This window comes from Buteo buteo, chromosome 10 (genome assembly GCF_964188355.1).
Source record: "Buteo buteo chromosome 10, bButBut1.hap1.1, whole genome shotgun sequence".
NCBI lineage: Eukaryota > Metazoa > Chordata > Aves > Accipitriformes > Accipitridae > Buteo > Buteo buteo.
The window spans coordinates 13,207,742-13,351,920 of record NC_134180.1 but is presented as its reverse complement, the minus strand read 5'-3'; the positions used below and the strand labels follow the sequence as shown (position 1 = coordinate 13,351,920).

Sequence of the window (144,179 nt, the reverse complement as noted above, 5' to 3'; positions counted from 1 at the left end):
GTCAGATGGAAAAGTCTCTACCCTTTACAATCAGGAAAAATATGCTCTTGAGCATTTTTAGACTGTGCAATATATAAGCTTTTAAAGCCTGAGATATCCCTTCACATTTTCTTTTCTGATGCTTAATATCTTTTCTGTTGCTCATTTGTGATAACATTCCTGTCTAGGATAATAAGGAAAAGCAAACATTTGTTCCGCACAACTTCTGTCTTCCATTGGTAATACTGACAGGGATATAGATGTCAAAGGCAGTTTCCATCCATTTGACAAAAACCTGATACAAAACTGTAGAAGCATTTTTAGTTATATTTATCACCAGATGTTACATTTAAAGATTGACATGTTTGCAAAGTAAACAAAACAGAAATAACAATCTGGCCACACCTGCAGAAAGAAAGTAAAAAGCAAGTTGTAAAACTATCACCTCCTGAACCTTGTTATCTTGTCTTAACACACAGATTTGCAGGAAAATATAGACACATGACATATGTTTGAATTTAGGTCAAATTTAGCAATTAGTTGGTTTGCTAAATACATAGCACTTCTGCTTTTAATGTAGGCCAGGAATATGGAAAAGTGGTGAGTCATTACCAAAAACAGCTCAGCCTATACTATTTGACCACTTCACATCCATAAAAGTTAAGAAAATTCAAGACTGTTTGTCTGCCCTTTCATCTTCCATTTTAAAAACGCAACAATTAATTAAAATCTTGAGTCAAAGTAATAACCAAGCAAAACCCAGAGTCATGCTGCCAATATTTTCAAAAATGGCTTGTAATTTTTATTCCATTTAACTTGTGACCAACTCTGGGGGTTATGTACCTGCTGACAGTAAGGGATCAGAAGATCCTGAAGCTGTTACTATGTTTTGTCTCTTTTCAAATAAAAGAAATACAGCAGCCATGTCCAAGAAGCTGCTGGCACGCATGAAAAATCCAGCTGCATTTTTTCTTTTGCCTGTCAGAATAACTAGGCATGCTATCAAAATTAAAGATCAGCCTTAGAAATGAAAGATGCTTAAAACTCCATCCCAACTGCAAGGAGCACTCTCATATCACAGCTCAACATTGCAGAAAAAAGACTAAAATAACAAGAGCCTAATAGCACATCCTTAAATACGCAGCCTCTGCCAGCCCCAGCTGCGCTGGCTTAGCTGGTGAGGTTACCATCTTTTGCTCTTCTCCCCTCAGGCCCTTGCAGGTGGAGAACAAAGACCGTTTACCCACAGATTTCCCACTACAAAGGATTGCAACGGACATGATCCCACCTTGAGAACAGGACTGGAAAGCCACCTCCTACAGTTTAAACCATTAACTTGAAAATAAAATGATGCAGGGCACAATTTCTGAATAGTCTACTGGTACAGAGGGTACTGCCCATGCAGTCAGGAAGGAGGACTGCCCCCAAAATACAAGTGGACAAAAGAATATGGAAGAATTGTTCTTCTATAAAAGATTTCCCTGGGTTTTCTCTCAGCACTGAGACTCTACACCAGTTCCTGGTCATTATAAATAAGAATTGGGCAGAGAAATAAGGAACTTCAGTGCAGTGTGTGAGAGGGGAGGAGTATTTCCCCAAGATTATGCTTTGAACTACTTTAAATTTAGTGCATTCTGGTCAAATTAAAAAGTAAAATATACACTTGGAGAGCATTTTATGATCTTGAAGGATCTGCTGTTTGACAGGAATAACAGCAATGTAGGGAGGCGAGATGAAGAAGTGACAGAGTGAATAAGTAATACCAACATTTTCTTCTCTAGTTTTTGACAGAAGAATTCTTAGAGGACATAGGAAAAGCTCAAATCCATAATAATTTTGAGAGTCTGCAAGTCTCTGCCAACAAGCGACAGTTATATTCCCTAATATTATGGGGAAACTTTTGCCTTGTGGAAATCTGTACCTTAGTAGGATTTCAAAAACTGTATCATCTAAACTCATGGATGAAGTGAGATACTCATAGCTTATAGCATTCTCACTGAAAATCCTTCTTTGCTGGAAAATAATATGATTTGTAGTACTTCCTCCCCCTTTCTCTTGGGCACTGTACTCAATACATGCATACCCACCTCACAATTTTTGCGCATTCAAAGATTATAGTATAAATATGCTGGGGAAGGAGACAGGGAAATAACTCCACCCCTGAATTACCTTGTGAATTTTTGCTTACATGCAGGCTGAAGAATTCTTGTGGATTTCTTTATTAATAAAACTGGGAAATCTTCGGATTTCTATTACTTGTTTTCTGCCCAACCACACTTTCAGCACTGTCACCAGCAAAATACTTCTCCCAACATATAACCATTGTCATTTGGTGATGACTCTAGAAAATGTCAAGATTTTAGAGGCTAAATCTGAATATAAGTTGAAGTTAACACGCAAATACGGCTAGGCAAAAAGTACAATTTATCTCTTTATCCTACTTACATGTTTCTGGTATTTTCTGTGCTGTTTCAATTATTATTTTTATATTTTAATGGGAAGAGAGGCCAGTCACAGAAATTGTAATGTAACTGCAAAACTTAAATGTTACTATGCAAGTACATTTTCATTTATCCTCTTTAACTCTGAAATATACCACTAAGCTGCTAATATCTAATAAACCATTTATAGAAGCTGAATGTTATCTGTAAAAATTAATTGTTTACATTCACAATGTTATACAGTAAATAAAAATGCTCATTCATTATTTAAAATGTATGTATCTTCACAGAACATTTACATCATTGCAAATTTTATGTTTTCCCTGCTCAGTTTTGGCTAACCAACTCCACAGATACATTAGCACCATCTTTTGGCTAAACTGTATCCTGACCTATATTTATATCTTTTTCTTACAAAATCTCTTAGAAATAGGGTTGTTGTAAGGGTGCAGTGGGAAGGGTGGAAGATGCATTCAAATTCATATTGCTGCCATAAACATTCAGTGAGAGTTGTGGAAAGATTTGGAAGCAAAGGGTCATGCAGTTTCGTTACCTGCTCTTTCTCCGAATGAAAGATTTAAACTGGACCATGCAATTGGGACTGACATGGGGGACAGCCATCCACCATACCTACAAAAATGACCTCTGATATTTCCCTGGGCAATGTCTTCTGACTGTGAAGAAGAGCCAAAATAGGTATTGAAGCTCAGGCTCTGGCTGATAACCCAATTGGTCCTGATTTATATTTACACTGAGGTCCCTTTATGTTGTTGTAGCCCTAAAACATGAACTTTTCTAATTACTTTGTTGTCCTTAAAAAAACTTAAATCTTAAAAAACAATTTTTTTTTTGCTTTTCTGGATCTGGAGGGATTCTGGGTAAGCATTTATTTTCCTAACTTCAAAAATTAGGGCTCATGGAGCACAAAGGACCCCAGAAAAGGTAGAATCGTCTTGTTGTCACAGAGGCAGAGGGCCCTCTTGGTCCAGTCTTCGTTTCACCCAAGTGAGGTGTCTCATTCTGCTTCTACTGAGGTCTCTGGAGTTTAGTCAATGACCTCAGTGAAAACACATGTAGGCTAACCTGAACTTGCAAGGCACACTAGGATGACAAATGTCCTTAACTACTTAATTTGCCTTTAAGAGTTACGTTTGTTCTCTCTGCCAAGATCAAAGGATATCCATTTCAGTGTTATCACCACATATATGCAAAGGGGTGCACCACCCTTTGTATGAAAGGAAGTACCATTTTAGAGCAAGATGAAAACTCTAAACTGCAAACACAGGTGATTTCTCATTAGACAAAGACAGAATTTGGTGTACGTTGCTGTTGAGATCATGTCATCTGTAGAGCTATTAATCCCATCAGAATTCCCTCTACCTCAGTCGTAAAAAAAATATTCTCCCAGGGCAAAACAACATAAAGTATTATGTCTTTTTAGTAAGATGCTTTATATTCCAACTACCACGATATGTAATCAATTTGACATTCTGCTTTGCAAAACAGTCATCATTCATTGCCACCCTGATCTATGAGTGTAGATACATCATGATTTGCCCACGGCATCAAGTATTGCAGCTTTGTTAATCTATAGCAGAAAGATAATTTACTGCATGACAGCAGCAAATACCAGTGCAAAACTTAACGTAAAAGAGAAGTAATAACACTTAGAGAGAAATACATGCTATGTGTATATTTAATATGGACATATTAGAAATACATATTTGCTAATAACAATTACTGGAGTAGGGTCAGATTCTAGCAGCAGTACTGCTTTGGATTATTAACTTAGCCCACAAAACTAGACTTGTTAAACTGGACTTCGTATGCCAAATTATTGTGATGAAACTGTTCTTTGCATATTACTAATTGCAAGCTAGACTGTCATCTGGTGGTCTGGCAGTTTTGCCATGGTTTGTAGCAGGACTATATTTACAGTGACGTGCCATCTTGCATAAAATGGGCTGAACCTGTCCAATCTAAAAGCACTTTTATTTTCTTTAAGTTTGTCCTTTGGAGTTATTTAGAAACAATATGCAAAACTAGTAATAATTAGCTAAATTATGTCTTGTGTGTAAAGCCATGCAGTTCAAAAATCTCCTTTACGCGTTTGGTGGGTATATACATTCTCTTGGAGACAAAGGTGCAAGACAGCTGCTGTAACTGAGCACAACAGGATAGGCAGGAAGCCTATGAAAGGGTTTTGTAGTCCAAAGAAAGTCAAATAAATTTAAATAAAGACATCTAATAAGAACTGTTAACGTTGCCATAACCAGATGCCTGTTAAGATGTGAATAGCAAGTACTTAGAAAGGTATTATTTGTGTAATATAACATTTATCTATATAATTTGTGTCTATATAATAGAATATACCCATAGCAACAGATATTCTTTTATCTCTGCTTATGTAATCTGAATCTTAAGGGTTGAGAGAGCTGGAAATCCCAAAGTAAGAATGTATGCGTGAACATGAATGTTTTAAGGCAATGTGGAACCACATCTGGAAATAGGAGGAAGGCAGTCGTGTCTTAAAAGAATATTGACCTATATCTGAAGAAAATTATACCAAAATGGTTAGTCAAAAGAGAAGCAGGTTATTTAAGAAAAGAGGTACTGATGATAGATAGCAACTTGAATGGAGATGCTATCAAAGAAAAGAGGAGCCTTCGGTTGCAAACCAATTAACCTTGTGTAGGGAATCACATCATTAATCCATGCATAAAAGTTGACCATACAAACCGCAAAGGCGGCACTATGTCTAGATTGGGTATTTAAAACTATAACAAACTGCACTTAGTTGTTTCCCTAGAACTGGAGGGGCAGAACGGGTCACGCTGTTATCCCACATATGTACTACTACATACGTAAGTACTGTCTTGTTACCATTAAAGGGGAGTGTACCTTAGTATTTGGTCTACCTATGTTTGGACTGTTTGATTGTTCTGGTCACCTACCCCCTCTGGGTGTGGTGATTAAATCTGGATGCAACTAGGAAATGCCCAGTCCTCCCAAGCCTCTCTCTGGTTTTGGTCTTCTGATATTCAAGAAGCTATGTGAATTATTGTGTTGATGGATGTGATACCAGGAGTGGACCAGAAAGTAGACAAAAAAGCAGGAAAGTACAATAGCTTGTCTCATTCTAGCTGGCAACAATTACATTAACCAAGAATTGTACAATACCATAACTGGAGATTTATAGGATAGAAAACCCCATAGCTTGAAATTTCAAAAAGTTGGAGGAGCTTTCTGTCCCTACTATTCAGTAAATGAGGGGGGAAAGTGGTTACAGAGCTACATTGCTTATACTGCTCATATTTTCTGGCAAGGGAAAATCTTCAAGGAACTAGTAGGTTTCTGCCTGCCATCTAAAGAGCTGGCATATTGTAACATTGCATCATTGACTGAAAGTACAGTGTTCATAAAATGGCTGTCAAGGGACCCAGCCCGGCTAAATCTCATTCTAGTTGCTTCCAACCACATCTAGTGGAAAAGCTACCCTGACAACATACACAAATAATAAAATCTACTTCAGCAAAATTTAATATAGGGAAAGAGAAGAGGAAAGAACAAAAAGGAAGAAAAACATTTATCATTATGTGGGCAACTCAGAGGCAAAAACTGAAATCACCTAAAGCAAGTTAGAACTGCTAGAACTGAAAAATTAGAAAAATAAGTTTTTCCTTGCATTTTGAAAGTCTAAAAAGTCTCATGACATACCTATTTGCATGAGAAAGTTTAAGTTCGAGGAGATATTTTGGACAAATAAAAAGAGATACTAAAACCTGCATGTTCCTTTAAAGGTAGTACCCCAAGTTGTTGCAATTAGTTTAAGTTCATTCAGAAATAATTTAAACTACACCAAAAAAAAGTTTCTAAATGGAAATATGCTGAAATAAGGGGGAGGGAGGAATTGCGAACTTGCAGGAGGGATTTTTCTTCCTGATGCACTGACTTTACTGGTTATTTTTTAAAACTTCTGTAAGGCTTCTAAATATATGTTTCATCCTTGTTAAATTTTTTAAGTGTGGAAGCTTTGAAATTTAAGCGAGAAGGGTACAAAACACACAGGTTTTTTTCACCTTCACAGCTAATTGGCTATGAAAGCACTTATTTGAACAATATCCAGACAATCTCAAGTACTTTGGGTACCTACTGTTAAAAGCAGTATTGTTATGCAACTTACAAATGGCAATTTTCCCATGCCAACCACAAATTATTTTTAACAGTCATTTGGCACAGTGTGTGTCTGCTGTATCATTATCATGGTAAATGTTTTGTTTATTGAAAACCCACTCTCTGTGAACAGCTAAGCCAACTAACCTTAGGTATTAAATAGCAGTCTTCACGTTCGCCCCTGAGCAAATGCTGTTGCACTAATGTATTTAACTACATTATTGCAAGCAGCAGAATATTAGCTACTGCCAAACACTTAAATATTCTTTTTTAAACCAACTATGAACATCTTAAGGAAACTGCCTCATTTGACAGATTCGATGTCACTGTTAGAGGAGCGGAGATTACAGCATTGCCATTGCCTCCTTGTGGACAGTGAGGTACAGCATAGGGAGACACAAGGAAAGAGCGTGTCTTGGGGTCCAGAGCTGGTTCAGCTGAGGGGCATGTGGACAGAGGATGGACTTTGCCATCCTTCTGATCCCCACCGTCCTTCCAAGAAGCATTGGCAGGGGAGAAGGATGGGCAAGGGAGCTGTCAGGGACATGATCTTCCTGAAGAAGAGGGAGAGAATAACCAAATTTTTTGTTGTGCATTGAGGGAGAGCTGGGAAAAAACGGGTTTTGTCTCTTTACTATATTGTCCTCCACAAAAAAAACCAAACAAACAAACAAAAAAACACCCACAACCAAAACCAGGAACTGTACTGGAAGACCTTAAAAAAAAGGAAAAAAACCCCAACAACAAACAACAAGCAACACAGGAGCTGTCATATTAGATGAACCATCCCCTTCTATAAACCTGAATGCTGTTTCCCTTTTGGCAGGAAAGGATCACTTTAAACATCCCTAACAGACATGCTTCACTGCTCAACATCCAAGTTTTCTTACCATATAAAACCAACTATCACAACTCAGTGAAGACCCAGGAAAAGATGAAATACTAAGCAGGCTGAGCTCTCCCCTGCTTTTCAAAATCAACCTGAACATGAAAAAAGATATCAAATTTCTCACAAGCACTACATTTCACAGGCTAAACCATAAATGTATTCAGCCATGTCAGCCTTTGAAACTTTTCATTTAGCTCTCTGAAGATAAACAGTAGATCAGCATTTTCATTAAAAAGAAATGTCATGGCTCATTCCTTTCTGTGATTGAAGAGGAAGTAGCAACATCTTTCAAAACTCAGAAGAGAAACATATGCTTGCAATAAAAAATAAATAAAAATCTGATTGTTGCTCCATTAAATGTTTCAGTCTGTGATTATAATTACTTCCTGATTGGGAAGAATTCCCATGTTAAAAACCCTGTGTAATAATAGCTGAAGTAGATCAAAACAGAAATGGTAAAGCTCACTGGATCAGCCAGGGCTTGCTTCCCTAGACAAGGTGCAGGGAAGGAAACTTAACTGCTAGCCGTATGTTCTCTTTTTTTTATTATAATTGTGCAGCTGAAGAAACTTTCATCCCCTAATACTTCTCTGTTCTCTCTCTCTCCAACCCTTATAATTTAGCAAAGACCTGGAATAAAACTACTTAAATAGCTTAAGTTACAGCAGATTTTGATTGAGGCAGGTCAGAAAGTCCTTACACAGGCAGTTGTAGAGGAGGAATAATATTTAACAACTAGGACTGACCGAGACAGTGGACTCCACCTGGCACAATGACACCAAAAATAGGTCTTTCCCTTTGTTGTCAGCAACAACCAGATCGGGATGGCTCAAAGACTAGATATGAACGAGTCATTGTCTACAAAGGAAACCACTGTCACGAAACAGGAGGCAGTGTCCCTGTGTTGGGCAGACACAGACCCTGCAGACTGTTTTGTAGGGCAATGGCCTGTGATTAAAGGCTACAAAGATATAGACCAAGGAGCAAATATAAAGCAAAGCAAATTGAGAGCGTTTTGGCAAAAGTCTTCCTTCACTGCAGATCTTTTGAGATCAAAACTTTTCACTGGAGGGTACAAGTTTCAAGGAAGGATTTGTCAAGAAATATTTCTTCAGGATGAAATGACTGGTTCAAATGAAGGGCTGATGGAGAAAATGAGGGAGGAGGAAGGAGAGAGCCTCAAGATGCAGTAGCTGACCTTTCCAACATTATAAGCAGTGTATCTAGTTCTTATCATGACCCAAAACCATAAGAAATATGTAACATGAAAAGCAGGAGATACAGCAGCTCTGTCTTACAGGCAACAAACGACAACTCCTCTAGGGTCCACAGCAGGATGACGTTAATGGGGATATAGCCAAGTCCCAGGCAAACTTAGCCAGACTGGCCTCCGCCTCCCCTCACATCTCTTGCAGCCCTCAGTAGTGCAACCTCCATGCCATTTCCATTGCTCTCCTCCCAGCAAACCCCCCTGCTAGTTGTCTGGCACAGTCCAGGATGGGAGTTGCACTTGAGCTGCTGGGTATCAAGGTGGAAGCTAATGCTTCACTCAGACTGTAGCATGGAGTGAAACACCTTGGGCCACCAGGGAACCTGCACAGGAGCTTCTGCTTGTGTGGCATGTTACGCCAGGAAAACTAGTCAGAAGAGATTGAACAGAAACAGAAATGGCGGGTTTGGCTTTAGATCCCTGGGAGAGGTAGGAGCAATAGAGATAGGACAGGTATTAGACCAATGACTGGAAATAAGCTGCCCACATGTTAAATCCATCTTTCAGAAAGTAGGACTACTGGGAATTTGTAAAAACATTCAAAACACAAAGAAAAATCTCACAACTGTGCATCAGTGGTTGGATGCTCCATATGGTAAGCCGGAAGGCAAAGGCCTCCAAATACCTCTTCCTGAGAAGCAGCAAAATAGACACTGATGACTGGACGAGAATTGCTGAGCAATCTCAAGCCAAAAGTAAGCTTCTAAAGTCCATACGTTTTTCCCTTTTACTGAAATCTTCTTGCCCATTTGGTGTGTAAACTCCAGTCAAAAGCAGAAAACACTAGCAGTCTTCACAGATCATCTTTCTGCAAGAATCCAAGCCCAAATTTGCAAACCAAAGTGAAGACCTGAAAGAGTTTTGGATGTTTATACAGGATTGTCCTCCAGCTCTTTAGTACCATAATGTAGTATACTAGTAATTTAACATAAATATATAACTGTACATAAAAAGTATACACAGAGACACTCAAAAAAAGCATCCAGAAAACCTACAGACAAGGAATTGGAAACCTTTGGTGTTGATCATGACTACTTTCTTTGTGTTAACTTTAAAATAGTAATGATTTTCTTTTATCTTAAATACACGAATGGTGAAGTAAACCAATGTCAAGTCAGATAAGAAAAATCTAAGTCACTTCAAACAATTGAGATCTGATGCATACTGTAAGTACAGTTCTGCTTTCAACAGATTAAAGTACTCTCAGATCTATTTTTTGTTCTAGTCAAAGGCAGACACATTGCATAAAACATCAGGGGGCTTTCTTTGATCAGATGCATATCTTTACATTTCTTGTTAAACAGTTATAAAAATAAAAGAGACTTATAAGAGGTAAACTCAGAGGATATTTATACTTTCCAAGTGACAGCTCAATTGGGGTCTTGAATTTAGTACCACTTTCGAGGTGTAAGAATAATTATTTGTACAGTAAGTTTTCAAGTTATATCTCTAGAGGAGATAAAGGAATAATCCACAGCTCTGTGCAAAACAAGTCCCACTTGGAGAGGGTTGTTACCTTCACTGAAATAAACATCTGTTTAATATCACTGGATTAGAATAGTGAGAGTTTCTGAGCATTAATAGGGCCTTTTTGTGCCACTCTGGAAGTCCACAGGAATGATAAAACTGTCTTAATTAAGTCTAAAGATTTTCTCAGCATAAGAGATTATCCCTCTGAGAGACAGCCAGAGCAGTTCTTTGTCTTCAACAATTAGATCAGATCTGAGGTATGAATGGCAAAGCCCAGAACAGGAGTTTCTAAAAATAAAGCATGGCAAGGACAGGGTGGTGTTCAGCCTCAACATATAGCCTCATTTATTGGGGTTTTTTAAGGCTTTTTAAAAAATAAAACTGAGTTTGAGCTATCAAGTTTTTATATTGATTTTCCTCTGTGTCGTGAAAAAAAGAAGGTTAATCAACTGCTAAGAAATTGCAAGGAGATTAACCATAGAAAAGAACTTGTAATACAAAGGAAAATGGGACTGTTATGACCCTCATACTTTGTGTGAGATAAAAGCCACGCTGGAGTGAAGAAGGTTGAGTTCTCCCTCGTTTTTTTATCTTGCAGCTCTGCAGACTTTAGCACCCACCAAAATAAATCTAACCACTCAATGGAAAGCTGCTTTTCCTTGGACCACATTTGTTTGTCAGATCACCAAGTCACACTGAGCACCACGGATGCATGGTAACAGTTTTCCTTTTCTGTGTTACCTAGGCAACTTAGTTTTAACAGTGGGAGAGAAAGAGAAGAAATTCTTCTTAAAACATCAAGAAATCAAATAACATTCTGGCAGATTAAAGGAGTTTTATCCTCGTTTATCTAAACTACTCGTCAACGTACTCAAACTCAAAGAGATGTAGGTCAGCTGTTCTGTTCTTTCTTGAGTCATATCTGAAACCATGACAGTGTCTGCTTGCCAATCCCACCTCTCGTCTCAGAAATTATAACTTTCATCATCTGAGGCATTTAGGGATTTTTCAGGAGGGGCCTGCTTTGTGTTTTAAAAGTGCATTTTTTTCTTGTAACAGCAATATGTCAAGTACCAGGTAGGATTTCTAAAGTCTTTGTCTTTCAAGAAAAATGCTTACTGCTTATGCAAATAAAGTCCAGTTCAACAATTAATGTTTTGAGTTAATCAACACAGAGCAATGGATTTATACAAATGATTTTTTGAGACTTTAGAAAGCAATTTCATCCGCATTTGCAAGACCATGGCTAGGAGCTATGTAGCTCCATTCCTTTAGTGGTCCACTCTCTGCACAATTCCTGCATCTGTTTAAAGGCATGATATAAGACATATGCAGTAGTTAAATTCCAATTATACATGTGTTAAAACTACATACATGTACCTATGCTGTATACCTGCTGATATATTACTTATTCTCTTCCCAAAAACTGGAATAGATTGTGAAATTTTTTTTAAACCAACACCAATACACGCACACTGCAGTATCTAGGCTGCCAGTTTTGCCAAGGCTGGTATTTCTGTGTTTTCTCAAACCAAGTGCAGCTTCTGTACCCAAGGCAGGCTTTCCATTAAACTGATGTAAGAGGTGAGGAATTATTCCGAACTGGTTGTACTAGACCATTATTCTCCATTTCTTTATAGGATTGGAATTTGTATGGACTACCAAAATTTATAGAAATAATTTATAGTGCTAGAAAGATATTTTTGTCCGCACCGTTGATTTTCTCAGACAAGACTGTTGGCAAGATGGCCATTTCATCTCATCCCTTGTAGGAATTTTTTCATGTCTGTGAGGTAAGGATCTGTCCACTAGGAAATCCACTGAGACTTTTTGATTAATCTTTCAGCTGCCTATCAAGCATTTAAGGACAAACATTCTCCTGGTAAACAAAAACCTTTGGTAGCACAGCTTGGGAAAAATAGCTCCATCGTGACAATTTCCAATATTAGACATTCTCTCCTGTCCATGTTTGTGCAAAATAATTTGCAAATACTAGATACAATTGTATAGGAGTGAATGATGAGAAAAATTTTTTTTTGCATTCATAGGCTTCAGTGTATTCTTTTCAAGTAGCTCAACTTGCCTATGTGTTAAAATGCTAATGCCAACCATTTGCATAGTCTCCTCTGAATAATAAATAGCAGAGACTCACTGAATAAGAATCACAGAGTGAATTCCATGTCTACACAGACACATCACTGACCTTACAGTCTCCTTTACTGGTTTCAGGACATTTTCTTGTTTCACTATCTTGGGAAACCTTAAGCGATATTTGGCTTTTATTTTAATGTTTATATTCACTATGAATTATCCTTTGTTGCACTGATGCCCACTGCGTGTGTTTCACCACTCCTTGGAAAACATCTCTCCACCCTCCATGATTTGGTTTTCACATTGGTTTTGACAGTTCTTTCCCATATCTGCAATAAAATCCCAGATTCCAAGTAGCAATAACTGTCCAAAGAAGAAATTCTGTCTGTAGTAGCAAGTGATTACTGCAAGGCACTGGGAAGAAATGCCTTCTATCTTACAGGACTGTATCCGTGCGTAGGTGACAAATGGGAGCATGTTGGCAAACCAACCATTATTTGGACACAATAGCAATTTAACCAACCCTCACCTTTGTCAGCTGGCTTTTAGGGCCTTTTGTCTAAGGATGGCTACTCTATCATGCAAGTAATGTATTAAATTCTTCATTACAATTATGCAAAAACAAATCTACACAGAAAACTAAGTTTCCTTCTGGCTCTAATTTTGATATCAGAGATTTTTCTAAGCTGAAAATGCAGTATGAGGCCTTGGTGGAGACAGTAAACCTAGCTTCATTTGGGGGGGGAGGGTGATGGTAAAAGAATCATCTCTAGGATGACTAAAAAGCTGTAGTTCTCCATCTCTTTCAGATTAACTGCATATGAGGCAATACAAAACAAGCACACAAGCAAAGACTTTGCAAAGCATGTGATTTTACCTGAAGTTTCTGCCAGGAGCCTGACTCCAGACCTGCACTAGATACATGTATTTAGCCTTGCAGGCATGAGTAGCCTGGCTACTGCGTGGGAATGGTGGAGGTGGTGCCTGGTAGGACACGGCTGGAGGACACACTGTTTTGCAAGACAGAGCTTCTGTTGTGGAGAACCAGATTTCATGGACATATTTCAGGTAAGTGTTAGAGTATTATAACTCGACAAGATGCAGATTTGGGCCTGAACAGGAAGGACCTCGCAGCTGCAACCACAGAGCATAACCCGAAACCAATTTAATTGTACTAATGTCAGCTAATGAGGCAGTGCAGATGAAAACCTCTTTGACAACTGTTACACATACACACACCCCCTCCAGTAAATCTTTGTGAAAAGGCTGAAACCTGGTCATAAAATCAACAGCACACATTTCATAGCTGTGAGCAAGCCAGGATGTTGTCCTGAATCTTTGAGTCTTCACATCAAAAAAATAATCTCAAGCTAAAATCTGTGTTGTGCCTCAATACTGTAGGAAGTGTTGCTGCTCTGTAGGTTTTGTGGGGTGGAGGGCTGGTTGTTTTCTAAAGACAGCTCATGTGTATGTCAGCCAGGTCAAAGGAATAAGTGGCCTCTAACCCAGGGTCATCAGCTTTCATTCATCTAATTATTTATCAGAGACCATGAAAAAGCACAAATAAGAGCTGAACATACTTGAACAGAAAAAGTACAGTGTTAAACAATGCATACACTAAACTTCAGGGGTATTCACAGAATCACAGTGTGTTTGAGGTTGGCAGGCACCTCTGGAGGTCATCTGGTCTAACCCCCCCCCCTCAAGCAGGGACACCTAGAGCTGGTTTCCCAGTCCAGATGGCTTTTGAATACCTCCGAGAAAGGAGACTCCACAGCCTCTCTGGGCAACCTGTGCCAAGTACTCGGTCAACCTCACAGTAAACAAGTGTTTCCTGATGTTTGGAGGGAACCTCCTGTGTTTCAGCTTGTGCCCTTTGCCACCAAAAAGAGCCTGGATCCATCTTCTTCACACCCTCCCTTCAGGTATTTATATACACTGATGAGTTCGCCTCTGCGCCTTCTCTCCTCTAGAGGAACAGCCCCAGCTCTCTCCGCCTTTCCTCACAGGAGGGGTGCTCCAGTCCCTTCATCACCTTCGTATCCCTTGTCTGGACTCTCTGCAGTATGTCCATGCCTCTTTTGTACTGGACACAGGTTCAGCTATTAAGCAGGAGGATCTTGGTTTTGACTGGGAAATGAAACTGAGCACAAGAGGAGGGAGTATCTGTTCTCTCCCAGGCACAGACTTCCCCTGCTCTTCAGGCAGCTTAACTCCAACTTCCTCTGCTCTGGGGCTGACCTAGCAATATCCATGCACTCCATAGGAGTGCTGGAAAACGCAAGTATCTGTAACTGAAGTATCCATGCGTTTGCCTTATCAGAAAGTTTTGATTAAGTATTTTGGGTGGTTTGGTAAAGTAACTGGTACTACAAAAAAATCATCATGGCAGCTGCTACATAGCTACCTGGCAGCTCTTGAAATACCGCTGTAAAGCAGAAAGGACACAGAATTGAACAGGAATGTTTTCAGCAGGATCCCACAAGGATTAATTGATGGTTTTCATGTTTTTATTAGTGATATGAGGAAGGAAAACTTCCCATCATACCCTCACAAAAACTTGCAGGGGAAACAAAGAATGGGGCAGGGGAAAACATGAAAGAGTAGCGGTTACTGATAAAGATTTACATTAAACTTTAGGAGACCAGGTAAAGCAAGCAGCACTCCTCTAAACACAGAGAAACAGAAAATTGTACTTCTGTAAGTATATGGCAGAGCTAACAAACAGCAAAACCCATCTTGTCTTGATGCATGTGGTTCAAAAAGCCTATTGATAAATCAGAGATTTTGGAAGTTTACTTGACATGGAAAGAGTCCAAGACTTCAGTCTTCTTAGTTTAACCAAAAGAGAAGTCAAAAGAAGATTTAATTGTAATCTATAAACACCAATATAAGTAATTTATCTGTGGCATCGGACTCTTCAATTTTAGCCAATAAATCTATGAGAAGGCTCAAAGATACAAGAACAGCCATCAGACAAATGAAGGGAGAAAATTAGATTCATGTATTTTAACAGTTCTGGTGGTGGCACTTTCAAATGATCCCAGAAATTTTTACAGCTAAATATGTTCAAAAAAAGCATTTGTTTTTTTTTAAACAGTTATGTTCTATCCCCTCTTTTTATTAAAGGCTAAAATAAATGGTCAGAATATTTCCTCATAGACTTGTCTCTTCATTTATGAAATGAAACATGTTATTTTACACCAGAGTTAGGAATAATGGTTGGCATAGGGGGCCTTCTAAACAAAACACAGGGTTCAGAAACTTTCCATTATTATCACTGAGATCAACTGGAGCAAATATTATTTGCCATGGGGTGAATCTTGTTGTAAGAAATCCTGTTCTTCCATACCAAAAATGTGGCATAGCTAACATGCAAATCTACTACCATCACCATCTAAAATAAACTCTGCTGAGGCACCAAGACTAATATTGCCCTTGCTTTGGACAGCACTAAACATTTTACCATGGTACAATGCTAGAAAAACGTAAGACCAATCACAGCTCCTTTAACTAGAAAATTTTAAAAAGGGTTACATAATTCCTTGAACCAGTTTAGTCATAAGTCAATAACGTGATGATTTCCTGGAAGCTTCGGGTTGCTCTCCCTTACCCTGACAATATGCAGATATGCTTCCTGTGCAAATTCAAGGGAATTTAATTATTCTCAGACTTTCCCTTTAATTCATGAGGAGGGCAAAGCTAGCTAGCCAAGACCATCAAGATACTTCATAGCTTCTAAATATCAGTGCCAAAAGTTGCTGAAATTTGCAGTCAAGGCTTTTAAAGTAGAATCCTAAGTGGAGGCAGCAGTAAAGGCCAATTTGTTCACTTCAGGTGGAAAGTGAGCTATTACAAAAGGACGGACAAAAAAATGTTAATAAAGCCTTGACTGACATTCATATTGAACCCTAGTTAAATTATATGCAGCAATATTACCTTTTAGAGAAAATAAAAGGTATTGCTGACATTGATACACTAGAGCCAAAGCTGCACAAGTCCCAGAACTGATAGGATATTTGATATCACCCAAATGAGGGAACAGGAATTACAAATGGCCAACACCTGCTGCATTACTGATTTAGATTCTCTTTTTTTAAGCCTGTGGGCATAATTTGAAATTTCTGTTCCATTTGTACTAGACCAAAGTTTTCTGTCAGGGCACCATCTGTAGCAATGAAATTCCCATCCAATTCCAATTCCTAGCACAAACCAAAACAAAACAAATGAAAATTACACTCACAAAACAGCTATAGGAAAGTACGTAACTTCAAAATGTCAAAGTCCTTACTTATTATCTCATATTTACACCCTGTATATAATGCCCTCTGGGATGATTTGGGCCAGCCACATCCAGTAAAAGCCTCAGTAAAAGCGAAAGAACAGCAATCTGAAAAAGGCTCACGGATCTGCATCCCCAAGGCACTGTCTCCAAAATCTCAATATATTCTTTTGGGGGCAATTGCGACTCTATGGGTCAGTTCAGCAACCGCAGGTGTGCTGGTTTCAGTGTGCACAGATGACCACGTGCACTGTGCAGTCAGACACAGGTGAGACAAGCAGTTAGGAGGAGAAAAGGGAATTGTTTCTGATATGAAAGAGCATCTCTGAATTGCTCTATTTTATTTTCTTTCTTTTGTTTAGTGATCTTCTGAAGTAAATGGCTGGTGATGGGAAGAGATCCAGCAGTTTTGCATAGGTTTTTCCCAGGAGCATTCAGAAGAGAATTGGGTTCTCAGCCAGGTAACAAAAATAGGAATGAATATCTTACAAGGGAAGAAACTATAGGGTTTCCAACACTTTTCATATTTTAAGCTGGGACAAAGCACACCACAACATTTTGCCTGAACACAACATGTAAGCAGAGAAACTTGTCCACATTCTTGGTTCACAGTTGCTGAGTTGTGATGCAGAGGAAGGGAAGGTGTTGTAACGCGCTCCTGAGCTCATGCCAGAGCAACTCGTTACCACAGGGTAGAAGCAGGAAGAGCTCTAACCAGTAGGGTCATGCTCAGCATTTCTCTCACCTCAGTAAAAATTGTTTTGAGCTGGTAACCCAGAAGAACTGTTTGGCATGTGCATTTTTTTCTGTCCTTTTGAAAATAATTTGAGAAATTAAATGCCTTTGATGCCACTGTGGTAGTGACCATGAACTACTATTCATATTAAGGTTACCTGCAAGGGAAGTTAAGCTTCCAGGCAGCAGAAGAGAGACACAACCTACTGCTGAAAGCACTCTTCTTCAGGCATGAGTTGAAAACCATTCAGATAGAAGAGAAAGCTGTGCCAAGGTCTCCTGTACCATGGATGACTATGAGCCCTACCTCTTTTCCCCAAATGGCTTTTATGGGACAGAAGTCCTGCAGGCATCTAATTTCAAAAGACAATTTAATGTCATGATCCTGCTGTGACCCTTCTCTGCCAGCCACAGAAAGTCTCAGGCAGAGCCAGCACAGCCTGGGCTGGGGCCGGACAAGTGCTCCCAGGCTCCTTTGCTTGTCCACCTCTGTCGCAGCCTCTGCGGCCAAGAATCAATTGGCCAAATCACACCTGCCCGTGACTTCTCTCCTAATGCTACCAGACATTAGATAGTTTCTTCAAGAGATACGGTTGGCTTGGTCAAGCCAATTTATTGAGCCATTACTACAGACAGTTAAAATTTATGAACAACTTCATGTTAATTAGGTTGTATATAAATATTTTAAAATAGTGCATACAAAAATAACTAGAATAACTAGGAACTAAAGTCACCAGGATTTGCTTTAAGAAATTTGCATTATTCCTGTGAAAGCATATATGTGTGACCACAGGCTTTACACCACACATATGTAGTCACGGCTACTGAGGGAGACGACTTTTTGTAGCTTTTGTCCAAAGTAGCTTAACAGCTTGGAAACAACCACCATCCTCTGAGGAGCTGGATGAAGGGTTTGGTGTACATGCCTTTTAGGGCCTTTGGAAAGAACATTCAAAATTGCACACAACCAGCTCTTCCACAGCACAAGTTGACTATCACTAATTAGCACTTGTGCCGTGCTCAGCTGAGCCCACAAGCTTTTTTCCCTGGTCACTGCACATACTGATAACGAAGGAAAGACTGGTGCTGTGATTAAAAAGTAAGACTGGAGAGGCAAGGCAAGGCTGAGGCCACCCAGCAAGTTCCTGATACAGGAATGCAATCTGGGTTTTAGCTTAACCCTGCTAAGTCCAGTATCTCCCTGCACATTGAGTCCCTGAACACCTGAGAAGCTGCTGCTGTTCCCTAATGCTTTGGTTGCAGAAATAGCCATTGGTTTGTGATTTAAGGGTAACCAATGCAACACCACCTTCCTGAACCTGCAGACAGCCAGTTTTTGGGCCATTTAGCAGGATATGTGGATGGTTTACCCTCCCTAAACTCCCCACTGTGATAGTGGATTGAAAGCCTACTCATTACTTTCTGCACTAGCATGTTTTACTGAAGGTCTCCTAATCAGATGGAAGGAAACAGGGTAGAAGCCCAGCTTGTGAGATAAAACTCAGGAGCTTTACAATGAGTTAGGACTAAGCTTATCTAGCAGATCAACAGTGCCAAAAGCGATAGGCTCACTCCTTGCCATCTCGCTCCTGGAGCTGCTTCCTGCTGTCCCCAGCCAACATTTTAAATGGCAGTGGAGAACAAAACCCCCAAGGAGATGGAGGATGGGATCCTGTCCGGCACCTTCTAGTGTTTGTCTACCACAAAGCTCACTTCTTCAGCAAGGAAGATTTGCAGCTTTTTTTTTAGATTTGCAGGGTTTTTTCTGGATTGGTTTTCTGTTGGATTAATGATGGCATGAGTGAAGCTGGTACAGTGGAAGCCATGACCATGTGTGACAGGACTGAAGTAAGCAGATAGGCTTGTGCTAGCCCTCCTCCTTTGGCTGTATCTTTAAATGAAGGGAAAGAGGGAGGACAAACACAACAGAAGAGATGCAAAGACATAATTCTCCTTAAAAATACATTTTTCTAAGTGCTAATGTAACAAAACAACAACAAAAAAAAAAGATGAAAACATGAGAACCCAAAATTAAAATTAATTACAAACTTCACAATATATTCCTTTAATCCCTGTACTAATAATAGAGAATGTAAACTCATTAGAAATTCTTTGCAGGATTGAAGTAATAAACTCACAGAAGAGTTAAAAAGGATAGCCTTACTTTTTGCTGTTTTGCTCTTTAAAGTGTTGCCATGTACTGAATGCATTTAATGTGCTTAGAAAAAGGGCAAGAGAGGTCTTTGCAACCAGGAGATTTAGAAGGAAATTGTCACTTTCTACTCTTAAGTGACAATTTTGTAAATTCTAGATGTGACAGTAACAATTGAAAAAGTAAATTGGGGGGGGGGGGGGTGTTGTTGGTGATGGGGAAGGGTTTGACACAGAAAGAGCTCCACAAACTCAGTTACAAGAAGTTTGGTCAGGAATTTAGTATAGCTGCTATAATGCACTTCTACAGAGCAATAGTAACATCTAGTGGATGTGGGGGAATCTTTCACAGCAGGACCTTGTGGCTCTGCATTCACCATTAGGAATGGAAACACATTTAAGGAGAAAATAAGGGTATGCCCTTATCCCCCTCCCCTTTTTTTAAAAAATCTATGAATATACCTACTTAAACAGCCCTAGTCAAATCTCACTGACACTTTGCCAAATTTAAACGGGATACTTTGCCATTTATGCTGGCACAAGAGGTAAATTAACTACCCACACGCCAAAAAAACCCACAAATTCCACAGCGGGTGGGGAGAGGATGACGGGCTGTAGGAAGGGAGAGCTTGGAGAAGATGCTAAAATCAATCTGCACACACCCAGCTCCTGCACCAAAGTACTAAAATAAGTGGCTCCCTGAATTTATGGAGTCCCAGTATGTTATTGCCTGTCCTGCAAATATGTACAGGAAGCTCAATGCAACATTTGTATCTTAGCACTTCTCTAAGGTGAGCACTATACTTTTACATGATTTACTGCTGTATTATTTGTTACAAAACAAGATTATTATAACTGACATGATGCACAGCTATGCAAGCAGAATAACCAAGCATTTTGCTGAGCTGCTCTGGCTGTATGGTGCTAGACAAAGATCTCCCTTCTCAAAATCCACAGGAAAAGGCAATAAGCATAGAGACTGGAGAGGGGGGGACTTCCTGCAAATCACACAGGACTTCATAAAAGGTCTGAAAGTAGAAATGCCAACTCCTGCCTTAATCTAACACTGAACGCAGCTTGGTAGAGCATCAGGCAGTTTGGGTGCAAAAGGCTACGTCCCTGTTAGGAAAAGAGTGCGGTGCAGCACGAGAAGCTCCATCAAGCGCGGCAGTCAGCAAACCTTTGGTAAGACGCTTTCCCCAAGGGAGCAGCAACTGAACTGCAAACTCGCCGCCTTCCTAGGAGGAAGCCAACTTTATTAATTGCTGTCTTATAGCATAGGCTGAAACCTTGGAAACTCAGGGAAGGGAAGCAAGGTGAATTTTGTTTCTCCATCTGTTGGAGTCAACAGTTAGCAATGGGAGAGGCACTGTTCACCTGTCTCAGCTACCTGTTGAAGTCTCACCTCTGACGAGAAGAGATGGAAAAACATTAATTCTTGTAACAAAATATCTGAAAATTGTAATTTGAAAAAGGAAACTCAATTAAGAAATGGATACTGGGAAATTTTCAATATTTTAGAAAGCCAAATGTGAAACCCTTCAGTTTGGATATTTTCATTAATCATTATTTTAAAATTATCTGAAAGTTCTTTCTTTTTTTGAAAAGATGCTTGGTTTTTTTACTTCGGAAGTAGCTTCTATATCAGAGTCAGTTTTCACTAAAACTCAACAATGAGTTTGTCCATACAATACAATCTGTGTCTTTCTGAATAGGAAGAACAATTTCCTATTGCCTGAAAACAAACAGGTTTGGCTGGATCTGCAACCTTGTTTGAACGTCACTGTGCTAGAAGACATCCAATACAAGCTTTAGGAGGTCACCTTCTCCTCCTTTCTTATTTTCTTACGCATTTACTAAAACTAGGATTTCGCTTTTTGCCCCATGGCTTCCTTTTGAGAAGCAGCATCCAGATGTTTCACATTCATAAGGGCTTCAGCGGCAAAAAATCCTCCCAGGACCCTTATCAGGCAGATTTCAACCAATCCTTATCTCTTCCTTTACTGAAAGCCTACCTAAACATGCAGCTGTTATCATGAGTTCTGCCCAGAGAGGGCCACATGTTCACTGAAAGCCAGCTGTCTCCAGCCCTTTTGCTTCACCTTGACTACATTTTTAAAGGAAATTTCTACAAATGGACTTGCAGTTTCTTTGCTGAAGGTGGTGCAATAGCAATCAGCTGGAATGAAATTCAGTCCACGTAAAAGAATTTCATCCAGTCCAGCTAAAAGATTTTCCACTATCCATACTCCATTTTTCCTCAGTTGCTGAAAGGTATGTAGTCCTCAACTTTATCATGAATATCCATTTGTAGTTCAATTTTAAAGCCCCTACTATCAAATTGCTTTAGCAGATAGGATCAATCAAGATGTGAAGGCATTGGGATCTGTTCCTTCTAAGCCTTTCAGCACTCTTAGTACATACTCAAGAGACAACTACCTATTACAGCTGTCTGACTACCCAAACTTACATAAAGCTTGTTGTTTTTTCCTTTTATTTTCCAATTTTTCTCTTTACAGTCTCTTTACAGTAGCTCCCTGTTAGCTGGCCTGGATGACAGTCTTTACTAGGTTCTTTTCGGTGTTCCATCCTGGCTAGCCTTATAATTGCCCTATTTTGGAGGAATGGGTCACAAATATTAATGTTTTCAAGAATAACTGCTTTTTAACTATTCCATTAGTAGTGAAATATCTAGTTTTAACAAACCACTTGTAGCACTTTTTATGTTTGTTCCAGAAGATCACAAAAATGCCCTTTATCCATCATACATATTGTTGCATCCAGATTTTACAACAGCCTTGAAGGGCAGACGACCTTACCAACACCCTAACCAACCTATGTGAGCCAAAGGAACACACTTGATATGCAGGGCCAAGAATTTACTGATAGTCTAATTAAAGTCTTGACAGTCTAATCCAAGAATTATTATTAGTCTAATTACAATGATACAGACATTTATAGTCCAAAGCATCCAATTATAACAGCTCTTTTGCAATGATGATATAATTAAAATCCATACACGCAAAACTTGCTCACAGCTACCTCTTTTTTTGGTGTCATGCCCACTCTTCACTGAATGTTGTTACAACGTCATCAGCATCCCTCACTCCTCACCAGGAAGATTATAATGCTGATAATGGGATTTCTTCCTCTTCACTCTCGAGTCTGTGCAGCTTATTTTTATGCCTCTCCTAATGGTTTGCTTACTTGCTCTCTCCTCATTGGTGCAAAAATTCTATGTTATAGCAAGTTTTACTGTATATAATAGAGTTACTGTATGTTGGATACTTGTTCTTTGTTCTCTTTGTTGTACCTAAAATCAACTTTATCCAGCGTCCATGGTTACACTGTTTAAGGACCAGTCAAGGTATGTGTTTACAATTAGTTACCATTCTGCGCCCCACACTCTCAAGGCCTCTGTAACATCTCATGCTTGTATTTTTGGGGCCCTCTCCTATAATGTTCTATTTTTTATGTGCTAATAAGTTATCAGCACAAGCTACTTGCACATACACCCTTGTTCCAGGGTGACTGAATGGTGCACTCTAAAAAAGTGATCCATTAGAAGGTACTCTTACACACAGACATGTGCAGACACACTGCTCTGGTACCCATTTACTAACAATACTATAATACCTACGTCAGTTTTACTGGTATATCGTCAAGACTGCTCTACAACATATTGGACTCCCACATTGCTTAGAGAGCTTGTAGCAGGAAACTTCCTTCCTGCTCGTCCCTCCTGGTAAAGAACTAGGAGGAAAGCCACAAGCCCTAGAGGAAATACTACATTTCTCTTACTTGCGCACGAAACCAACCATCTCTAGATTACTCTGCTACCAGCAGCTCATGATATTTAGTTTCCTTCAATCTTTTGGCAATTCAAGACATCCTTTCTACTCACTCCAGATCACTCTCTGAACCTCCCAACCAAAAAATTAACAGTTACTTGAAATTTTACTTAAAGATCTAAAGAACTAAATCTAAATAACTCAGCTCACCCTCTCTGGGGCAAATTTTGCAGGACCATCAGATTTGGGTTCATTTATTTTTCTTCCTAAATGTTTGTTATTGCTCAGTTTAGGTTTTAGTCTAGTTCCTTCTGTGAAGTTTCCAGCTGTGATAAAGGAAGTGTCCAGAACAACTGGTATCTGCTCCTTATGTGTTTTAACATGATTAACATCTTCTAGCAGCTTCTCATGAAAACTGGATCCCACCTATGGTGGTCTTATGCTAACTCTTAAATACTTCAAGAATTGTGAGCTGATTTTGCCCGGAGTCAAATCAATGGTGGGATTTGTTCCTTCTTGGTAGTTCCTCATTGTTGGAGAAGTCAGACCACCACAGTCTGGTTTCCCCCACCAGCTCATACGCATTAGGTGTTTTCCCCTTCCCTCTACTCTCTTCCTGTTGTCCCTGAAAATATATTAGACTAGCTCTGAATAAGTGATTACTTTTTTTTTTTTTAATTTCCCAGAGGTAAGAAAAACCTCATTAAATTTGCCACAAAAATTTTACTGCTAGGAATAAACTAGAAGTGGCACTCAGAAATAGAAATCAGCTAAGCCAGCCAGTAGGGCCCTGTGAGACCAATTGGCTCTTACCTCAATATACCTGTTCAAGCAGGAGAACCTGGGGACCCACTGCACAAACATGCTGAGCCTGGGGAACTCTTGAGGATTGAGCCACCAAAAGAAAGAGGTCAATAAAAGCTCTAAAGTTGAAGACTACCTGGAGCGAGAGACACCGGGAAGAGCCTGCACGCTCTTTTAGTTTCCACAAAAAAAAATAAATAAAAAAAAAAATAAAAAAAAATTGCATGCTAGAATATGCTAACCAAGCAAATTGCAAGTAAATATGTTCCTGCAGAGAGGTCCTCCACCGCCCCATCCACTGGGAAAGCAATAAAGCTTTTTATCACCTTGGAGGCAGCCTCGGGTACTTCATGCAAACTAGGAGCTGACTAATAATACAGCTTTGAAAGCAAAATTCCCAAACACTCCATTTTAGGACCATCTGACTTAATATTTAGGGTTCTTCAGCTGAAATGCTCTGCAGCCCTGAGGGACAACAGTGTGTCACATTTTACCCCTCTAGCTTTAAAGATAGATATGATATCTAGAAGAGGCTAAATTCTCTTTTACTATAAGACCAATTTAGCAACATAAATGTGCAAATGAGAATTTATCTGATGACATCTATATCCCACTATTCAGTGCAGGCTTGCTAGACCCCAAAGTGACACATCAGCATCATTCCCATCTTGATCTCTCTGACTCCCTCCCCTCAAAGACATAAAAATGTAATTTTGAACAAGATGTTATGAGCTGACATTATCAATAAAAGAAAAATTTCTTAAGACTAATTCAGTTACTGCTTACTTGGACTACAGATTGCCTCTTTCAATACTAATCTACCTTTTCTCATTTATTGTTTGCATTAAAATAATGACCCATGGTCAAAACTGAGGTTAAATTAGAAAGGGAAATTCATAGCATTTTCAGAGCATTTTGTACATACAAATACATACATATTGACTTCTTGTGATACTTCCTTCAAAATTCAACTTTGCAAGATCAGATCAAAGTATTAATCAGTTAAACCGCCCTTTGAGCCACTTTCAGTTTTCCCTAGCTTACCCCTTATGGGAATAAAAGAGTGGAATAAAATTTCAGTCTGTATTCAGCCCGCAATATACACCCAGACTTTCAAAATCCCATATTGGCTAACTAATTTCCTCAGCTGGTGCCTTGACTCTCATTTGCTCAACACAGACATTACATATTAGCTAAATTTACCTGAAATTTCTCTTTCAAATGAAATTTCTGCTTTCATGTAGCTTTTTAATCTCCAGATTAAACTATTATAATCAGTGATTTTATTTCAGCTTGTTTCCAGGCTCCTACCAAATAGGAGAGAAAATAGAAACTGCATTTTTTTATTTTTAGCAAACTCAATTTCTACCTGTTTTTGTTTTCTTTCCCTTGTCTTTTTCCCCACACCCCCCAGGAAAACCTGGTCATTTTCTTGGTAAGGAAAAAACCAAAGAGATTTGATGGAATAATTCCAATTTTACTGCTTACCACACAGGAGCTAGAGGAGGATAAAATCAAATACTCCAAAGCAAGATACTGCAGTGTTAGAAGCCTTGTGAGTGTCTGGCTGGACAAACAGAAAGATACCTCTGAGCCTCTCAACTTTTGCATGTACCAGCCAGCCAAGGAGAATACAGGTCCCTGAGATACCATATGGAAAATGGGCAATGCCACATGTCCAAGGCCATCCTAAGGGGTGGCCCGTAGGATAATGTGGCTGAACAGGCTTGTTCATCATGAACATTTTAGTGTTATATATCTTGCTGCTGTCCGCGGAACCTAGCTCAGATTACCGAAGTAATTACATTACCCAAGGTGAGTAAAGAACCCTGTGAGCTCCTTTCTGTTGATGAAAACTAGTCTGCAATTCATGCCTCAAAATTCAACTCCAAGCATAATCCATTCACAACAATTTTACTTTTATGGAACAAAGCTGGTCCCGTGAATTATGACTGGGGCAGCAGAAAATAGTGAGCAAGAGATTATTTTGTAGAGCTGACAGCCATCATTACAGACTTGAAATAAAGCCCTTTATTTGGTTGGGGAGGGGATGGGGTGACACAGATCATACCATTTTCATTTTAAGGAAAAAAAAAAAATCAAACCCTGGCACTTTATTCCCCAGTGTATTGATCCTGCCGTGCTGGTATTGCTGTCTGTCATGGTTTAACCCCAGCCAGCAACTAAGCACCACACAGCCGCTCACTCACTTCTACCCATCACCCAGTGGGATGGGGGAGAAAATCAGGAAAAGAAGTAAAACTCCTGGGTTGAGATAAGAACAGTTTAATAGAACAGAAAAGAAGAAACTAATAATGATAATGATAACACTAATAAAATAACAACAGCAATAATAAAAGGATTGAAATGTACAAATGATGCGCAGTGCAATTGCTCACCACCTGCCGACCGACACCCAGCTAGTCCCCGAGCAGCAATCTGCCGCCCCCACTGCCCCCAGTTCCTATACTAGATGTGACGTCCCATGGTATGGAATACACCGTTGGCCAGTTTGGGTCAGGTGCCCTGGCTGTGTCCTGTGCCAACTTCTTGTGCCCCTCCAACTTTCTCGCTGGCTGGGCATCAGAAGCTGAAAAATCCTTGACTTTAGTCTAAACACTACTTAGCAACAACTGAAAACATCAGTGTTATCAACATTCTTCGCATACTGAACTCAAAACATAGCACTGTACCAGCTACTAGGAAGACAGTTAGCTCTATCCCAGCTGAAACCAGGACACTGTCCTAGTTAATTCAAGCTGTAATGAGAGTAAATGATTGACCAGTCAGAGATGTACTGATTTCCAATTCCTTTTCCTTCTTAATGCTCGCACAGACTCTGGGCATAACTGAGCAGAGTTCTGCTAAATGTCTTCTGAAAGGGGAAAAAGCCCACAAAAAGCAATACTGTAGCTGCAAGCTGTGCTGAGAGGAAAGCATCAGCTTACTGAGCCTTCTTCAGAGCATGCAGACAGTGGTCTGCTGCACCTGAATAACCCTGCCACGACGAACACAGCTTGTCTGAGCCTCTCAGCAAACGAAACCCTGCCATTTGCTGGCCACCTTCAGAGCATGCGGGGAGCAGTGCTTCACCTCTCTGATGAAAGACAGCCGTAGGTTTTGTAGGGCTGAAAGCAATTCCACTGCAGGCTGTAAAATCCAGAGCTGTTCTCAGATGTGATGGATGCTCAAGTCATACCTGCAAGAGGAATGAAGATTGCATGGGCGGTAGGTGGGAGAAACATTTACACTAGATTTTCACTGGTGCAGCTTAACCCCATTACTTTTTGCTTTGCCTTCACTACCTGGATTTTCCAGCATACCCTTTAAATATTTGTAGGCCTCCTCCATTCCTTTAAAACTATCTATTGCTTCTTTTAATGATTCCTTAATACCTGATTAAGATAGACTAATATGAAGAAATATCCTCATGCTTTTCCAAACCACCCTACAATCCTATAAACTCACGTTGTTATTAGTTGCACTGTTCTCTCTCTACCTCCTGGCAATTAATGTTGTCTTCCCCAGCTAGAGCCAAACTGCAAATAAAGAGGAACATAAAAATGTCAAAGTCCCATCCATTACAAAACGCAGAGGTTGGCACCCCTTGTTGCTGGAATTTACAGACTGCTTTTTAGTTTTATCATTTTATCTCCCTTTAATGGCAAAATCAGTTAATCCTGGGTGGCATCATAAAACTTGCAAACAGAGGCAGACCATAAGTCAGCAAGTCATTCCTAGAGCTTTGTGGCACAAAGCCTTGTTGTAAAAAGCAGCAGCAGTTAACTCCTTCCATTTCTGCTCCTCTTTCAGGGACTGCAGGCAGACTACAAAGCTGTTATTTATGTAATTAGCACCACTAACACTGCTGCAATTCCTGCTCTTTAAAGGTAGAAAGTGGCCAGTAGGCTCAAGTCCCTTAATTAGTTAGTAAAGTACATTTAGTTTTAGAGTGGGGAGGTGAACTTGGTTATGAGAAAGCTCAAAGGATGATGACATTGGAGGGCTTAGATACCGCAATGGCTTACATATGCAGGCACAGGGCAAAAAAGATTCATTTTAAGCTAAAATGCTCACCTTCCATCCCACCTGTGGTTATGCAGACCTCTTTCATTTAAAATTCCTCAGATAACGCCCCAAGAGTCACTCAAGCACTCAACATTAAGTAACTAACGAAGAAGATTTTCATCCAAATGTTAGCATGAGATCCCAAGGGAAGGTAAGCCATCACCATCTGCTCAGCCTTCTCTCTGCACGCCACTGGGGGCTCGCAGGCCCTCACGTAAAATCCTCCAACACACACCATTCTGGGAATGTCTGCTTTCCTGAGAACAGTAACAAAGGAACTGAAGTGCATTGTCTTAAGCGATTACTGAAACTTTAATCAGTTACGTGAGAGTTTGGATGAATGAAAAGAAAGGCAACAGAGAACTGCACCTGTGCTTCTGTGAGTTAATAAAAAGGATGCTGAATCTCATCCTTTGATGTGTTCACATCAGGCTACTTTCTCCCTATAGGGTATAGTGTGTTTCTTTGAAAGATCTGGCACAGGCTAGTCTTAGGGACTGAAAACCCCCACAAAAATAACAAAAACAAAACAAAACAAACAAACAAACAAACAAACAAAGAACTAGACAAACCCAATCTCATCCAAAACATTAGATTCTGTTCCTGCTCATAAATGTGTGGTTTACAGAGGCAGTTTTGGTTTCAGAGATGCAGATTTTTCTCATTTCCTTGGTGTGATGTTACTAAACTTCCAGCTGATGCTGTAGGGATGTTTCAAACAAGCTGCTGCCACTCACGTTCATGGCTCTCCTCACCAATGAGCAGAACTCCAGGGCAGAGCCCATCCATCAGCCCCCCACATTTGACACCAAATGGAGGAGACCTGACCACACGGCCCAGAGCTCAGCATCGTATAGAGAAGCTCAAGAGTAGGATTTGGAAAATGCATTGAAGTCATACAACCGCGACCCAGCTGTCACTAACACCTGCAAGTTTTGCTGCCAATCTTCACAGGAGACGGCCTAGCTGAAGACTGAATTGTAGAACACTCTTGTAATATTGCTTTGCTTTTAACCAAATCATGAATAATGTAAGGTTCTCATTTGCATTACATTTATTTTAATATTATTTTCTTGAAAGGCCAGTGTGAAATGAACAAAGTGTGTCGAGAAGAGCCTTGCAAGCCCAGCAGAAGGAATGGTCCATCTCCAGCGACCAAGAGGTGGCGCCCAGAAACCAGTAGATGTTACCTGCAGGACTGGTTTGAAGTGGGGGAACTGCCCAGCAGAATGCTGCTGGGATCAGGCTTATCAAGGCAGGTGAAAAACAAATATAAAAACCTGGCAGATTTTTGGTAAGCTGTATAAAAAGAGGAACAGCCGTTTCCAGCCACAATTTGCAGCTTTCCAGACTCCTCAGCCTCCAAGCACCTACATCTCAGAATACTGCCACCTTCCATAGCCCAAATAAGTAATTTGCTCCCTTTCCATCTTTGCTGATTGATTTATTCAAGACAGGGCCTTGGATGCTTCTACTGGCCCCAGCTTCAGTCTTGTACACCCCTTAGAAGAACATTTGAACACAGTAAATATGAAATTCCCTAGTAAAAAATCCTATAGGTTTTTTGAATCCCTTTTCCAGTTTCATTAAGCTGAAATTACTCAGGTTTAAATGTGAATATCCAATATTCACATTTTAAGCACAAACTACTGGAGATTCAAAGAGTTTGACTATGCTGTCTTGAAGGCTTGGATACTCTTGATGTCTTGAGCATAAGTCTTGCATTTCTATACCACTGCATTGCAATATGGATGTGGTTGGATAAAATGTATTTACATATAGTCTGGTTTGGAGACAAACAGCCAACAGGAGCATTCAAGAATACTATAAAAGTAGATGCACAAAATGCATTGGCAAAAAAAAAAGACCTTTGAAGGTAATGTCAGAAAACAAAGTTCAACACTCAGAATTCATTAGTAACAGGGCAGAAAACACTAAACATAGTATAATGTAACCTTGTGGGTTCTGCTGCCAGCCAACCATGGGGAAATCTCCATCACGACATGTCTTGGTTTTCCTGAACAGGGGAGGTGAAGGACAAACAACTGGCCTGGCTTGCAGCTTCAGTATATTCCCAAATGGAGAAAAATAAACCTTTCAGTGTAGGAATTAATAAAGCTAAACAAATCAAAGTGCAAGTCTATCCCTTCTTGCTCTTTCATGCTATGAACACAAGCTGATGATCAGCAATATACTGAAGCAGAAAAAAAGAAGAGAATGGGGGGATGGTCTGGTTAAAATTTGTCTATGAAATTCACTGCCAAGAGATTTCACTGAGGCCAAGACATTATAAGCATTTAAAAACCAGATTTTTATAAAAATAAAATATTTGCAGGATTTTGAGAGATTGATAAGCCAGTACTTCAGAGTACCCTGTCACTGACTAAGAGCTGTAACTATTACGGGCTGATTTTTCTATATCTGCTTGTATTAAAGTTTTTCTGAACACGAATGAAGGACATACCAAGCTTAACCCCAATTAGCAGCAAGGAAAACATCCCATAAATCCACCCCATGATTTTATCAAGGGAAAGGAGTTGAAGCTGAAGCACTCTTTTAACAACTTTATTAAATGGTATTTGTCTAGATTCATTGCAGTCTTCCTCATGGTTGTTGCTTGCCAAAAAAAAAAACTGCGGGGGGGGGCGGGGAGGCTACCGATATATAAATGTGCTTTTGAGAAAACTCCGAGATCTCATTCTGCACTGAACCCAATGGACCCTCTTCTGTCTCCTGAAGAGGGAAAAAGAGCTCTGGAGGTTTCACGGTGTAGGCTTCACGCTGCATACACCTGCTTGAAAGCCATGTTCCATCTGGAGTGCTTTAAGTGTTTTAATTAAACTATTTTCATGGCATAATAGCAAGATAACAGAGCAGTAAAGTCAAATACAGCCACATGGTCTTCTTTCCTTTACACATGATTCCTGCAAAGTCTATGGGTTGCTTTTCATCCTGCGACTTAGGCTTTTTCTCTGTCTGCATGGTGTACACTGTTTTTCTTCTTTTTCCCCTTCAATTGCTCTCCACCTAACAGCAGGATGACAACAGACTCAAAAGCCATTAGCACAACAGGCAATCTTCATGCGATGATGGTAAACACCAACACAGATATAAGTAGCTAGTTTGCCAGCAAGGTGCTGATTTAACTGGAAATTCTGCAAACGGAAGAATATATTTATTCTCCCCATGAAGCTTAACAATACGGTTGAATTATTTCACTTAAAAAGGGAGGTTTTCATGCATATATTAATATGGCAAAAGCCTATTATATTCTTCCATTCCTTATAGCACTTTTTTTTTACTTATGTCTAAAGTCACCTCCAGCTGCCTTTGCAATTTGCTTGATCTGCTTACTAGCAAGCAATAATTGGAAACCTCTACTGCTTTTTCTGCCTTCTACATTTTACTCCTAAGCATAAATTACTTTAGAAGAGCACTCTCCATCTTCACTATGAGATTTTTCAAGTACGGGAAAATTAACCTCTTATCCAACATATTGCGTGCTCTGTATTTATTTACACCATTTATTGTGAGTGCCAAGCAGTGTAACAGATAAACAAATTTCTTCAAAGTGCTCACAAAAATGACATTTGAATTTAAACACCTCACCCACCAGAATGAAAAGTCTTTACAGTGCCTGGAATGACATATTCCTCCACACAGCCCTGTATTACTGGGTCTGCCTTATCTTTTCTATAATTCTGATTTAGATGACAACATACAGAGGGCAGTTGAACACTTTTGGAAGGGTCAACTGGACAGACCTTCAAGCAACTGGGATAGTATGGCTGAATCATTTTGTTTAAGAGGACAAGGAGCAAAATTTGAGCATTGCTGCAAATGTAGGATATAACAGAATTTATAAAGGGGAAACATTGAAAAAATGTTGGACTTCTGGGCCGCTACATAGACTTTGTGTCCACACTGATGGACTAACCCAAGTAGGGTTTTATATATGGCCTGGGTAGCATTTGCATTAGCACCAGTCACCCCACACAGCCCAAAGGAGGGAAGGGTTTAGGGCTCAGCTCAGCACTAAAGCAGTAGCTCTCTGCTTATGAGACACTTGGCACAGCCCCAATCCCACTGGGGTCTGGCCCTACTCCTCTTTTGCTCAATCCTCAACAGTCACGACAAACAATGCACCACCCCCCCAAAGGAGTGCAGTGACTTCTTTGGCAACCAGGATCATTTCCAGCTCCCTCTGAAACAACCCCATTTCTGCATCCAGATGCCAAACAGCCAACAACCAATGTTAGCTTAGTGATGGGAGGACCTGTTCTCAGCTGGGAAGTGTCTTCTCCAGCGAGCCGCATACCCAGACAGGCCCCTGCAATCAACCACCACCTGCAGAAATGCTACTTGGTATCCCCCCTACAGGGTGGGGGCAGGACCAGACTTAACTTGCAAATTTGCATTCACATCCATTTTAGAGCTAAAACTGACTTTAATTAACACCCTCACTGCAATAACAAAGAGTAGTCCATGTGGGTGAATTAGCCTCATCTTCAAGTCAAGGATCTGTAAAAGTAAGTCAGGAAAAAAATATGTTGTTATTCCTTCCATGGTCATCACTGCAGTTAAGTGTTTGTAGAACCTTAACCACATGGGATTTCAGCACCAAGCCTTACCCTCAACTGCCTAATCGGTTCAAACTCTTACCAAGTAACGTTATATGGAATTAAGCCTTTCCAGAAATAGAATTTAAAATTAACCTATTTGCACTGACAAAGCTTTCTTTGGACTCTTTTTTTTTTTTTTAATATCAAATAAAAATACCCTATATTAATTCTAAAACAAGGAACTGTTAAAGTAATTGTTAAAAATTCTTACGTTACAAAATTCGTGACCTTTGGAGACATTTCTAGTAGTTTTTACACAATTCTGAAAGTTTCCTTAAATTCTGAAACATCTCTCATTATGGACTTACTTGGTGAATTCCAAAACAAATTTAGCTATTAATTGGAGAGAGATTGTTTTGTATAAAAATACAGATCCTGGTGTGACTGTCCTTAAGCAGAAATCCAGATGAATATGAACTACAGTTTGATACAATATATTAGTTGTCTTCCAGCCACAGGATTTTGTAATTTGTTGTCAAGAAGAAAAAATAAAACGGGTGACTATTACAAAACAACCTGTGTAATAATCACAGCCTTATTTACATGGCTAAATATTAACTAAGAAGGAACTAAAAGTTTGTTTAGTTCTGGGCTGGAGACTTAAAACAATGCTGTACACACCTGGGAAAAACATGATGGCCAATTAGTATTCCTGTTTGGCTGAGTAACTGGGCAGTTTGAAAGCATTACTAGCTAGCAACTAGGAAAAAAAAGGGCAGGATGACTTCCATTAGTCTTTTGATGGATGTCCAGCTGTTAGAGATACCTATGGCTATGTGTGGGGAAGACATGCTGAAATTTATTCTCTTTTGCTTGGTTGACATCTGCCCTCTTGCTCTTCTCTCATCCCTGCATCTGTGTGACTCCCCTCGCTATGAAATTATGATAAAGTATATATTTAATCAGAGATTTTCACCTACTGCTTACAAAATGCAAAAAGTCCCAGAGGCCACTAGGTGGTTTATTCAATGCTCACAGACTTCATAGGATTAGAAACAGGGCAAAATAAAGATGGGAGAGAAGAGCAACCAAGTTTAGGAAATAGTGGCAGGAATTTTTACTCCTGGTAAAAAAAGGGTTTGAGTTCAAACCTCCCATCGTATTATCAGTGCATGTAAATAATCTATACTACATCCGAATCAACCTTTTTTATTTTAAACAGCTAACCAACAGATTTTATGTATGAAAGTATGGTATGTCAATGACAGCAGTTGAAGTTGTGGCAATCTGCAGTAGAGCACACCCAGAAGGCATTGCCTGAGACACAACCCAAAGCCCACAAAAAGCCGGAGGTTCCTCCACCATCTGATATGAAATCCAACACATTTTGAATGTTATGTTGGATCTGTCACTTCTGAAAAACAACTGCTATAGATATATGTATGTATGTATTTATGTATCTACATATAAAATTCTTCTCTGTCAAAATTAAGTCCAACTACAGAGTCTCATTTTCTTTCTTGCCTACTCAGACCAGAGGGATACATAACGATATATTAGCAATCTATCTATTAGGTCTTTACAGCTGAAAATACCTAAAGGCAAGAAAACCAATAAGGCACAGAGCAAAATATTAGCAAGCCTGTGAAGGAAACCCTGTTTTCCATGGATTTACCTTCCATTCCTATGACCAAATCCTCAGCAAGGATTGATCACAGGAGTTGACTTACTTGGTGCATAGATGTCCTACGTTTTCTTTATTTTTTTAAGCCTATGGCTGAAATTCACCCAAAACTACTATCAAACCATTTGTAACATGACAGTGGCATGGGAGTTTATTAGATGTAAAATACAAGCAGAAACCCCAGAGGACATAACTGTCCTTCAGTGGCCCAAATACAGATATGGCAGGAACCTAAGACACATGTACGCCAATGGCCCCGGCGGAGGAGATGCATCAGGATCACACGCTGCAGCTATCAACAACATGGCCAAGGCTGCTCTCCACTGCGGACACTGACTCATTGCAATTCCTACTAGATAAGAGAAAGGACGAGCAGCTCTCCCTTGACTTGTCATCACCACAAAACCACTGGAAGTCTGAATTTTCCTACATTTAGAAGCAGAGGCTTATTTTCTTTTTATTTTTACATGCAGTTGTCCTCATTCATAACATGAGTTGCAGGCTGGCAAGGATTTTTACAGCCATAGATTGCTATGAAGCAGGTGGACTGATACGTAAGTTACTTAGAAAATAACCATACTTTAACTAACTAAACTAACAGTCTTGAACAGCACCTACAGGTGGAGCAAACCAGGGTAAGCTCAGAGGCTCAGGGCATGGAGGCACTGACAATGTCTTCTCCATGTTTTCCTTAAACTTAATCCACAAAACACAAAGCTGTTCAACAGTGTCTCATATCCATATACATACTTCTACTGCAAAAAAATGAGTACTTACAATTATTTTTACTGCAATACCACTGAGAAGTAGAAAACATTTTGGGATAAGATTGCTTACGACAAATTAGCAGACATGCTTTACCATAAAGGAAGACAGAAACATGTTCAGTTTTACGCTGAAATCTTTTCTATTCCAAGGTTAATTAGCTTTTTTGCAGCTTGATGGACTGATTCTGTGGTGGCCTGTCCTCGAGTCACGAAAAGGACCCGTTCGGTTACAGGAGGTTGCATCCTCCTCACCTGGTGAGCGACCAGACTGCTCAGAGGCACTTAGTGTTAATGTCCTGCAAAAAGTGTGTTTGCGCATCCAGGAGAAATCTCATGAATCATTAAATCCCCATTTCCTGAGCTCATATATCACAGCCTTTAGCACCTTGTTCTATCTTGTGGAAGGGCTTTATCACTTCCGTGGGATGAGCGAGGCTAGAGCTTGCCCAGGCTTTCCAGAGAGCAGCGCATTGCTCCCCGGGACTGTCCTTACCACACCGGATTACATCACTCTGCTAAAAACCATCAGCCTACAGCAGCGAGGAGGGGGCAGCTGGTGGTGATGCAAACACCGAAGGAGCCAAAGCATTGGGGAGGCTCTTGAGCACTGTTTCCTCCTTCTGCTGGGAGACGAAGGCTGGATTTTTAAATTATTTTTATTTTTCCTGAACAACCTGTGTTTACTTAGAAGGCAAAAGACCGTCACTTGGGTATAACCTGTAGATTCATAAGACAAAGTTTTGTGTTTTGCAAGAGCTTTCCTCAGTGTCCTGCCACACAGGGAACTAGGAAAATATTATCAAAGGCTGTTTTCCATTGTGACGGTTTACCATCAGAAAACCGCAATTCATTTGCATCCATTAAGTCAACATATTTTTGCTAAGTGCATCTTACAACATCACAGGCAATTAAAAAAGACATTTCAATAAAGTTGAATTTTTCAATCTGACTTTTATTACATTACACAACATAGCAGAAAAGTTGGCTTTCATCACACTGTGGAACATAAATGTTGGTATTTTACATTGGAGTGAAATGTTAAAACTTTACCAAAGTGAGCTGTTTGTTTAGAAGTGGTTCTGCTACAGGACTCCAGCTGCTCATTCTGATTTGAAAGGAAGCCAAAGTTAAAATAGCAAATTCTCTTCAAGTCTATATGCTAGGTTCAAGTTAGCAACATTTCTGTGCATTGTTCTCTGTGCATGTTTTTCCAGCTTAGCCACCACTATATATTTTTGCAAGAGCAGCTTTGGCCTCACCCTTCCAGCCACACGCACAGAAGGAGCCACTGCGTTTACAGCTTGCCTTTTTTTTTGTATTACCTCCTTCCTGTTAACTTCTGTTTAAGAAATAAAACATTGTCTGGGGGATGTTGTTTAGATGACACATGCATTCCCTGTTGACCAGATTACAGCAGTTAGCCAGGGAAGGGAACCCACCACCTGTCACTTAAGCTCTCTGGCAGCCTTCATGTACCCCCATCCACACGTGCCAATTCAGGCTGCAGAACAAAGCACCATGCTCCTGGGCTTATTTTATTTCAATCAGCTCCACCGACATCAGCTGACCTGTTTTCTCCTCTGTATATCAGCCATGTCGTTAGTCTGGTCCAAATCTTTCCTGGTAAATCCCTCGAAGTCATTGCACCAAAATGTGCTTTGAAAACAAAGCATTAAATAAAAAGGAAAAAAAAAAAGACACTGACAAAAGACTGCTCGCTGCCCGGGTTACGCTGTGTCAGGGATGGGTCAGAACTGCCTTGGTTTGACAGAAGAGTAACTCATGGCAGAAGAAAGAATGGCTGGTTTTAGTGTAAAACACAATTGTAGAATAAAGTCCGTGCCTTTGAATTTTCATTCAAACTGATTGAAATTTGGCTGATATTGTGGGCAGCTAGTTATTATTGCTTACAAGAAAAACATCTATATTAAAGTGTATGCTGTATGAAACACCTGAGGCTACAGCCTTCAAGACGGAGAGAGGCTTTCTACCTCTGTTAGTGTGTAAAGCATGCACCAAGCAAACGGGTATCCCTCAGTGTTTACCTATTTTTCCATGTCCTCCCAGTTTTTAGCCATTTTATTAAACCTAGGTCACTTTCATCACATTTTGCTGCACGCACAGCTCACCCTTCTTGCTACTAGTACCAAGTCATTTACAAGCAAAAAGACAAACACCGACCCAGTCACTCTGCTGCCTTTACTGACACATCAACTAAACATCAGGGCAATGATCCTTTTTACTTTTAATATTTTCTTTAGCTGGAAACGTGCATTGGCCCACAGGGATGATAAGAAAAGTGGGTTGGGTTTGCTCCTGAGAAACGACAGTTCTTAGCCAGATCTTCTGGCTATCCCAGCTCACAGCTGCATTACAAAGCTTTGTGTAACTAAATCAGAAAAAGGCAAAACATGCCTGGCCCTCGCACTGGTCTGGAGAACAGTGTCTCAGTGGACACTAACTGTCCGCCTGCTCTCCCACTGTACGTCCAAGCAGGCAGTGACAGCGGGAAGACAAGCATGTTGGGTGGGCAGGGAAGCGAGCTGAATTTTAAGCTGTTCTTCTGTAGAATAAAGAAAAACTAGCTGTGACCTTTTGCTATTTCTATTCATCATATTTCATAATGCGACCCATGGCTTCCACAACTCCTTTACGGCTGGATGCAGCCATTACCCATTAGTGACTTAATGAAGCCTACTAATTACAGGCATCTTACTAATGTAGGTGTCGTTTCCGTATCTTCTTTCAGAAGAGTGACAAGGAAAAGAGAGTACAGATGTTCCTCTCGGGGAATTAAGAACATACAACACAGACGAACAGCTTCTGCGTCTCGCTGCCAAAGCCCATGGCCGCACAGACCTCCCGCGGCCTGCGCGCTGTCAGCACGCCATCGCTCACAGGATCACCGCATGCCTGCTGGCGAACAGCATTTGCTTGGCGTAGCACATCAGACTAAGGAAGAAACAGTTCAGGCTCAAAAAGAAAATAAAAATAAAAGAAGAAAAGGAAATGACCGCTAAAGACACAGTGAGGATTTCAGATGCCAAATGATGATCTCATTTATTTTCTGGCAAGCCCTTGACCCACACTGCCTGAAAAAAAAAGAGAAAGAAAAGACACACAGGCATGCAATAACAGAAGAAGGTCTACGGTCTGGTGGCTTATTGAAACCTGCTCTAAACCAGCTTGAAAGAAATTTCTTCACCTAAAAATGGGGGGGGAAATATAGCTTTATACAAGATGTTAAAAGGGAATTGAAGCTGAGGAAGGAAAGGCAAACAAGAGTTAATCAGCGTTACTAAATTTTGGACCTCTGCAAGGTCAGACAAGCACCAGTTCAAATTAGGAAGAAGTTACTGGAGGCAAAACTTCTTACTTGGTGTTTTTCAACAGCTTTATTAGGCAAATGAGAACATGCTAAACACTGCGCAGGCTGTTGGGCCATTGGTTCCTCCCAGCCTTAATCATCAGCTGCGAGTACTGCAATGGGACGGCAAAACCAAACTTTGGATGTGGCCCATGGCACATGTCTTACTTCAGCACCAGTGGGGTTTTCCACCCACTGATTCAGACCTTGTTTCAGCCTCTGCTCCCACCGTGTTCACTCACCCCACCCAGGGATCCATGGGCAAACAAGGTCGCGGCTCCTCCGCAGCCATCGCCCACAGCATCCTGCCCGAAAGCAAGAGCCCTGGGGCTACTACAGATGGACAGACTTTCACAGCCACATCTGCCAGCACACAGGTACTATCTCAGCCATTCAGGCTGTGCCGATTTCTGCTGACAGCTAGCACGGATTAGTTACTGTAATAAACAGCGTTTGACTGTAATAAAAAATGTCCTGTAGCAAATCCCTGGGGTTCAGCAAAACAGGACAAGAAGGAAGGATTCTTATTAATTCCACAGCTGCAAAGCATCAGTGTTTCTAGTTCCCAAACATACTGGCAAAACACTTGCCTCAATTTCTTTTAATGTCATCACGTTAATTCCGTTTCACATTTCCCAGAACACACCCTAAACAACGTGTTGGCAACAAAACATCTATAACATGTTTAGCGCAAGCTGAACACATGCAGAACATGCCTGCTACATTAACCTCCTCATCTGAAGCACTGAATGACCTGCTGTCGTGGTTTAACCCCAGCCAGCAACTAAGCACCACACAGCCGCTCACTCACTCCCCCCCCCCACCCAGTGGGATGGGGGAGAAAATCAGGAAAAGAAGTAAAACTCCTGGGTTGAGATAAGAACGGTTTAATAGAACAGAAAAGAAAAACTAATAATGATAATGATAACACTAATAAAATGACAGCAGTAGTAATAAAAGGATTGAAATGTACAAATGATGCGCAGGGCAATTGCTCACCACCTGCCGACCGACACCCAGCCAGTCCCCGAGCCACGAAATCCCTGCCCCCCCTTCCCAGTTCCTAAACTAGATGGGATGTCACATGGTATGGAATACACTGTTGGCCAGTTTGGGTCAGGTGCCCTGGCTGGGCATGAGAAGCTGAAAAATCCTTGACTATAGTCTAAACACTACTGAGCAACAACTGCAAACATCAGTGTTATCAACATTCTTCACATACTGAACTCAAAACACAGCACTGTACCAGCTACTAGGAAGACAGTTAACTCCATCCCAGCTGAAACCAGGACACCTGCCTTACAGAAGAGGCGAGTTTCCATCTCCTGTGCAGAGCAAGCACTGGCCCCATCCATCTGTCCCTGCGACCCCATCCAGAAAGCCGAGTGAGGAGCAGATATAAGGATACATTAGAATACGGTGACAAAGAAATTGTATAACTTTACTTATGTAGTTATTCTGAGGCGGCAGAAGTTACTGTTTCACACCCGAATAAGAACCGAGCTGCCTATTTTTACATACTCACTTTTGACTTGCCTAAAAAAATACATCTGGCTGAGAATTAGAGGGGAACACAAGGGCCAAACCCATCCCAAAGCACTCGGGTTTCTGCTTCTAGCTTGGCCACAAGCTTCAAGGAGGACACACTGGAAGAGCATTACTTTCATTAAAGGCAAAATATTTTTTGAACATGAAGTTGGGCCAATATTCAGTATCCCGAGGTTTTTCTGGCAGGTCTCAGGAAGACCTCACAAATGGGGCTGATGACTCCAGGCGCAGACGGAGCCGCGGGGAAGCCCAAAGCACCGGCAGGATGGCCCCGTCTGCAAAAATCAGGCATCCCTCCCAGCCCAGCCCTCACACCAGCACCCACTGGCCACACCACAGCCGGAGCTTCTCTTTCAGCACCCTGTTTGTCCCCCTCCCCCCATTGCTCAGAACCAGCTATATTTGTGGCACCTCTGGGGTCCAGGTCACTCCTCCAGCGCACGGCTGCCTCCTTTGGGTCTTCCTCTATTCCCATACATTTCCTGACAAAACCTAAAGAGAACAGAACTCTTTTGGCTTGGCCTCTGGTCCCTAATTTCTGTCTGAGCCAAGTTGGCATGGCTTGGCACTCACGGGTTAAATGGTCACGTAAGGAATTCCTGTTCCCATTGTACCAAATACTGTATTTTTTGGTTAGTCTAAAGATTAAAAAGTTGCTCTGTCAACTTCAACGCTTCACTGCCTGTTCTTCGCATGCAAAATAGTCTGGTTTTGTTGTCATGGGAATTCCTTGCCTGTGAACCATGACAGTCTTTACTTTTTACCTAGCGTGAGAAAGGCCATTGTATATAACTTAACTGGATGAGTCACATTAATACACAGATCGAGCCCGTACGTGAAGTGCAAAAGCAGTAAGAGTGATGGGTGAATTTACAGCTTCAGGAAACATCTACATGTTTTTGCTTTGAGTGAGCATCAGAGCAAACGTGTTATGTAAATGCATGTGGTTGCACAACTCACTCCTCAGTGTTACTGATCTCACATCCATTTGTGTGTACAGAGCAGCTAAACAGCTCTTATCAAAAACGAGCCTATTGCTGCTCCAAAAGCAGAGATCTGTGGGTGATCGGGGTTGTGTTAGAGAGAACACCGTAGCCCGTTCACACTGACTTCTCAAGTTTCATCCCACAGACAAAATATGCCAGGTCAAACCAGAAAGCGCGTTCGTTGCCGCTCCGTTTCCCTGCCAAAATGAATTTTCTTCTCACTGATTCAAACACTCTTGAGGTCAACGCTCTCATGCTTTCCGGATCAATAGGATTTTATTCTGAGCATTCACTTCTGCTGCTAAAGCAAAAAGACAAGCAAAGATTTCAGATACCTATCCCAGCAGCTGCAGACTGCCCGAAAGTCCTACAGAAAACAAATGCAATCTCAGGGCCAGGTTTGGTGCCAGGCTTCCCTGGAGCAGGACAGACGCATAGTCCACATCTGCTTTTCAGGAGTCATACTTACCTGTAAGGCTGAGCTCTTTGCAGTCACTCCAGGCTAGTATGATGGCACTTCCACATCCTGCAGGCATCACCTAAAATAATTTCTGATATCTGAAATAATTCATTCTCTAAAGCCACCTTTTACTGCCTTCTAGGTATGCTACATTCGGTTGGAAAGAAATATTGCAGGCATAAACCAGATGAACCAGGGACTGAAGGAAGGGAAAATGAGAAACAAAGGACTAACTTTTTAGGCTAAGGAAAAAAATGTGGTTCCACATCAGTCGTCAGAAGTGGAAGAGGTTTTTTTCTGCATTATTCTCCTTTGACACAATTTTTAATATAATGTGTGACTAAGACTGTAAATCCTACTATTCTGCTCTGCAGCTGAACTGAAATAAGGTTTCAATTTCTAAGTTTCTGATCATACTAAGATGGATTTTTCCATTTTAAGTTTATGGACACAAAATTAAGAGAGGCTTTTTGTTTGAGACTGTAGTGAAACTACAGTTATGAACTTACCAATGAGCTTCTGGGGAGCCCAAGCCACTTCAAATGTTTGAAGAAGTTAGAACTAGGCGGGGGGGGGGTATGACAAATTTGATTTTAGCAGAGGAAGAGGGACTCCTGCCCTGGCAGAGAGACCCTTTGCTCCAAAATGAGAAAATCCATACTAGTACCTACACTACTGCAAGGTCCCAGCAGTGTTGGCTCACAAGAGTTTGGTGTATATTGAGACACTTGTCACTCACTCCACAGACATTTTAGATCACAAGCTTCTGATGCCTCTAATATTGTACTGTTAGACCTGCTGGTCATAACTGACTCTTAGCCTTATTCACCATACAGTAATGGAAGAAAAATATTTACACATTTTCTATCAGAATGATGCCCCTGCATTTTGAAGTACCTGCAAATGACAGACTCCTCATGGTTTTCAGCAATCAGAAGCAACAGGCCACCAGCTATTTGATCTGAACAAGTCTGGAGACACTTCCCTCCTTGACCTGTTCTTTTAAGAAATCCGAGATTAAAGGCAGCAAAGACCCAACGCCCATACTGTAATTGGCCATAGTAGCTCTTAACAGAACAGCACAAAATATCTGGCAGAGTGGCAGATAACAAAATGTATAAGTAGGAATAAAAATGGATTGATGTGCTATCCCCACACACTGAACTGCTCAAAAAAGTTGTAGTTTTAACATCTAAACTAAAAAAAAAAAAAAAAACCAGAATAACAAGCAAAACCTTGAATTTCCTGCTTGTGAGCTGTCCCACCAGGTTCCACACACCATTGAGCTGTTCAACATCTCTTCACATTAAAAGTGAAAATACCATCTAAATGATCAAAAAAACTGTCTGAAAACAGTAGGTGCCAAATATAGTTAGGTTTTATTTTTTATTGTCTGATAACACTGTGATAATATAAACCGTATCAAGCATGATAAGTAACTTCCAGAAACAGCATAGGTACATATTATAAAATAGAAAATAAAAATATTATGTTAACAAAAGGAAAAAAAAAAAGAAAATACTACAATAAAATAACAGTACCAGTTTCCTCCTGTATTCCAAAATTTATTGAAAATGTTTAAATTATGCAACACTAAGATAAGTTACTTTTATTTTCTCTCTTGATTTTAAACATGCACTAACTCAAACAGAAATAAAACCTATTGATCAATACAGAAAATATTATTAATCATGTAACATTGCATGTAGATTTAAGGAGAGATGATGCAGTGGCTGTTAAAAGAAATACACTATAATTACTTCCTTCCCATGGGCTTAGAGATTTTAACAACTAAAAATAGCTCGATAATTCACAATAAAAGGGACAGCCACTGAATCAGCAATAAACTCTGATAAACGAGCAGTTATTGTAAAAATTGTCAGAAAACTATCAAACAAAAGATCAGCTATGCTTCAAATAGTCTCTGCACAAAGTGATGGCATTCATGGCGACCATGATCTTTGCGCCTGGTAGGATTCTGACAGCCCTATCAGAAAGATAGAGGGTGAAATCTGAACACTATTAACAGCAACAGAAATTCCACTTACAGCTCTTGAAGAGAAACACGCGTGCCTTCTGACCACAATACTGCAAATAATCCTACTTAGAACATGCTTTGTTTTCACCATGATGATAATCCTAGTGAAAGGAGTGCTTTTCTTCTCCATCTGCTGTGGAGCGTTGGACAAGTGATCTGCAGGGCAGCTGGGGACGTGTTCTTCCCCTCTCACCTCTGCAAACACCTTTGTATGTGCTCTTGCATTAAGTCTCAGAGACAGCAATCTCACCTTGAACTAAACTATTCAGCCCCTACTATCTTCTTCAAACTCCAGAAGAAAGCAGCTAAGGAAAAACTGCTGGGACTGTCAGGTGCATCTGCTGAGAGTTAATCCCGCGAACTTTAAAAAAATGAAACAAGCCAGCCAAGCAGCCCAAAAACGTGTGTGACTCCTAGGTCTTGCACACAGTGCAAGGCCATCAATGACCTCGTCAGTTCCTTTTGCTCTTTCCCATGTTACACCCTTGCCAACTACATTATTTCAAAGGAGGCTGTAAGTTTTCAGAGGTGCGACTCCATTTTTCCATGCATTTGCAGAGTTAACACTTGTTGAGATGGTATTAAAATAATCTATGTCTATGCACAGTCTTTCATTATGCAACGTACTAAAAATATATTTTTTAAAAATAGCCCTTAACACATGAACTACTTCACATTCTTACCTAGGAACATTTTATCTATTCCCAGTAAACATTGCCACTGTCCCTTTGCAGAAATGTGATGCTTTTAATCATGATCAAATGCAAAATTGCTTTTAATTTATCTATAAACATTTTGGTCAGAAAAACATGAACTAACAATAATTTAACACGCAGGTGCTACTAGCTCAAGAATTCAAGAAATGTAATTTTGTGGAACAAAAGAGAAAAAGAAAATATAAGAGGTTGGATTTTTTGCTGAGTGGATACATACATTCTTAAACAGCAGTAGTAAAGTAGGCTTCAATTTTTGTAAAAATATTTGAGATTAAAAGATTCAAGAGCAGATCCTTCTTAGCATCAGTTACAAAAGCTCCACTAGTATTAATAACCAGCTGAGGATCCTACTTACAATATCAAAGATGTATAAACCCCATTTCTTTGATACCCATTTTTATGAAAAGTGGGTTGGTTTTTTTTTGAGACACCACTCATGCAAGAAAACTGAAATTTGAAACACGGCTTGATGATGGAGTTTTGGTAAGGCCAATAGAGCCAATGGTTATTACTGAGCAAAACCCTTTCCAGTACAAGAAATCAATCTTAGCAGAGCTTGTAAGCAGCCAAGCGACTTTATATAATAGGGAGCTGCTTTTGCCTAGCAGAGGTTAGCAATTATTGACTTTTCAAACCAAAGTCAGAGAAAATCTTCTCATTGATACAAAGCAGAGTGGAATCTGGGCCCAAGCCCAGGTATACATTGTCTCTGTTACTAAAGTTTTATTCTATTGTGTTTCTAATTCCATCTTACGTTTCAAGAGATGCCCAGTTTACATCAATTAAAAATCAGACAATTGCCCCACTACGAGAAACCAGTGTTTACAATTTTGTAAGGAAAAGAAAAGACATTGAACCCAACAAACATAGTAAAAATAAACTAATTCCATAGTTTTAAAAATAAGGATATCAGCATACTGAAATGTTTTCAATGTTTTTAGTTCAAAAAAAAGGAAGTACAAAATTATATTGAAATTTGAAAATTCACAAGAAAATGTTTTCAGGAGTTTTGCACAGCCCTGTTCAAGAGCAGTGATGCTCTGATCATGTCTTTTTGACTCCAGTAATAAAGATAGAACCAGTTTCTTGAAGGAGTGGGACGTAAGACACATCGTCTACGTATGGTTGCTGTTAAGATTGTTCTTATTAAAGAATCTCCTTGCTTCAACACTGCTAAGAGACACAGAGCAGCGAGATGGATTCTCTTTCCTGTATTCAATGCTTTCCATCATAGCTTGCTTGATCACCTAGAAAACAGTGAACAATGTGTCATTCAGGGAAATAACTACATCTTAATGATTTATTAACTGATAGAAAAGACCCCTTCAGATGTTAAGACCCCTTCAGATGTTAACAACTGTTGCTCCTACTTTTAACACTGCTCCATCATTGAACAAAGTGATTGCTGACTATTATTATGAATACTATTTCTTAATTATATAAAGCACTGATTTTAATGTACTTAATAAAGATACAACAGGATGCCACCAACATCAAAGAAGTCACCCAAGAATATAAACCATTTAAACCGAGTCCCAATGAAATTCTGAAGGGTAAATCAAAATACTGAGAAAATCCATACTTAAAGGATATAGAAAATAATTATTATCTTGAGAAAGATTAAATCTTCACTTTTGCTTCCTTTGTCCTGAAGTAACAAGATTTCTTTACTATATTGAGAAAAAAAATCATTTCTTTATCTGGGATGATAATTTACACTTGTGAATATGGCAATTCACTCTACAGATGCTGGGATCATGGTGTCATGTTACAGCTGGTATCAATAAAAAATAATTATTACTGAGTTAGTTGATAAAGAAATTTCCAGAGATCTTCACAGAAAATTTCCAATTTCCTTTCTTCCAGTTAGAAAATCATCATACATAAAGAATTGAGTACAAAATCCTGAACATAATGTGTACATCCTACACAGTCACCTTTACTCAGTTACCCTGCAGGGCTTTTGATGGTAAAATGGCAAAAACAACACAGAAACCAAATTAGAAAAGAATATGAATTAGAATGGATGCTAACAAGCACAGGCAATAGTTCTTCCATGTAGAAGATGGCCACAATATTACAACAATCTTCTTAGCCCCAGAAATACTCTTCTTCAGACATTTTTCTACTGGAAAGCACTTCTGGCTTTTTCAGCAGCGTATTTGCTTAGTGGTTTATTATTGACAGGGGATCATATATGGTAATACTTCCTACAACACTGCTATTTCAGTACTTTAGAAATAGAGGTCAAGTGAAAATACCAAATTCTCTTCACTTAATTCTCACAGTGTATCTCATGCAATTCTCTTCAGGTAAGTCCAGCCACTGTATTACCTACAGAGACTGGACTCTTCTTTCCCTCCCAGGCTGGAAGGATGCAAGTTGACCATGCCACAGATTGTGCATGCTTCTACACAAGCTCATGAAGAACTCACTTAGGGTATACTCCAGCCCTCATTAAAATAAACCAGTTTTTTTCCACTGACTATAAATGGGCTTTGGATCCAGCCTCAACTTTGAGAATAGCAAGGAGAACAGCTAAATGCAGGAAGCACTTTGTATGTCACAATAATCAGGCAAACACTGAAGTAAACCCCTGTACCTTCTGTATGGCAGATATAGGGCTTTATTCACACCACCTACTTTCCCATTCAACAATCTAGACCCTTTAAGCTCCTTCCACGCTAGCAATACATACATCTATGTTATTGAGGGTGTTGAACTCCATTAGATCATGAAGCCTCTTGAAAGCCTCATTGGAATACTGGAAGTTGAAGGTAGAGAATGGTGTATTCGGATCATCAAAAATGTCAAAGTCTGCAAAATCCTTCTCTTCCTGTGTTTCTCTTGAAACACCTGCGTACAGAACAAATGTACGTCATAACAATCAGGCAGACACTTAAGTAAACCCCTGTACCTTCTGTATGGCAGATTTAGGGCTTTACAAAAATACAATCTAAACGTTAGGTGTGAGGACTTACCGTCTTATTTTTTAATGGCTCCTTTGAAATCCCTAACTACTACAGACAGACTTAAGAGGTATTTCAGAGACAAAACATTTCTAGTATATAATCAACAGCGCATTATAAAGCTTCAAAGGAACAGCTAGATTTAGCATCAGAAACTGTGTGCTAACCTGGAGCTTTGTCCTTCCGGAAGTTGATGTTGGCCAAAACAAAATGAATTATAGTTGGACAGTCTTTCTCTGAAGAGGTATCCTTTGGTTTGAAAACATAGCATTCCTTCATGCCCTCTCGATCAAATACATTTGGGTCTATTTTGGGGAAAGGAAGCTTGTTCATTTTGGCCCATTTTTCAGCAAGCAAAATTTCCTGGAAAGATAACAAAGACTCAGGTGCATATAAGCATCCACTGCAAAGTGAGATTTTATGTTGAGAGACACAGGTCAAAATGGTTACTAGAAGCAGTTTTATTAACTCATGCTTTTTTACAGCAGAAGGACTGATCAAGTCAATCTTTGTATAGATGACCCAGTATGGCAAACTGAGCACCTAATTCAGCCTGCCCAATCTTCACCACCTCCGGTGATTCACAGGAAGGAAAGAGTTGGTCTGCCACATAAATCCTTGGGTGAATTTACAGAGCTGACAGCTACACAAAACCATCCGTAATTTTACTTGCAAACTGACTATCAGTGCTATGGAAACCAATGAGAGTTAATAAACACCAATCCACACGTTGTTATGTTCAGAGTCACATCATAGCACAGAACAGCATTTGAAAGCACGTTAAGTAAAGAAGTAAGTCTGGAAAACAGGCTTTTTTTTCCTCGGGACAACTCAGTAAACAAAATAATTTGTAAATAATGACTCAAAAGTGTGTAATGAGGGTGTGTGAGAGGGAGGAGAGGGAAGGTCAACATCTTTAATCTTGGTTTTGAATGAAATAGGACCCTTCTTTGGGAAACTGTTTTGGATACACAAGAGATTAAAAGATAGTGGGTATAAAATGATAAAACAAGAGTAGAGTCATTGACTTCAGCTGGCTGATTTCCCTCTGTGATGGAGTAATAAAAGTATATTAGAGTGCTACCATAGATATAGGCCAACTCTTGAATTGGCATTTACTCATTGTAATGCAAGCAGAACCAATAGGATTGCACAGCCAGTAAACAAAACTGGTTTCTGTCCTTTAGGCCATTAGCATACAGCCTCTGCTTTTGGACTATACCTGTGTATTAGCTGGAACTACGTCACTCTTTTTATTATACACATATTTCCGCTTCAGAAATAATGAACCATTCCCTTCAACAGTGGCTTCATGAAAACTTAAGGCGCCATTTAATTTTCCCACCATTTTTCTTGCATAAAAGGATTTTGCCTTTTTAAAATTACGGTTTACAGAAAAACCTTCAGGATACCACTTGACTTCCCATCCATCTGTCCATGTTATGGTATGTTCCCCAAAACGACACAGAAAATTGCAGCTGATGGAGACAGAAAGCTCAATGCATAGGCTAAGAGTAACAGAGATGACTATACACAGCCTTTTGTACAGGCTCCATGTGCAGAACATCAACAAAGGGAGAAAAAAGATGTTTTAGAGGAGATGGCAGTGCTGTGTCAGTACATTTAGCTGATGAGGAAAATACTCAGTCATGACAAAAAAGGAGACAAATTCTTAAATAGAAAATTAAAGGAAGAAACAAACTGTGGGATTCAGTCAATTAAGGAAAATGAAGGATCTCAGCACTAGCAAGAGTCTTCTCAGTGCTCTATTCTTCCAAGTAGTCCCCAAGAGACCTAGAGATTACAGAAGTTACTTCTTTTTTTTCTCCTGAAGCTTGTTTTTCTTTGCATTTGACAACACTGATCTAGAGTTTGTTTTGCTCCTGCTGTTATTTTCTAATGTTGTTCGGGGGTTTTGTCCCTTGATAGCAAGAGGAAGGAAAAAAATATTCTGTTCTAATTGAAATTTCTCTGTAAAGCAACAAAGAATGCCAGTTGATTCTCAAACAGGCATGTTTTCTTGGTTTCCCTAAAAATTATTTTTAAAAATCCACTTGGGTTTCAAACAAATATTGCCTCCTTTTTGAGAACCTCACAATAGTCTCATAAGAGCTGCTTTTTCTCAGTTACGAAAATGATCCAACATTAAGCCTCTCTGATCAGCTGGAGCTGTCTCGATGCATAGGTTGTACAGGTCATACAGACTGACAGCTGTGCTTTCCACACCTGCTACAGAAAACAGCCCCATCATTTAATCCAGATTTTCTGTTGTTACTTTGCTCTGGCCTGAATGGATTTAGGAATCCTACTTAAACCAGTACTGGGATTGTCCTAGTGAGATGTAACTGAACAGTTAGCCCCACTTCCAAAATGTTATATATTTAGCAATACCAGAGTGACTGAGACATATTTCTGCAAGATGATGACAGAAAACCATTCATTTACACCCCAGCATCACAGAGAACAACTGTACAGAGCTAGAGTACTAGCACAATGGTAAATGACCGACTTAATTATTTAATACTGACATAAAATAAAATTCTGCAATTCAGTGTGAAGGCAAGACTTCCATAAAAACAACAGAGCTACTACTTCAAAAGAATTACATCAGCCTTCTTTGTTGTGTCAGTTGTCTCATGTGAGTCATGTCAACAGGAACTGAGGCTGAGTGCCATATTCTGCCTTGACGTGGAAACAAATTGCACCAATGCTGTCGATACAATAGCACTAAGGCCTTCTGGAACCATGAAATGTGCAACCAACCTGACTGCAAGAATACAACTGAGTCAACTTAAGTTTATGAACACAAAGAAAGGAATGGCCTATCTTACTCACTTTGAAAGGAGGACTGGAATCACTTGGCCTTGCTGAAAAATCAAAAGAGATGATGAGATCAACGCCTCTCTGAGGTCTTAAGATAAGTGGGTACGGCAGGTTAAATGTAAGCCCACTGTCCACTATATGAATCTTTTTGCTCTTCACATCTAATGGCTCATATATCCTCTCAAACTCATCAGGATCTGTGCAGAACAAATGAAGACAAAACAAAACAAAACAGGAACACAAGTTAAGAACCGAAATTTTGATGGGCTTTCTGGTGTTTCCCCAAGTACTGAAGATTCCACAGAATTTAAAATGCACAGTAACCCAGCAAAACTTACCATGAACTCATGCGTAACCTTAACTCTCAACAACTGGAGAATGAGGTAAAAAAACAGAGCTGGAAGGGACCTCAGTAAGTCAAGTACACAAACACCCTGTCCCAAGGCAGAAGGAGAGGTGGCTAGAGGCAAAACCAAAGGGGATAAATGCCCAGGTTTGACCCTAGCCTTCCCACCTTTACCCCACCATCCGTAACAACCAATATACAAAGGAAGGTGTTTATGGGATGTTAAGAGACATCTCCACAGTGTCCTATAACACCTGCCCAAATCTCTTCCCTCAGATTCCCCCCCAATCCCTCGGCCTTCCCAGCTCCTCTTCCCCAAATATCTGAAATTGGCCTAAAAAGCCTTGATGTGGCTCTGCTCTTGCATGATGCTTGTCTGTGTCTGCTTCTGTCCATTAAAATTAGCAGTATCAAGTCTTGTTTTTCAACCTACATCAAATCTCATGACCTCATTCTCACTACTATACTACAAACAAAAAGAAAGAGTAGCCCATATCTGTATCTGAAATCTAAGCATTGGGCAGAATTACATGTAAGCCACTTGCTGTTTTTACTGTCACATTATAGTATAAAATAGTCTCCTATCTCAAATGCCCAAACTGAGGTCTGAAGAAGATGATGTTTCCCCTTTAACATCAGTATTCCCTGGGGGCAGGTCAGGAAAAAACAAGCACTTTTTCATAACTGTCTTTGCACTTATCCAAGTCTCTGGATACTACTAAACGATCCCTGCAGTACTTAAAATTTTTCTACTGATGGTCTTTTCTTGCTCTAGATCTTAAAAATATTTCCAGTGCATCTTTTTCCCTTTTGACTAAAAACTAATGCTCATATCTGTAGAGGGCAGTGTAATCTAAGGAATGCTGAATAGAATAATGTAATTATTTCTTGTAAAATTAAATTTCCTAGCAACTACTTATTGGCAACAGAAGTAATCTGAAAAAAAGATATTTTAATGTGAAGAAAATCCATAAAAAATAATTCAAACTCTAGTTCCTATCATTTCAGGATCCATGAGAAAAATTTATTGTTATGAGCAGCAAAAAAAATCTCAGAACAGATATTTTGAGTTTTTATTTTTGTTATTATTTATTAGAGGGCACTTTGCTAAGAAATGAGGTACCAGTTTCCTAATATTTGCCTTGATTTCTAAGGAAGAAAACACTTTCAAATTATTGCCTATTGCAAAAGGGCTAAGTGTGTTTATAGACCTATTTTAGAACCAGATATATTTTGTAACCATGAATTAGCATAAATCAATGAAAATATATTAGTGCCTATAAAAATTCATCATAATTAAAAAAACACTGGTAAAAAATACTTACTACAGATCCTTTTATACAAGTAGACCAGTTTTGTTTTCCCCCTCCTTTTTTAAAGACAACATTTCAAACAAGATTTAACCCTTGTTCTCAATAGAATTTCTAAAAATTGTAAAAACATTTTTGTTCAAGTTTTGTATTATCTTATTTACAAAATTTTAATTTGAAAGCCAACAGTGATCCTTTAAACAAGAATAGTACCACCTATAATAACGTTTGTGATAGAAGTGTTACTGCTTACACAAACTTCCTACCAAAAAGGCATTGAAGAACAAGACGGTTCCTATTGCTTAGAACCTTCATGACTCTATAAATTTTATTATATTTTAAAGGATAAAACATCATAAATTTATAATGAACACATAGACTGTTTCTATTAGTCGTGCTTTTCTGTGATTACAGGAGAAATTCAACTTAAAGGTTTTTCTTTTTATTATAATTCATTTTAGAAGTACCTTTCTAATCTTTGAACTGAGAAGAAAAGTTCCAAAATGCAACTTGTGTCCATGTTATGGGGTCAGAATTCAAAAAGCAATTAAGATAATCCAGTGTTATTTTAACAACATGATTTTAAAGGCAGACTCAGCATGTAATTTGATTTGATTTACACAGGATCTGGGCCCAGAGGTCAGAAGCAACACACAATAGCCCGGTGAGACAAGGCAAGCAGGCAGACTGAACTGTGGTGCAGGACACTGCAGGTGAGTCTGCAATTGCTCCTGGGAGAGTTGTAACGTACAATAACCATCCCTGATGCTAAAAGAAGCGTCACCTACTCTATAGCCTGTGCTGTAGTTATTCTGAAGGGCTGGATAAGAAAGCTTTATTCTTTTTATAGTTTACAACACACGAATCCAGGACAATCATTCTATATACTCTCTAGCAGCCCTGATAAGTCAACCATCATTATTCATCGAACAGTATGGAGACCAAGTGGAGTATTTATGCTCTGAGAGCCTGGGACACTAATTTTCAGCCCATGTGGACTGCTTTTATGAAAGATGCATCCATATTACAAGAAGCTTTCAGTCCATCAAACAGCAAACTGGGAGAAGCACAAGATGTTTATGAGTACAGCTCTGTGTGAAAACAGCACAGCACGCCTATCTGATTTGCAGTAATCTGATACACAAACAGATATTAAGAATTGTTCAGAAATAAAAAAGACACCATGTTCTAGAGACCAAACTTTGTCACAGATGGCAGCTTCAATGGAAGTATGGGAGATGAAAAGGGCATTTGCTATTGACGTGCATCTACTACAACAGGGTCAACAAATACTGAAATAAGGAAGCAGAGATTATGAGTTATTTTTTCCCTATTGTTATTCACTTGGCATTTTCTCAAGTGATTTTGGTGTGTTGTAATATCAAGGCACAGAAACAGAACAACTCTGAGTGCATAATGAAATCATTCAAGGGGTGTAAAGTTTTAAAGCATATTTGAGATCAACTAAGAAAACGCTCAGCATAAATAGAATCCATAGCAAAGCAAAGCCAAGCATTATACTTTCAGATCAAGCAGCTGGGATCTCTGCTGTATGCACTGCAGACACTAAATTCAATCCTCAGTAATGACTGTAACATTGGCTTAGGCCTGCCACAGTTCATCCTCTGCAGTGCAACTCAGTGGGTCTAAAGAAGGTTTGAGACAACTGGAGATGTAAAGTATTATTTACGTCCTTTTTGATTCATCTGGTAATAAAGTCCTAAAGCAATTCAGACTTCTCTTTGTACTCAAGCTGTTAGGTAAACTGCTAGTGCTAGGAATAAATATGCAAAGCTTAAATGCAACCAGTGCCTTGGTAATATATAGTATTTTAAATTTACACCAAAGTTTCCTTTCTATCCACTCCTCTGGGCTCCTAGGCTCTTACACATATTAGCAAAATTGACAGCATTGAAATGTGGATACACCTATCACACTAACGAATGATTAAATTTTATATTAACTACTGAAATTTCAAGGGGTTTTTAACTGTTCCGGACCATAATATTGCAACTACTCATAGCTGTTAGATTTGAGTTGTTAGTTCAGGTTTATGAGTGTGGGCTTCAGCTAACACTAAAAAAATTGCAGTTATGTCAAACTTTTGCCAGACATTTTACTCAAAGAAATTTCAGGCACTCAAAAGTGATTGTCTCAGAGGTGCAGGCTCATTCTGTCAAACCAGCATTTTATTTCAATTAAAATTAACACTCAGGAAGTTGATAGTTGATTCTGAAGATTATCCACATCTTAATTATGCAAAATTCTCATCAACTGTCATTTTTTCCAAACATAAATTTACTACCCACTTTCCTGCCTCTTTTACAACTACTATAAATATTAAGATTACCCAGCTGTAAACACCTCTGAGATGATAAAAATATTTAGAAAGTGGAGTACAGATGGAAATTACTACACAACCACTCAAAGGGATTTGTTACATTAACAAATACACATTAGAGCGCGTCTGCTACTTAAGCTTTTAAATGACATCTGGTACTTACTATTGCATAATGACCAGCTAGGACAATCTCTTTCCTCTGAACAGAAAATAAGGGCTGAAGTGACTACTATTATTACAAGGGATGGTTGGTAGTGCTGTGCTGCTACACAAGAATATGGAGGGAACACCACTTTCAGAGATTTGTAGTTCGTCAGCTTGACGTCTGTCAGTAGTAATTCATAATAATCCAGAAACATTACAGTTTATATCACAGAAACTGTATGTGGAAGCTCCACCAAGTATGCATCTTCACTGTGACATAACTTCTATAGGGCAACTCACATCCTTAACTCAGTGCTCTGCTGTCTACTGAGGAAGAAAAAAAAAAGCACCAGTGCCAGAAGAATACTAAGAAATTAATTGGCTTTCACTGAGAGGATTGTAATGAACACTGCCTATAGCATATCTTCAAAATACTAATCGAATGTGATTCCTAATTCTTTGCAGTTACTGTTCCAGACACCATATACTTCATGGAGTGTGGGAAGATATTGAACTTCTTTTGCAAATTAACATTTTTCTGAAATTCTTATTTTCCATCTGCATTCCTGCTTCCTGCTTTAGCCCAACATGACATGTGGATGCATCTACCATCAGTCACACATGAAATGTGAATGCACCTGACAGATAGTCACACTGGGAAGAACATGGTGCCAACAAAGCAAGGATTTACAAGTAGAGAAGTGTGTTGTCTCTGCATATTTTCCAGAGGAAGACAAAGACAGCAGAAGAGCTACAAAATTTTTCAGAAGGGAAGCCCTACAGGAGAACACAGAAAGGTTTTATTTCCACCAGAAGGCTTAGCACCAATAAAAGAAAAGGAACAACACAGGATACCCTTTGTAGACGTCCAAGAGAGTAAGAAAGTGGCCTTAACAAAGGGCGTCATACACAAAAGCAGCTTGGTAACCTCTGCAAGCAATTCCTCCAAAACAAAGAGCCACTTCCCTTCCAAAAGATACTGAGTGTTCTGCACACTCTGACAGGGGACAGGAGAGGTAGGCAGCAGACAGAAGTCACTTTGTGGTGCCCTTTGAGACACCCAGTCACCTCACAACCTCTGCTTCTGATCAATAGTCATGATTGCCACTACAGAAACATTCTCCTGCCTTCAGGTACGTGCTGTTGTAAGCCTCATAGTTCCATGTTATCCCAATGAGAACTCACTGTTTCTGGTTTTACTAATGAATATGCAGCAACATAGGCTTTCTGTGAACTAACCTGCAACAGCTGCATCTAGTTCATCATCCTCTACCGACTCCTGAGTAAGAAGGTCTGCCAGAGGAGAGAGTGGGTAACAGCTGTTGAGGTTCAATCCCAGCATGAAGTTGTGCACTTTCCCAGCACGCCCTTCCCTGGTGTTGAAAAGGGCACTATCACCCACCAAAGCCATCAGCATTCGCTGCACCCAGCTTTCTTGGCTGCTGTTCTGATATTCTTGATTCGCCTCAGTATTTTCAGTGCCTGTAGAGGAAAATGAAAATAACCAATGGTGAGACAGTTAACGTATAAAGTATAAAACCAAGATTTCTGGGTCTACTAAAATAAAGGACCTATTAAAATAAAAGGAACTGGGTCATAACCTTCTTTCAAGGAGTCATGGACTGAACAAAGGAACTTTGCTACAAAGATTTCAGTGGAATGGAGAGAAACCATCCTCTTAAATTCACAGGCCAGTGAAATTTTCCATCTGCAGTATAGCTGTGTGGATGTGTCCATCAGGCAAATAGACTGGCAATGTGTTAGATGACCTGAGCTGGACTTACTTAGTCTGGATGGAAAGGGCAATGAGCATATGGCTTTATCTGTGCTAGCACCCAGAATGCAAACTCTCCTGGGCTCAGGGAACAGACTTGAGTCACCAAGTTCTATACTCTATGTAGACCTAAATTCATTTGGATGTGTACTGATACCCTTCTCCATCCTTTGCTGATTGCTAGAAAACTCAGCCTTCCTTAAGAAGGCAAAGTTAGTCTGCATGAAAGAGAATACTATAGCATGGGAATTTTAAAATATCTGAAAATATCCTTACAGTAAACTGTAGATTACAATCAATATCTGGTTTTAATCAACTAAAGAGTACAATGAAACATCCAGACTTAGATGTCTATAGCTAGATGTCGCAGTAAAAATGACTGGGATTGGCATCACCTTGCATTAGTAAACTGTCAAAACTTGACTTTTTGGGGTGTTCTGTAGAAGAAGGTAATTCAGGCTCAGGCCTGATCCTTTAAATCCAGCACTGAAATGTGCCTCTAATCCAGGCTTTAAAGGACTTGATTTATATATAAGTAGAGAGAAAGCAAGCATCAAACACCGCAAAGTTTAGAGGTTCAACATCTGTACAATAATATTCTATAGAAGTGAGAGGGATTGCCAAGTGTTTACAAATCACAGATTTGTAGGTTGTCCGCTATGGCTACAAACTATGAGAGAAATGTAGTGTTTTGTATGTAGTGTTTTGTGCTGGCTGTAGTGCTTAAACAGGAAATCCGCAAATAAACACAAAATGCAGTATCACCCTCTCCCTATTATTTTACACATAAGGGGAATTGAAGAAGTAATCATTTAACTGAGCTAATGACATAATTTCACTGTCTCATCACACAAGATTTTCTTTTCTTGTTGTAGATCCTAAAATTACAAAGAGCTGCATTCCCATCTTTGCTTTAGTTGTTAAAAACATAATCAATTTCTTCCGGTGAAAATCACTGCTGTGCCCAAAATTACCAGCAAATACAGAAAGCATTACTAGGATCAGACAGAGACCCTGACCAAAATCACAGAAATCCCCAGGTGGTTTAGGTACCTAAAGATAATTTTCAGTAGGATCTTTTCTTCCCACTGCCCAATGTTCCCTTGTGGTTGTGCCTCTTCTGGGAAACTGGATTTGGGCATTGTTTAAAATAACATGCCAAGCACTAGGAATTTCCTGTATCAGATGACATTTGTAAAGGTGCTAGAAGACATCTATGAACGCTGGAAACACAAAGTAAACCATTCTCAGGTAAATATTTGATCAAGGAACCCTTGAAAACAATGGATAGTATTAGTTTGCTGGGCTGGTAACAATTCGAACACACCTCTGAGCTTAGTAGCTTGCTGACAACAGACTTCTGGAGATCACTAGCTCAGCAAGCCTGATTTTTGGATATATGTGAAATTGCAGACCTCTGCGAAGCACTGTTGGGCTGACACCAAGACTGAAGATGTGTGGTGTGAGAGAATCATTTGCTCATCAGCTTGAGCAGGAGGCATGAAGTCAGGCCAAAGGCCCTCCTGAGGTCTCTTGTTCAACATTTCTCTATTTTACTGAGCCACTGGCTCCTTTAAGATCCTTGGCCTAGGTAATTAAGTTTTACCATTGGTATAAATGAGAGCAGAGCTCTCAGTTATAACAGACTATTGATAAGACTAAGGAAAACCGGCTATGGCTAATTACCAACATCCACAAACTTGACAATGCTACACGAAAGCTGATGAAAAAAGTAAACTATGAAATAAAATATGAGGATTTCCTTACCTTTTGGATGCTGTGATTCATCTTCACTGTCTGAACTGTCATTGCTTACAAGGTGCTTTAGCCTAATATTCTCTGTTGAAAGAAATATAAAATTACTTTAAACTGCTAGGGTTTAATTGTCAGAACAGCTAAGAATTTCAAAACAATTTGAGTCATGGAACTATCATAGTCTTCATAACAGAAAATACAGCTGAAGAGATTCAATCTGCAGTGGCCATCTCTATGTTCAGAATCTGATCAGAATATATTGGCTTTAGCCTGCAATTTTTGCAAAGCTCCTGCACTAAGCAGATAGCTGAAGGGCTGAGAAAACAAAATTTAATCCTAAAGCAGTACCTACCACTTACCTCTGCACCACATATCTGACACATTTCATTGACCTTGATTAAAATTTAGATGTATAGCTTCTGTCCTCTCAATAACTCCTAATAAACTAGGAAGACAATGTTAATTTCTGCTAATTAAAAAAAAAAAAAAAAAAGAGTAACACTTAACCTCATTCATACATATATAAATGGGTACCCTTAAAAATAGTGGGGGAAAAACAAAGGCCAAGATGGTTATGAAAGTTCTACTGGGTAATGTGTGAAAAATAAAGGCCAGTGCATTTACATGGGTAGAAAAGACAACAGTTTTCATCTCATAACACTAAGTGAGAGAAATAAAAACAGAAATGAGTGAATTTTCCTGGCAAAAATCTGCGTTTTGTTAGGGTTAACAGCTTTCTTTCCAAAACAACCACAAAGTCATCGTTAACTGTTCATTGCTATCTCAAGGCATTATTTCAAAGTCAAAATGAATACTGAAAAAGCAACACATTCCATTGCTCTGGTAAGATTTGTAGTGGAGGTGAATTCATGTGCTAATTGATTATAGGCGGGCAACATTATTTTCACTAATTATGGAGAGAAGCCCTTCTTGAAACACAGTAAATTTCCAATATTTTGTAAGCAGTCTCATCTTCAAAGCTTATATCCTACAGAGACTGGAGACAGGGGCTGAATTCCAGTGATGCAAATGTATCCAAGAGAAGACTTTTGAAAACTAAAACCCTTTATTCCCTAGTATAATGTATGCTAGGAATCACCTCTAACTGAAATTTGAAGCCAGTTGAAATAAACTGAATGAGGATTATTTCCTGATGAACTTGAACATTGTTTTTCCCATTAAAAATTGGGAAAAAAACCCAGCTACTTTTTCTCACAGAAGGATAATGTAGATGTTGGTCTCTGGTGGCATACCCCTGCTTTGGGCTGTAATTTCCAACAAATGCTGTAATTTTTACCAAATGCTGTAATTTTTACCAAATGCAGTATCAAAACAATGGCAATTACACTTGGCACTTTTTGCTTAAGTCTAAATCTAATTCCTATAAGCACGCCTAGCTGAAAGAGAAGATTGAAGGAAGAGAGAGTCATTATACTATCAAGTGTAAAAAACCACAGCTTTATGACCCTTGGTAATGAATACTGGATACAGATGACCACCACTGTTGCTTTTTTCCTGAAGAGGATTATGCCCTCTTAGACTTACAAACAACATTGAAAAAATCCCCACAGAAACAGAAGAGCTTAGTCATCGTGTATTTTTCCTTAAATACAACTTCTTTTTAATACTCAGTGGGTCCTCAATCACTGCTCAAATACCGTTAATGGACAAACACACACCAAAGACAAACACGTACAAATTCTTGAGCAATGATGTAGGAGACAGGTCAAATAAAAATTAGTGACCAAAAGAGGAAGCTAACCAACAAATGCAATTTTTGGACATCAAATCATTTCTTTAAAGCAACCCCTATGCAAAATTTATTATTTACTGCTCTAGGTGTGATTTACACATACTGGGTGCAACACTGGCTCTTCTGACGTTCACTGGCATTCTGCCATTCACTTTGGTGGTACCAAGGTTTCATTGGGACATCTTCAGCTCTGGTATTGTGGTTCAAGTCACACTAGTATTTTCATATCTAATCCCACATCAAAGCATATTTTTTAAATTATATGTCATATGACCCATGCATGAGAGAGAAAATTCTGTCTCTCAACATCTTAAAAAGCAGTAACACAGACTCTTCCACTACCAAATTTATTGACAGAGATTCTCCATTAGTAGGTGTTAACACTCATGAGTTGTATCAGAAATACGAATCTGGAGGCACAGGTCTCATTTTCATCCATAAATAAGTACATTATCAAACAGCTGAATACCATCTATTAGGAGGCAGAGACAGCTAAGGGGCTTGGGGTTTTTTTGTTGTGTTTTTTAAATTAATTCAATGTGCATTTTCTCTCCACGCTCTTCAGAAAAATCTGGCTGTCTAGTAAAATTTATTTATTGGTTATATATTTTCCTGCAATGCCGTCTTCTGAATAGGTAAAAAAGTATAAAAACCCCTTTCATTATCAACTGCGTTCTCAAATAAAACACAATAAAGTCTATTCAAACCAAGCTACAATTCTTTCCTTACAGTCATTATGCCATTTGTGCATTAGGAATGAAAACGAAATCATTAAATTAATAAGCAAAGGAACAGATACCAACAGGTGACTTGTGGTTAGAATGGAACAATCTAACAATCCAGAGATGATAAAACTTGGTTTTATTTTACTAATCCCTTGAATAATACAGCCCAGTGTCAAGAGACTACACAAGTAACTATTAAGTATTTGTCAGCTTCTGATCTCCAAAACTAGCGTAACAACACAAAAAAGGGAGTTGGATTCTTTTGACTTAATGAAAACAGTTGGATATATGCATGTGACTTTCAGTACCTCTGATACTGGATCAGAAACAAAAGTGAAAGAAAGACAATTACTAGCCCTCTTTCCCTGACCTCATCAGCATCTAGCAATTTCAGCAATTAAAGTTACTTGAATTCCACATTCTTAAAATTACTACCAGCAGAGTGCCATCCTTCCACAGAGAGTGCACTGAATCTTACTAGTAATTGTTTAATATTACCTAATTCTTCTTCCATGGTGGGACCTTTATTTTGAGAATTGGAGACGCCAAGCACTCTGTTAAATAATATAGAAAATGCACTGCCCCAGACGCCTGAAAAGGAAAAAGTAAAAAACATAAATGGAAGCAGTAGAAGAAAAAAAACATATACTGCACTGTTTAAGCAGTTGCTTGCTCTCTGAACACACCCCTGATTTTGGAACATGCTAAGTCATAAGTTCAGAGGTACACACCAGAATCGAAAAAACAGGGAATGCCAATCCACGTTTGTGAAATCTTTCAAATGGATGTCTTCCAACAAATTGAGAACCCTACTTCTTGTCTCACACTTTGTGTGATTGCAATTAGAAGCCCTTGTCCATGAACTGCTGAAATTATTTTAAAGTTTCTTTCTGTCACATACTCACCCATCAAGAAATGCAAGGGATTTTCACTATACTTCTTCACCACTGTCCCCATAAAAAATTTGCTTCCAAACAAATCAGGAGACATAAAAGTGCCATATTTTGCCATACCAATCTCATATGGACTGAATTCCACCCAGTCTGCAAAACAAGAAACAAAATGGTGTTTAGTTAGCAAACTCAACCTGAATAGAAACAGGATGAAAATACATAAATGAATGAAACCTCCATCCAAGCAAAGAGATTTTAGTTAAACGCGAAGCTAAATAACCAAGAAGAGTATCTCCTAGGTTGTGCAGAAGTCAAAATTTTTATTTCAAATGAAGGACAGTCTAATGTCTCAGCAGAAGAGGAATTCTTATTGTCATTCTCTCTCGTCACAACAAACTTCAGTGAAAAAATATGAGCTTGTAAAAACAGAAGTATAAAAGTAGTGATCACGAATGAGAAAAAATGACATCTGGTTTTCATCTCATGCTTCAATATGATTCCCTGTCACATGAAATGCAACATGGTTCTAAGTTCCAAGTTTCTTTTCTTTCACTGTGATCCTATGAAAAACGTGGAGGGCAGTAACAAAGGTGGAAGAAAAATTATTTAATATCACAAAAGTTGTGAAATATTCTAGGAGAGGCATTTGGATTCCAACAAAACCGTAAGTTTCTAGTGAAATCCAATAGGAAAAGGCAAAGCTGAGAGGCAGCTGAGAAACTTACTAATACCAAACAGTGCCAAACATATTTTTGAAAGTACATGCCATTTTGTGGAATAGAGAGATCAATAAAAATACGGAATAAAATGTTCAAATGCATTTTCTGATCTTAGCAGAAAATTTCAGAAGTTATTTACATTCTATAATGTATGACTTTTTTGAAAATGGATTTTAGCTGATTTTGAAATATTTTCTTTGATACCAGTGGAATTGCTTACATCAGAGAATTCATTTCAAAAAGGGAGCAATAACAAAAAATACCCTACATTTTTAGTATTTCACCCATTCATCCATTTTATCTTTGATACTTTTAGTACTGATTGATTTGACTGCTTCTATAAACAAATAAGAAATAATTCTGAAATAGAAAGGCAAAAGAAACAGCTTTGAAAAGTCCCCCAAAGTCACAGGATTCCATCCACTCCTCAAGATATTCAGTGTTTCTCTTGAAATGTTAAGCATCAGGTTAACCACTCGTCCTGAAAAGGAAAGATTTAATCAAGACTGCTGAGAGTTTTGTTTCATGGGGCAATGCTTATCTATGCTAAGTCAAATACAACATCCTACTTTCCAAATAAACCACCCACAAATCTTCACATTTATTGGAGCAGAAGGAAATTCCTTTGAAGACCCAGTCCAGGAATTTAATGGTATTTCCCTTTAGATATATAAACAGGAATTGGCAGACGTATTCAGAACCATGCTGACAGCAAAACTGAATTTAGATTTAGAATTAATTTAATCTGTGATAGTCCGCTTTCATTTTGTATTTGCACTGAAGAAGATGATTTTGCAAATCACATATCCTGCTTAGGGAAATAATTCTGCTTTAAAATTGAAGGGCTTCAGCATTAGCTTCTGCCATTTCAGAAGCTCCTTGAGACAGTGGCCATTTAAATGAGCAGGACTTGATGTCCCAAGAGACAAGAACTCTATACCAAGAGAAATACATAATGTTGATATCCCAGTAAACCAGGCTAGTTTCTTGGCTGTGGCTTAATCCAAAATGTAAAGTCAAACCTCTTAGCTGTGCTCACTGCATTTTGGATGTGGCCTTGATGTAAGTTCGATCATAACTCTACAGTGCTTCATACCAGCTGAAGATGCAACAGATTTTTCCTGTTCTCAGGAGGGAAGACAGAGAGGTAATATTTTGCCAACATTAAGCATTTGGCAGATTCAGGATTGGGCATATATATGCATAGACTGTATTCACACATTGAGACCGGATTCACTTTACAGTCCAGCCTTGCTGCATGCAGGCAGATCAAAACCACATAACCAATCCATATGTGTGATGAACATGGCTAACCAAGCACCGACTGAAGGATCCCTCCGAAACCTGGAGCGTGGGTTCTGAGTGCTAAGTATCCATACCTCAAGGCAGCCCTGCTTCCCAAAGGAATTCTGTAGCACTTACTGATATGGAGTGACACACACACTCACCCTCTCACAGACATAAGTTTACTATCATGATTTTCAAGAGCAAAACCCCAGTCCAAATTTTGACTGGTCTGGCATTGCAGCAGCAGCAAAGCTGGTGAACAAGGCTATTAGGGGATGGAAGCACGCAATACCAAAGCCAAACATGAAATTCCACTCCCCTTTTTAACACTGAATATCAGTACCTTCAGGTAATTTCTTATCATTAAAGAAGCTATAGTAACTAAGAAAAAAAAAAAGCTGTCTTTAACTAAATCACTGTAATTATGTTCAGTTAAAATGATTACTGCAGTTCTGGGTATGGCCGGCACCACCTGGGTCAAAAATGCTATTGGTAGAGAAAACATGCAGAGCCTGGGGCATGAAAGCTATTAGCAGCTGCATGAAATCTTGCACCATCACTCCCAGAAGGAATGTTATCTGATATAATTAATGCATTTCAACTTGAAACAACATTAAAGATCTCACCTACATCTATAATCTAGTAAATAAGAAAGTGTAAAAATTTCTGTTAAAAACTTACTATATATTTCACATCAAGAATAGCTGTTCCATTCTAAAAGGAGAAAAAAAGTTTACAATAGAAATGATCAAGATCTAGCATCCTATACAATGATATAGATGATAGCCTCAAAAAAGCAAAACCAAGATCCATTGGCAGAGGCAATACCTTTTTTAGTCCAATTGGTAAGGCTAGAGAAATTAGACCAGCCTTCAGGTGTTTCTGGTCTTGCTTAGAGAAGGTCATTATTAACTAAAGATAATTTTGTTTTTCAAACAGTAAATAAGTAACCCAAATAAAATTTTTCAGAAAACAGAAGCTCATCAAAAACCAAAATACTTTATTTTCAAAGAAAAAGGTTTCAGTTTTCTAAGGAGGAAAGTAGACTTCTCCCATGAAAAATTTAACCTAATTTACAACCTCATTTTCCATTATGAATGAAGTTTTGACAGCAACTGTTCCAAATAACCTTTTTAGGAAATGTGGATACAATGTCTGACTTATAAACCTCAGGCAAGTCACTTGGTGTTTCCCTTCTCGGTCTTATATATAACTATATAGATAACATATCCTTTTCTTTGTACAGCATCTAACACAATTGGACCCAATCTCAAGGCTACTAGATGGGATTAAAACCTATGGAATAAATAAAAGCAAAAGCCCCTTTTGTGTTACCAACAGTACTCCACACGGTGCAAGAAGTAAAAAAGAGGTAGTATATCTAATTTTTTGTTCAATTCTAATTTCACTCTTCTTAGAAAGAGGAATAATCCTGTATGACTGAAGACATTTCCCTTTACCTGTTTGATAAACTAATGTTAAGCAGCTTTCTGCTGTTGGAGAAACACCAGCTTTCTTTTCGTCTTGACTCCTGCAATGCACTTAGCTACTTCATGAATAAGCAACACTTTTCAATTGGTAGGGAATCTTTTTTTTTTTGTAACATATAGAGAACAAAACTTGGCCACCACTTAACATTTCACAGAAACCTAAAGAGGCTGTTATGGTGTTAGATTTATTTTCAGGTAAAAAAAAAAAAAAAAAAGCTTACAAAATGGTCTAAGAATAAGTCTCCAAACCCAAGAATGATGGAGAAATAAAAGGCCGTTGACCTAAAGCACAGTCTGTTTGTCTTTCCATGGACAGGAAAAGATGCATCTTCAAAGCCAAGAAAATGCTCAGTGGTATGCCATGACGAATATGTCCATTTGATGCCTGTTCTCCGCAGCCCTGTAACCCTGGTGTAAGTAGTGCACCAATCGAATAAGTATCCACCTACCTAAGTATGTGATCCCTTATCCCTGAGTAACTTCTCATTATCAGACTCTACTGTCAGATTTCCAGAAACCACTGAACACCAATGTATCCACTTCCCAGTCATTTTTTAAAACCCACCAGAACAGTCCTTATGATGTGCCTGATATCCTTCAGCATCACAGCTTCCTATTCTTTTTATAAATCAAAATCTCCCTGTATTCAGTTCATAACAATGCAAATTTTGTTAAGCCCCAAAGAATGTTTCATATAATGGCAAATTCCTTCCTAATCCTTGCCATAAGACTAATAATTTCAAAGTGGACCAAGTTGCAGGATACAACTATTCTCTGAAGTATTAAAAAAAATAGGCTTTTTTTTGGCAGCGATGCACTCCTTTTCACAAGTGACTCAGTACACAGATTGAAAACATACCTGCAAACATAAGCTCTGAGACATCTGGTTTGACATGGAGACAGGTAAAGAGTGGGAGAGCACATTGTGCATTATTGATTTTCTCTTTCATGTTGCTCAAAGTGGTGTCCATTCTCTGCATGAAAAAGAAAGACATTACATCCGAACGGATCCTATGAAGGCCTGCTGATATTTGGGAGACTACTCATTTCTCTGAAATTCTCAAAGAGAAGAAAAATGGACAAACTCCGTTACTTCCAAGAAAAACAGAACAGAAGAATTTGTAAAAGGAAGTAATCTGCTTGAATGCCTTTTAACTGCACAATTCAGGAAGGAGGGAGTGGGAAAAGACATGATAGGAAGATTAAATAAGCATGTGTTACAGAATCCAAAATAACATGGCCAAAAAGAAAACAGTAGTGTTGGACAAAGCAATTTCTTTCCCTCTGCTACTGTAAAAGACTAAAACAAGGAAAAATCCCTCTTAGGCAGAACCGCCATTAATGATCATGTAATGTTTTTCAATCTGTGCTGTTCCTGAAAAGTCAGCAAAGATAACTAGGAAAAGCAAATGGACTATTAAGAGGCTTACATTTGCTAACAAAGGATCTGCATCTCCCCCAGAAAATATTCTGGCGTCTGCAATCTAGAAAGACTGAAAGTCATTATGACATAATAGTACTAAGATGTGTTATCTGTGAATAACCAAGACCCTTATTTCCATTTTTCCCTGATTGTGTCAGGTTCAGATTTAAGCTTAATGTCTGTGCATTTGTGTAACTCCTTAGTAAACAGGGACTTCCAACCAACCCCACATGATCATTAACACCCCTTCATCGTCAGAAACTTAGCTTATATATCACAATTACTAAAAGCTGTGTTGACTGTTTTTCAGTATTTTAAAGTGTTCAAAACCTAATGGCAATGTATACTCATGAAAGATACGCGTGTATAAAACATGTCTGTGAATCTATTAACACATTTTAATCTTGCCATAAGACCAAATCCAAATTCTGCTCACCTGACTCATTTGAAGTCTGTGTGCCTGATTCAGTCAATTAGGATTTTTCAATAATAAAATACAACAGTATGAAGACCTCCTATTGTCCCATTTCTCAGAAAAACAAGTAATAATAAATAAAGACGTGGATCTTCCACCTTGAAATTAGTATTTTTTTAAGCAAATGCTGCTTTTCTTATAGCAAAATGTGCATAAAGAGGTTACAACACTTTGTAATTTTTTGTTGAAATTGCTTGAGCAGTAATTTTAATGGATGATACACAATGTTAAGAGCTTGCTACAAGTACCCAGCAGTTGAGCTCATTTCTGTTGCACATAAATGCATCATGTTTTCCTGGCTCTTAAAGAACTGAGTACCATTCAGAAACATGTCCCAGAGCAAGGAAAGCATTTTACAAGTTTCTTATCCAGTATCTGTTCAGCTATAACTTTAAATATTCCTATTGCCAAACATGCTTTGTTAAATGTTACCAAGGTCATTTCAAAAGAATAGTAACAGCAGTTATTACACAATAGTTTCACAACTCTAATAATCATAAAAAAATGAACTCACATTATGGATAAGTGTTTCACCTATTAGCATTCCAAAGATGTCTGTGAAGGTGACAGGCTGCCCTGAGCTTTTCTTATTCCACAGTGCTTCAATGTAGCGTTTGACTTTCTGAGGAGTGAGCAGCAGAAGTGGGTTGTGACTCACAGAGTTCATCAATTCTTGATTAATCTCTTTCGGTCCTTTTTCTGGAAAATCTGGGTGTGAATACAAAGTTGACATGTACCTGCAATGGAAAATAGGCTCTGTAAGTATCAAACCCATGTTCAATGTCAGCTGCCTGAAATGTACAATAAGCTTATAAATAATTTGATACAATTACTGATTAAATCAGATTAATTTACTCACCATTTATACAGTAAATTGTCATTTCCTTTTTCTCAAGGCATAGAAAGCTAAACAATTTGTTTTATAAGGTGTTCCTCATTTATCTGTTTAAGGGATAATGGACAGAATCATCAAAGCTGAAAACAGCACTTCTCAAGTTGTCACAGAGCACCTAAATTTGGCAGACTGGAGGTCCTGTAAGTATATACATGCAGTTCTTTCACTCTAAGATGTACCTCTCTCTGTCACTCTCCAGTTCATTATCACTATTAAAAAATTCCTAAAATATATTAGTATATGGTATGCTTTCCAGGATCTAGATGTTTTCATAATAAGGTGAAGCACAATAACTACAACCTGTGCAGAGATTTAATTGACTCTGACAATTCAGAAGAGGTCTATCAGGCAAATCTTGATTTTGTCACTGAGTAACTCTGGAAACTGAAGTTTTGTTTACTCAAAATAAAGTTTAGACACACATGCAGACAACTGTGGTTTGCACTTGGTTGGCTTAAGTAACACTATGGGTGAAAAATCAAGATAGGCCATATTAATCTACTAGATGCTCATTTCACTATTATTTATTCAATTAGCTGGCTCAGGTATACATACCATACTGCAGGCATAATTCTGCACAGCAGTGAGATACACACTGTGCACGCTTGGCCCTGAGATCACAGCCTGGCAACTTACTTGACAGCATGATGCACCCTGTCACATGCATGATGTAAGAACTTGATTCATTAGTCCTTACGCAGTCTCTAAAGCTTAGCACGCACGTCAGTTCATGGGTGGAACAAACACAGCAGCAAGCTTCCATGTAAGCAGAGAAAGGAAAACGCAGGATGAAGAATTCAGTACAAGGTTGAAGCAAGATGACAGAAACCATTAGGGAGGTAAGTGCATTGCTCCAAGGTTAGGCATGCATCTGAGCAAACAAGCGAAAACCTGCCTCTCCCACCAGGAAAGGTATTTTCCACCCTCCAGAAGAAAGAAAAGAGCATTATTCCCAAGTAATAGACTGCATGGAAAAAAAGAAAAGAAAGGGAGTGTCAAAGTGTCAATTTATTTATTCATCAAGGAAGAAACAGTTGAATAGGTGACATCACCAAGACAGCAAAAGCAAATTTGTTCAAATATAACTGTTTCCAACATATGTTTCTGACTGAATCAGTTCAGATAATCTTGCTATTTTAATAGAGATTTTATAGGCTTACATTAGATCAACTATGTATTCACACCTGGGTTTTCCCAAAAAAGGACCTCATGGCCAGCTGACTGACATCTTTTCAGAACATGGACTACATACCATTCCCTAGAAACACAGTGAAAATTTTTCACGCTACATTGCACTATTCAATTGCTCTTCATCCAGCCAAATGGTATCTTCCACTTTTCACAAATTTGACAAAAGTACATCCAGGTCTCTCAATAGACAGTGATAAATCTGCCCCCCCAATCACTAGTGATAGAAAACCCAGGTTCCAGGGATGCCAACCTTCTATAGTCCCATCTAAACGAGAAACTTACTCTAGTTCATAGACACTTCTGGCATTTCAAAACCTTCTGGCATGCTGAAAGCTTTCTATCTAGCCTGGGAAGGAGGAAGCAAGCTTCACACAAGTTAAAAGTAATTGAAAAAAAAGCCACACAAGGAATAGAACAGATCATTATCTATTTCAAAAGAGTTAACAACTTTGGGGTTAGAATATTTCCTTAGAATGTGTGAACCAAAATTCATGTGCTTCCTTAAACCAGGGGATAAAACTCATCCCAGGCAGATTCCCTGCTCATTTATATTTAGCTATTCCAACAAAAGCCTTTTTCCCTTACTCTCGAAGAAATGAGACATTCATATAATCTTGTAATTTAGACTGGAAAGAACCTCGAGGTCTCTATTCCAAATTCCTGCTCAATGCAAAGCCAACTTAAAAGTCGGATCAGGTTGCTCAGGGCTTTGTTCAGTCAAGTTCTGCTTTCACATGAAGTATTCACTGAGTCACACAGACAGAGGATGACACCTTACCCAGACTAGTCAAGTAAGGATGGGGCAATACATTCAAGTGCTTGACCATTCTCACTGCAAAATAATTTTCCTAATAGCTAATCAAATTTCTCTCGCTGTAATTTATGGCAATTACTCCCTGTCCTTTCTCTGTGCATCTCCAAAAAGAGTCTTCTTTACAGCTACTCATTAGGTAGCTGAAGATAACAGCAAGATCTCCCACCACCACTACCTTTGCCTACTCCTCAAGGCTGAACAAATCCAGCTGCCTCACTTTCTCAAGTGCTCTGGTCCCCTAATTGCCTAGGTGGTACTCTGACGGAATTAATCCAGTTTGTCAACACCCTTCTTGTACTAGGTGGCCCTAAACTGGATTCAGATGCAGCTCCAGTATTCAAACTGGTATGGTTATGATAAAATCGTATTTTGTGACATTTGGGATATTCCCTTGAAAAGTTCAAAATTTTCTTAGGATGTAACATCCTCTACTGCAACCTCATCCATTGACATTAAAACCAAGTTTTAGACAAAAAAAAAGAGGTCTGCAATTTTTCACTTAATGAAAAAAATGTAGTGTTAAGGAGTCTAAACAGTTAAGAAATTTGGACTGAATTTGTCAAATGTCTTTGGCTGATGAAAATTATACAGCTTTTAAATATGTTACATCATTTCATTTAAGAAACATCAAAACAAATAGTTTCAACATTTGTAATAAGTGTAATTTAGGACAATTTTTATAAAAGCCAAGAAGACAAAAGGCTGCAGGTTCATAGCACTGGGCAGAGAAAAGAGAAATCCTCTCATTCAGAAGAGTAGTTGAGGCAGACATAATACTGGGGTTCAAAGCATTCTCCTGCCTACAAAACCCTAAGCTCATAATGGCCAGAGAGTGCCTTTCACACAGTGATGTCACTCTGATTTTCTCCTGTTGCTGTTATTCCTGTTAATGGTCTGAAGTATTCATTGAGTCAGACAGAAGGACATCATAACTATTTGATTAGGGCATTCTCATTGAGACATCTTTGAAGATTTTTAGCCCCATTTGATAACAAACTATTTTAAAAAACAATGTAATTTCTAAATTAAACAGTGACAATAGGAGTGATACAAGGCAATCCATAGCAGGATGCCCTGCAGCATGGCAGTCAGTCGGTATTCATTCCTACAAGCTGAAATACAAATTTCCTTATGGTAAGAAAGAATCAGTGAACAGGTCCTAGACATCCCCAGTAAATCCACTAAGAAGGGGACTAATGAGTTTAAAATGGAGCAAAAGACCTTTCAGTGACTTTGAGAATCTCTGAAAATTTCCCCAAAAGTATACAATCCATTTTGGGTTGAATGAGTTGTCATCTTCAAATCACAGAGAATTATTTTTTTTTCATTTCATCAGGAAAATAAAACAACACGAAAAATATTTTGGATTTACACCAACAGCTTGAATTCTTTATTTTTGGTTATCAAGATGACAGAATCAGTTACACAGTCCTAGTACATACAGTATTGGCTGTTGATACAGAAATGTGGGTGCATATGTGTAGCACCCCTTTTCATCCATTCCTGCTATCAAAGCTCCTGGGAAGATCACCTGGAGACTGAGCTGTCCTCACCCTTCAAGGCATTCTGAAATACCTCCACCAGCAGACTTGCTCCACTGACTCGCTATGCTGCAAGATAGCTGCCTCCATATGTCTTTTCTGTACTGATAGCGTATGCCTAAAATTTGCTGTGAATTATAACCTTAGAAATAAAGTCAAGTCTCATGAAAATTCATTCTTGAACTTCCTGAAGAAAAACTGAAGAAAAACAAAAGAAAAAACCCTTACCACGTGGATCCTGAGAGACCAGCAATGTAAGTCGCACAGTCTAAAACTCCTGATTCATAAAGTGCTTTCATGACTCCAGCAAACCCTACCATGGCACGAAATCCACCTCCTGAACCCAGTATCGCTATCACTGGTACCTGCATAGATAAGAACAGCATATCACCACAACAATTCTGATAAAGACTTAAAAGCAGTAAATAAACAACATTCATCAGTCACTGGTCAAACATACCAGCCTTGTGCAATTAGTAGGTCACCATCCAGAGATCCTCACAGCAGAGAAGAAACCTGTGCTTTTCCAAACCTGTGCACAAAAGTTCTAACAAGCCAAAAAGAAGGTATTCTGCAGTCCTTTAGTGGTACGTGTGTAAGAGAATGGCAAGATACTTTAATAAATCCCTTTGAGATATGACTTTTAAACACTGTATGTAGAATGGAACAGTACTGTAATCCCACCCATGAAGTTACTTGTCCCTCTTAGGTTCTCTGGGCCCAAGGGCAATGTATAATATCTGTATGTCATTTACTCAGTCCCATCTGCTTCACAAAGAGCTGGATAGCAAGAGTACTTTTGGATTGCAGTATGGGAGGAGAGCACTGCCAATCATGAGCAAGGGAAGCCAGGAACCAGCTGGCAGCATGAGAGGTTCTGCCAAGGTGGAAAATTCACGGAGGGGCAGAGCAGACTTCCTTCCAGCTTCCTATTTATCTTGTACCTAGGGACCATGAGCAACCAGAAGGTGCAAAACACTTGGCATGCAGGGACATGAAGGGAAACTAAATGTGCCTAGTACCCATGCAGGCAAGAAGGAAGATATGACTGAGGCAACACAAGGGCAGGAAGAAAGCCTGAATTCCCAGGAGAGAGGAAGCTGCAAGCATGCTACTTCTGGCAGTGAGAGAAGTCTCCCCTTCCACCTGCAGCTCTTTGCCTTATTTCAGAGCCCTGGTGACAGAGAAGGAACAAACACTGTCAGGGAGGATTTTGGACCAGATATCACAGGTTACTGGATAAGAAACAGTGCTACAAAGTGACAAGCACAGTAGCTGATGACTCCCTCTTCCATGGGACACAGGCCAACCTGCCAGCCAGGCTGATTGTTTAGGGAGGTCTGCTGCTTGCCTAGACTCCAGATCCATGATGGCACGGAGAAATGGCTGAGTCTCACCTGGCCTTCCAGATGCTACTCCTCGCTGGTCATCCATGTGGGCAACAGTGATAGAAGCAGGGGAGAGAGACCCTGAGCAGATGAGAGGTGCCCAGATGAGTAAGAATAAGGGGCACAGGCACCCGAGGCTGTAGCCTGGTGACTTGATCTTTCCAGTCTGGAAGACAAATGGCTCAAGCAGATGCTATCAGGTGCAGGTGGTGTCACTAGTGAGACTCTTGGCTTCCTGACCATGAAGCCTTGCTTGCTGGTGAAGACGGCCCATGGGAAATAAAGAATCCACCTGACCAACAGAGTGAGGAACAAGTTTGTGAACAGACTTGCTAATTTAATGAGGAAGACTTCAGACTAACTTCAATGACAGGGACCTAAATGAGCAAAGGGTGCAAATGTTCCAAATGCAGGAGGAATGCATGGGCTGAAGTTAGTAGTGAGACCTGCATGTTCCTGCTCAGAAGGAAGAGTGTTCAGAGGCTTACCTCAAATGTCTCTATATTAATGAACAGAGACATCAAAAAAGAAAAATTGGAAGTTCAAGTGCAGTCACAGGTCTATGACACAATCAGAATGCCACAGACTTGGTGGGACAGCACACATGCCTCGCACACTGCTGTGGATGGGTGGAGCCTGAGAAGATAGGTGAGGAAAAAGGGTGCAAGGGGGCTGACCTCTACAAGAAAGCAGCTCCTTGATTGCACAGAACATCAGGATACAACCAGAGACACATCTTTTGGGAGCTTCTGGGTAATGATCAGAAAGAAAGTAACGGCTCTGTTATATTGTACTTCTTATTCACTACTACTTGCTAATAGGGCACAACATTATCACTGCGCAGAATCCTCCATTTTAGGTTCCTTACAGGCACAGAAAGGTAATGCCTGATTTCTCTGATTCTTCTGGTCAAGTAGTAATATATATATTTTATATATATATATATATATAAAATTAAATATATATATATAAAGTCAAATACTATCATTATGACCCTCCTTAGCATCCTGTCTACTGAAATAATGTATAGAATTTCAAGTTCAGTTCACTCACACAGATTTGTGGCACTGCTTCAGACCTTAAAATACAACCAGTAAGTCTACAAATTGGGTGAATAAACCACATCAGGTCTCAGCATTATTAAGTTGTTGCCCCCACGATGCCCTGTTACTTAGAACTCTAATTGCCTGGTATCTGAAGAATTAGAATTTATTTGAAGGCAGCACCACTTGTAGCAAGATTTCTACTAAAAATATACCGAGAATTTCTTTAGAATGTCTGTCCTTCTTATCCATAATCCAAAATAGAGAGGATATTAAAAATAGTTACTAAATAAACTATTCAGTTACAAGACCACAGAAATTTTTAAAGTAATCCAAACACCACCTTTAATCCAAATTATATCTTTGTAACAGAGCCAAAAGCAGTAAAACTTACTCATCAGAAACAGAAGAGAGACAAAAAATATTTTGGTTAGGAGTTTAAAAACACATTTTATAATAAAAACATCTGATATTACTATATAGCACAAAGACAGTCTCAAATTTACAGCTACCTTGCAAAAACTACAGGAAAGGTAAGGAGAATTTATGTGTATCTGTACACCTACTCAGCTACCAAGAGATAGCAAAGTGAGCAAAAGCAGACCCAGTTACAAGTGGCACCATATTGAATATGTATCTACAGGTGTTTTATTTTATACTTCTTTTCTTCTTATTTCCCAGCCTTCCCAGCCCTGACTTCAAAGCCATTCCCTTCCACTGCATAGTTTCCCCAAATATCTAGAAAGAAGACAAAATAAAATAAAAATTCACTTGCTACCATCATCAAGTGTTTTAGACTAAGCAAAAGTCCCATCTGGTTCCCAGTTTCCAAAACCAAGAAGAATTTTCCACTGTTCAATGGTGATAAGGTAACAACCTCTTGGTTGTTACGAAGCATAAAAAGAATTACACAGTTGTGCAGAAAGCCCCTATCTGATCAAACTGGTAATTAGTCAAAAATTTCACTGAAATGCAATTTAAGGTGCCAATAGATGGGATTAGTTATAAGAAAAGAAACCATGTGATTTCAGTTTCTTTCTGCAGTCTCCACACTCCAAGCCATGAAACTCCCCTGCAGACTGACAACGCACAGTCACATGGAAATGACCAAGCACAATGACCAAGTAAGCAGAAACATTTCTCAAGGCTTCCATTCCTCAAAAACTGCTTATTCTTGATGCAGTAAGATTATTTGATTATCTTCTTCATAAGTGTTAAGCTTTAGTAATAGAAACTACAAGTATTTACTGGCATCAGCATTCGTAATGCACCTCCAGAGATAGCTATCTATCAAAAAATGACAAAACAAAGGTAAAGATTTAGGACATGCCTGTTTTGTTAAGCCAACACCCCAATAACAGAGCAGTTGCTTTGAACAGAAAAGCCACATTACTAATCACAAATTTAATAATGTACGTTAGGCTTTGAAAGCTCTTTACAAACACTACCTAATTAACCTACACAGACAAATCCCAACAGGATGAAGACGGTGGTTTGCAGGTGCAAGCCTGGAAAAAGTATGTGAGAACACTTCCAAAGCACCACTATTCAACAAACCTATTCATCAGTGAAGTGGCATGAGCACAAGGGAAAATCTGAGTTTTCTTCAGGATGCAGAGAAATCCACAAGGAGGATCAATAAAGAATGTCAAGAAGAGTCACTAGCATCCTGACTGCAAATGCTTCCTGTATTCTTAATCCACAGACATTCTGGGAATCACAGATTCCTATACTGGGGGAGGGCGGGTATATCAAGAGGTAGGTGGATGTATAGTATCCCTTCATTTCCACTTGATACCAAAGCAAAGCATGAAGAACTTCAGTCACTACTTTATTTCCAGAAATGAAATTCAACGGATGAGCTCTAGAGCAAAGGGCAGCAGCTTAAGTGAGCTTCCCACAGCAAATAAAGCTTTTATCATCATTTAGATGAAAAAATAACTGAACAGAAGAATCTACTGCACTTTTACATTCATTTATTTCAGCCAACTGAATACAAGTTGACTTGTAGGCATAAGTCAGGTGATGAAGGTTAGAGTCCTTTCCTGCTTTGCAGAGGGGAAGGTAGAGCACACTTCCAAGCAGGTAGGTTTGTTAAAGCAGCTTTTTAGCTGAAGTTCAGTTTCCAACACATTTAAGGGCAAGAAATGAAACAATTTGAAATTACATACACCCATCTTACAAGTTGCCCTCTAGGATGAATAGGACAGAGGCAGGGGGGAAGTAGCTGCAGACAGAGTACAAAGGGAAAAGGACCAAGAAGTCATCTCACAATTGAGAAAGAATGGAGAAGAGCTAGGATACCAAGGCATGCACGCTTCTCCATGTACGCAGGCTGGAGCTGATGCACTCCACTCTTTGAGGTGCTCTGAACCTGAAGTCCTTTGTACATAATCAGTAAAACAGGGGTAGAGGTACTAAACCCATTCAAGCAGGTTAGTAAACTTAGACCAAAAGGGTAAGTGACTCAAAAGAAAGTGATGCTGTGAGTCAACAGCAAAAATGTGAATTGAATTCAAAAGTCTTGGAGACAAAAGTCCATTGCTCTAATCCCTGGCCACATTGCCACACTCAATTCTATATGGTTGTGCCCACTTCTGAACAACCAAAAGGCCATGCCAGCATGGCTTTCTTTTCCCTATGGTTGGTCTGCATGGCACAATGCTGAGGGACCCAAGCTAGTTTTGAACAAACCAGCTTAGATATCATCCAAACAAACTCCACTGAACAGGATTTAACAACGCTGATGAAGTGTTTTGGCAGTACATCTGTACTGTTTCTAGGATCCATGGGGCACTGTACTGTGTGGACAAGCTCAGCAGCATACAGTTCCACTTCAATCAATGGGCGCCTCATCTCAACATGTGCTGATTGCTTAATCATCGAACTGGGCATGAATGTGAAAAGGATTTGGGAAACAAGATATGTGTTAAGAAAAGCAAGCTCTGAAAAAGGCATCTCAATCATATTTTCCAGTAATCTGCCAAAAAAAAGATACAACATACTACATCTTGTTTGGGGAATGAGTGGTGCAGATGGTTTTATCCAAATGGCCTGGAAACACAGTGCGCAAAATCTGGACAAGAATACCTGTGGTGGAAAAAAATTGCCATGGGGTACACAGATGATTATTAAAAAATTGTTCTGCAAATCCAGTCTTAGAGAACTACATGTGTTCTTTAATTGATTATGATATTTCTATAAAATTGTTTAAAGCAAGAAAAATTATAAAAATAAACCAAGCAAATCTCATCCTCTGTGTTTTCAGAATCTGCCTCAAGATTAAGCAAGGAAATTTGGAAGTACTCACTTCCCCATCCAGGGATGTATAATTATTTCACAGGTATTAAAGTCTCATAGCATCCCTGCAAGGCACACGTGTTGCTATTCACAGATGAAGAAACTTAGGTGAACTTTAAGTTAAATGACTTGCTTAAGATTAAACAATGACTCACAGGCAGCTAAGAATACTCATTATGTCTCCCAACTTCTGATGCCATATTAAGACTACAAACATCCTATAAATCCTCCTGCTATCTTCCATCTGTAGTAATAAAAGTGAAAATGACAGGCTACAAGGACAAAACTCTATTTTAATTTGAACAAAAAGGTTTTTTTCATTGCTAGAAGCAGCTAAAAATTCTGACAAGTCAGCTTAGAAATACACACTTGGCATGTGAAAAACGGGAGGATCACATTACCTCAGTCCTTCCTAGGGTTGATAAGCCTACAATTAGAGATTACTGTCTGGTCTTGGAAGATGCAATTTAACTGATAAAATTTCCATATTTGAGACAGTGAGGGATACCAAGGGAAGATGATGACAAAACCAATATGAAATCTTACCTAGCATTTACAATAATTCATGCACACATACCACCTCCATAGAACTGATACTTAAGGCACTGAGTATCACTCCAGTTCTAACTGGATCTTGGCAGAATATCTGCATCCTTTCTGAGGAAGATATTATTCTGCTGTAGAAGATCAGACCAATGTCACATTCGCAAATATCTACTCTAGTAAGATTTGCACGTGTTAAGATTAAAATAACTGAACAGAAAATTAAAAAAACCTTGAAAATGTTTTTTCACAATATGCGCAATTTATATCACTACAAACAAAATATGTACGACATTTGTCAAATTCTTTCATCTTCCTCAGAAAGCTCAGACAAGCACATTTTATTATGCGAGACAGAGTTCAAAAGTATACAACAACAGCATATCTACCACCTGCTCAAAATTCCATAGAAATTTAAAAGGAATTCTTCAGTGTTGGTTCCAGATTCTGCAAAAGACTGTCACATTCTGCTTCTACTAAAAATGCACAAAAGGAATCAATATCAATGAATTAATCAAGCCAGATTAATTCATTGACTCTGTTCATTGCTTGACACCCCCCGCCACAAACACACAGTCTTCCTGTCACAGTTCTGGGAGCAGAACAGGAGAGGGAACAAGCAAGGAAGAAAGAGGAAGATGGAAAAACTACTACAAAACAAGTGGATCTGCACCAAGTGTATCCTTAATTAATTCAAAATAATGTGTTTTGAACATTTGCTTGGTTTATTTTTATAATTTTTCTTGCTTTAAACAATTTTATAGAAATACAATAATCAATTAAGTGTTTTATGAAATCACTGAAAAGATCAATAGGCTTTGGCACCCTTCCTCACTTTGATGTGACCCAAATCACCATCAGTCCATCTAGATCTGTAGGCTTAACTTTCTGTTGGCTTGGTACAGAGCACCAGCGAGTCAATGAAAGCTGCAGTTTCTCACATTCTCTAAGAAATAAACTTCGTAATGCTAACCCTATAAAATGGGCTAAAGGAAAAGAAGAAAGGAAAGAAAGAAAATAATTTCTAATCTGATTCTAACATTAAACCACGTAATTTCCTGCCTAATCTTTTAGACATGAAGGCCATACAGCCAAGGCCATTTTAAGAGCACAGGCTGGATATCAAGCATGCAAGGGCAGATTCTGCAGTTAGGCGTGTGCCCAGAGCCACTGCAAGCTTCTTGTGCAGCAGGTATTTCCCAGCCCCTTTAGGCATTTTTCAGATGATGACCTCAGCTCAGAACCAACAGTTCAACAAAGCATGGAATTTGGAATCAGAGCAAAATGAAAAGTATGGATTTATCATCTTTGCCCAATTTTAACCTGGGCACAGCCTGCTAAAGATTAAAACAACAAAGAACCAGATAAAAGTTACAGAAGTTTAAGGTGCCAGTGCAAATGAAAAGCTGTGATTTCTACCCTATGATGGCATTTACACAGTACTGTCCTTTTGCACATAATGGGCCTATCTTATATAAGTGCAGCTTCATTTTGGCACAGGATTTTGTCTCCTTAAACTTTAGAGCACAAGAAAAATTACTCTCCAGCTTAAATATTGTATGCTTATGGAGGAAAAATAAAGTTTTTTGCTTCTGCCATCTCTTTACATTGAACCGTTCTACTTCATATGTCTCATTCATTCTTTTGAGGGACAAATGCAGGACTCCAAAGGGGATACTAATCTTGATGTGAACTCTCCAAACTTACATCACGGGAAGTGGTCAAGTTCTTACTGTTTTCCTCTCCCAGAAATGATTTCATACTGTGCATGATATTATCTTTTCGCTGTTGCCGAAATTTCTTCTCCTCGTCACATAAAGCCATGCTGAACCGGAGATCAGTTGAAGAGCTATTTTGCAAAACAGACAGGCTTTAACAAAAGGCATAATTCAAAACAGAATTAAAAATATCACCTTTGGAAATGAGTGGTTGTAAGACTAAATTCCTCATTAACCTACATAAGATAAAATAAAATAAAATAAAATAATGATTATTCATGTGACAAGATTGCATCAGCTGATTCCATGGAGTGATGGATGCAAAGAACAATGGCACACTGTGTCTTTAAAACATGCATTTTATATAGAAACCTCATTGTTCAAATAGTAGTGAAAACCAAACACAAAATATGCAGCTTCTATGTGGTCTTAAAAAGACCTAAATTAAAATATAGCAACTGAGTTCACCACTCACATACAATTACAAATTTACAGTCTAGAAATTTGAATTCTCTGCTTATCCACTGAACAATGAACTGCAATGAAAAATTTTCACATGTTCCTACTAACATACACTCTTCTTAAGTTAGAGGTTCATGTTAAGGTAGGAGAGAGTAATTTTGACTCTGTATCCATTCAGTCTTACAATCAAAAACTGTATGGATGTCAGCACAAATTGTACTGACTGGCCACAGAAAAGACTAATCTATTTTCTCTAGCTTTTTCCCCACATTGTATGATCAAAAATATACGAAGGGCTGCATAAAGACCTCAATACTGTACTTAAATAAAAGCTACAACTTCAGCTCCCACTTCTTATTTCAGGTATCAAGGCAGGATAAACAATTTGAACTGTCACCTCATTTGGACTAGTTAACTCACAGAGCCTGTATGTTATTCAAAGGGTTTGAACTAAAATACCTCCCAGCAGCACTGCCTCTAGCAGACAGCACCGAGGAGGTGTGTACAAATTTGTCCTGGTATCTGCCTCATTGAAATTCTCATATTTACAAAGATGAGCTAAAAATGTTTGCAGATACTTTGACATGTAGTCACAAGGCAGCATTTTTAAGAGTCCTTTATGAAAAACACACAATGGCGAAATGGATCTATTTAGGCATAGATAATAATTCCTCAGATTTTTTAAAAACCTATTATGTAATAAAATAATGGGATTAAGAAAAAGGGGGAAAAAGGCTGCCTAGAAGCAATGTTCCATGAAGGTATATATGATACCATGAACAAGAGGTCCACGCAGAATCCAAAATTTGCGCAGCCATCCGAGAATAACAGAGCAGAACTTGATCAGATCCTTTTGTTTAAGGTATTTCAAAGCCCATTGCCTAAGAGCAGCAAGACATAGCCAAGTATCTTCTGTTCATTTAATGTCAGAGATAGGAAATACTTGTAATGTACAAGCCCTGGAAAGCTTAGGGGTGGTCTCAAGGACCACCCACATATGCATCTTTACTGGTACAAAGTGATGAGCAGAAATTATCCCTGGGGAATGTTTGTCAGTCTCTGAAGTCATTATGAAAGAGTTCTACATTTACAGTTACAGTGCTCACCACTGCTATTTATGGTTACAGACAAAAAAAGACTCTTTAAATGCCTTGTTCTCAGTAATTAGTTTTTAGACTTAAAAGGTATTTTTCTGATTATGCCTCAAGGTCATTTTTGGTCTTTCACCTAGATAGGCTAAGGAAGAGGGAGAAAGACAGCTAGAGAGGAAACAAAAATAAAGGAAAAAAAAAAAAGGTAGGCATCTGCTTAGCTTTACACATGGTGAAAACCTGGCCTTACTGAGATCTTCACCTTTGACTTCAGCACTACATGGTATTAACATTCAAATACATTTCAGGGGCAGCTTTGTAATGAGTATCCATATATGCTGAAAGTTAATGTGAGATGCAAAGTTACCATAGAAGGTAAAATAATGAGGATAACAGCTGAACCTGATGTCTGTGAGTTTATTAGAGAAAAAGCCCTTGAAAAGGAAAGCACTTAGCATAAACCAGGATGCGAAATTCATATACAATGGCCTTGTTTCTGAAAATATTTGGAAAGGGCACACCTCCTAATACAAGTAATGGTGTTTAAGTCAGTGATGGAATTACAATGTGAAAAGAACCCTCAATTTTAAAATCTCCTGACTTTACAGTACTTGGTTTTTCTATGTTAAAACAAGGAATTTTTGCACTCCATACCTGACATGTTTTTAAGAAAATTCTAACGAACAGAGTAGAATAAAAATTACCTTTGCTGCTAATACATTTTCCACCTTTTTTTTAAAAATATGAGATACTTACCATACTTCAAGAGACAATTCCAAAGTAATTTCAGTGACCTAAACAAGAAATATTTAAATATGGTTACACCACTTACAGAGGGGAAAAAACCACAAACACACCTGGAACATAAACTAACTATTGCTGTCAGAATTTTTCTTTAAATCACTTTTTTTAAAAAGGGGGACATTTCTGAAATACATGAATGAGTTTCTTTTCTACAGAATTTTTTTTTTTTTTAAAGTACACAGTGTGATTCGAAAATCCACCACTACCACTGAATACAGTAGAAAATGCTGCTACGTGCTGCTAGGTCCTGACTTTCATTCATCAGATCCCATTGTCTTGGCTTTTTTCCACTGGCAATCCCTTTTTGAGAGTGCTATTAATCTTTGGCCTGAAGGGATCTAATTGTCTTCACACACTTAGAATCCTTTGTTTCTACTGCCAGCCACAGTCTATCTTCCACTTGCTTCCCAGTTCACTGGGTAAACTTCACACTTAACTTGTACCTGAAACAGAGACTTGTAAGGGAATGACTGCTCTGTGTTCCACATGAATCACCAAGTGTCTTTCCACATTTAAATATGCTTACATTATCAATCAGGAAGAGTGATTGCTTGCAAGTTTCTGAAAGATACAAGTAAACTAATAAATGTCACTACATAACGATTTCACTTGCAGACCACAGAGAACTACCTGACCCATAAGCTATGGGTTGGTCTCCTCTGCCTTTCATAGAGCACTTACAAGGGGTTGCCTGCACGCAAAACGTAAAAAAATGATGGTTAATGCACCAATTGCATGCTAGGCAAAATACAAGAGTACGAGGTTGCTAGAACTAAGACAGAATGGACAGACATTTTCATCTCCCCAAGCTCTCTCATATGCAATGGTCACTGACACATTGGTACAGCCTTGTGGGAGTGTAGCAGACTCACAGACAGTGTCTTGCTTCACCCTGCCTCTAGCTATAAACGGATTATCCTCCTCATTTGTGGTATGTGATCACTAGGAACAGAGCTAGAACACCTCAGACTGAACGTTTGCTTGACACTTATACAGAGTAGTTAAGGATATGGAAGTGCAAAGATGCCTCTGGCCTCTCACATCTCGCGTACCTGCCAACAGGCCAGGTAAAATCTGGCACTCCACTTCTGCCCTCTGAAATGGGAATTGTAAATGAGGTAGCGTATTAAGAGGGTGGTGGGAGAAAGAAAAGGCAAAGAAATAACAAAGGAAGAACATGAAGAAACAGAGTGAAGAGTCATTTACGGAAATACTTCAAAGACAGGGTAGTAATTACATTATTCCAGCACCTGATATTACTAATTTAGAAAGCATTTCTGAAACCGTGCAGTGATCCAATGGTTGAAAAAAATGTACACACACAGTATTAAATAAACCCTTGAAGTGAAACATTCCAATAAGGAAATAGCATGCCATTTTCTATACCTTATACATACTGCCACAGAAATCTCAGGAATACATGTTGTGTATACAATTTGTCTACACTGGGCTCAACCTGACTTGATGTTCTGTTACTACTTCCTTATAAATTTGAGATTATATTTGGCTTTTTTCACTGTTTTTTTTCCCCTGTGTTCTCTACCAAGCTTTGCTGAGTGCTGATGAGAAGTTAAAGCGTATCTGTTATGTGGCAAGGCCTTATATTATTGGCACGAGCTTTGTAAACTGTGTTTTCAAACTATTCATCAGCTCTTTCTCACTACCTCACCTCATGCCTGGCAGAACCAGCCATCTGCAGTCAGCCCACACTCTGGAAGTCCAAGAGCTACTGAAGCACTTAGTGAAATAAATATGCGGAAACTAAAAAATATGCAGTAACTTTAAAAAAAAAAATTTAAAAAAAAATAGGGTATCAAAATTCCAACTGCCCTAAGGCTACACCTAATTAAATACCAAATCTTACATATTAAACTCTCTGATTTCCAATAAATAGGCCTTAACCAGTTATTTGCTGTAACCACACTTTCATATCACATGGAAGACAGCAGATCAGTCACAAATCAAGACCTCTGACCATATAATAAACCATAGTCCAAAACAGAAATGCAGACAATTTATACATATAGTATATGGATACAATATATATAAAGATAACCAGATGTGATGGCTATGACTACATGTACTGAATTATGTTCAGAATGCCCTGTGATACACTACTCTAATAAATGACAACATTTTAATACCTGCAGAACAAGCTCAATTACACACAGATTTAACAACAATTTCCAGGAGTTACCGTGCAGGCAGACAATCCCTGTTAAACTGGCTCCATCTGTTTTGTATACATGTTTAAAGAGAATAATCCAATTAATACATTATTGCACGTTAACTAGGGTTGTGTTACAACAAGCCATTTATTGAAAGTTAAACATATAATAAAAAAGAATTTCGGTTAGCTTTCTGGAAGCCACAGGCATCAGTAGTAGACGTAATATACTGACCAGCAAACTCTACATAACCTCTCAAGCTAACAAAGACCATTAAACTAAATTGAAACAAGTGGTGCAGAAACTGGTTTAGCACGCAGAAGTTTGAAACTAGACTTTTTTAAAGAGAATTCTCTCAGCAGGGACACTAAGGCATTCAGTGGCACTGTTTTTCTTAATTCTCCCCTCAGCAGGGCTGTAAGAAGATAAATACAGTGCCTTTAGGCCAACACTTTGTGTTTAACCACCGGCAACAGTGAATGCTTGGAAAACGCTTCAGAACAGGGTATGCAGAGAACAATCCTCACCTGAGATACTCCCACCCACGCGCCCAAATATTCAGCTATTTCCTGATTGAAAGGTTGCCACCCTTACCCCCTCCATGATATATTCTAATCCCTTCTTGAATTTAAAACTTATCTCTATATTAAGAAAACAAACACATACATAGTACTGAGGTAGACTGATGGGATCAGAAATAGTCTTGTATTTCCTTTCAACTAGAAACATGTACTTCTGACGAGTATCAAGAGCAGGCCAAATGTTTTTCTTATGCTTCAACAAAATGAATGAGGGAATACTCGAGTAACATCAAACTCAGTGAGAGTCCTTAGGACACATCACTTAGCCTTTATAAGCACCATCCTCTACTGATATGTGAAAAAGATTTATCTAACCAGAATGTGGCACAGATAAAATTCAGACACTTGATAAAGGACTGAAACATGGTACGTCCTGGTCTACACAATAGTTTAGGTCTCTCAGTTCAGGTGCTCTTTTAAGAACTTTCCATCATTTTCAAAGCTGCACCAACAAATGCAAAGCTATGAAAGTTGCAACTTACATCATTGAAAGTTAACTGGACCTCCTTCTTCTCTCCTAGTTTTAGAGAAGATATAGGAAATGTGGATGTGCCAAGAGTCTCATCCATAACGTAATTGGCATCCATCAAAGTAACCTAGAAAAGATACATGGGTATTCAAATCTATTTTGATAAATCCCTTTTTAATTCCATACAGCCTATGCCTAAAGTAAAAAAAAAATTATATGGAAAAGTAATAGGCCCAACCCAGTTAATGCCCAATGCCAACAGACATGTTCTTTTAAAACAGGATAAGCTCATGTATAGTGTAGGTGGCACCTTCAAGGCAATCAATTGCATGAGTATGACAGTATCATTTACAAAGGGTTTTTTATCCTAGCACCCTTCTGTCAGTAGATTTCACCATCTTCCTAAGCAGACATAGTAACTTCAAATTATACATATAAAATATACAATTACTTCAAATTTCCAGTTAGTAAAACTTCTCTATGGAGAAACTTATATAGTTTTAAATGTGATATGCCAAAACCCAGCAACTTTTCAGTGAAGACAGCATCCATACATCCTAGCCTTGTATCTGCAGCCCAAGATTTTTTTATAGCAATGATTTGGCAAAAAGTGCAACATTCCAAATTACACAAAGCTTTTCTCTGTATCCAGCCAGATCTTCATGTCTCTTCTCATATTCTCCATGTCAGAGCATATACCTTTTCAAAATGTGATACTGTCCAAAGATGTATGTGGATACCGCAGAACACTGTTCAACACTTTTACTCTAACCCATGTGGGTCTACATCTAGCAGTCTTTTTTTTCTCCATGGCAGCCTTCCAAGTTCTGAAGTAATATATTCAGAAAGAATTTCAAACTAACATTTCCATGGTTTCTATTAAATTTGGCTTATGATTTTTTTCCACTTTGTGGAATTCTATCTTCTAGAGTATCGTATGTTTGCAGCTTGGACCATATCTTTTGCATTAAAAAAAAAATTGAATCAAGATACAATCACTTGAATAACTAGTTGCTGCATCTGGGTTCAGCCTCTTCTCAGCTATAAAGAATCTTCTTCATCCTGTGCCACAAGCAACCCTTTGAAATGATGAACTGTATTTTAGGACACAACTTATTATTTTAATGGCATCTACATTACTCTGTTTCCTTGCAGAACTTTATGCCCATTGATGTAATCTCTGAGGGCTGTCTTTTAAAACCAATAGCAATAACAAAAACTTCTTAATGGGATTTTGGAGAGCTTCTTACACTTTAGAGTGAAAACTGCACTTTGGATAGAGTTAAAGATTTAGATTAAAATAATCTGAGGAGTCGAGAGGATTGTGGAGTCTGTGTGAGCTTGGAAATTCACGAAGAGGTTTTCGGTGGGGAGGTGGTTTTGCATATTTGAATTCTGACACTGTACTCCATGCAGAATCCAAAGGCTCTGCCAGGCACTGTGTGTGTGTACAACAGTGGCAGAACACAAACATCAGTTTTAACCTGAAGACTATACATTTCATGGTGAAGATATTGTTTACCGTGAACACCACATATGTGTATGCAAATATACATATCAATCAGGCCCACAATTAACCATTATTACATGGTATCACTGGCTCTTTGCAGGTAATTTTCATGGAATTTTACAGCATGTGTCTCAGAGAACAGCAACAGCCTTTAGTTATTGTAAAGATATATTTCCGAATTCTACTTAAATCAATCTTGTGTCCTGTTACAGGAGATAGAGACTTGCAGAACCCAGCAGTATGCTATGGCCATACTGTGCTGGAAATCAACAGCTTGCCAGCTCATAAAATCCTGTACTTTATAACGACTGCATAAAACCATGCTAAAAACTGAGAAACACCTTACAAAATGTTAGCCAAATTACAAAAGATGTTTTAGTAGCAGGAGGTTCTCACCCTGGTCGGAAATGAGCTAGTCACATTGTTACCACAGAAGGAAGCAAATGAGGCAGGTCTCCACATGGTCAAAAATATCTGAGACCATGTAACAGTAAGAAAGTAATGCCTTACCAGCATCTCAACTTCTTCACATCAGAATGCATAAAGATACAGAGTATAAGAGGTGGTAGTGTTCCCAAGAAGGCAGGAGGTAAGCCATTGGCCACTGCTGTTTGTGACATTAATAACTTATCCTTTAAAAATCCTTGAACAAAATTTTGTACTCAACAAATTCATACAGTACTAGGGAAGCTGCCTAAGTGGAACTACAAGCAGAATCTGACCCAGTCTTCACACAATGCCAGTAAAACCAAGGGAATATATTTTAACTATTATTTGTTATTCCTCAGTTTACCATTCCACTTCTCTTTTGAGCATCATGAGAGCAGCTATAGATCACATCAGTTATTTAGCCAGCTGTAGCTCCTGCAGATCTTCCAAAAAAGCACGGGATCTGCAAAGAGAGAGGTAAAACTCTCTGCCCCAGGACTTTTGTTAGAATCCACAAAGTCTTTATCAGGCAAAATTGAAACAATTTTTAGTTCCCATACTGCAACAAAGGCAGCTGATGAACCCAGGTTCTTCTTTTCTTCTTCCTATTTCCATAAATGCTTTTTCACGAAGAAGCCAGAATCATTCCATTCCTTTTCCTAATTCCTGATATCTATTTGCCTGACTTGTTATTAGAAAGCAAGAACTAAGTTAGAGATTTCAAACTTTTATCGAGTTTCATGTGGCCAGTTTGCATGTCTATGACCAAAACATTTAGTAAGAATCAACTCAGGTGACTGTTGCACCTGACCAGCTGGTGGAAGCTATTTTGGGTAATCTGCTTTCTGCAAAGCTGTAGGGAAGTTACTGTGAATTCCCTAGTATTGCTGTTTCTTTTGCAGGATGCATATGATAGTTCTTCATTCTCCATTGAGCTGATCATGGGATTCTTCCTCCCCGAACTGTAGAACCTACCCCTGTCCCCAGGAACACAGGGAGCCTTGTAGGAAGCACAATCCAATTTTCAGATCTTGAACAGTTTAGCCCCAAGAGATTATGGTTACTAGTTCAATGAAAAGCTTCACGGGCTTTAGCCTCTGTCCCAGTTGGCCAATTTAAACTGAAACTCCATAAGCTCGGGTCAGAAGGGCCATCCCCTATGAAGAACCAAGCTAACAAAGGACTATAGATAACCTTAAATGCTTGCCATGCCCACTTATAAAATAGTTACACTTAACACTCACCTTTGGTACACAACCCAGAAAGGTTTAACATACTGAGACTTAATGGTGGCTTAGTCAACTAGCACGTGGAATAAGAGTACCCAAAACAACACTGGGTGGGCTACACAGCCCTTGGCTCCAGGCATAGAGGACAGAGCAGAACCATGCTTCTGCTTTCTGTCTCCTCAGGGAGAAGCAGGGAATGGGCAGAGACTTGACTTTACCCCAACCTATTCACTGTTCATAATAGTTGAATCAGTGTAGGAAGCAGGGAGAAAATAATTTATGGCTGATGTGAAGAATAGTAAGCTACTAGCCCTCAGGAGCAGTCCGAGAGATGACTCAGAGGCATATCCTATAATAACTCTCAAGGCTACTCCATGAATAATGCAATTTGTACAACACCTCTTGCTTAGCCCCATGCCTAAAGGCAAAAAACAGCCTTTAATGTTTAAAAAAAAGTTGTCATCTTGAGACAACAGATGCCATACTTGTACAAGCTACTGTTACTTTAACCTTCTAGACATTGCACAGCTTCCATTTTCACAGATACAGCTCAGCCACGTGATTTACCTCAAGAACATTCTCTTGGTTGGGGTCCAAAATGAACTCAAAGGTCTCATTCCACACAGGATTCACATCGTTATTGAAATGTTTCGTTCTCTTCCTGCAATCAGGAGCAGATGGGATGAACAGCTCCACATAGGGATCTGGAGTGTCAACTACAGAGCAAAACAGATGCTGAAGTTAGGTAAAACTCAAGTTTGGGTTGCAATAATCAATACAATTATGTGAAACCACAGATCACCTCATGGTCTATGACAGAAAAATATTCAACTATATAAATTACAGAAATATAATGACATGAATCATACAATGATATTAACAATCTCCAAAAAAAACCCAGACATTATGCTTTTAAGAGAGGAGGAAAAAAGCCTTGAACAAACAGAATGGCACTGGGACTGATTCAAGTTTATTTGGAATATGTATGCTTCTACCAGGCAGTGGTAATTATTTTTAAAAACTTTTACCCCTTCCTCTCTTTCTAGCCTTTAATTACTTTGGCTTGTGTCACAGAAGTAAGTATTCCACAAAAACAGTCTTCAGTTAATGAAAACAAGCAGCTTGGTATACAGTTTTGGATCCTCTTTCACCTTTGCTGGTTTGGCAATCATCAAGGAAATCAGTCAGACCACTTATGTACTGCTAAACACAGTGTAAGGAGAGCTGTTCAAATCTGAAACCACTGCAGTTACCAGATCTTTGTAGAGGTCATCACAGAATCAAGATCTCATTTACACAGTATATGTGAATAACAAATGCACGGAACACTAACTGAAAATATAGAAACATATGCCAACTATAGCTAATCAGAATTATCAGAGGGAGAAAAATACACGTTGACAAAACTCATCTGATGTGTCTAATAATAGCCATTCCTGAGAACAAAGAATGCATTGTTGGCAGCCCTAAAAATCCTACCTTTCTAACTGGTTAATGGATGTAATATTTCTCTGTCCAGTGAGGTTTTTTCTGTCCAAGGAGAGTTTTTTCTGTCAAATTGCGCCAAGGCTGATGTAGTCCTTTACAGACTTCTCTAAAACGTTGCTCAGATGCTTCACAGCAGAGCATGGGAAGTTATTTCTGTCATTTTGGTGATCATGAAAACCCACCTACTCTGCTGTGGTAAAACATGCACATCTTTCCAGCATCCTCTCTTCAAAGTTTGTCCTCTGCTTTAGTGAAACATTTTCAAGCAAATACAAAACCCACCACAAAGAACCCTTTCCTTAAAGGTCTCTTATTGAAACAGATTAAAACCCATTACTAGGTAAAACAGGTCTGAACATTCCTCCTTGTACACACTTTAAGTCTAAACAGACTTTTTTCAACAAAGCCAAGTTTTTCGAGACTCTTGGATTTCGATAAAATGTTATCAGTGAGATTGCTGAGGCCCAGAACCACGTGGTCATTTCAGCTGGGAGAAGGAGGAAAAGAGCAAAACAAAAAAGTTTTATAATTTCCTATAGGAATCAATTTTCTTCTGGAAAAAAAACAATCAAACAACCAAAAAAAGGCTTTTTGAAACCACTCAGGAGTTTCTGTATCTGTACCAGGGCAGAACAAAATCAATACTCAAAATGTTCGGCCTCCCAGCAATTCCAGTGGGGAAAATCAGACAGATCTAATGTACCTTCCGATGCCATCACCAAACATAAAAGATACCAAACTTACCCACAAAGTACTTCAAATATCTCTGGAAATGCAAAATAACACGGAAGGGTCATGCTTTGAACTAAGTATTCCTCTAGCTAGGGAAACTTTAGGGACAGTAAACAAACCTTCTCCTAGACTCAGGCTCCCTCAGTTAAAATTTTGTATGTAAACAGACTTCGTGATTCACAGATTTCACTGTGTGAGGATTTCCTTGGACTGCTACAATGCTCCACAAGACCTTCTTAAGGAGTTTTACACTGTGCTCCGTATCTGTGGGGCTTAGCCAGTTGCTACAATTTGGCAGGTCACACTGCCACCTGTATAATTAACAAGCAGCTATTTAAAGTCAGGGATCAGTGTATGAAGCCTTTTAACAGCAATCTTTATTAGCTCCTAAGAATTTATGTCTGATCTTCTCTCTCATTTAAAGTCAGGGGAACAGGGGGATCAACCCCCAAGTGTATTTTAAATCTGTTTTCTCAGTGGAAGATGTAACTAATTGCCAATCTTTATTGAATATGTTAGCTGCCTTGAATTACTACACAAAATTGTGCCAGAAAGAAGGAAATCAAGGCCCCTTGAAACTAAACAGCAAAATACCTAACGAAATCAGAATTGACAAGATCTCATCTGGTAAGTCTGGATATCAAGCACTACAGACTTGCTCTGCCAAGAGACTGAACTTGCCTACAAAAGCTTGGTTTTTAACCAAAATAATGGTGCTGATCAGTGTTCTGGGCAAAACGTCAATGCTTCCTTTTCCGTTCAATCTTTTTATGTGATTATGTGATCAGCCCTAACTGTAAGATACAAAACTCTATTTTTTTTCTTTTAAAAACAAACAGCAAATGGTTTCCTATCTGTATTCAAAACCCTGAAGCATATGGAAACCCCATACCACTGCACAGCTGGCATACAGATGCCATTACTAACTTCCTATCAGACAGACTCCAAATAAGTGTTGAAACAGAAACTAAACCCAAGGCACAGAACAACTAAACTTAGAAAAATCAGTCTTTGTAACTCAATATTGCCAAGCCGCCCCCTCACTCCCTGCCTTTATTATCTTTTTTAACCTGAGGCAAAGAATTAATCATCTGCCCTTTCATGTTTGAAAGTTTATTTTGTGCTATTTTCAATTAAGAAAACAAAAATCTATTCTTTTGTAACTTCCTTCTTCAGATGAAGACAAAAAGTACTGGAAGACTGTGTGCTCTGATTAAGATATTGCTATAAGCTATACTGTATTAATGAAAATCTTACTCCTCATTATTATTGGTTGGGGACCAAAAACTAGCTACCAGCAATCTGGCAAGTAATGCAGAAGTATTCACTTAATGTATTTCAAAATGTTAAAGTTATCAAACGCAGATAAAACAGACAGAGTGTGTATCCTTTTGTATAGAGTATTTATTTCCCTTTGTGTTTTTGCTAGTTGATTTGCCAAGTATGTTTTTCAAGAAAATTAATCTGAAAATGTAAGTGAGAAGTAGCTTGATCACTGCTGTTATCTATATTTTGATTTTAAAAGGAAGCATCTTTATGAAATGGTTTATGGGTCAAAAGCTGATGTTTTGTGAGTGTAATCAATACAAGAGAATTATCTATGTAGAGACAACATTGTCGTGGAATTGCTCATTTATTTTAGCAGCCTACTTCAAATACCAACCACAGACTTTTCGAAATAAGCAACGTGTAAGAATTTGTACTTCTTCCTCAGTCACTTCTGAAGAAAACGAAGTTTCTATACAGCTCAGCTAGGCTCTGGGCTATTCTTTGCACAAGCATTCTCGCATGACTCCTCCATAATTTGCAGGCTAGTTATCTGCAATGCATCTCAACTTTTTAATGTAGATAAAGTTTGGAATGTTTGCAAATGGACAACTTGGAAGGTTTGCAAATGGACACATGCACTACCATAAGACAGTGACTGTATAGTATGATTCCATATTCCTCTCTTCCTGGCACTCTTTGACTATCTACAGTAAGTGCCTGAAAATGTGTATGCAACTGAAATGTCATACTTCTCCCAGCGTCAAAGAGCTTCATACATAATGGCACAGATAACGCTTTGGAATAGAAAGACCAGACTCCATTATCATTTATCAGTAAAAAGCGAATATTAACTGACAATTAAGTACAAGTGTATATAAAACCCCACCTTTACATGAAAAAATAAAATTAAGAGTTTCAGCACTGATGTCATTGGAACTAACAGAGGGTCCTTCAATTAGCAGCTTATAGCTAGATGAATTATGAAGGTGATTAACAAAATGTTCATAATAATCCTTTTGTAAGATTTACAGCATCCACCAAATCTGCAGGGGCTGAATACAGATATCCAATAACAAAAGCAGAGTTTGCATCTAAACTGTTATTTTTAAACACACTGGCTTAAGAAATGGCTGAGAGGTAGGAAGTAAGGATTCAATGACTTTTCCTTGTTTGTTTTATCTCCTGGTTAAGTAATTGCTATAGAATTTTTTCTCTAGACTACATTGTGAATCATGAAGTGAAACACACAATGGACAGTAATTAGGATCAATCATTTTCACATTAAAAATGAGTAATGCTTTAAGCAATCTGTCTGTTAAAGAAACCTGTAAAATTTTCTACAATGACTTGAAACCATTTGATCTTATGTTACTAATTTGGTGAGATGACTGTCATCAGGCCCCCATATTAATATAATTAATATTTGAGACATATAATTTGTATTTCAGTCATTCCAGTTTCAATTATTTCAAAAGCATAAGAGACATAAAGAAACTATAGAAAGCTTGTTCAAATATAAAATACCAAGGATGAAGCCACTGCCATCATACATTAAAATTCATCTCATTTATCCATCAAAAGTTGAAAGAAATGCAAAGTACTTGAAGTATTCCAAAATCTGGTTTGCTACAAAAAATTCTGCACCATAAGAATTTGTCTTTTTTTTTTACAAGAGCACATCATAAACACTTGTGGTCATAAGGGATATTAAAGCAAGCTATATTAATTTTCATTTCAGTTAATATATGCATCACCATTATAGAAAGTAAATCTGGATCCAGATTTTTTGGACCCATGATCTCCAGATACCATGTTCATGCATTTACAGGAATATTCCAGCAAGTACATGACAGAACTTCCTTAAAGTACTACGTTAGTTTGGTTCACTGGAGTTTTCTGCCTTCCAGCTAACCAACATCCTCCACCATTAACTGCAGCCCCATTCATAAAATCTTACTAGGTCCCAAATAACCATCTTTGCCTACTTTCCACCATTTTTTTGGCTTACTGCACTACAGTACAACTTGATTAGCACAAAATTACATGCAGCCGAGCGGCCTGACTGAGGCCAAGCTAATAATGGGAATTGCTGGACTACCTCCCTCTCCTCCAAGGGCAAGGAAGCTAAAAAACACCAGCTATGCCTTATACACAAGCAGTTCAGGCTGGGGAAGGGAGCTCAAGCAGGCTGTGCAGCACATACTCGCTGCTGTCTGGCTGCAGGGCTCCTCTGAATTTTATGGAAGTTATCAAACCTGTTTGCCTAGAGAAACCCAAAACAGGTGGCACAAAGGAGTTTTCAACAGGTTGAACACTAACTAGTATAGATCACAGTAATCCAGCATGGTGTGAGCTTCACGACTCTCTTCCTAGGCCAGAAACATAGTTTTGTTGTGTGCTTAAAAATTATAACTGAATTTTTATTTAAATAGTGAATTTTATGCGGCTCACTGGACAATATGCTTCACAGTGGCATAGAAATACAATTTTGTCACTCTGCTAGAGTCAGGTGAAAATGTAATTAATTTTAAAATCATGGTTTTTCCTAGCTGAATGTGATTTTCTAGTTTTAAAAAAGGGAATCCTTAAAAACAGTATTTACTAATAACGGTCAAATATAAATAATTCCCAAATAATTAATGTTTCCCAAACAACATATTAACAAATAAATTCATTATCAGATTTGGCTTACCCCTGCTCTGCTGCAAACTAGTGAAAGGACAGACTAACACAAGGCTCTAAAAAAAGGTGTCTCCATTGCTCAAGAGAACATAGGAACCATTAATTGATTAATTAATTCAGTATCAGATGGGCGAGGAGGAATGGAAAAAAGGCAAAGCTGCAAGGTCCCTCATAGAGCAGCCAGCAACGCTACTTTGTCGTGTGACTGGATGGAGGGGACGGTAAACAGTGCAATTAGGATGCTGGTGCTCAGGGTAAGACATCAGCTTGGTATAACCTCCCTGACAAGTATGTAGTCTTTGCTGCAGAGGAGGCTGGTGGTACGATTTTGGAAACCAGGAAGTTTTTCTGCCACCTGAAGAGCACAGGAGGAGCCCAGGAATGCCAGGAGCAGAACTGGCTGTGTCAGACTGCCACATGCAAAAGAATCTCATCACCCTCTTAGGTAATCTTTGTGTTAAAAAATACTGCAGCCACACAATCACCAGTCCTCCATTCAATACCATAAAACACTGCAGCAGCTAACAGCAACAAGGCTGAACTTTTGATCTGTCTTTTTAGATTCATTCTGAATTTCCATCTTCAAACAGGACTGTAGCTGAGTCTGCTATGAATTCAGGCCTCTCATTCATATGGAGCAGATATTTCTGAGTCTTCAGACAAATTCATAGACCAGCAGTAACACAGATGCCAGACTAAGAGTCTGCAGACAAGCCAGAAGGCCACAGAGAACCTAAAATATCCAGGAGTATACACAGAGATTGCCAGTAAGGGGTCCCAAGGAGGAGGTGACAGATTATTTGTTGCCTGTGTTTAAGGTACTATAGGGAATGCCAGGGCTTCTGACATTCATCTTCAAGAGGGATTTTGCAAAGGGGATGATGCAGTGAGAGATTTCATGAGCGGAAGGTGACTACAAGTGAAGTAAGGCAGCTCCCAAAGCAGCAGCTATGCTATGAGAAATCCTGTGATGGGGTAATAAATTTATTACAGATTATTAGTGCCTTTTATTACAGTGCTTTTCATCTCTGGCGTTACTTAAGTGAAGGAAAGAACTGAACTCCCAGCACAGGCACTGCACTACCACCCAGTTTACTGGGGTGCGACACCACTAGCAGTTTCACTGATCCAGCCTTGAAAGGAAAAAAACAACCCAAACAAGTCAGCTGAACCCTTCATACATTCAAACCAGATTTGTAGAAGTGCCAAGACCAAAAAAAATATTCAGTTCTCTAGGTTATCTGTACAGTTCCCTTTGCAGACAGACAGTAGTGAAAAGTGACTAAAATATTAGCTTGCAATAGCCCAGAGAAAAATCTGTTTTCCTAGTAGTGTGCCAGAATCTAAAGGGTTTGGGGTTTTTTTTAATTAATTTAAATGTCTAGCTCTTAAGAGCTTTTTCAGTGTTAAACTTGTGAAATGCCTCACTCTGCCAACAAAGACACAAGCAGGAGAGAAGGATCAGGCAGCATGGCTGCCTAGTTCATCTTTGACTGTGGGTCCATGGTAATGCCAGATCTGGGCAGTGATAATTTGGTCTAGAGTAGGTTTGGGCATATCATCACATTCCTGGTAAATTACTCAAAACCCACAATATGACTTTTATTCCAGATTTATATTAGTTAATGGAGTATAGATTATTCCTAGTCTGGCATAACGTCTGCTAATACAAATTTAAACTGGCAACATTTTCTGTATCCGCACAACAAGTTTACACTGGATCTGTGTTTGGTATCAAGAGGCTTCAGAGGTTTTGGTCCTCTACCAGCAGCCCTAGAGCTTGATTTACTATATTGCTGAAGCACAGCCTCCAGGCCTTTGAGTGAGAAGAGGTTCTTCCCTTGATTTTTCAATTCAGACAATTGCCAGGAACATTTTAAAAACCTGGAGCTGTCCTAACTGGGCAGAACCGTAGCTAAGTATAGGCTCAGGTTGGCTACATAAACATCACATCTTGGCAAAACCATCATCATTGCTACTGCAAGCAATTACAGGAAACTCAAAAATAGTGACACCTGTGAATTGTTTCTGCCCCAACCTCAACGCTCAGTTGCGTTATTCTAGGCATTTCATTTACAGGACTGAAAAATGGATTTCAAAGCCCTAAGTCAGAACAGCGTATGCACATCAATGTTAACAGGTCCACAAAGGGAAAGAGATGATCATGCGTGTGAGTTAATCTGTCCAACTAAGTATGGCATAACCTAGCATTAAGCAGACATTCCCTGTATTTCAGCTGTCCTGTAACACTGTTGGCTGGATGCTTTGATAGAGCATAGTTTTTCATGACAGGCTTTACAACAGCATTCCTTACTGTAGTGATGAAATGAGGAAGGTTGATGATTATTTTCTTCCTTTTCAGAACACGTTCAGTCGGAAATACGTAAATGAACACATTTATTTATTTGTAAGAACTTTTCTTCAAAACAGACTGATATGTGGGACAGTTAGCATCCTGCAAAATGCGAGACAGTAACTAGAGGATGCTTCAAATCACACTTTAAAAAAAACCACTTCCAAAACAAATTAAAAGTCTTCTTCATGCAGTAGATAGCAACCTGCAGAACTCCTTATGAAAGGAGCTGTGGCTGAGAAAACTTATGTGGATTCAAGGAAAACCAGTGAAGTTTATGCAAGAGAAACTCAGTGAAGGCTACTAATTACATCAGAAGCACATCCAGCTCAGGGAGTCCCTTACTGAAGACAGCTGAGTGCCTGGAGAGGATCAGAGGAAAGTATCACATGCTTACCCTGTTCGTATTTTTCCTTTGTATCTGACTACGACTTATGTTCTTCCTGATTCTCCCTTAGGGTTGGGCTAATGCCTGATCCTAACACAACTTCAAAGGCCTCCCCAGGAAGGGGGATAAGAGGGAAAAGAAAAGAAAGCAGGAAGAAATCAAATTATTACAAAGGACAAATGGAATAAAAGGAGGGAAACCCCTCCTAAACAGAGGGAGTGAAAGGCTCAAACTGGAGAAACAGTGGCATCCACAACTCCCTGCAGGAAAGCCCCACCACAAAGTTCTGCCTGGAGATATGACAGCACATGAAACAGAAACAGTTCCCCATCACCATTAAGCTCCATTCTCCTGGGGCTGCAGTTGGTCACAGCATGGCAAGGGCCTCGAGCAGAGAGACAAAGAGGTCCTTCAATCAGAGCATCAGACAAGATGGATCCTTGGTCTAAGACAGCGTGACTGCTTTGATGTTATCATTACAGAGTAACAGGAGAGCCTTCCTCTAGGATGAAAACAAGTTTTCACTAACATTTTACAGAAACAGTCCTTGCCTCAATAACTACATGGCAAGTATTCAGAGACAGAATTTGGTTCTCATTGAAAAGATACTTCTTGAAACTGGAAAGAACAGCATGTTCTGGATCAGTTTCACCATGGAACACATGAGCCTGCTTCAAACACAACTTTCACAACCCAGCACTGCTTCTGGCTAACCCAAAACAGGGCAAAAATATTGCCTGTGTCAAGGAAACTGAAATCTAGTCTACAGCATCCTCAATGTTAGACTGAGATCTGCAGTAGATATTTCATAAGCAGTTGTAACTTGTATTGTTCATTTTTGAAGACACACATCTTTTAAGGAGACATATTTCAGTATCAGACTATGGCTGCCGATGGAGCATGGACCACTACAAGACATGATCAACAGCAGGGCTGGTACAAGGGCTGTTGGGAAGAGTCAAATCAAAAGGGGTTACTGAAGCCCACAGAGCTTTGTCATCCTGGGACTCAGTTGCCCATCCAGGCCACTCTAATGCAGATTGGAGCAGCATTGGTCCAAATAGGATTATTTCTATCTCCTTCCTGCAAGGTACTTCCATCCCTCCTCCTCTGCTTTGCTCTGTTAGGCACATAGTACATCTTATGGCTCCTGCCCACGTGAAGATCTGCACGTGCAACTTGTAGGACTGGGAAGACTGGCCAACTCTGACCTACTTCTTCCAGGTTGTTAGGCTGGCAAAGGGGAGGAGTTTGGCTTGTTTTCTTCTTGAAGCTCCCTTGGAAAAATCAGGTCCTGCTTCAGGGCACTGCAGGAAAAGCATTATCTGATGACACTTCAACAGTTAAATCAAGCATACTGTAGCTAAGTCAGGGTGCAAGACCAGCCAGCTGTGATACAGAGAACAGCTAGATTAGTCCTGAATGAGCTGCTGTAACACAAACTGTTGTGTCCCTGCTCTAACACAAGCAGGCAAATCTCCAATTCCTTCCCCTTCAGCTAGCTGACGTCTAAAACACTCCACACATATACCTAAACCGCACTAGACTACTGTGACTCTGGCTTTATATAAGCCAGCTTCAACACCAAGAGCTATGGCTCACAGTGAGCACAACCCCAGGGCAAAGGCCTATGAAGAGAGAAATGGTGACTGAAACCGCAGTGGACATCACTTCCTCTTTCCCTCCACAGTGCTGAAGCAGAACCTACAGACAGGGCCAGGCTGGTGCTGCAGGCAGGGAAAGGTGCACACTCATCCCACACAATGCAACAGCTTCTCATTTCCTTTGGAGAAGCAGGAGGCAACCAGGAAGCACATCAGAGACACTGCCCCAAAGGAAGAAAGTCTCCTTGACTTGTGGGGGACGTCTATTGCTGGTTGCAGCAGCACAGGCTAACTGTACCAACAGCCACTTACAGGAGCTGCTTTCCAACTCCATGTTAACAAGTTTTGCAACCAGGGTTGAGCTCTGTTGACCAGACTGCTCCCAATACTTCAGCTTGTTTATCTGAGCAGCCTGACTCCAGTGAAAATACATCCTTAATTCCAAATAGCTGGACAGAAACTGGGAGTACCAGAAGCTGGTACCAGTGCCACAAGCTATCTAAACTTAAAAATAAAAATGTTTAAAGACTTTTTCCTTAAAATGCTTGAAATTACACTGTTTATTATCATAGCATCAAAAGTAGATGAAGCAAATAAAAGCTGCAAATCCAAAACAGGATTAAGCAAGTTTAGTGATCTTTAAGAGTAGAGTCATACAACTGGTCTCCTTTGTAGATGCTACCAATTGCTTTGAAAGCCAGTATACTTAAAGAAAAACAGACAAATTTTACAGTGCTTCCTTTGGCCCAGTCTTCCACCAAGCCCCCTGAAAATCCAGAAGGGGAGAGATCCTATGGAAAGAACCACCACAGTCTGCAAGCATTTCTGTTCCAGAATGCTGCAGTTTGGGATTGTAGGTTTTTTTTACAAGTTCTTATACTGTCATGGAATTAAGGAAAGGCTCTACAGTATGCTGCGGTATCTGGAGTAGATGCAAAACTAAACATCCACTATATAAGAACTCACTGGACTGGAAGCAAGGTTTTTCCAAAAGCTCCACTCAGAGAAGTGATCTTACAAGGTCTATTGACCCCTGCGAACTGCAGAAAGCTAAGCAATTAAGATAAATAAATCCTCACCAAAATCATGCAGATTTTGAGATACTCCATCTTGTGTTGGGTTTATGTGGCAGGTTGGGGGGGGGGGAGGTGCTGCAGGGGTGGCTTCTGTGAGAAGATACCAGAAGCTGCCCCCATGTCAGACAAAGCCAGTTTTAGCTGGCTCCAAGACAGACCAGCTGCTAGCCAAGGCTGAGGCCATCAGCCGCACTGGTGGTACCTCTGTGATAACATTTAAGAAAGTATAAAAACCACAGCACAGTAGCTGTGAGAGAGGAAGGAGAAAATGTGAGAGAAGCAACTGTGCAGATACCAAGTCAGTGAAGAAAGAGGGGGAGGAGGTACTCCAGGTGCTAGAGCAGAGATTCCCCCATAGTGGTGCAGGTTGTCCCCCTGCAGCCCATGGGGACCACAGTGGAGCAGAGATCCACATTGAAGCCTGTGGAGGATCCCACGCTGGAGCAGGCAGATGTGCCCTGAAGGAAGTCATAGCCTACATAAAGCCCATGCAGGAGCAGATTCCTGTTAGGAGCTGCAGCCTGTAGAGAGGAGCCTGCACAGGAATAAATTTTCTGGCAGGACCTGTGGCCTGTGGAGAGGAGCCATGCTGGAGCAGTATGTTCCTGAAGAACTGTACCCCATGGAAAGGGGCCACGCTGGAGCAGTTCTTGAAGGACTGCAGCCCACAGGAAAGGCCCGCATTGGAGAAGGTCATCAAGCACTTTATGCCATGGAAAGGATCATACACTGGAGCAGGGGAAAAGTGTGAGGAAGAAGGAGTGGCAGAGACAATGTGTTATGAACTGACTGCAACCCCCATTCCCCATCACCCTGCATCGCTCAGGGGGGATACAGAAGAGTCAGGAGTGAAGTTGAGCCTGGGAAGAAGGGAGATGTAAGGGGGAAGGTGGTTTTAGTTTTGTTTCTAACTATCCTTCTCTGTTACAATTAATTGGCAATAAATTAATTTCCTCAAATTGAGTCTGTTTTGCCTGTGACAGTAATAGGTAAGCGATCTCCCTGTCCTCATCTTGACCCATGAGAACTTTTCATCATATTTTCTCCCCCCATCCTATTGATGGAGGGGGAGTGATAGAGCAGCTTGGTGGGCACCTGGCAGCCAGCCAAGGTCAACCCACCACACATCTGCTGCACTTGCTCATTTCATAAATCTTCCAGCCCATAAAAAGACTTAGCCAGAAAAGTTCAGCACAGCTATTAGAAAAGTAGTCACTAAAATAGAATTTAAATCTTTTGTAAAGATAGAGCTGTGTTGATTGGATGTTGATAGGGCAGTATCTAGAGTGAGAGAGTCACCTTAAAAGGGACACCATAAAAAAAAAAGTGAAATCTGTAAAGGAAGTACTCCTATGCAAAGGCAACAGTAAATGGGTAGATATGTGAAATAAGAAGGTACTTGAATGAACTCCTGGGAAAGAGGGAGTCTGCTATCAAAACCTCCCCCCCCCCCCGCCCCAACATCCTGGGTCATGCATTCTTACAGTAATTCTCATTTATCATCCCCACACACCATTCACAGAATGACAAATTGGTGTAAGTAGACTAATTTCCTTCATATGTGAAAAGCATTTGCATGGAAAATTTTTATGATGCAATTATTGCCATTTTTATTTATTTTTATGTGCTTTATCAGTGAGAAACAGAACCAGCTACTGTAGCTTAGCTACTCAGATCCTGGTATGACCCAGATTCAGATTTGATTGCTTGTCTTTGTCAGATCACTCTACAAAAATTTTAAAGTTTACAGAGACAATGGGAAATCTCAGCCAAATAAAATAAAAATAGAGGGCTGGAAGCTATGCTAGCTCCAGCTTTCTCTGTTGTTCCAGCCACCCAGATCAGCCAGGACACTAAAAATATGTCTTGAATCAGTAGTGCTGTGCATGTGAACCGTTCACTCAAGGAAACACATTGCCTGTGAAAGTTACAGTGTAGTGGGCATCTATTACCTAGTTTTAAGGATGACACAACCATTTATGCTCTCCATTAATAAAGAGCTCAAGAAATCTTGAAAAACTTGCTTAAAATACTGTGTATCTCCCCAGCCTAGGCTTGAGAAGACAGACATATGGATAACTATGCTACAGAAATCAGGCCCTCCATGACCACCCACAGAGTTGAGGCATCATGCGCACCAAACCTCTCATCTAAAACTCCTTGAGCAGAGGTGGACCTCAAATTCTTAAGATGAAAAATATCACACAAACAGCAAAATAAGCATTTCCACATATTTAGTAAACTTAGATTTACTCAGCTATTCCAGAAAGTCTTGGAAAGACTGATACGGAAAAAAGAAGAAAAGCAGAACATTATACAAAATCTCCCATGTTTACCAGGACCTCCATCACCACCACAGTGCAGAATTACCTCTCTTGCCAACAGAGCAGTCATTGTCTACACAAACTGGAACAACAACAACAGAATAAATCAGGAGAAACCTACCAGAAGAGTCAACAGTTTGGTAGTGTCTGTCATGCGAGAGCAACACTCAGGTATCCAACCCAACCAAGGCATCTCATATTATGTAATGACAGCCACCCTCCCTGGCAGGGAATCCTATCCTTGAGATCAGAAACCCAATGGAAAAGTTAAAAAATTCCTTCAAGAAGTTAAAGTTTTGGCAAATCAAACTTAAAAAAAAAAAAAAAAAAAAAAAAAAGAAGAAGAATATATATATTGGCTGGCACAATCAGCTGTAAAGATCCTCCACTGCTTACAGCTTCATGCTTCTTTCTTAAGTAATTAACATGATTACTGATTTGATCAAATAGCTTCCAGGCTCCAACACACCAAGCTTTGTATATATGTGGGAAATAAAAACATTTTTCACTTTCCCAAAATAAAAACAGAAGCAATGATCTGGTTTTTTCACTTCAGGGGATTTGCCAGGACTCTAAGAAGCAGCCCCAGGAACTTGGAAGCTCGCTCAGAGATGCCCCGGACTGCAGGTGCCTCAGGTTACAGAGCACTTGTAACTGCCTCAGACAGGAAACCAAACAGGTTTCAGTGGCCCTTGAGCATAGTTCTGTCAGGTTTTATCAAAATAAAAAGTTCTTCTTGAGTAGCTTTTTGGTTTTGATGATTTGGTAAGATAAGAGTTTTGTCTGGAAAAAAGTCCAATTATATTGATGGATAATATTTGGAATTTATACTACAGGACCATACTTGTCTGGGGTGGGGTGGGGAAGAAAATAAAAGAATGCCATGGTCTTCCAGCTTTCTTCACCCTTTCCATAGTCCCTTTAATATCATATCATGGGGTTCCCATTTCAACCCCCTTTCTTCCCTTCCCATGTTTCCTACACTGTCTCTGTCATGAGACCTCTGTGTCCAAGAACCTGTGTTTTTCCATTTAACCCATCTTCTTACACATGCAAACCTGTGGGCCCCTTGTTCTACTCTTCACAGCACTTTTCCCAAGGTCTTCTTATGTAAAGACCCTCTCAGAGGCCACCAACATAACACTCCACTGCATCTTCTCTGTGTGCTCCTTTCCTTCACCCCACAGTAGATGCTAAACAGATTCCTAATTCCTTCTTCTCCCCTTCTGGCAGGGCTCCCCTCTCTTCCATCATACTTGGGGTTCTTGAACACTCCCCTTCCAACTGTCCCTCCCACTTACTCCTCAAGTTTAATATCAAACAGTAGACACTACTTATGAAAAAAAAACTGTCAACCCACTGAAGCAAACCTGTGTGTCAGAACAGCTGCTGTAGTTTGACCTGAAAGCAGTTTCCAGGAACATGCTGGGAGAGAAAAAACTGCCTGCCAAACAAGCCTGATAAGAGAGCAGGAGGCACCACACATCCTCCCAGCCCGAGCCTGCAAGTCAGGCTATGCAACACTCTGCATGAAGCACCAGGGAAAGGGAGAGACAACCTGACAGCAAAATAATCATAATCAAGGAAGGGGCAATATTCTTTTTACAGATTCAGCCAATATATTATTCTCACCCTTTTCCCTCCTTACAAGCAGACAAGAGTTTTTATGAATCATTCTTCCTAGTGGTTTCCTGTTCAGCTACTAAGTCCAGAGGCTCAGAAGCCTAACAGAAAGGGGAAGAAGTGCTGGTGTCTCATATAGCTCTCCACCATGAGATCTGCTCATCCGTTTTGGCTTTTTTTTTTTTTAATTCTTTTTACTGCATTGACTCAGCAGAGCTCTGGGCTTCTTTCTTTTTAAGTGCTCCCACCACCAAACCACAGCCTTTTGAAGATACGGCAATTGCCAGTTTCACTATACTCAGAACAGCACTTCCGACTGAGCCAAAAAAAAAAGTGTAGGTGTTGCTTGCTTGTAGGCAAATTGCTTACAACTCACTCAGCTTTTTTGGATCAATGGAAAGAAGGAGCGGCAAATTTGCTTTCTGTGTTAGAGTGAGTGAGCAATGAAATGGGTACATTGCCCTAGCTTTAACAAGGAAGACAAAAAAAAAACAAAACACACCAACCCACTAACAATCATTCAATGCATGACAAGCTTGATGTGTCATCTCCCCCTGGCTATGGCAACAGTCTCTTAGAAAAAAAAAAAGAGACAAAATAGAAAGAGATATACTCACGCATGTCACCAATTGCTCCTTTTGTGACATTTGTGGCTTTCCTTACTGTCACAGTGAATACGTGTGAATACTGGTGTTCCACCTGGAAATCAGAGAGTTAAAGGTGATTAAGCTCCAGAACCAAAAAGCAACTATCAAAATAGGTTCCATTTTCTCCAAAAACTGAGAGAGAGAAATCACCCAGTCAAAATGTAAGTGAAACTCATACTGGATAGAGCATCTTAATGCTGAACTGCACCCTGTAGCTTTACTGAAAGGTCAGACCTTATACTAGGGTTGCTTGATTTTCCAGCAGCCACACCTACTAATCTCAATGAATAACACTCCTCCTCTCTACCAAACCTGCTGTAAGGCATTTAGTCAGTCAGGGACAACTTGGTATGGTAAGAAAAAAAAATAAAGAGGGGGCTATTTTATAGTGTGCTTGCCTTTGTAATTACCTTTCCTCAGTAAAAAGAATGGGTGCAATTACTTCAAAGTATATGTTCTGGAACAGATATAAGCATGCTGCACACACAAGGGATATAGTTAGTAATGCATGGAATATATTTTCTTAGTACACATCAATATTCAAAGTGCAAGTGTCCTTAAGACAATGGAGGGAAGGTGAAAAGCAAGCGGTTAAAACATTCACAAGCAAATTTCATGCAGTTTCTGGAGCTTCCTGTTTCCTGCAAAGCCCAAGCACACAGCATGAGTTGCCTTTCTAAGAGCAGGTCTGTCCCAAATGAACTAGGGAAGTAGGAAAAGATTAAATTAAGAACAAAAGTAAAAACTTCAATGAAAAGAGATCCGTAACTCACATCTATCGTTACTTTGTCTATATAGCTGTAAGTTTGACCAACCTACTGAATACCATTATGAGAACCACCACTGCATATTGCAAGGCAGACAACATTGGCCTTCACCAGGACACAGTACAGAGGTTGCGGGTAAGTTTTAAGTTCTATGTGTTAGAGCCAGGATCGGATCTCACACAATTGCCTCTCAGCACTTAGATCTATCTACACTGCTATCTTAAAGCCAGTCTTAAGGCACTCAAGCTGTCTAACCGCCCACAGTACCTAGACATTGACTCATGTGCTTGTACAACGTGGAGGCACCAGCTTGCTCTCCTGCAACAGAAATTCAGGCACCAGAAGGTGCTTTCATGCTATATTTTCATCTGGAAACTTCCCTTTTTCTTTTTTCTCCTTAAAAAAAAACCAAACAACTTTTTAAAGGAACAAAGAGATAAGCCAACAAAACCCTTCAACCCATACATGGCTTAGTTTTCAACAGTGGCAAATGCCTCCATTTAAGCTACTGCTATTTCAACTGCCAGACTTTATAAGGGCCCTCAGCTGGTTCTCATAGCTACTTCAGAACTGGTTGTTTCAGCCAAGCCTCATTTATTTCACATCTACAAACACACTTACACCCAAAGACTAGAACCAAACTGGATCCTCCTAATACAAATAAACAAAAAAATGAGTTTCTTATACGTTATATATCATTTTCTCAAAAAAAGAAAAAAGCCAAAAACAATCTTCTAAAAACAGCAAAAGTGGCTTGTGAATGCTTAAGTAACAGTTGAGTCAGGACACATTAAAAACAACGCAAATGATACCAACACGAACTCCTCCACAAGTCTGTAGTCTAGAGGTCTGCAAAGGCATAGCGACATCACCATGCCAAAGTATCTAGGAGAAAATGCCCACAGTGACACTGAGGGTATGACTTCACTGAAGACACTGGCTGACCCAGACACTGAATTGTTGTATCTTTATTAAGGCTGTAATCACCCACATATTGTGACGACTGCTGGAGGCTCATTACATGATAGTCTGCCCAGCAGTAAACTTCAACTCTGTAATTTTTCCCCTGTAAGCTGTAGGAGTTGTCTGGTTCAAAGAACAAGTAAGCAGGCAGGGGGGGAACTGTGGCAATATAAACTATTACCTTACAAGTGGTATACTGAAATTGTCATTGTGCAGCAAGTGGTTCACTAACTGCAGTAAAAACGGAATCCAGACTCTAACTGATTCTCCCAACCCGGACTGTTAACTCACCTCAAAAGTATCAAAGCCAACAGAAGGGGTTTAGATGTGGGAATTCAAAGTTGTGAAGAAGCAACACCTATTTAACAGCCTGCCTTGTGCTGACATGGAAGACATACCAATGATTTCGTGACATCCATCACTATTTGTATCGCAGCTTCTAAGAGTGGACGGATGAATGAGAAAGAAGATGGGACTTCTCCCTGAACAAAATTCTGCCTCTGCTACATGGCAAAAAAAAAAATAAAAAAAAAAATCCAGAGTTTTCCATCACAGCTACGTAAAGTTACCCCAGTTCTGTCATTTACCCTGCTTCAAGAATTTTTACAAGCTGCAAATCTCCAGGAAACAACGACTCTCACTGTCCCTTGTTTTCAGTTTGCTTCTTGAAAGCGCTCAAAGCTGTTTTATTGGTGTGTGTCACTTTCACACACGTCAGATCACTGAAGTGTTGGTTTCACAATGCAGCACTGGCCTCAGAGTTTGTTCACACAGACTGATGTAGTTCCTTTGTCATATACAACCTTATAATTAAGAGAAACAGCCCCAAGTACAAACACACCACCCTTCTCCTTATTCTTAGCTGTTAAGAGCGAGCCTGCCCCCACTAGAGACCACAGATCAGAGATCACTGAACATTTAGCAACAAAGAGGAGGATGGAGTTATAATTAAGTTACAAGCATGGGACACGGGCATGCTGGATTTAGTTCTCAGCTCCTATGTGGAAATTATGTGCAATTCTGGTGGCCCAGAGTCCTGGCTGTAAAATGGGGATACTACAAGACGCTCACTGACAAAAAGCACTTCTGTGAAGTAATATTCTTGCATCTTTTAGTCCTGTTCATGAAACTCATATGCCTAAATAAAATGCCCACCACCAAAACAAGGCCAAACCATCACTTACTAGTGTATTCTCATTACAGCAGTACAGAGATCATCACTACTTTCTATTACAAGTCGATAACTGTTTTGCTAATACTATCATGAGAACTGCTTTTTATTGGTTTAAGCATCAAACCCCCTCACATTCCAGCTGTTGGTCTGCCAAGAAAGTTAAGTCTGGTTTAAGATCTGGTATCCTCTGAAATGAATGCAAGTACACAGATGTCTGGCAGAACAGAAAAACATTATCTTCTTTCCCCGTGCCTCACCCAAAATAACACAGAAGCTTATAATGATAAAGTTATTAATATTTGGCCATAATCACACGCTTGGAAGAAATTTGCAACTAATAAAATAAACTATCTCCCTCTTAGGAAAAAATACACAGAGATACACAGGAAGCTCAAAAGTCTCTCTTCTTACCCCAAAATAAATGTTTTTCATGCAACTTAAGTGCAATTAGAAATTAAGGCAATTTTCCACTTAAGATCCAGTTTCTAAGGGTATTAAAAAGCCTAAATGTCCATATTAACAGCTAACACAACTTTCAGAAGCATTTCTTGGTTAGCTTTTGGAAAGACTGAGTTCTAAAGAAGTTAGATGCCCCCTGAAAATACCACAAGAAATGTATTGACTCTGATTACCTTTTTAAATCCAGCCCTTGCTAGTTTAAATGACTAAAGTTACTTTAGAAAATGCAGCTATGTTCACCTTAAGCCTTGATAAAAATCTGTACATTGCCAACTCCTCAATTACTTCTGAAAAATAGAGGATGGTATATAAATCACTTAAATATTGCAACACTGAGTGGAGCAACATCTGCATACCTTTAAAAAAAAAATCTAAGCCAGGTTAAAAATTTCAGAAGCTCACAATTAAATCAAAAACCTAAATCCTATCATCCAAAGTGACCTAGCTTTACATATGTGTTTCATTTAAATTCCTCTTTCTCCACAAATTTAGAGAAGAAAGGAGAGGACAAAAAAAATAGTTTTCAATATGCACTCTCTGAACATGGGTTTTTCTGAATTACAGAAACTCCTGTGGACAGTATTCACTCTCTACTGGTTCAATACACATGGTTTTCCAAGTATCCTGCACAGCCATGGTTCAATATCTCCCATTCTCACACCACAGCTCTCCATCTCTTCTAAATCCTCCTCCTGCCTCCTTTGTTCTTCTTTCACCTTTGACTGCTTTTTATTCCTTCCAGTAAAATTTCTCTAATTATCTGATTTCCTCCATTTTACATATCACACATGCATTTGTATGTACATAAACATCATTACCATCCCATTATGGGACTGGGAAACAGAACAAGATGCTAATATCTCCTGTAACACAATTGGGTTTTACCTACAAACTTTCCACACTTATGGAGAAAGCAAGGGATTTGCATGCATTGAATACAATACTTTTCGTATTGCAGAATGCCAAGTCACAAAGTGTAACTCAATCAGGAGATAAACTTGCACACAAAATACCAGTCGGGAAGTTCTGGTATAGATAGTGTAATAAATATTTATTACTTTTACATCCTTAACGTTAAGGACACTTGAGATGAAGATTAGGCTAGACAAATGAAAATGTTTGCCTGTTTTCTTAAGTAACAGATTTTCATTAAGTCCATGCTCTTCTTTCACTGGGTTTTACAGTTAAGACAAACATTTGTGCATACACACACACAAATTATCTTGAAGTGATTTCTCCCACTGTTATAATATTTATCCCCCATATCAACATAACTGAAGATGCATAATACATTTTAATTCTTCATTCTCTGAAACTAAAAGCATTTTTGGTACGGTCCGTTCTGTCTGTACCTGCAATAACTTTGTGAATGTCTTATTTCACTCCTCCAAGTCTTCCGTAAAATGAGAAAAAAAAAAATAAAGAGATCAGAAAACACATAATAGTTAACAGAACAACTTTTGGAAAATGCAGAATTCTTTTGAGTCTTTTAATGCCAAACATCATTAAAAATCCAAGATTTTTGCATTGATATGAGCCTGCTGCCCTTGACTGTTCTAAGTTTTAGTAAAGCTTTCCATGCAATTTCAATTTTTGAATTAAGAAGCCTCAGAGATTTCTGTTCACTTTTCAAGCAATTATAGGATCAGCTCTTGTATTAACAGTGTTCCTACCTGCATTACCAACATTCCCACAGCAGCAGTTCATCATTGCCAGAGGACTGTAACTACATATACTTCTAAGGCTCCATTTTGTCCATTATGGTATATATATTGATATCAAAAAAGATCTTTTATGTGAATGATTCAATGAAATATAACGGAGACCCCTCCCAAAAAAGTGCAGATCAGCTCAGGCATTCCATCCAGGAGAGGGCACTGATGCAGAAAGGATTAAGTGTATTGTTTTAACACTTAAATACAAACGTCAACCTGAAACTTGTCTTTACAGTAACGTTCACAAAACTACAGAGTGAGTAAAACACAAGTTTGACATCTGCTGGCTGCAAACACATGTAAAGGATGTGACTGTGTGGGGTAGAAACCACATAAATGATAAGAGATCATTTTCAAGGAAGCATATGCTGTATTTTTAGCAACGTAGAAGTTCAACATTATGACAAGTGTATGGTAACTATCTTTGAGTACTTATCACTTTTCCTGCCATGAGATTCTGGGACTGTTACGAAAAGTGCTTGATATGGACACACCCAGCTTGTTCCAAGATTTCAGTTTGAGCAGGAATTGCAATTTCAGTGTTTACTTTGGAAAGTCACTCAAGCAAAGATACGTGTGAGTATTACAACTGAAAGACAGCATTCAACAAGCTGCTGAGCCACTCTACTGGCCTGCCATACAAAGGGCAGTTCTGCTCCCATTTCCCTTCTTCTCCTTCCCTTGCCCCTATTTCTCTACTTTTACAGGTTGTGCTCACATGATTGTACCCTTCCCTTGGGCCAGCTCTGACAGCCAAGAACTAATCTTTTGCACTGAACTGTTTTTCTGCCAATTCAGTGTCAATTGGCTCACTCTGACCAGATATGTTTGAGAGCTGGTACTAGGGATGCAGCAGGAACATTGGAATAAAGCAGGAAGGAAGGAGCAAGAGTTTTTGGCAGCAGTGCGGTGTTGAGTGGCACAGATCATTTCACTGACCTTTACCTAGAGTTTGCAGGCTGTATATTGAAGAGTCTCTTTGAATCAACATCACTGCTACACACTGGTTTAAGATCTAAATATCAAAAATTGCCAACTTACCCCTCTATCCATACTGGTGAAAAGGGAAAAAAAATTATTCGGTAACTAGAATTGTATATAAAAAAAAAAATTGTACTGCAAGGGAGAAAGTTAGACACATGATGTTACTTTTGTAGACTACAGTTCAGTTTGACAATCAGTGTGTGGAAAACCTTGTATGAAACAGTCAACTACAGGCACTTTGATGAAACAACTTGAACAGGCAAGTCCTTTAAAATGATACCTTATGACACTGTACCCATGAGGTTGTTAGGAGCCCGTATTCCATTTTGACTTACACATGAGCAGCCACACTCAAAGCCGTGATACGCTTTTGAAAAGCTAACTTGAATCTTTCAAATTTCATTCAAATAAATTTCTGGAGAAATTTGTTCTAACCATGCTTACCATTTCTCTAAGGAAGTAGTCATAATTCTAACGCTCTGTGCTTATTTAGAGTAACTTCTAATAGAATACATTATACAAGACAGTACAGATTATACAAGACAGTATACATAGAAGATTCAAAGCTACTTACCACAATGTGTTGATAGGGATCTATGACAGACATTTTTGCCTTAATTTGTATTCAAGACAACTGTCAAATGTCTATTTCAATTCTACACAGAAGAGGCTTCCCAGTTCTTCAGAGTTGAGTATGACAGATCCTTTAACTATGAAATAAAGAAAAAAATGTAAGTAAAATTCTTATGTTCTTTTAAACTAGTTCCTCCACTTTAGGAAGGTTCCTACAATTCATTTGTTTACCATGAGCTTAATTTCACACAAGCTATGGAGGTAGAGATATTTACTTGCCTGAACTAGAGAAATTTCTTGTGCTTATTTCCTCTACCTCAGAGTAAGAGCACAAACCAAATATCTTGAATTCCAGTCATCCAAGTGTTTCTAGCAGCTCTACAAATAAACAAAAAGAATAGCACAATTATATTTATCCATTACATACATTCAAATGTATATGCTTCCATGCATTACAGTGCTAGTAAAAAACCAACCAAACAAACAAACAAAAAAAAAAAAAAAACAGTGTTTAGTTAATAGCCTTTTTACTGTAGTAACAAATTCTTGGTTCCCATGCTTTGCTTCTATATTAAGATGCTCATATGGTCAGGACAGGACAGAGATGAAGTTTCTCTTTGTATCCTCCTTTCAAGGATATGTCCTGTACTCACACCAAGGGACATGAATTTTAGAACTGAAAAGCCAGTTGGAGAGCACAAGCACAATAGTCAGCAACTTGCACCAGACAACTGCAACCTTTCGTAGTAAAGAACTGTTTAGCCATTTAAACGCAGCTGTTCATACCACCTTCACTTTGAAAGCTTTTCCACAAACAGCAAATTCCCAAAGTCAAACCTAACTGCGCCTAAGAAAATAACAGGCAACAAGTTCCAGCATCTAATCTGCAGCAATAGCACAGAACTCAGCAGCTGCTCATTTAACTATAAACGAGCAGCAATAGTGCCCTCTGTAAACCTGGGAATTCCAACTAAAGCTGTGTACAGCCTCCCCAGTCACCCCAGTTGTCTAGAGATTCACAAGAGGCTTTGATGGGCAAACTGCAAACCAGCTGCCAGGATTTAAACAGGTTCTTCATAGGCCACTGTTTTCTGAACACTTTGTGAAGATTTCTACTGAAATCAGGGGCCACCAGAGGCCTTAAACTTCAGAACTGTTTCCAATCATCAAAGTAAAATACACTAACAGAGGTTATTCCTTTCTGCATCTCTAAAAAAACAGGGAAACTGCTGGACAGGATCAGTTCTTAGATTCAGCTGAACCATGACCAGACCCGAACAATCAGCAGAAGCTTCAGAGTGAAAAGAAAAAAACCACCACATGGGGTTTGGTCTCAAGGAAATGATTCCTAACCCTCAATTTTGAAAGGGCAGAATAAACCCTAAGGAATGATCATTTATGTTACTCCCAATACCCTTGCTCTTGAGCAATTACATGCAGGCATTTCCATAAAAATTTTGTTTCGTTATGATCACTGGAACATTACGATATCCCTTCTTTAATCCTGTCAACCCTAACAATAGCTTGAGGCTAGAAATTACCCTGGGTTTATTTATTTGGTTTTATCTAAGGAAGTCTGAATAAGAAAGACTTTAACATACATTCAGTTCATAGTTTTCATTCAAGGCAGCTCAATACTAGGACAATAGGAACAAGACATCTTTATCATAGAAAGCAGGCAGCCTTTCAGACTTAAAGGAAGATCTCTAACACATATCCACCATTATTTCTCCTACTGCAATAATAATTGCAAAGACTTATTTTTATTAACATTCTATCAGCCGAATTCAGCTGTGGTGTAAACAGGCAGATGGGAGGGAAGTAACATTGTGTTTATAGACATAACTGTATAGCTGGTTTGTTACATTCAAGTTAATTTTACCTTGGGTCCTACTTAAAGTAGGAGAACCTTGGTAAACATCCCTGACATACCAGTTTTTGAGAAACTGTTGCAAACTTCAAAGGCAATCAAGAAAAGGCAACAGTGAGGGTTATCCAAACACTGTAATGAAGAGGAAATTTGTAAGTCATAAAACAGAAAATACACCATTTCCCCTAACTGCACAGTCAACTACCAACAAGTTACCATGCTCATTTTAAGATGATACACGAAACCAAGCTGAGGATACTGCTCTATCTGCAGAAATAAGAAAATAGGTCAGGCCTAGGATAAGAAGCCTGGTTTGAGTTATTTGTCTAGCATCCTAGAGGCAGAGTTCCAGTTCTCCAGATCACCACTCAACTGGTCGACTGGCTTAGACATGAGATCATTCTCTCTTTTCCTATAACCCCCCACCCTCATCTATTTCAACATCTGCAGGGAATACATTTGCGATCCTGCAAACAACAGCCTCTTTGGCTACAGAGCCGTAATGAATCCCCAAGCACCATCTGTCCTCCATGTTGAATGAGGCAAGGATCACGCAGACAGACAAATATGCAATCATATAATTAACAATTGTATCACAAACACACATGCACAAACTACAAGCTAAAGACATACAGGAAGAGTCTCTGAATAGGGAGAAAAGGGCCAGGGAGCAAGAAGACCCTGATGTGATACCACAAAGCCTAAAACCCTGGTTTTCTACACAGCTCCAACCAACAGCATGACAGATCCCAGCCTAGTCATGCTGCTATTTCTCCAAATTGGAGCACTTGGTTTGGTGTCTTAATCACAGCCTTTCAGTATGTGATAAACAGAAGCAGGTACCCAAAGACAGGCATCCAGTGCTATTTATTTCAGACATGTGAGTGTACCTGGGGCTGGCAGATGGACAGGTATCCAATGCTCTGCCAGAAGCCAGCAGGACATCTGAAGTGGTAGCAGACATCTGTGTTTAAGTGACTTGAATACTTATGTCATTTACAGTGGATTTAATTCAAATCAGTGTTACCTGACCCTAGCATAATTACACCACTCCCTCTGCAAGCCTGCACTACATTATCAATGGAGTTTGGGTTAAGCACGCTAATATATTTCTATATCTAAAGTCTTAGTGCAGCAGAGGAGCCAAAATACAGCACAAACAGAAGCTCATGAAGAGCCACAAAGAAAGTCTTGAAAAATATTTACTTCAAATATCTTCAGTAAACAGAGCTGTGATCCCAGAATTATCTGAACTTAACACTGCCACTATACACTGTCCATCCCACAAAGCCTAATGGAAAAATCATCAACTAATTAAGGACTGTATCACAAGCACGTACAAAGAACTGAACTCGAGCTAAAGCTGGTGGCAGGCCAACCCTTGAGAGATTGCAGGAGAAGTAGTGCCTCTAAGCAGATCTTCAAGGACACTTTAATATTATTAACACATATTGTTTTGTTTGCCTGATATCTGGTGGTATCGCATTGCCTGTGAAACTGTGCTGTTCCCAGGGCTGATAGCATTCCTTCCTAAAGGACTATCAAAGCACATCGCAGGCAGTGCCTCTGCAACACCATGAGCATAAATTCTGTCAATTCATACAGAACCACCAAAACTAACTAAACCAGCAAGACTGATTAATGATATATTTCTTAATGTTTTATTGACAAATGTCCAAGTCTACAAATTGTCCAAGTATACAAAATACCAGAGCAAACATAGCCTCTTGAACAGGCCACAGTTTAGCTTGGTCACATAATACAGAAGACAGCTTTCTACTAAATTCCTAAATCTCACTTTCACCCAAAAGTCAACACTACTTTTGTCAGGCCAAGAGCATTTAATTGTCAGGCACAGTTTCAGACATCAAAAGTAACAAGCTATTAGTTGATTGGTGGATTGCTGTTTAAATCAAGACTCTTGTGTGAACTTAGCTCATTTTCACTTGTGGTGACAGACTGAAATGGATAAGGGATTACTGCCTCTCAAGTCAGACACTACCAGAGCAATTCCACAAAAAAGTTACACACACATGCATGGACAGCGATTATTACTGGAACATTTTCATTCTCAGTGTTGATCCAGTAAACTCCTACAGATAATTCAGTTTTACAGGATATATCGAGGACAAAAGACAAGAATAATGAGATGTTCCTATTTCATGCTGAGTATAAGCTTACTCCACAGTTAGTCTTACTGAGCGGAAAAACTCTGAAAATGAGTAAAGCATAACACAGTATAAATATCACCACCAGAATACGTCCCCAAGATTGTAAGAAAAATCATAAAAGGGAGATTGTTTATATCAAGCTGGACAGTTCTTACAAATCAAAGACACAGACAATTTAAAAAAGTTAATAAGTGCGACTCACTGGTACAGTCATTAATGCTTAATCTAATGTGATAAGAGTAAGAGGTACAGAATAAGCTAAATATTGACTCAGGCTTTTGGTATGAATGTCACCATCCATTTTTATCAAATCAGATTACAGAATTTTATTTGGTTACAGATTGATCCTGTGATTGTATAACAGAAATAATAAATAATCTGTTTCTACATGATTTTGCCTAGCATCCTGGAAAATCACAGTAACGTTATTTCTTAATTTAGGCCTTCCCACACAACAAACAAGGTTTACACCTTACTTTGTGTAGAGCACCCATCACTCCATTTTCAACAAAAATGAAAAAGTATATGCTTCGCTGACATGCACTGACTGTTCTTCCCATGCCTTGCCAGGAGAGCATGGGTGGAAGGAAGGAGTCTGAGCAGAAAGGCAAAAAGCTCAACCTTTGTGCCACATTTTTGGAGGATGCTCTGGGGTGAAGTTTGGCAAGGAAGTTAACACAGCATAAACAGCTAGACAGGAGATTTTAAGATCGGGAAACCACATTTGACTTCCTGCTAGAGGACGTAACAGATGAAAAGATCGTGAATCTCTTTTTGAAAGATGACCTGTCAGCCTGTAACCAATTACTGAAACTACAGGTGACACAGAGTAACTAAGATTTCCTTTCAATGGCAGGAGAGTACTATAAAATACCCTAGCAGGGCTGAAACTCTGGAAACATCACAGAAATCTTGAGCAAGGTGTCCTGGTTTCAGCTGGGATAGAGTTAATTGTCTTCCTGGTAGCTGGTACAGTGCTGTGTTTTTGAGCTAGGTATGAGAAGAATGTTGATAACACTGATGTTTTCAGTTGTTTCTAAGTACTGTTCTGTCTGAAGTCAAGGATTTTCCAGCTTCTCATGCCTAGCCAGCAAGAAAGCTGGAGGGGCACAAGAAGTTGGCACAGGATGGAGCCAGGGCAGCTGACCCAAACTAGCCAACGGGGTATTCCATACCATGTGATGTCCCATCTAGTGTACAAACTGGGGGGAGTAGGGGCAGGGCAATCGCCGCTCAGGGACTAACTGGGCGTTGATCAGGAGGTAGTGAGCAATTGCACTGTGCATCATTTGTATATTCCAATCCTCTTATTATTATTAGTGTTGTTATTTTATTAGTGTTATCATTATTAGTTTCTTTTCTGTTCTATTAAACTGTTCTTATCTCAACCCACGAGTTTTACTTCTTTTTCCTGATTTTTCTCCCCCATCCCACTGGGGGGAGAGGGGGGAGGAAGTGAGTAAGCAGCTGCGTGGTGCTTAGTTGCTGGCTGGGGTTAATCCATGACACAAGGTTAATTTACACCTTATCTAGTGCTGGAGGCTACTTTAGAGGCCAAAAATGAGGAAGACAGAAGTGGTACAATAACCAGGCCAGTTCTCTATATACAGCTGCCCAGCACCTCCTGGAGAGCTCCATGTTACAGTAACCTCCTGTGACAGGAGACAAGCCTTACTGAGTCAGTAGAAATCAGACATGCTCCTGAAAGAAACTTAATTAAGCTGGATTTAGTCCAACAGGAAGAAGAAAATCCCTATCTTACATTCTACAAGGAATGGCCTTACGAACAGGAATATTCAAGAGGCTGGAAGCATTTCTGCCTGAATACCTGCATCTATTTCACATCAGTCATGGAAGTTCCCAGTACATTTCCTAACCAGCCAAGTACTGTATTTTCACTATGAACACTAACTACAGGCCTGAAGGAAGAGGCAGCTGATTCAGGGCATGATGGTTTATCTTACAATTATACTGCTTACGCAAAGGCCAGTTAACAAGAAACACTCACTGCAACAGTTTGTGAGAGGTTAGGAGAAAAAGCCATGTCATCATACACGATTTTACTGTATGGCAAACTTACAGAAATATTAGAAAGTTGAACTGACTAAATCCAAAGTAAGGAGTTAATGTATTCTGAGAATGAAAGAGTTCCTTGAGTTAATACCTTTACATAAAACTTTTCTCCAATGTCTTGTATTTCACTTGACTTGAAATTGCACTAGAACAAAAAATCAGCCTTGAATGTAAAAAAAAAAAAAGGTAATTTGAGGGACTCCAAGAATATTTTTCAAGAATTTTTTTTTTAAATGGCAAAGATCGCTGTCTTTTTCTACAGAAATCCAAGCCACAAGACAGATCAGATTAGGTGGCAGAGTCTCAAAATTTGTCAAAAAAAAAATCTCGAGCAGCTCTTCAGTAATCCCCACTGTGTGGGTCAGACAGCCTGTAGCTTATGTGGGAACCAGCTAGCTTGTTTTTCCAACAAGAAGGCCAAAAATCAAAGAAGAATGTGAAAAATCTGGTGGAAGTTCCATAAAAAGAAGAATTATTAGGATATATTCCCTGTAAAAACAATTACAGTACACTAGTCAAGTCCACCTATTAGTTATATCATTTCAAGAAGATCATCTATGCAGGCTATTTGTTACATGCACACTGCAAGTAAGAAAAAACAAGATTAAAAAATGCCCAGCATTTCTGTACATAAGGATTTCAGAATGTAGTTATTCCACAAATAAACGTTTTATGTATGACGGTCACTTGTTTAAGTGTTTTCTTACTTTTCGAAGCCCAACTTAAGGCAGCAAAGAACAAAAACTCACACTTCAAGATAATGGGTACGCCAAGTACCTAGCACGTTTGAGGTGTCAAGCCAGGCTCTCCAAAATGGAAAAACTCAATACCAGTGGCAGCTTTAGAAGTGCTGCCAAAAATTAAAACAAATAATAACTGCTAAAATTAAATTATATACATCTCCAGTGCAGCACCTGACTGGACAGAGTTGTTTGTTGAATATATTTCTTTAAAACTTAGGTGAAGGGAAGAAAAAAAAATCTCCCCTGCATTTCATTCTTACCTGGATCTTTGACAAAACTTCTCATTTCCTCTACCGTGCTGCAGTGTGCTGGTCAGCAGCTGTTCCCTGCCAAAACCACCAGGAACCCACTTTAAGAAGCCTCATTGTTACTGTGAAAAGAACTGTTGCTGAATGTTTTAGGATACTACATTTAGACTCCAAAGATCTCAATCCAAATCCTTTACTCTCCCTTGGTGACAACAGGGATGTCATCCAACTCCTAAATATTTCTGGGCCAATGCCTTTTAAAGATTTTATTAAAATAATGAGAGTTTGGTTATTACATATCTTTAACTCACCTACACCTTCACTCCTCATTTTGCTTCCCTGCTGTAAGATAGGGATGGTTTAAAATAAAACACTTTATGGAAAATATTAGAATAAAATTTTATTTAAGTATTTATGTTTGACCTTTTGGGGAAGAGACAAGCATGCAAAGCTGCCCAATGCTCTCAGGCTGCAACTACAGTTGACAATTCTTCTGCATTACAGTTATGCAGTGGTTACACACAAAAGAACAACCACAATAATAGCTAAAAATGCAAGGAGCTGTGAAATTAACAGCTGGCTTTGTTCAGATAACACATGTCAACAATAAAACAAATTTAGCTGAAAGTTAGGCGAATGTTTCCTTTAAATATCTTTTTGAATTCTTTTTCAGTTCAGTTAGTATCCAGAGCAAGTTATCCAAACTGCTCTTTTTTTCCCAAATTTCCTGGCATTTCAGTGCCAACTGTTACGCCAGCCAGCACACACAGGCTACTGTCATGCTGGCACTGGAGGGATGGAGAAAGGACTGCACACAAAAGGTGTGTTTCATCATCTTACACTCAGTGTCTGTACAACATGACTCAACATTACAACTTTTATGTTCTGGTTTGGGACTGTTTACTCAAAACATGAGCTCTGGTCACTGTCTGCAATAAAGGGGACAATTGTGCTGCACTTCCTTTGGTCTATATGGTCATAACATTAAAAGCATGACAAAGTAGTTAGAGTGACTCAAGGAAATTTGTCAGGACTTTCTAGTAAAAGTAGTCATGAAGAAACTTCTGACGCTGAGATTTTTCAGCCTCTTTTAAATGACGTGAGTAAAATTTATATGGAAATATTTTATGGCTATTGCCAAGCTGGAGTCTGAGTAAGTAACACAAATGTATGTTTCATACAAACACATAGACACAAAGGCAAATACAGCCATCCCTACTGCATATATTATACTCTTGAGGGGAGAGACTAAGTGGTAAACTTGTACTATGAAAGATTTCTTTGTATTTTTCATATATAAATAATTTTATAATCAACTGATTTAATAAAAAAAATACTAGACCTAGCAGGATAGCCCAACTGCCCCATTCATTTTCTTGATAAGTCTCCAGTTGGACACTTTTGCAGTAGAAAGTGCATCAATACCAATGGTCTTCATCATGTATCTAACACTTGGCTTCCACACAAAGCCACATGGCTTGGCACAAAGCCTGCCTGACCCCACACAGCCAAGCCTCTAGCCAAAGAGGCCTTCAGTCCAGGATTTGAGCAGTTACAAAAAAGCTCCCAAGTTCAAACACAAGCTGGTGTTTGAAGCCAAACTTACATAAGCAAAGCATTTACTCAGGGGTTTTGATTTTTCTCTACGAATTCAAGTAAGACTTTGTTGCAGCTCCTCTGCAGGCCTCCTCTCCTGCCTGGAAAGAGTAAGCAGCAAGCTGTCTTCCTGCTCGGAGACTGCACAAGGAAGTGGCACGTTATTCTGCCCCTTCTTGAGTTTCCTCTTTCTGTACCATGCCTCTCATGACTTCTCTGAAGCTCTCGCTGTCCCCCAGTCATCTCTGCCATCCGTGCTCCAGCCAACAAGTGCCTGCGCCTGCTCTTTTCCCAGGCCTACAGTGGCAGCATCAAAAGGGCTTGAATCTTCTGCTCCACCATTTCTGCTGAGTTCAGAGTAACAACAGCAAAAACAGCAAGCTGCTGTAAGAGCTATAGTGCAATCTCTCTGCTGATTTAGGAAGAAAGTTTTGAACTGGGTGACACTCACTTCATTTTCAGACAACTATCTCAAGTGCTACTGTTATCAACACAGTGAAGCCCCAAGAGGATGAGGGGAAGGACCTAAACCACTATTAATTGATGCACAACATTACCAACTAAGGTTTTGGAGATGGGTTAAAACTGAAAATAACGTTTTGATTTAATACAATTATTGGAAATTTTTCTATTTATCATAAGCAAGAAAATATGTCAAACCTTACTGTAATCTGATTCTACCAGTACTAAGAGGTTAGCTGCACCAATGGTTATATAAAGCAAACAAAAACCACAAAACTAACAAAAAAGCAGTAACTGCTAACTACCCAGACCATAAATGTGGCCTTCAGTAATGTGATACAAACAATCTAATACACTAAGGACCCACAAACAATGACTCAAGAAGCAAATGGACAGCAATCAAAGCCAGGAAGCAAACCCAAATTTACATATTCCCTCGTTAAAACAGCTTTGCAAAATTAGGGACATAAGGGGGACTTTCATGCTCTGCTCTGAGGCATAGAGGATCAGTCAGCCAGAGAAAGTTCAGCAAAACTTAAATGAACTATGACTACTCTCTTACCAAACCGTCTAAGCTTTTAATTTAACTATTTCTTAAAGACACCAAGGGCTTACTACCTCCCTTGCAAACTCAAACTCTCTCTCAGCATCTTAAAACACCAGTTGATGTGCCAGCTCTGTGCTGAAAGGGAAATGACTGACACATATTACAGGACAAAGGAATACACAGTGGAGACGTTCAAGCACTTTTCAACAAGACTTTTTCTTCAGAAAAATGTCCATTTGTCAAAGCAAAAAGCTGTCATTAGAGAACTACACCAGGTTTTTAGTAAAACTCTTTTTGGGAGAGTTTAATCACACTTTTACTCAACCTGAAGCTAACTCAAAACAGCCAGTCTGTATGTGGCCGGGTCACTCTCAGTTGAGGGAGACTAATGTTCACCTTCCCACACTATTCATTTCAGAGCAGGCATATGAATTGTGGTCTCCCTCATCCCAGATGTTTGCTCTTTCTCTGGCCCTTCATTTATGCACAAAAAGTGATACCAAGAAGCAGGACTGCCCCACAATCAACCATATATTCTGCTCTAGCATAAAAAAAAAATAATAAGAAAAAAATCAGTCAAATTCTTCATCTTAAATATATAGAAAACAGGCTGGACACTGCTCTCCACCTGCGCGCACCAGTGTGTTAGCCAGCACTGTCCTGCTGCGCTCCACTTAACACCATTTTTTCTGAGCTTCTTTCAGAAACAGTTACACAGCGTTACAGCTGATCATAGACAGACCTACATAAAGCAATAATTTTAAAGAGAAGAAGGAACTGGAGGGAGAAGCCAGGCTCAGTTCATATGATCCTCCTTACTTTGCACTCACTGGTAAAAAAGTGTTACAAGCAACAAAACTTGTTTTCCTTCTGCTTTAGCCATATCAAACATCTTTTTTATGCTTGCACTATTTCAGTTCCTAAATTATAAGAGATAATCCTCAGAAGCACATAAAAGATAAGCAAAAAAAAAACCCCACCCATGCCTGAATTCTTTTCAGACAAACAAACAACACATAATAAAATTCACCATAATTATAGTGGCCACTTTTTTACAACACTGTGGATTTGGGAGGGAAGAATGTTTAAGGCGAGACTACGAGACATGGTTTCAGGTTTTTATACATAATTTTGATTCAGATTTGACTTAATGACTAGGAAGAAGCTGTTTTATTTCTCTATATCAAAAACACCCTTACAAAAATTAAACCTATGTTCACTAAGCCATGGGAGAGTTGAGAATGTTGAAGAGCTCATTAAATTAATAAATTAGGGATTCTTGGAAAAAGGAATTTAAGTATAAAAAGCAAAATAATATTTGAAAGTATGTCATAGTTAAATGTAATTGATCACTTACCAGGAAGGTCTGTGTGAGCATGTGCTATTCAAAGTGGAAAATGCCAGAGAAACGTAAGATACTGGCATATTTTGCAATTAGTAAAGAACTGGTTTTCATTACTGTCGGCACAGACATCACACCAACGTCCTACTGGAATGTTAAATTGCCTGGTTAAAAAAAAAAAAGTGTCTGCAAGTATCATCACTGAACACACGCAAACCCATAAAAATAAACTGGATATAAGAAAAGCTAGGACTTGCTTCCTAGCATCTTCCTCATAGATGTTGTACAAGCTACTATTCTCATTTTTCTTGAGGTTTTCCACTAGCATTGTCCTTGATTCATAGTTGCAGGGTTTTGGTTACATGAAGAAAAAGTATTTTTCCACATAAGAAAACAGCCCCAAAACACCTTGGTTGTGAAAACTTAGCAGATTCATGCCTTTATCAAAAGATAAAGGGGTGTTGCACTAAGGTTAGAAACTCATTATCAATTCTCCTTGGATTAGGACAAAAAAAGGACTTAAACAAAACAGCAGCATAAGAATGGTTAGTTTCATATTTTATAGATATTTCCCAGGTCAAGATTATGATCATTACTGCAGATGTTTATGTAAGCAGGCATCCATATTTATGAAATGTTAAAGAATAGAAGTGCCTCAAAAGTGCATTATCTTTTACAGTTCTCCATTAGAGGTTATTTTTAGAAGATGGTACACAAGAGTAACAACCAGAAAATTTCTGATTAGTTACATGCCACAAGTCTACACAGTCACCTTCTCCCCAAAATGATTTGTAGTTCTGTTTTGTCTTTTTTCCTAACATGACTGCAACGTTAGGCAGCAGCTGCTGATTTTGCATAGAGTTACACTTTTGCATGTTGACTACAAAGGCACAATTTTTTCTGACAGACCATGCAAAGTAACGGTTCAGGCCACACCAAGAGCTTCTCAGTGTCTGGTACAACAATTGCCCATGAGTGTTGTTTGTTTTCCTACTGACATTAATGGAGTTTGGAACAGGCCAAAATTAATCCTCTACTTGGGGGCATTTATTTTTAGCATCCAATTGACAATGCAGTAAGTTAAATGCATGAAAAATACAGTTCTAGCAGTTAAGCTCCATTTACAATCTATATCCTTGAGACACAGACACAGCAACAAGGAAGAGAAAAAAAAAAAAGGGAAAAAAATCAACCAAAAAAACCCCAACAAACACACACTTAACCTACAAAGTTTTCCAAAAGCCAGATCTTTCTATTTAATGGTCTGGCCAATGCAATGGACCAGACAGTATGAGACAGCCTATACATATGCATTCACTGTGCTTCTTACTCCATCATCTCCATCTACCCCAACATTCCACTTATCAGTCTCGTTCATCAGCATGTCTTCTAAAATGCAATCCCTTGGGGACTGCGACTGCCACTTATTAGAAGAAATATACATTTGTACAGATCTTATTATAATCTGCATGTGTGTGCAAACAAATATATAACTTTATAATCACTGTAAATATAAAAGGATTATTTATTACTACAGAACTTGGCTAACGATATAAGCACTGCTGTAACTGACTGATAATACTACTAAGAAAAGAAATAAAAGTTTTACTGATTTATGCTGAGATCATTTTAAGGAAAATATTAGATAAATATCAAACATGAGTCAGTTCAATGGCTTTACTATCAGATAACCACAAAACACACAAATGTGACTGAGTCAAATCATGTATAGTTCTGAGCTTGTGTATGTGGAAGATTTGACCCTATATTTTCTGTCTCCTTCCTAAATCTGCATATTTAGGGATGGAAGCTGGAACGATGGAGAGACAAGGATTCTTGTTTGCAAAAAGGCTACTTTATATTTTGAAAATATGCTTTCAGCATCCTGAGGTGATGAAAATAAAAAATTAGCAACATTTAATTTAGTAATTAAGCCTATAAACGTCTGCCAAAGTAGTTTTGTTATCAGCAGACAAAAAGCAGCACTGTATTCTTTGCTCTAAGCTCTAGGATGCACCATTACCAATGCTACCACTCATGTGAAAGGAAACTGCATCTCGAAAGAGTGCTTGCAAACAGAGCTGTGCAGCCTGCACAACAGACTACTGCGCTCAGACACATAAGACACCAGAGGCAGGATTCACCTCACTTAACTTCAAATGCCTACCATATAGAAGTCTTCATCCATGCTTAGCCAGCAGACAGAGAGGCACTTCTAGCACAGAATTTATGTGGCTTGTTGGATATCTGCTTTAGAATCACATTAACTTTACCCTGGAAGCGCCTGTTTTTCCTCCAGGGATTACTTGTAGAGTCTGGGCAACTCACTCACACATTGACTTCTACAACGTCTCTATTTGTCAGTCGAGATCTCAAAAGCTTCCGTCACTGCACACACCAACAGTCTTGGAAACCCCAGCACACAGCAAAAGCATGAGCTGAGATGGAAAGTGTCATCTCAGCAACCATCTTTATGGGAAAGGATAACATATTGGGAGAAAAACTGCAGTGTCCATGCCCCCAGCCAAACCTGCCAGCTGATACAGGACCAACACAGGCTTCAGAGTTACCAATGGCAACAGCTCATGGCTTTCATTATGAACCTTAGAGAACACAAATAAAATCTGTACAGTGATGGCCACATCATCTATCAATATACGTCTGATATTTTTCCCTTCACCAACACTGTGGTCTTTTTTTTTTTTGTAGAAATCATCTCATTCTATACAATACTTCCATGCTGAAGAACTGATTGATATTTCTAAGGAAAGTCCACCAATTCTCACCTGCAATATTGCCACAGTATTTTCCATTTTAAAAAAATTATGCTAAAGTTTAAATGTTCATTAGTTACTTTTACTTTCCCCACAACCCGTTTAAAACAACAGAATATTTTTTTTTGGAGCTTCCTGGTACTGTGTTTGCTCCTGCTTTGTGGACCACTTTCACATCTCCTAGAGACCACCTCCTGTCCCTGCACCATGGGCTGAGTAACGCTGCTCCAGACATTGACACACAGGCTACTGGAAATTGGTACAGTCAGGAAATTCATATCATTTCTCTGAGGTAAACAGTAAATGAAAGCCCTCAGGAAAGTCTGAATACCAGGGTGGTTTTTTTTGGTTTTTTGGGTTGTGTTTTGGGTTTTTTTAAGAAGAAAAAAAAAAGAGAGTTCTTTTGAAAGTATTCTGTTACTACATCACGTTATTATAACCTAGGGCAGTGATGAGATCATTTCCATTACTAAGACAGGTTCTGGGATTTGTTTTTCAGACTAGTGAGAAAGGCGCAGTTATATCAGAGGCATAGTGAACACACAAAAGAGTTCATCACCTCTCAGGAAGATGATAGCCAATTCTGCTGCCACTGCCCATGAAATCAAAGAGAAATACTTCCACATATTACATGGAGCTTCTGTTTAGAAAGAGGCAAATGAAACAAAAACAGGCCAGTTGTAAACTCAGTTTAAAAATGTGTCTCATGACTGGGCCCCTAGGCTTTAGCTGGGAGCCGAAACACCTGCTGAACCATAGCTGTAGGAAAATACTTGATTGTGTTGCTTAAATCATCTCTGGACTGTAAGTGACATATTTTTGATATGTACTTGTCTTTAAAGCAACCACTGAAATGTGGGCTTCCCCATCAGTGTTAAGTAAACAATTAGTCAAGAATTTGGTTTTGCTCCCTGAAGGTCAGTCCCCTTCTTAGGATACTGCCCTGAAGGATAAGAAGACTTTGATCTACATCAGTGTTTTTTATCAGGTAAAGAATAAATTTGAACTTAATCTCCCATCTCACAACTCCACACACTAACCATGGGCCATACCTGTGCTGGTTCTGGCTGGGATAGAGTTAATTTTCTTCACAGTAGATAGTATGGGGTTGTGTTTTGGATTTGTGCTGGAAACAGTGTTGGTAATACAGGGATGTTTGTAAGCACTGCTCAGCAGTAATGAAGAATCAAGGCCTTTTCTGCTTCTCACACCACCCCACCAGCAAGCAGGCTGGGTGTGTACAAGAAGCTGGGAGGGGACACAGCTGGGACAGCTGACCCCAACAGACCAAAGGGATATTCCAGACCATATGACGTCATGCTCAGCATATAGAGCTGGGGGAAGAAGAATGAACAGGGGGGACGTTCAGAGTGATGGTGTTTGTCTTCCCAAGTAACCCTTGTGCGTGATGGAGCCCTGCTTTCCTGGAGATGGCTGAACACCTGCCTGCCAATGGGAAGTGCTGAATGAATTCCTTGTTTCACTTTGCTTGCATGCGCGGCTTTAGCTTTACCTATTACACTGTCTTCATCCCAGCCCACAAGAGTTTTCTCACTTTTACCCTTCTGATTCTCTCCCCCATCCCACTGTGAGGGAGGTGAGCGAGCAGCTGTGTGGGGCTTAGTTGCCAGCTAGGGTTAAACCACAACAGTACCATACTCTGAGCTTCTACCTGTTGTGCTAGAAGGTTTCCATGGGAAACCAAGTATTTTCTTATATTTTGTAGTCAGTTTTCATACACTTGAACTTCTGAGTACAAGCAGGAGACACCTCCTTCTCCAGCTGCTGCACAAGTCTATCTCCAATATTTCCCAGGCCAAGCCATTCAAGTAACTTAATTCAATCTGAATTCACAGTTCCCAAGTCTCTAGAACGGCTCCAGTTCTACTGTCAAGGCTGTCCTCTTCCAACCTATATGGAAGTAACCAAAGTTGCCACATACCTGAATATTGCACATCAATTAAAATAGACTCAAACAGAGACATCTCCTATTACCTCTGAAGCCATGTGCACCTGGAAAGTCATTGCTACATTGCACTGTATTCAGTCCCTTAGTACTGTCAGGAATAAATGCCAAGGAAGAGAGTAGAGGCCACCCAAGATGTTGGTGAAGCCTGCTCAATGGCTTTGCATGAATACTTCTGAAGGAAATAGTGAGGGCTCACTCCATACTCATTATTTTTCCCCCTATGTATGACTAAAAGTTATGAACTGAAGTATACTAAAGCAAAAACAGATTGGCTGAAACATTTCCTACTGTAGCTATTTTAGGTCAGATGACAAAAGTCATCTAATCAAAGTATCATGAAAATCCAAGGACACTTTATGATAACTATGGTCAGTAAAATACATTCAAGTCAAGACAAAATAAAGTATGCAACCTTAGTGAATAGCAGCATTAGAATTTTTTTTTCTTGGTCTAATTCTTCCAAGAAAAACAAGTCATCAACAGCACTTGGTGCCAAGAATCAAACTGGTATTTTTCCAGTGCAGATTAACTGGCCATGCATGAGGAGATTAAATTATGTGATTCAGGCATAAATAAGTATTTCCATTTCTCTTTTGTTATGTATCCCTGCCATAGCAGAACAAGAGAATGCAGAAAGGTTGTCATAAAGGGATAACGTGGTGATTTTGAGAGACAACAATGGCAGAGGAGCACTTAACTCTACACAGTATATTCAAAACCTTCCCCCTAACAGAAAGAAAATAAAATAAGCACATCAGTTTTAGGTTCATGTTTTCACTCTGAAATTTTTAGTAGTCTAAGCAACTCTTGGTAACCACAAAGAAGCTGATCCTATGAATCGGTTGTTTCATACACTAAGTATCTGAGCCTACTGAGGTGCAGAAGACCATCTTCCTGCCAGGAACATCCACTGCAGTTAGAAGTCCTACCCACATCATTGCTCCTCACTTCGGATTAGATCTTTACCTAGTTGCAGAGTTTTCATGCTTTCGTCTGCAAGGAGCCTCCAAATTGGAAGTTTCACACTCCACAGTTCAGGTTGCCAAAGGGATTTTCCCCAAAGGTATGACACGAGGTGCCAACCGACAAGTTGTGACCAGCTCTGCAGGGGTCACACAGCCAACAGGTGCTGGAGCCTCAGCAGCTCCAGTTCACAGCCCCACACAGCAGTTCAAACCCCCTGTCAGTAGTTGCTCAAGGGAAGGTGACAGACTTCATACCAATGCAAACCCCTCAGCTACTGGGGGAGGGGGGGCACAACCACCAGCACTGGAACTGGTCATACCACTGAGGCAGCAGCTTCTCCAAATGATGCAGCAGGACCAACCAGAGGTCAAACAGGACAACAAATTAACCTCCACCATTAAAAGTGTGCAAGTTTGTTCCCAAACAAGAACACACAACCCCATGAAAACAAGAGATTATGGTCTGTGATCATACTTCTAATATATGCTAACAAATGCCTGCTGTAAGTCACAAACAGGAACTCTTACGCACTTTTTTTTTTGGTATCAGACCCAAAAGAAAACCCGCTGTCACAGACATTTTGTGAAATTTTTCCTTAACAGATGTATTGTTTTACTTCCCTATGAATTTCAAAATGATTGCTTCACCACGCACGCTATGCAGGGATAAGCAAATGAGATAGTAGAGTTTGCAGTAACTGTTGTCAAAAGCAGTTCCCAGTGACACTGGGCGAAGGCAAGCACGAACCTAGCACCCCAAGACCGAGGGGCTCATAATGAGTAATGCGGTTTACGTAACTTTTGCGGTCCCTCCTTCCACTTGCTGCACCATCACCACGGGCATGCCCTCGTACCTCTCGCCGCACACGTTGCGCGGCTCGGGCACACGTGGCAAGCGTTGCGAACGCCTTCTTCACCCCTCCCTGCCCCCTTTTACCTCACGAAAGCTTCGTTTTGCGCGCGTACTGCTTGGGGAGGCCGGACGCCGTACGGCGACCGCGTTTCTGACAGAGAGGCGAGCGGACAGCGCGCCTTCCTCGACAGCCACGGCTGCGCTGCCCCCAGCGGGGCGCGGGCAGGGCCGGGCGGGCAGCGCGGCGGCAGGTGCCTGACGCGGCGCCCGCGGCAAGACGCCTCTCCCCCCTCCCCCGGCCCCGGCCGCCCTTCTCGGCGCCCCTCACAGAACGGGGCTCGACCGGCCCCCCACCCTGCCGCGGGGGCAGGGAGAGAGGGAGGGCGGCCGGCACCTCTCCTCACCGCCGCGCTCTGGCCCGCCCCTGCGGGCGCTTCAGCCGCCTCAGCCCGGGCCCTCCGCGCCCTGCCTGCCCGCCCTCCCGCGGGGCCGGGCGCAGCAGCCGCGCACCCCCCCGCCCTGTCAGGCCTCGCCTCGCCTCCCGCCCCGCGGAGGAGCCGCTAATGAGCGCGTAAGAAGAAGGCACGGCGCTTACGGTCGCCTGGTGTCCCGCTGGCTCGGCCATCCCTCTCGGCTCGGGCAGGGTCCCGTTCCCCATTGCGGGCATAAGGCACTTTTCACCCGCGCGGCGGGGGAGGCGCCAGCCGTCAGCTGACCGCCGCCTCTTAAGGAGGCGTGAGGCGCTGGCCGGCCGGGGCGGCTGTGGGGCGGCAGGCGCCGGGGTTTGGTACGGCTGTCTGTCTTCGGCCGCTCGGGCGGAACGTACGGCGATGGCGAGGCGGCGGTCAAGCTCCACGGAGGGTGAAGGCAGTCTTGAGGAGCGGCCGGCAGCCTTAAGGGCGACCTGCCCGCCCAACAGCGGCGGCCCGCGCTCCCGTGAGGAGAGGGGCGGCGGCCGGGCGGTACGGGCGGGCGGTACGGGCGGTGCTGGCAGTGCTGGCCCTCCTCGCCCTCCTCGCGGTTTCCCGGCTCTCCGCGGGGCCTCTTCACGAGCAGCGTTAGTGTTGAAGCCGTGGGAAGCAACCAGGTACTGACTGTGACAAAAAAAAAAAAAAAAAAATTTGTCTAACAGGTGGCTTAAATGGAAGTTTGCGTTAAAATAACTTACAGGAAAAAATCCACATCTTCCATTGCTGCAGTGACAATCTGTGGATATTCATGTGGGAATAAACGTGTGTTATGCAATACTGCATTGCTCTGCCCCCGAGTGCCGCCAGCAGCACTGCGCCGGGTGCTGTGGGAGCAGGCGAGCGGCCGCTCGTGGTGGCCAAGCCCCTGCTTAGCAGCCGGTCCCCAGCGTGTTGGGCGGCAGTGCGGTCCCCCGCGGTGCCTGGGAGGCCGAAGTGCTCGAGTCCTGCCTGTCACCGGTGTCAGTCTCCCGACCTCACACAGCCGCCTCACCCCGTGACCGCTTCCCGATGCAGCTGGAAGAGCACCAGCCCTCTGGTCTGTGACCGAGCAGGATGCTTTGGGCCTCATGCCAGGGGTTTATCAGGACTCAAGAAGCATCCAAAATTCTCAGAACTATGGACAGGAACAGCAATTCTGTCCATTAAACACAGCATTTGCCACAAATCCTTTTAAAACTGTCAGGTGATGCTTCCCTTCCCTTCCATGGGCTCGAATTACAAAAAAAAGCATCCAGTTGGGAGAGTGACAGAATGAAATTATGCCCACATTGATGCAGAGATACCTAAATTGGTAGCACAGTAAAACAGTAAACCATTTGGATCCAGAAGCTCTATACCAACAGTGTACACTAACAACCAGGGACACGGGGTATTAGTTTGGGGTCAGTGCCCCATACTCATGGCTACACTGCCTGGGCCCAGCCTAGCATACCTGCATGGCTTTGCACTGAGCCACACACATGGGCTTGCTGGATGCCTGTGAGGTCTCTGTGTCTTGGTCCACATAGAAATCCTTCAACTCAGTGAGAAGAAAGTCTCTGAGTGCAGAATCTGACTTCCAAGTAAGTATTTTACCACTCTAAGGCTTACAAATGCAAAGCAGCACACATGGAAGTCATTCCTTGTCACTGTAAGTCTTTTCACTGTCAGGCTAGTGCTTTCCCTCATACTTCATCATTATTAAATATTTTAGTCTGAGCCACACCCCCATCACGCCTTATTCAAATTATGCCACTGGCTTCTCATCTGGCACATACAAAGATAAAAGTCGCACGTTTTGGCTGTGTGCAATGGCCTTTCCTGGAGGAAGGGGAAGTGAGGAGTGGATTAAGGGAAGCGGCTGGCTGGTTTTGGTGGTTTTTAATGGCAACACAATTTTTATTCATTCTATCACTTTTGCCCTTTGTGAAGATTTAAGATGACCTTAAAGTCCCCCTTCCATATTTTTTCTGTTTTGCTTCAAAGGATTTAAAACTGAAATATTTTGAAATACACTGAAGTATACTTATAAATTGAAGTATTGTATTACTTGCTGCATCACTAACACCCCCAAAAATATCTCCCACCTGGGTTTGTGGACTTCACAGTGAGTCAGTGGGAGAACCAGACAGGCTTGAACCTCAGCTGCTGCTCCCCCATAACGAGCGCTCTCACCATAACAGATCTCAAAGAAGCCAGTTCTTCTCTAGATGCACCAAAAGATGAGACTGAGTTTCACTTCGATGTTGACATCAAGCTCTTTCCAAATACCCAGTTTTGTTGGAATTTGCTGGGGCTTTGCATGTACTTAGCATCTAAATAGGAACTAACTTCTTTGAAAAATGTAGCCATAAAAAAGCAAAGATGAAAGTAAAAAAACTGCTTAAATGACAAGTAGGACCTCCTCAAAGCACAGAAAAACAAAGGGTACACTTCCACAACTGAGAGGTAAATAAGCGGCATTCACATTCTGTTAACAAGGTTCCTTAATGTGTAGTAAACTAGTAGCCACAATTAGAGGACAGCAAGCCACTCCTCAGTGCAAAGCAATGCAAGCCAGAAACCTCATTTTCTCCATCATCTTACTGGTCTCCTGCTATGATGCACTGCAAGAGCTGAGCAACTCTGGCCATTACTTTTAACCTAGTTTTCTGTCTCATCTTGTAAGGAAAAAAGGCATGGTAGGAAAGTGCTGTCCTGTAAGAGCTGCCACAAAGAAGGGCAAGCTTATGTTTAGAAAGCAAACCTAGGACTGCCAGCTCAGAAAGCACTTACTTGATGTGGACAACCTCTTCACCCACTTCCTCACCATGCCTATTTGAGGGAACATTAAGCAGAAAAATGCAGCAAAACCACAATGGTGTCATTATTCAGGTCCTTTTGACTTCCACGTCAACTCCTGTCTGAAGATCACCATCGACTCGTCTTTTGGTAGGAAAGGACTATTTAAAATGTGTCAGAAGAGCTCAGTAATGGTCTTGAGACATGTAGAAATGACAAAAGGCATGAATATGATTGCTCTTAACAAGTTAGTTACTTTCTTCCTTTTGACTGGTGATTGACTGGCAAGGCTGAGGGTATGACCACCTTTCCTTTGCTCTAAATCCCCCAAATTGTCTTATTTTGAAGTGTCCAAGACACGTACTATATACTGCTGAGCGCTGGATAGGCAGAGTTTCCAGAAGCTGCATATGTTTCAGAGGTGACCATAAGCACCCACCACTCCAGTGCAGGTATGAGCTGTGTTCCTGGGGGTCTTGTCGCTTGACTTTCTCCCAGGCGTCTCCACCCTGGCGCACTCCTGCTCTAGCCACGTGCAGACTTCTGTGGAGCCACATGTTGCTCACAGGCTTGATTAGCTGTCCCTGAACTGCGCCAAGGAAGGGTTATCTGCAAACCAAGGCTTAATCTCCAACTCTCTTTCTTGGCATTTTAAATTTAGGGAAAACACGATTCCCAGGGTATGGCTCTGGTTATATTCTTTCTTTGTGATTTTACAGATAGCAAATGCAAAAATAAACACTAAACCCAGCAAGCAGGGGAACTCCAGTATTTCCATCAAAACTCCCTGACTCAGTTCTGAATAGCAAAATTCTGATTTCTCCCTGTCCAAGGAAACAAGGCAGACTCTTGATAAGGACCTGACTACCTAGCCAGCAAAAATTCCTCTTCCCTTCTTTTGACACAAGAAGAAATGCTTTCTTTACGTTATGACTGTTCCTGTTATTTCATATAATATTATGAAAGTTATTTTTGGTCTTAATCCTATTTCTTCAAGAAAATTATGGGTATTGTTTCATGATTTTTTTTTCCTGTGACAAAACAAGTTTAGCAGATGCTTTCCCTCATCTCTCATTCTTCCACACACACTGCAGGTCCTTACTTACCTCATCATGCCTGTGTAAGATTTTGTGGGGTGCCTCATCAACTAACTAATCTCTGAATGATACGGGTTAAGAAACCTCCTTCCATTCTCTTTTATGTGAAGTTTGTTGGGTTTGGGAGGGGTGGGGTTCAGATGATTTCAACCCACTAACAACTACCTGCTGCTGCTGTTCATTCTGCAATATCCCACAGTGTGAGATGTCAGTTCTGCCCTCCGCTGATCAACACACGCTGTATATATGTTTCGATCTGCCAGAGCTCGCAAACCATGAGCTGCCTTCTTAGCTTTTGTCCCTGACAGCTGCTGGTCCACAATGGAAACAAGCCATGAACTGCGGTGAGGCAATTAGACGGTGTGGGAAATGGCATTGTGAAGTACAAAGCAGTCAAAGGTCTTTTCTGAAGCAGACTTGTAAGGGAAGGTATGACAAATTACAGAGGCTGTTTTAGTGTGCTGCGACAGCGTCAAAGCTCAGTCACAACTTTAGGCAAGACTTTCCCTCTAACCCCATCCCATGAAGAATGGCTCCACTGTGGGAATCTCATTGACTTCTGCTGTATGGAGGATGGATACATTAAATTAATTTAGATTTCCTACAATTTGCTGTCATTCTAGAGTGCTCCTGTTACACCTGGTACACATCTAAAGGAACAGAAAAAGACAGTGTAAACAGAAAACTATATAAAATACATTTCAATGTGAAATTAAAACTAAAAGTCAGTAACTAATGAAGACTTTGTGACCTGAAGAAACTGCATCAACACAAAAATGAAAAGAAGTTAAGTCATCCCCACCTCTAAACATTACAGTCGTTCAAAACATTCAAAGCAAAGTATCCAGGAGTGTGGAAGGCCACATTACTGAAAAGCAGAGAAGTACACATTGGGACTGTACTCTGTTCATCACAGCAATAACAAGAATATAAATATAGGGCATTCAGGGACTTCATCATGTCCCATCCTTTACAGTCATGTTCCTTCTTACAAATCTTTATTCATGGAAGGTGTTCAAATAAAGAAAATGCTACTACTTTTGGGAATAAGTATTTGCAGGACTCACTGCTTATTCTGTTTTTGGAAGTGTTTTGTGTGCAAAGAGACTTATGGAAAAACTGCATGATTCAAAAAAAATACGGAATTTTTAGAAATAAGTTTCTGACATTGGCAGTATGGAGCAGTTTGAACACTTGCTGTGCTTGAGTGTGTAGTCCCAGAGAGGGCTAAGGCTTCAATCAGGCAAATGATGTTTTCTGCAAAGAACTCACACAAGTATCACAAGAAAACTGAAAGGAACCCATAGTTTATATTTGAGAGACACTTTTCAGGAGATAAAATATTTCTTAAAAAGCTGAAGGTAGTGTTTGGACAACCTGGTTTGCCCTTTTGAGAATTATTGCATAATAAACATTCTCTTGACACACTATTATTAACATCATGGGTCACTGGTTTTCTGAGCACTTCCGGTTCTTCAAAGGCCACACTCCAGTTAAAGGGTAACTTGCACATTTCCTTTCCTAACTGAATGCTTTTCTCTTACAATGTCCTTTTTTTTTTTTTTTTTTGTGATGGCAAAGATTCTCATTGTATTATTTACAACAAAATTTCCACTACTGTAACATACAACTGTAAGCAAATCTCCAATGTCTCATTTTGGCATTAATTTTTCTTCTGAAGTATTTTTTTTAAGTGTTTCTTCTTTTGCAGTAAAAAGAAGTCTGTTTCAATTAAACATTTAAAATACTCCAGAAATGTCTGTCTTATTCAGATTAATATAATTCTGTTTGTAGTGGAACTATTTGCTCAGGCAGTTAAGAAAGTGAAAATGTGTAAGAATAAGAAGGTTAAGCATTTTTTCAGCTGCATCCCCTTCAATGAACATTTCAACTCCAGTCTTCTCCCCTGTCTTTGTTATTTAAGCCCAGATTTCCAATTCTCCCTGTATGCTAAAGGGATTTGGTGTTTTTTTCACAATGCCCATTACTCTTCTGCTTCTCCTTTGACTAAAATCAATCTGAGCTTTGCTGTGACCACAAGAAGAGACTCCACACGCATATGAGAAATTAAAATGGAAACCTAGGAGTAGTGAAAAGCTCAGGTGCTATTTCCAAAGAGTGCTGTCTGAAGAAGCTCTTGAGAAATGTGTTTGCTAGGTATTGGATCTTCTGCTGATAAATTCTACTTTAATCTCTTTGGGTTATTTTGTCCACAAACTGTTAGACATAAAAAAACTACATCAAAGACCAATATGAGAAACTACATGATGCAGAGAGGTGGCTTTATTTTTTAATATGTTCAGTATATATTCAGTAAAGTTCCTACATATTATTAAAGAGTCTTCGACTATCAGGAAACCTTATTCCCTAATGCCCTAAATGTACTATATTATTATGACAAAAGCAAAGCTCATAAAAATATTCCCTAAACACAAAGAAGCACTCTGTAAAACAAGTTAAACTCAAATAGGACATTGTTCTACCAGGAAGAGTTACGGTCCCACAATCCTTTTCTGTTACAAGGAAATGAACACATTTTGGTGCACAGAGGCTGAATATGAATTTTCAAAATACTTCTAGAACAGCTGAACCTCAATGTACAAATGCTATCTGGTACCAAGCATCTAATAATCAAAAATAAGTCTTGTATGGAACAATCTCTCAACCTGCAATTTTTAAAGCCTGGGAAGATTTGGGTCCAAATTTGCAGAATACACGCAGAAGTGAACAATTTTTACACTTGTAGAATGAGAAAACTGTATCTTTTCCTGGCTTTGTTTTTGTTTTGCACTATAAGGAATAGATCATCTTGAAGTTAAACGTGTCTCAAATGTTTGTCTTAATATACAAATAAAACCAAGAAAATTAGGAGCCAGCTGTTTCTCAGAGATTATACAGACCTACACATCTCTCACTGAGAAACTATGAAATCCTTTCTTTATCTTATAAATGGTCTAAGGCACTCCAGAATAAGAGTAAACCTGAAGACTTCTCACTATTTGAAAGCTGAATTTTTGAGTTGGTGTTACTCATCAAGTTGATCCTGGCAGTTATATGTACTGTTATGAATACTTCCATTATTTATTTCTGAAGTATTCTAATCGTTAAAGACATCTGCTCCCAGAAATGGCTGGAAAATATTAAGACCAAACAAACATCACCAACATCACCCCACCCCACAGCAATCTGTCACTCTCCTCAAAATAACAAAGTGACAGTCAACTTTGCAAGTAGAATTTAAGAAACAGAAGTAAAACCTAGAAATATCTGAACCAACCAACACAGAGATCAACACAGAAATGCTGATAACTCATGATGCATTCAGAAATATTTTTTACAATTTTACAGACAAACCTGGGCAACCCAGTATAGCACGAAAAAAAATCTGCATTTCTGGGGCTTGGGAATATCCTTTGATTTGCCTTATTGCACAACTTTGAGTTACAAATATACTCCAGGTGATTTTCCTATACCTTCCCTCATTCTCTTAAACTTTCAGGGTTTTTTTTTTAATTATAATGATAATCTCTAAAGCAGGAACATTAGCAGCAGAGGCTATTTCAACTTGCAGGCAGACTGACACACAATGTGCTTTGTTCCATCAATTCAACACTAAAGCAGACTGAAAGTTTCTGGGGTCAGATTATTTTATTTTTTTCCTTCCAAAGAGTTGTCATTTTTGTTATTTGAGCTGTTAGGTTTCCACCAAGCCTAAGGCCCCAATGTGACAGACCTCCAAAAGCACAGCTAGCAGATATGTTTCCCCAAATAATTTAGTCTAAAGAGATGAGAAGTGGGAGGAGCGCTTGAGCAGTGTGGAGTGCCAAACTGACTAGTCTAAGACTGTAAGAGTACATCAGTAAGAGCACAAAGTGGGTTGCCTCGCCCCAGTCTTGCATCCCTAGTGCTGCTGCTCAAGTCTGTATGAGGCAAGAAAAGACTTTTGGCTCTATGAACCCTGTCCTGCAGCAATAAAGGTACATGCCCTGCACTGGGACACAGTGATCTGGGGAGATCTGTTGTAGCTAAATTAATAAAGAATTAAAATCTTTGTGACGGATGATTCCTAAATTAACACTGGTTGTGTGTTAGGCTTTTCACTCATCAAGTCTCACAGCAATGAACTGTACCCTTCTAGAATCAGGTAGGTTTTTGTCATGTAAGAAAATTGTGGAGATTCTTACAGAAGATAACAGTAAAGTAACTTGAACTCAGAGATTAGAGAAATACATGAAGGATATATCCATGTGCAGTCATTAAATGCAATGTTATAGGCATTACCTCAGCCTCAGTAAGTTCTTAAACCATTGCTTGCTGAATGCTGGACAGGATATTTGACCTTTTCTTATTTTCTTTTCTCCAGTGTATACTACTGACCAACACCAATGAGGCAGCAGTGAACGAAGGCGCAACCATCTCATCGAATATGGTGGCTTCCTCCCCACCAGGCAGTGTCTCTCACTCTTCTGGTAGGGCCTCCCTCCATAATCCTCCCTTTAAACTGCAAGTCTCACTTACCACTGCCTCAGACGAGAACTGAAAATCAGATTGCAGAAGACCAGAAAAAGAAGCTTTTTTGCCTAGAAAAGAACAGGCTGCAACCCCCATTTCAGTAAATGTAGCCTAAATATATCAGAAGATAGTGCTGCAATTTTTGAAACAACCTTTAGCTTCATGCTTAATCTACTTGCCCATTACAAGTATCACTGCCTACTGGAAAAGAATGTACAGCAATTTGCCAGATAAAACAAACCTTATACATGAATTAGTAGAGGATGTTATTATTTGATAGAGCATAATCCCTTTTATTAATGACTAAATGGGTGCAACAGCTTAGTCTTCAATGATTATGCTTCTTTACATTCCCGGATATGCCCAAATTAAATTCTCTTAAGGGACATAACTCCATATTTACCATCAGTACAACAGGGCTTGTGCCTGCAAAGTTGCCAAGTAAAACAGCTGAAGAAAAAATAATTACAGATAGAAGTATAAACTATGTTTTTTGTTAATATGTGACATTGGAATGTTTCAGGAAGATAACCAGACCATTACTGGTAGAAGGACATAGTCTTATGTCAGGATACTTGACGGAGCAGTCAATTGAATGAAACACATGAGAAAAACAGTAGACAGGCTATATTCATACTTTCATAAAGACCCCAGTGAAGAATTATTATGGTAACAAGTTATTAGAAATAGTAAAGAAGCAGAAAATAGAAGAGAACAAAGCAGGTCTTATGCTTGAGATGTTTCCAGAATTTATCTTTTCTTTGTTCTTCCTTTTATTTGGTGGAGTTCTGCATAGCAGCACTTGTGAAAACAGCACTGAATATAAACCAGGTACCTCAACTGCAGTGGCATTCTTCACTTGTGGGTTTACAGATCCCGACCTTTCTTCTTTTGTTCTGCTTGTTTGTTTCTTTTTAAACTACAGAAGTAACATAAATCATTACCAGCCTTCAGTAAGCATCAATACTCAAATCTCAGCAAGCAGAACTCTCTTGCTGAAGAGCAAACCGGACTTGACAACAAATTCAGCACAGTTTACATCAGTAGTCTCTCTAATTTGATGCCAAGAACATTCCAGCATTATGCTTATCAGAATAAAACTCTTGTTTCCTTGCTGGCTACCTCTTCCCTCCCTTGTTATGTGGCAGGATGGCATCTAATTCAATGGATGTACAAATTTTCCCTGCTGCCTCTCCCCTAATGAAACATCTTTCTGTACATCCCCACATGAAGCTTTCTGTGTAGGAAATTGTGCAAAAGCTTTACAAAAATTTGCAATAAATAATCCAGCTAGCTCTGGTTCCAAATATGACTTGTCACTCCATTTTTTTCTATTGTGCACATATTTGCCAGTGGAACTTTAACACCACATAGAAGGGCACATAGGGTTTAAGAACTTCTGTTTTGGTCCGGTTTTAAATCAGCAGAATTACGAGGTGGTGGAAGCTTCTCTAATCAGGACATCATTTAAGCCCTGTTGATGTCCCATTGACGTCAAAGAAATTTAAACATATGCTTTATTTTAATTGTATGCTTAAAGGCTGGTCTGAAATGGGTCATAGATGGCCACCTTCTACATTCGTTCAAAATCCTATGGGATCTTGTATTTCCCTCAGGGGAATTAATTCTCATGTTCACACGTTCATTTTTTTGAGACAAAATCCTTTCTCCATTCTGTATGTGTAAACCATCCTAAGCCTAACCAGGAGAAATTTCCAAAGCTTGAGTAATAATTCTCAGACATTACATTAAAAGACTGCTTTTCTTGTAATAAACTGTTGGAAAAAAAGTCATTACTGTGGTTAATGATTAATTTGCTACGTATTTGGTTTTAAGCTTTGCCTAAGGCTGCAAACTGCTCTTTCAGGCCATCATTTGTTTCAAACAACCAATTTCCTAGGTGTATTTCCTTAGAATTTATTATAACAATACCAATGGGTAAAGGTCATCAAACAAATCCTTCTGCCATAAGCCTTTTCCACTCATACTCCATCTTTCCAGTTATGTTCTCAAGCCTTCTGATTTTTTTTCTGTTGTTGCATTAGAAATATAACACATCACTAAAGAGTAGACCCGGAATATTATCATTTCTGAAATGACTACCCCATTAGTTGGTGTCACTGTAGGCAACGGGCATTTCTTCCTCTGACTACTCTGGATGGGCATGCATCCCTTCTGGTCCCAGGCCAGTCTTGAATTCAGGCTCTCTTAACATCAGAGCTCCCTGCTACCAATCGCTTGAAAAAAGGCAATTAATGTGTGGGCTGCTAACTAAAAATCTGCTGTCATTCCTATGGAATGTATGTTCTAAGCAGGACTGAATGAATTCTCAGTCGCTGAGATAAGATATTCAAATAAGCTGGACCTGGAAAGGCTCTAGTAGATGAAACCACCACTGGTCAGCAGAATGGTTGTCCTCCAGAAGTCAGTTCCACCGCAGTAATGGGAGGACCAGTCAAGCATGATTGGGAAAAAGAGAGAACAGGACAATTCCTTTTTTTCCCCCCTCTCCTGCTTCTTGCTACCCGGCCACCTCCTCCCCCATTTCTTGTGCGCTGTTCAGCACCCTCCTATGTTTCCACCACTTCCAGTGAGAAAATGTGATGCCTTGTGAGACATCATTGTTAAAAGGATTTATCCTGATGCATGTTTCCTCCATTACTTTGCCTGCTATTTTTAAAGACACCTGAAACTCTTCTTCCATCTTACTGTAAATACCCTTCCCGTGTCCATAGATAGTTAGCTGTCCAGTGAGTTGTCATTTAGTCAAGTTATGCAGTACGTTTACCTACTTTAATACCCTCTCATAACCTAAACCTTCCAGCCACTTACCTTTTTTATTTCTGGGTCTGCTCTGAACTTCTTCCAGCTGTGTTCTGCTCAGAAGGGAATGCCATGATCTAGGTGTAATTGCACTAAAAATTACCACGTCCCACTCTGGGGGGTGATGGGACCAACCTCAAAATCATATTGGGTTGTTTGGGGGATTTATGACAAACTTGCTGTAAATTGTTATACCAGAATTTCAATGGCATAATTCCTTCCCTATTTCTCTCTACACTTTTCAGATAATTTTCTTTTGGCTGCAAATTTTTGCATTTCCCATACTGAATTTCATTTTGTGTATTTTTGTCCTGATTTCTTCAACTATGCATTACTGCATGTTTAATTCTGTGCCTTTGTGTCCTCACAAACTCCTGCCATATAGTGTCATTTCAGGCTTCTCCGTATACAGACCTCTGTAACAGTTCCTCAATTCGAAGCTTAAAACCAGCAGTAGAAGAAAAACATAATGAAATATTACTGTATCTTTAAACTTTACTGTAACTTTAAACTTTATGCCGTTTTTTTGTATTACCACAAAATCAAAGGAATACAATATCCTCTTAGGGAGCCACCACAAATAATCAGTTTATCAGTTTAAAAATAATCACAACCCTCATCAAAGCAGTTCAATCATTACAATTTTTTTTCCAAATGTCCAAAATTTAATTAGTATTCACTTAGAGATAATCAACTAACTTACTAATCACAACTGACTGGGTAGTTACTTCTGTAAGGAAACCATTATTGTTGATTATCTTTGATTTACTGTTCATCAACCCATTATCAGTCTACTGGAAATTTCAAGGAGTTTTGCACTTGCGATGGCAGGATTTCATCCTTTTGACAATGTTTCACTCAAACTTTGTTTTATAATATGCTGTCATCTCTTCAGCCACTAGTTTTGTAAAAATCCCTGAAGATTGCTTTTCTTGTCAAAAAACACTGGTTGCCAAAGTGAACCCATTCTTCCCGACATGCTTACTGAAACTTAGGAAAATCTTGAGTAGAAATAACTAACTCCTACTCCCCACACAGCACCCTTATTTCACACTAGGAATACCCGTTATCAGTAGATTTTTAAGTTTTATACATACACAGTACATTTTATTCATCTGCCAGACAGGTGTCATGACTCAGAGAGAAAATATAGTCCAGCAGACTCTGCAGTCCAGCAGACACACAGAGTCATTAGCAAGGAAAGATTAGGTAGAAAAACCTAACTGCTCCTTTCCTAATAATTAAATGGAAATTATATTTCCAATTTAAATTTAGCACAGTGGTAAAAGCTCCACAGAATTGGAAGAATCTCCAGGAGGACATCCCTGCGTTTGCACTGTGTCTTAATAGGGAACTGTTTGTTCTAGCAAAGAACACCGTTTCTCTTCATTGCCAACTTTCACAATGCCAGAACAGCTCTGTATGTTTTTATTGCAGTTATGCAATGCCTCAGATTATGCTGCCCAGCACCCACACATATAGTCTTGAACTTCCTTCCCAAATTAGAGAAATATCTGTACCATTTTCTCATCCACAGACTGAAGTGATTGGATGGAAATGCAGGAGGAAAGGATGAGAAGGAGGGCCAGGAAATCAATCTGCCATCATTAATTTTACCCTCTTTGAGTGCAACAGGCCCCTGGTGCAAATGGGATCCACAGAGCATGGTGACACTCTGAAACCATCAGTACTACACAAAGCCTCTGCATCCATATGAATCACTTGGTTTATTAGCTTGAAATAATCTCTGTCTAAATTGAGATGACCACAAGTTCCAAAAACAGTTAATTTAAAGATTTTCTCTACATTTTATCTAAAATTTTATTTACAGCTAGACCTTTCAGAAATTACATACTTGTTGTGTGACTCTGGGCCAGTCACAATGGGGTGTTTATGCTGCTCATTCCCAGTTAGACTCACTTCAGCTTCCAATACAGTTAGCTCTTGGGATCCCCCTGTCACACCAGAAATACAGATGGGTTCTGCCCCTTTATAGCTTGATGGCATTAGGGTACATTGTGCATCAATGTCCACTAGAGCCTTATATTCCTGTAGGTCTGATGTGCCAAGCCATCGAATCCACACCATCCAGTAGACCCAGTTGTCCCTTTCCTCCACCTGGCTGGAGGCAGGATCCCTCTAATCCTGGTCAGAGTATCCATTACTCACTTTTCACAAACGTGAATCAGAAGTCCCTTCAAGAGGATCAGAAATGAGATCAGCCCTTCTACTCTGTCTGGGGGACTGTTCGCAGGAAATTGGAGCAGTATTTTTCCAGGAAAAATCCTCTTTTCTGACTGCTTTTTCTCACAACTCACATACCCATGCATCTAGGGTTGAGGTAGGTTCTCCATCCTACTTCCTGATGTCCTCTCCATGGTCACCCAGGTAAAACCACAGGGTACCCCAATGTGTGTACCTTCTATCTCCTCTCTCTTGAGCAGAGGAACGCTTACTCCTAATAGCTGCGATGCGGACCTGTACAGGTGGGGAGAAGGACATATCCACTTTGAATTGCTGGAACCCCCAGGACAATTTCTCTACAGCCGAGACACAGGCCCATAGGGAGGAAGAGAGAATTCCTTCATATTGCCGGAGTTGGACAGCCAGTTCGTCCACTGTTCGTCCATAGCCTTCTTTCCAGAACATTACTGCCAATGAGTTGGCATAGGTCAGTGGTGCACTTCATAGAAACTTCTGCCATATGGGTTGTGTGCATTGGACTTCATCTGGATCTGTAGGTGACTACTCATCTTCCGGATCATTATAAATCACCTCCAGCATGGCTAATTCCCTCAGGAACTGGATACCTCTCTCCATGGTGATCCACTTGCCTAAGTGACATGTAACATCATCCTTGAAGGGGTATCTTTCCTTCACACCTGACAGAAGTCACCTCCAGAGGCTGAGGATTTTGTTTTTCTCCCAATCACCTTGTCAATGCCCCCTTGCCCAGACAGGGATCCCAGCTGCTTGGCTTCCCTACCCTTTAATTCCAAACTACTGGCTCCATTATCCCAGCATCGGAGCAGCCAGGTAATAAAGTGCTCACCTGGGTGGCGGCCAAAATCTTTTTGCATGTCATGCAACTCACTCAGGGATAGAGATTGGGTGATTATTTCAGGTTCTGCCTCTTCCTCCCATTCTCATGATGACCCTGGTTCACTTTCATCCCTCACTAAGCAAACTGATTTCTTTGTGTATTTCTTCTTCTGTATAGGGGCGACTGATACTGGCACAGGTTGGTTCTCTGGTTCAGCTGCAGTGCCTGTCACCAGGGTTGGGGTAGCCGCAGTGCCTATTGGTCTGTTTTCCCTCCCTTCCCCCTGAGGGTGCTGCATAATATTGAGCAGTGTTTGGCAGATACTGGCCAGGGCCCAGCACAGTGCGGTAAGTTGTGCCTCTCTGGAATAGCCACAGCATTTTCCATTCAAATATTCTGTCACTGTATCAGGGTCCTGTAGTTGTTCAGGAGTGAAGCTCCAAACCATTGAAGGTGAGGAGTTCTCTAGATACCTGCCCATCTTCTCCCACATGCCATGCCACTCATGACTATCCAGCCTTGGGGCAGATCTCTTGGTGGTATTCTTAAGAAACTTTTTTGTAGCCCTAAACAAGACCTGAAATGCATTCAGGAGACATAGCACTAACAGCATGCTGGCTTGTGCATCCCAATATCTCAGAATTCTCAAAAGCTGTTGTTATTAGCTGGAAGGAGAAAGAGGAGGTGAACGAATGGGAGGAAGTATCCCCCCCGACTTCCCTGTAGATTGGGTGCGATTACCAATAAATTCTGATAGAAGGCACCTGAGGTATGGGAATGATATCAATGCCACATACAGATACCAGCTTAACCTCGTGACCAGTAATGTAATAATTTCATAAGTCGACATTACCCAGTAGAGCAAAATGATAATCCGGATCCCTCTCCCAGAGGTGATAAACATAACTGCAGGGAATACATAGAGCATATAAGAACTTACACAATGCCACCATGTGAACAAATGAACCAACATTGTGACTAGTGACTATTTAACTAATATAAGAAATGCATATAACAAATTTGTTTTAACACACTCTGACCAGGTCTGCTGTTATCTCAACCCTTTGTGCCTCACGTTGGGTGCCAAAAAGGAGTGTCATGGTTTAAGCCCAGCCAGTAACAAAGCATCACACAGCTGCTCGCTCACTACTCCCCACCCTGCTCCAGTGGGATGGGGAGGGGAATCAGGAAGGAGAAAAGAAAAAAAAAAAAAAGGAACTTCGTGGCTTGAGGTAAGGACAGTTTACTGGAATAACACAAAAAGAGAAGTTACAACAACAATGGTACTAACAAAAGAATATACAAAATGAGTGATGCACAGTGCAACTGCTCACCAGCCGGAACCCGACACTCTGCCACTTCCAC

General features: G+C 39.7%; 1 protein-coding gene across 3 annotated transcripts; it reads right to left on the bottom strand.

Moving 5' to 3' along the window:
* Positions 1–42,880: 42,880 nt before the first annotated feature.
* PLA2G4A (phospholipase A2 group IVA) lies at positions 42,881–128,819 on the bottom strand. Of its 3 annotated transcripts, XM_075038711.1 has the most exons (20): positions 128,705–128,809; positions 121,564–121,712; positions 110,776–110,874; positions 110,498–110,633; positions 103,832–103,913; positions 88,243–88,391; positions 84,521–84,634; positions 81,242–81,279; positions 78,922–79,063; positions 71,169–71,305; positions 67,014–67,236; positions 65,461–65,575; positions 61,118–61,255; positions 60,711–60,803; positions 57,747–57,818; positions 55,445–55,687; positions 50,077–50,261; positions 47,409–47,604; positions 46,971–47,128; positions 42,881–45,519 (listed from the first exon to the last, which is right to left on the bottom strand). In XM_075038711.1, the coding sequence occupies exons 4-20, from the start codon at positions 110,528–110,530 to the stop codon at positions 45,388–45,390; spliced, it is 2,250 nt and encodes a 749-aa protein (XP_074894812.1). In that variant the 5' UTR covers positions 110,531–110,633; positions 110,776–110,874; positions 121,564–121,712; positions 128,705–128,809; the 3' UTR covers positions 42,881–45,387. The 3 variants fall into 3 exon arrangements, with proteins under 3 accessions (XP_074894812.1, XP_074894811.1, XP_074894813.1); XM_075038710.1 differs by lacking the exon at positions 121,564–121,712 and having other exon boundaries at positions 128,705–128,819; XM_075038712.1 differs by lacking the exons at positions 110,776–110,874; positions 121,564–121,712; positions 128,705–128,809 and adding an exon at positions 108,577–108,617 and having other exon boundaries at positions 110,498–110,629.
* Positions 128,820–144,179: the final 15,360 nt, after the last annotated feature.

Excerpts from the sequence above, each read along its gene's own strand:
- PLA2G4A (XM_075038710.1), bottom strand. The coding sequence starts at position 110,530 with ATGTCTGTCATAGATCCCTATCAACACATTGTG. Across the intron at positions 84,635-88,242 it reads ACCAAGAGAATGTTCTTGAG|GTTACTTTGATGGATGCCAA; the intron begins GTAAATCACGTG and ends TATCTTTTCTAG. Across the intron at positions 50,262-55,444 it reads ACTAGATGCAGCTGTTGCAG|ATCCTGATGAGTTTGAGAGG; the intron begins GTTAGTTCACAG and ends TGTTCTGCACAG.